The 144179-nt window shown below is 42.9% G+C and overlaps 2 protein-coding genes and 1 pseudogene across 5 annotated transcripts; 2 read left to right on the top strand and 1 right to left on the bottom strand.

Annotated features, from left to right (window-relative positions):
• Nucleotides 1–7076: 7076 nt before the first annotated feature.
• On the bottom strand, nucleotides 7077–8883 carry LOC308288075 (E3 ubiquitin-protein ligase TRIM21-like; annotated as a pseudogene). The gene has a single exon. The product of its transcript is annotated as an E3 ubiquitin-protein ligase TRIM21-like (transcript).
• A 15288-nt stretch (nucleotides 8884–24171) lies between these two features.
• On the top strand, nucleotides 24172–49734 carry LOC308288074 (zinc finger protein basonuclin-1-like; the record flags this gene model as incomplete). The annotated part of the gene is given in 11 exon segments (XM_080729417.1): nucleotides 24172–24188; nucleotides 24190–24264; nucleotides 24266–24326; nucleotides 24446–24457; nucleotides 36658–36760; nucleotides 38316–38551; nucleotides 42473–43614; nucleotides 44096–44533; nucleotides 46125–46398; nucleotides 47513–47817; nucleotides 48846–49734. Coding segments are annotated over 11 exon segments (3552 nt in total), but the record flags the coding sequence as incomplete, so codon positions are not given.
• Nucleotides 49735–65061: 15327 nt separating this feature from the next.
• sh3gl3a (SH3-domain GRB2-like 3a) lies at nucleotides 65062–131787 on the top strand (the record flags this gene model as incomplete). Of its 3 annotated transcripts, XM_080730659.1 has the most annotated exons (11): nucleotides 65062–65106; nucleotides 107205–107273; nucleotides 107636–107708; nucleotides 109307–109450; nucleotides 113613–113746; nucleotides 115327–115485; nucleotides 121588–121691; nucleotides 123199–123323; nucleotides 126435–126467; nucleotides 128626–128694; nucleotides 131585–131787. In XM_080730659.1, 11 exons carry the CDS (start codon nucleotides 65062–65064, stop codon nucleotides 131785–131787), a joined length of 1158 nt encoding a protein of 385 aa, XP_080586785.1. The 3 variants fall into 3 exon arrangements, with proteins under 3 accessions (XP_080586785.1, XP_080586786.1, XP_080586787.1); XM_080730660.1 differs by lacking the exon at nucleotides 128626–128694; XM_080730661.1 differs by lacking the exons at nucleotides 126435–126467; nucleotides 128626–128694.
• Nucleotides 131788–144179: the final 12392 nt, after the last annotated feature.

The raw sequence follows: 144179 nt of genomic DNA, 5'->3' as shown, positions 1-144179 counted from the left end.
AATAAAATAACTAAAATTCAATAAATTGTCACTTTAGAAATGTGCAGATCATTAAGCTGATCATTTGGGGACCTCCCAAAAATAATTGTTGTAATAATAATAATGTTGAAAACCACTGTCCTAAACCACGGTTAGGCCAAATGGCTAAAATAAATAAATATGCGATTAATTGCGATTAAAATAATTAATCGCGATTAACATAGCGGTGAGTTAACTGCGATTAAATGAGTTAACTTGGACAGCCCTAATTTATACAAAAAATTGAGTTTTAAAAGCATGGTGTAGGTCCTTTAAAGGAGTGTAAATCCTAACTTCCTTTAAAATCGGTCTGAAAAGTCACTTAGGCCTACAGGTGGCTGCTACTCAAAACTTGTAATAGACAAAGCCTATACTTACCTCCCCCTTTCCACTGTAAATATGTTTTATTTATTTTCTTCTTTTATTAAAATGTTCAGTTTTTTAGTTTTTTTCTTTTTGATGATATCCTCTGCATAGTACTAGTTCTATCCGTCTGTGATTCAATGTTATATATAATATACATAAAGGTTTCCTATATAAACAAGCCAAAAGGCTTTCTTGGATCTCCTTTTAGTTGACCTTGTACCAGTGAACTGTACTGTCATGAAACCTTTTCCTATTCAAACTTCAATCAATCAATGTGGCATCTGGCATCTTGGCTATTTAAACTACATCATTTTCTCAGCTTGTGGTCGAACTAAATGTGTCCGGTTGCTGTGAGACCAATTATGTTTTCCTCTAGGCTTTTGAACTGTTATTTTCTTCTCGCTAAGTGCTAATATGGCCTTTTGTGAATTATTTGACCGGTCCCAAATCTCAAGTCTAAAAATGTTGCATGGAACAACAGGATACAATCCAGGGGTGTCATTTGGGCCTACAGAGTGTTGCCATGACAACACCCTAGCGTTTTCATAAAAAAACAAGTTACAAGACATATTCTTCATGAAACAACACACAAGGTTCAGAAAGGATCGCTGATGCAACGTGTTGCACTTGTGGGCTTTTAGATATAATAATAATAATAATAATAAAATGTATTTATAGAGCACTTTTCAAAAGATTAGCTGTGGACTCACTCGCTCCTCTTTCTGTAAAAGGCTTTTAATCATCACACAAGGACGAGAAACTACTGAGGAAGAGAACAGCTTATTTCGGAACCTCTCCCTCCGCTATACAGCTCTGAGATAGCGGAGGAAGAGGTTCCGAAAGGAACTACCGTTGAGAAATCATTGCACTCGCAGCCAGCCATGGTCACAATGCGACTCTAGCCTAAATAATTAATCCCCTAATGCAAGGTGAAGCTGTATTTTATTTCTATATCCCATTCCTTTACATTCAAATCGTTTTTGATCCCAAATACAATGCTTTAACTGTTATTATTGGCTCCTTTCACACACCTGCTTGACTAAAATGACTGTATGCTTTTTCACTGCAGGGAAATTTGTATTCTCCCGGTACTTTCAGCAAAAATGATTAGGTATTTTGCCGTGACATTTCGGACGCCCAAACCTCCGGCACACAAAATAAATGGCCGTCCAGAAGTTTGGCTCTGTGAAAACGTGCTCTACTACTACTACTACTCACTGTAGAAGACAAAAGGTGACCTTTTTTACCTTTGAGATGACCTTTGAGATTACCTCTGTGTAATTATTTTAGTTGTACTAGCTTTAGCTTCAGCACAGGTTTCATTAGAGCATAATATGAAGGTTCGATGACAATGTTAAAAAGTTGACCTTTCAGAGCTGATAGTCGGCAGCCATCTTGGATCAGAAGATTAAAAACACGTTAAATCATTAAATTAACATCAATTATGGATTCCTCAACCCAAACAGTCACAGAAAACAAGTTTTATTCATAACTGTAGGTCAAACCATTGAAATTCCCCGTCCTTTTTAAAAATACACCCTGGCCAAATTTATTTAATAACCCTCCTAGATGACGAATACATTGAGAAACCTTTGCTCTCCACGGTCACGGAAGTGCCATAAACGACCCAACTAGGAGGGCGAAGAGTCTAGGACAAGTGGATTGTTGTCCTGGGGTTTTTAGCGAGGGTTCTGTCAGCTTCCCTGTGTTTGCTGCTGTTCTGAGTGAACGGATGGGGGTTGTAGGGATCGATCAGGCTTTGAAGGTATGGAGGTGCCATACCTTTGGATGCTTTGAAGGCCAGCATCAGTGTTTTGTACACTGTGCGGGCAGCAACCGGGAGCCTGTGGTGGGAGCGGAGAAGGGGAGAGACGTGACATTTTTGGCTGGTTGAAGACCAATCGTGCTGCGTCATTCTGGATCAATTGGAGAGAGAGTAGTCGAGTTTTGACATTGCACTCCCGCCCAACACTCCCCACTGACAGGTGCCACGGACAAGGCCATGTCTTTGACACATTTGTCTGTGTACGGACATGTTGATGACCCCTGCTTTGTGTTCTTCCCTCTATGTGTCCATATCATGACATTGTTGTATAGTTTCGCTACAAGACGTACTTACTGTATTGTAAGTAAGGCTGTTGCAGTGGTGAAATGTCCATATCTTTGTTGTCCCTGTCAGAAGGCCACGCATCTTTACAGATGAGTTTGAAAGGTACATTAGACAATAAAATGAGGATGAGGTAAAGAAATGGCCAGAGAAAGAGAGAAAAGCAGCAGATGTCCCTGTTCCTGTATGAGTCACTGTGTCCGTGAGTGAGGGGTGAGTTTCCTTGTGAAGTATTTTGCTTATGTTTTGGAGTGTGTGTGTGTGTGTGTGCGTGTACGTGTACGTGTACGTGTGCGCGTGTGCGTGTGCGTGTGCGTGTGCGTGTGCGTGCGCGTGCGTGTGCGTGTGTGTGTGTGTGCGTGTACGTGTACGTGTGTGCGTGTGCGTGTGCGTGTGCGTGCGTGCGTGCGTGTGTGTGTGTGTGTGTGTGTGTGTGTGTGTGTGTGTGTGTGTGTTTGTGTGCGTGCATGCGTGCGGTTCATAGTTCAGGCAGGGTTGAAGGCTCCTAGTCACAGCAGCCTCATAGCTCCCTCCCACCCCTTCTAGTCGTACAGTATGACTCATATTTCCACTGAGCATCTTATCGTCATGACTTCTCTTCTCTGTCATCCTTTCACAAAGCCAGTGTGACTTAATGATAGCTACAGTCTACTTAAAAGGAAACTTTAACTGTCTTGAAGAAATATGAAGTGAGCCGCTATGCCCAAATATGGAGTGTGTTGCCTAACCTCAATGTGTCGTCATGGCATCAGGTGCAAAGAAATCAGTCAGCTCCTTCTATGGACCTGCCAATATATGGGCATATACTGGTGACATCAGGGATCTCCATAGGCTATATGGGCATTAAACAGGACAAGGACTGATAAGGTGCCTTTCCATTGGCATGGCACCACCCCTCACACTTGTGCCAGGTTTTCCACTATTAGAAACTGGGTAGAGTGGTGTGAAAGTGGTACAAAACGTGGTACTAAAACATATCCATTCTAGAGTAGGTCCGAGCTCAGCCAAACGGGGCCAAAGCAGTGACGTATGAAGACCTGTGTTAGTGTGAGGCATCTAAAACGTTGTCCACCACATCTCTAAACATAATTAGCGTTAGTTGGCCTCTCTGTTGTGTTTACAGAGAGATCCATATGTTGAAGAAAGGGGCGTCGATTTCTTCCGGGAGGGGAGGAGAGGAGAGGAGGGGAGGGGAGGGGAGGGGAGGGGATACTGTACTGTAATGGAAAAGCTAGATATTAAAATGTGGTGCGGTGCAGTGCTGTGTCGTGTCGAGCTAAAAGCTGCTATCGAAAAGCAGCTATAGATACAGAGATGTCCAAAAGGGACGCAGTACAATGGGTACTCTGACAAAGCCCCCTCAGACATATTGGTCAGGTGGACAGTGCGCCATAGATAGATGTGCTTGTAGATCTGCTGTTTTCACTACTTTTGTGCGACGGCCTTGTATGATTTGCGAAAGAACATAACAAATTTGGAGATACGAGATTTCCACCCGACAACGACGATATACTAGTGTTGTTGCTGCTCTTATACCACCATTATTACTGGGGTTGGTGTGGGCCAGACAGTAGCCCCCCGCGGGCCGCAAATGGCCCGTGGGCCGCCTATTGGGGAACCCTGGTGTATACGTTACAATAGTTTTGCACTTGCACCTTGTCAGAAGTTGTTCTAATAGAACCTCTAGTGAATCCACATTTGGGCAGCCTGATCAGAGCCCCATCTAAATTTATGCAGGATGTTACAGTAAAAAAGTTAAAATTCCTATTATGTGACAGGGTTCCCACGGTCATGAAATTCCTGGAAATATTTTGAAATTAGAAAAATATTTTTCCAGTACTGGAAAAGTTTTGGAATTGATCAAGGGTCCTGGAAGGTCCTGGAAAAAATAGCTATGCATTGTCTTTGGTTATTGATTTTGGTAATACCTGACAAATTAAACATGGGCCAAATTGTCAAATATTAGAGGCAGAAATTGTGAAAATAGCAGATCTAGATCGGCTATTTTCACAATAGAACCGTGTTATACAAAATTCCTTAACTCATGATTATTATTACATGATTATTTCGGGGGCCACGGCCTGAAAAGGTTGAGAACCACTGGCATACACTACCTGTCTTTGGGCATTGCGCATAGGAGTAAGCAACCTGTTATTGAGCTGAATTATTGTTATATAGTCCTGGAAATAAGGTTAAATATTCTGGAAAGGTTTTGGAAAAGTTTTGGAAATTAATAGGTAAAAATGTGTGGGAACCCTGTATGTGAAGAAAGGTTCTGTGGCCTATACTGGCAGACGTGTGAATGAGAACTCTTCCCACAGTACTAGTGTATACCAGTAAGACTCCCTAATCGGGAGATAAGCGACCATCAGGTCGCATACACAAACTTTAGAAGGCAATAGTAGGCAATCAGGAGGGAATATGGGAGATGGGACAGATCCATGTTGATGACATGACTTTACTGTATAGCGCTTTGCATGATTTTAGGGCACAATCTTTAGGAGCACGGTCCAACAATGTGTTTTTCAAAAATCGGCCTGATGGTGGCGCTAGATGGGACAGATGCCATGTTGATGACATGACTGTAAAGATACTGTGTACCGCTTTGCGTGATTTTAGGGCACAATCTGTAGGAGCAGTGTCCAAAAATGTGTTTTGCAAGAATCGGCCTCATGGTGGCGCTAGAAGAGGGCCATGTGAGAAATGAGGGGTTGTGGTTTGGCAGCCAAGGAGTGTGTGTGTGCAAAGTTTGGCATGGATCGGGCGGCGGGCCAATGGTGGCGGAGATATAAGTAGGGGAAAAGTGTGACGTGATGGACAGACAGACTAACTGACTGACTGACCGACAGACAGCGGTGGAGCTTTTCATAGTAACTTGCGACCTGACGGTCGCAATAATCTCTTCATCAGCACAATGGGATTTAGGGTAATCTTTTTGTGTAATATTTTATTGTATAGCAAATGTAATTAAGGACCTTAACTCTCTTTTAGACCTGTAGTATAGGTCTTTATACCTATCAATCCGGGACAACATCTGTGTCACACACACACACACACACTTTGTTGCATGCTGAAAATAGACGATCTATAAGCTAGATCTGCCATTTTCAGAGCGCAACACCAGAGAGCATGACCAAACATAAAATGACTTGCCTTCTACTGGATCTCTTCACCAATAGTTCCTTAACATTTTAGTCTAGTTTTTATTTGCCAACGACATTGTCAATATATTTAGTCCTACACACAGGCATCAACACTGCCTCTCTTCCAGCCTGCCTTCGGGAACTCTTTTCTAGTGGTGTAAAGTAACTAAGTAGTAAGTACTGTACATGTACTCAAGTACAATGTTGACGTATATGTAGCTGCAACATATTCTCACCCCCCCAAGTAGTCTGACACCTGACGCCCTGTCAAGGACCCTACTGCGTCACAAGAGGGGACACTTTGGGTATGCCTACTGCTTCAAGTTGGGGACGCTTTGGGTAAGCCCAGTGGTCTAAGAAGGGAAAAAAAAGTCATTCCCGAAGTGGGATTCGAAACCGCTATGTAAGGTTTACCAGCCACCCGACGTTACCTATCACGCCACTATCCACAACGTCCACATGTTCGAGTAGACGTGTCGGCACATGCGCACTAAGACTCTCCCTCCGCGTCTCTCGGAATGACGCTGAGAGCGTCCCAACGCGTCTGCACGGGTGACGCCGAAAGTGAGTCTGAAGTGCGTCAGGAGGGTGAAGAAGTGGGAGTGAGAACGGGCTGGTACTTTACGCTAGTGTTTCTAATTTCCAATACTTTTACTTCTACTCCACTGCATCTCCATTTTATTTGAGAACTTTAGTTACTTTTTGCTTTGTAGATTAATTATTATTACAAAACATTAACTACTTCAACCCTATATACATTTCGGCCAATTCAATTGTTGAAAATAGACGATCTGCAGGCTCACAATGCGACACGCGATGTGACGCATTGTGAGCTTGTAGATCTGTGATTTTCAATAGCTTTGTATCGATTTGAAAAAGTGAAGCATTCTGCACATTCTGTGAAGCATTCTTTTCTGGAGGACTATGTGGCAACTGGCATAATGTTGGTTTGCTTCAGCAAAGCTTTGGTAGCGGGCTGTGGTCTTCTCCTCTTCCTCCTCTAAGTGTGGGATTTCAACCGGGTATAGCATTGAAAACTGTATCATTTAAAGTGAAACATCAGGTTGCCACGGTTTGACGAATTAAGGAGGTGCTTTTTTAGCGTCCGGAGGCGTTATGCATGGAGGCTCGTAGCGTTCGTCATGGCGATGGAGGTGCTGTTCCGCAGGTCGTAACGGGCGTTTGGAACGTGCATACAATACTGCAGGGCGAAGCGTCTCTCATTTTAGGGCCAATATTCCGACCATTCTTTTTTTCTTTTTTTTTTACTTTTTAAACTTTTGCTCTGTATGTTGTTTCTTCTTCCTTGTTTGTTTTTTCGCTGTTCACAACAGTACTTTTTCTTTTCATACTTCCCTGTAACTTGTATCCTTAACTGCTGTGCCGCCTCTGGGCGACTGAATTTCTCCTGTGATTGCTGGAGCAATCATCTATCTGTCTTACTAAGGAGAGATGATCAGAGGAGCAGAGTTTTTACCACCATTATTAGTGCATGGACTGAAGTATGGGTAGAGTTTCTCAGTGAAGGTGCAGCCAGTGAAAGAGACTAAGTAGCGATGAACTCTGGCCTCCACATCATAAAAGGAGACCAGACCCTCCTCATAATCCACAAACACTCCCACTTTCTGGACCTTCTTTCTCACAGGGAGGAGGACAGCAGGGTCAGCAGCAGCCCCAGTACTCATTTCCATTCCTCAACACTATTATCCAGTAACCATTGTTGGGGGTCAGTTTGATTGGTCCCTTCCTGTTGATGGACTCTCTGGCCACTCCTAGATCCCAGTCAGTCTTCCCTTTAACCTGAACCTCATAGTAAAACCATCCTGAGGAGAAGCTTTGTTTTCCTAAGACACAGGAACATGGATAGAATCTCTCTGTATCTGGGATATTCTTCATTTTTTTCTTCTTGTTCTTCTTGGTTTTGTTTTGGAGATTATTCACATCTTTCACTTGTTTCCCATCCTCAGACAGGGTGAGGTAGGGTTCTGCTGTATCAGGGTCCAGAGTCACATCCACCGCATATTGGCGGACCCTCCTCAGAATCAGATCAACATCACACAGCTCCTCTATCACTTGACTGAGAGTTTTCTCCAGCTGAGCTACATCTATCCTCACAGTCCCCACATATGAAGACGTAAAGACATTGACCTTTGTCCAGTCCTTGGTTGGTGGAGGGGTGTTGATGGATGGGAAGTTGTGGAGGAGGTGGAGGTGGTCTTCGGTGTGCGAGAGCTGCTTCAGCTCAGAGCTTCTCTTCTCTAACCAAGTGATTTCCTGTTGCAGGGCTTTGATGAAACCTTCAGCCTGTTTCTCTGTTGTTTTCTGCTTTTCAACAGAGCTCCTCAGAGCAATGAAGATCTGCACACATGTGTCTGTTATCTCTTTGTCTGTGTCTTTCTGTTTGAGCTCTACTGAGTGTTTGACCTCCTGAATGGCAGGAATGACAGAAGGGATGATCAGAGGAGTGCTCCTCAGCTCAGCATCATAGCTGCGCAGCTTCTCCATCTCCTGACGAAAAGTCTTCTCCAGCTGAACCACAGCCATCCTCACAGGCAGAGCAGTGAAGATCTGCACACTGTCTGCTATCGCTCTGTCTGTGTCTTTCTGGCTGAGCTCTACCGAGTGTCTGACCTCCTGGATCTTCACTTGTCTCTCCTGGATCATCTGCTGGACTTCAGCCTCTGTCTTTCTCAGCTCAGCCTTCATTTCTTCACATTCTTCTTCCAGAGATACAGTGTGATGTGACCTGTGGTCTGACTCGGTGCAGAACCGACAGACACACATGTGGTCAGTCTTGCAGAACAGCTCCAGAGGTCGCTCATGTCTGGGACACATCTTCACAGGTTCTATGAGCTTGTGTTGTTTGAACACAGTGACTCTGTGATGAGGCTCCAGGTGAGTCTCACAGTAGGAGATCTGACAGACCAGGCAGGTCTTCACAGCCTTCAGCTTGAGGAAGGAAGAACAGAAGCCGCAGGAGACTTCATCTGGCTCAGCAGCTTGCTGCCGTGTCTTCCTGAACTCATCGGCCATCTCAGAGAGGACTTTATTAACAGAGAATGTTGGTCTACAATAGAAGGTTTCCCTACACAGTGGACACTGACACACACCACTAGTGTCCCAGTATTGTGTGATACAGGTTCTGCAGTAGTTGTGTCCGCATGGAGTGCTGATTGGATCGGTGAACAGACCCAGACAGATGGCACAACGTAGCCTCTCTTCAGACTGGAGAATTCTGCCAGATGCCATTTCTACCAGATAGAAGTTTGATGTCTGTCCTGAAGAATGGCTTTGGGACAATAAGCTGTGTTTGTTGGTTGGTTGAGTCTAAAACACGGACACTCTGGCCTCTGGCTGACACTCTTTATACTCTCTGAACTCATCACAGTGTTGTCACCATGACTCACCCGTGTCCATACATGGAGTTCTAGGACAGCCTTGCCCACATATGGAGTCCATGATGTCAGACTTAGATGAGTTAGCTTTGCCCATGTATGGAGTTTCAGGTCAGCCATGCCCACATATGGAGTCTAGGGCTGTCCTCGACTCTGGATTTTTGAAGTCGATTCGAGTCGAGGGGTTCATTCCGACGCGTCGACGAATCGTTTTATAGTCTACTTTGTGTAAAAATAAAAAACAAAACAAAAAAAAAGTGTTGCTTTAAACGTCCACATCAACATAACACAATAATACATTAAGATGAATTGAATACACGGTGTTTTCGGTGATATCGGTGCGCGAGCACAAACGTTATCTGCATAGCAATGTACAACACCGTTAAAACAAATAAAACATCTCCGCTGTTCAACTCTGCCCCGTCTCGGTGCACTGCCGTGCAGTAGAGATGAGACATTCGCGAACGATTCCGCTCTCTTGAACGGCTCTTTTAAATGAACAATGGGATCCAGTCCGCAGTCGCGGGACACCATTCACTGACAGAGTAATGAGTCGGTGTCGAGAACGGATTCATTTCAGAAACGGATCATAAAAAGCGGGAGGCACAGCTCCCGCTAGAGCCAGCAGTCAGTGTGGACATGTCATGGACGCAAACACAGCGAAACAAACATCATCATGGATTACTTACAACACTGGAACAATTCAGAAGCACTTTAATTAGAAAATGTAACTAGTAGCCTACACTTGTGTATGTTAATTTGACTTTAGTAGATTGTTTAATTACTTCGTGGACGTGCGTTTGTGCTGTGGCAGGTTATTTAATATGGGATTTTGACAGCGTGCTTCTCCTCTTAACGGAACACTGTCCCGGCTCCGAATGTTTTAACGATGCGGCGGTTCTGGCCGTTCCGTCTCACTTTCACCCCTACGCTAGTATAGTGCGAGACAATAAATGACTGTTCTCCAATTGCTACATCTCTCAATTGGAAGTACATGACACCAGTCCAGCAGTGCACTGCAGTAGTAGGCTAACTGGTGATATAAAAAAATATATATTTTCGACTCCTCGACTCAAACAATTGGCGTCGATTCCCGGTCTTTAGAGGACAGGCCTAATGGAGTCCATGATGTCAGACTTACTTTTGGTACTTTAAGTACATTTTTATACCAATGCATTTGTTGAGACCGTAGGTCGCTACTTAGTATGAGAACCTCCAGCACTGTCTGTCACAATGACACCTCATCCGAGCTCAGCAGAAGGATCTAGCTGACCTGTTCTGACATCACCTCATCCCGGCTCAGCAGAAGGATATCACGATGATGATGTTGCATATTAATTCCATCCTTGTCCCTTTTATGCCCATATATGGAGATCTGTGATGTCATCAATCAATATCAATATCATCCCAGCTCAGCAGCAGGATATAGCTGACCTGTTCTGACATCACAATGATATTATGCTATATCCCGTAGTTATATCCATTATCCAGACTTCTACTGACCGTTAAAATAGCAGACTCTGGGGACGAGCAATGGGTGACATGCTTCCAGGAAACAGCTGGGGTTAGTGCATGCATATGCCCTTCATGCAGAAGGTGAGTGGTTCAAACCCTGCCAAAGCCGACGTCAGCAAGGGGGAGAAGACGACAGCCATCTCCATGGCCTCCCCCAAGTAACAAGAAATATTGTGAAATAAAAATAAATCATCAATGCCAATGATACACGAAAGAAGGATACAGCTGAGGTCCTGCTGGGTCACAACGTAGAATCTCTGGCAGATTTCAGAGACACTGTACGAGGCTGACACTGTACGAGGACGTCTTCCAAAAAGTAATCTTGACCAGTCATGTCTTTATAAACAAAGTCAAGCTGGAGACATACAACGATCACAAACAAGTAAACACCACAGTAATGAAAATCCTACCAATTACTGTTGAGAACCAGAGTTCTCATCAGGCCCGAAAATTAAAGCTTGGCCCTAACTGGCCTGAGGCCCCACTTGGCATACATTTTACCCCCTACCCGCCCTGAAGGACTAAACTTCAATATTAAGTCCAAATATGTATGTAGAAATATACTGTATATATCCCATCCCATCCCATCTACTAATTGAATTGAACTACTAATTTGCCTACATTCTTAACTACTTCCCCTGCCATTACTGTACTTGCATGATGTACATTTTTTTTGAACTGCCGATCCAACCAATATGCCCATAAAAGGGGACAAGGACTGAGATACAAAGATCTCCAAAATTCTCCATATATGGGCACATATGCGTTTTACATCACACTGACACACATGTCTCCATAGTCCTACTGATGCAGTCAGTGGTCTCCATATATGGGCATAAAAGGGACCATAATGCGTTTTACATCACACTGACATGCATCTCACTGACACGCATCACACTGACACGTATCACACTGACAGGCATGGACTTAATCCTACTGATGCCATCAGTGTTCTCCATATATGGGTATAAAAGGGACAAGCTCTGACTGATACTGACACGCAGGGACGCATGTCTGGGGTCTCACAACACACGGTTGGTTCTACAGACAGGGATCTCCATATGTGGGCATAAAATGGATTGTATGATGTCAGACGTCATAGATGCCATAGGTTCACATAACGAGACCCATGGGGTCCCGAGTAAGCATGTCTGGGATCTCACAGCACACGGTTGGTTCTACAGACTCCAACTTTTGCACACGGATAGCTCAGATGTTTGCCTATGTTCTTAGCTGCTTCTCCTGCCGTTAATGTATTTGCACAATGTACAGTTGTACGAAACCTTCTTTTTTTTGGTAGAACCGCTGATCCAACCAATATGCCCATATCTCCATATACATTTATCGCCATATATGGGTATCAGGAATCTCCATATATGGGTGTAAAAGGGACAAGGATGGAAGTCATTTGCAAGTGTGACTCTCCATATATGGGCATAAATGCGAATAGACGTCATAGGTCTATGACACGCACAAAATTTCACATAAATGGACGTTTATCATACTATCATATGGACATCACATGCACAATGTTAGGTTTTGCTAACACATCACTGGGCATTAGGACACTTGCAGTATTGATACTTTTACTTAAGTAAAAACATTTCAGTACTTCTTCCACCGCTTAAAACGAGTTCACGTTCAAATGGATCTCGGAGAGCACAGCTTGTTGGTGTTCCTTTACAACGGACGGACGGATCACACCTGTGTGGATTAGGACCCTGTCCTGGTTCCAGTTGGGTCTTATCATCAGCACCCCCCCCCCCCTCTCCCCCCCCCCCCCCCCCCCCCCCCCCACACACACACACACATACCCACCATTCCTTTCTCATGAAATATGGTCATTACATGCTCCCGAGCAACAACCGACTTCCTACTAACTGGAGCTACTAACAGTCTGGGGCTAAAAATGTGTGTCAGTGGTTGAAACTGACACCTTCTTCCTCTCTCTCCCTCTACTCTCATCCCGGTGATTTTTAGCCTCTCTCTCCGAGCATTCTTCTTTTGACTTTTGTGCCTGACACTTTTAACGGCGGGCCCCACAGTTAAAATTCATAAGTGGGGTTTCTTGATGAATATTGTCGTTGGTGTGTGTGTGTGTGTGTGGGGGGGGGGGGGGGGGGGGGGGGAGTTGTGTGTGTGCCTGCGTGCGTGTGTGTGTTTGTGCGCGTGCTTGTGTGCAGTGTGTGCACGTGTGTGTGTGTTTGTGCGCGTGCTTGTGTGCAGTGTGTGCATATGTGTGTGTGTGTGTGTGTGTGTGTGTGTTGTGTACACATACAGATGCTTGCATGTGTAGTGTCCATGCATGTTTTGTATTAAGTGTGTACAAACTTAAGGCCTTTGCACATAGGGTCCGGTTTTCCGCGAAGAAAATATATTGTCCGAATGTGGACAAATTCGGACCCAGTGTGCATGAGGTCATAGAGACACCATGTGTTCATTATTGTCAGTTTTATTTTTTTTCGTGCGGAAAATCAGACCCTGTGTACAAAAGCCTTAACACCTATAGACCAAAGCAGGGACATGCTGGGCCCCTGATTCAGCCCGGGAAAAAGAGTTGGAGAGGCCCTCATTGCGCGCTACAGAGAGAGATCTCTCTCTATAGCGCTGCTGCTACTCAAAGATTTGCCATTTCAGATCATGACAAGTGACAAGCCAGTGGGCCAATTACATGAGTTATATTTCGTCGTTGTCGGGTGGAAACCTTGTATGTCCAAACCGTTTGTTTTGTATTTATCATTTTAAAAATGATTTAAACTAGTGAAAACAGCCGATCTACAAGCACACAACGCCTCGCACCGCGAGGCATTGTGTGCTTGTAGATCTGCTGTTTTCACTACTTTTGTGCGACGGCCTTGTATGGTGAAGCAGGGCTTTGCTTTGCGGAAAAAAATTACAAATTTGAAACTTGGAGATACAAGGTTTCTGTCCAACAGTGACGATTTACTTTGCTGGCCACCCAGCCCCCAAAATGGAACGAAGGCTGACATTTTATTATTATTTTTTTCCTAATGGCCAGCCTGGACCGGCCGGGAATGAACCGGCCGTTCGGGAGTTGTCCCACTTTTCCCAATGGCCAGCACGTCCCTGGACCAAAGTCTCACCTATAGGCCCTGTGTCATCAAAAGCAGTGGTGCTGGGAGGGAGGAGGAAAGTAAAGCCACAGGCTGTGTGTTGAAAGCTGGCCCCTAAAGCCCTTTAGGCTTCCATGGCCCTCAGAGCTTCCTGGGCCAGTGAATGCAGGTCCTGTGTCCCCCGTCCCCCCCGTCCCCCCTGTCCTCCCTGTCCCCCCCGTCCCCCCCCCCTGTCCTCCCGCTGAGAGATTCCAGAGGCTCCTCTCTCGGCCTCTCAGGGCTCCTGGGTCACTCGTTTGTCATCATGACCTTTGACCCCTGCAGGCCAGTGTGCCGGGTGGAATGTCGGAGATGTTTACCTTGGCTGAGACTGATGGTGTCCAGGTGTCTCTCTTTCTCTCCCTCCCTCTCTCTCTCTCTCTTTCTCTCTTCTCTCTTTTTTTCAGTTGTCTGTTTTTTCCACATAGGCATCCCTGGACACCCACCAACCAACCAACCAGCCAGCCAGCCAGCCAGCCAGCCAGCCAGCCAGCCAGCCAGTCAGTCAGTCAGTCAGTCAGTCAGACAGACAGACAGACAGACAGCCTGTGGATGATTGCTCGAGTTAGAGTGAGAGAGACCGTCTTAATACCATGCATGTTCCTGCCCCCACTTTTGAAAGGTTTCGTCACGGATTCCTCCTTCCCACTTCTCGGGTCCTTCTTGTACATTTTCGTCTTACTTTACAAACGTGCTCGAACAGAGGCAGACACGGCAGGCTCATAATCGGAAGGTATTTGGACTCTCCTGCCTGGAAAGCCCTGGCGTAGGGGGAACGGTGAGAGAGAGAGAGAGAGAGAGAGAGAGAGAGATATTGATTGGTCATCTGTCTGGGTCCGGTCAGAAAACAACACACATCCTAGCTCTCCACTTCCCAGAGCCGGACCCACCCAGCCCACCACCACCTCCCACTGACACCTAAACACGGTGCCTCTTGCACGGACCCGCCCACTTGCTCCTCGCTAGATCTTCCTCTACTGCATACACGGGCAACTGGCAGCCCGGGGGCCACATGCGGCCCCCACCTTCACTTAAAGGTTTATTCAGTGATAATGAAAGTGGCCGGGGTCATCTTGTCCCTTACTGGCCTTACAGCGTGGAAATGTTTAGTTTTTTATAGATCTTTTACACCATTATAATGTTCTCGTTTACATCATTAGACCCACTCACTGAATATCGCTAGGCCTACGTCTCCAGCTTCAGGATATGTATGATACTGATTTACTACGAGAATGTGGCATTCTTAATTCAGAGCGACTCAAAACATTTATTTTGACCAACTAAACATCATAACATAACTACGGCCATACTCTACCCTGATTGGTCGAGGACTGGCTAGCCACCTCTGAAAACCGAATCTAGCTATGCTCGTAACACAGGCCATGGTGGAAGTCCTTATATGGTCAGCACACATTCTAGTGAGGAGAATGAATGGAAAATGTACCAATTATATTTTTATTTGAGTGAAATACAATCACTGAATATACCTTTAATGCGGCCCACAGGTTAATACCGGAATACTGATATATTATTGATTTCAGCTGTTACAATTACAACCATGATCTGCTTTAATTCCGTCAGTCTATGTTAGTAGTTTAATGACTAGTATAGTAGTATTAAAATGTATTTTTTTAATGTCCATTGTTTTTGTATTTAGGTTCATAAGGTGAGTGAGTATATAACGAAATGCGTTTATAATTAAATCAAAATGTTACATTTCAGGATTCCAATTAATAAATAACAAAAAAAAAATCAGGATTCCAATTCAAAAGAAACAAAAATAGCAGATCTACAAGCTCAAAACGCATCGCGCTGAGATGCGTTTTGAGCTTGTAGATCGGCTATTTTTGCTTCTTTTGTATGAGATACTAGAATTACAAAGTAGGACGCACTGTAGCAATATGTAATGTGGCCCTCTGGAGTGAAGGTGGAAATAATAGTGGCCCTCGCCATCATCAAAGTTGCCCACCCCTGCTCTACTGGAAACTCTTGGAAACTTTCCTGCTCACTCCTGCGCCCCCCCCCCCCCCTCCCCATCCCATGCCCCTCCTGCGGCCCCACCCCAGACCCTCTAAAAAGCCCATTAAACAGTGTTGTAATGCAAACAGCGAGTCCGAAGAGAGCAAAAGGGCCAGGTGTCGGGTGCGGAGGGGATGAGCGTCTAATGCAGCCATTACGAGTTGCCGGGTGGGGGGGTAGGGGTGAGGGGGGGCTGTGAGATTATCATAAAAGCATCTCCCCCTCTCTAATGTGGACGCGTCTGATCAATACCAGACTCGCGGGACGGAGCGATAGATAGATGAAGGATGAGTGGAAGGTTGAGTAGCTTTATTAATCTATCCCTCTTCTCTCCTGTGACCTGATGATCAACGGACTGTCGTCAGAGCAGCCCGGGATGCGTGTGGGGAGGGGGAGAGACAAGAAGAGAAGAAGAGGGAGGAGGAGGAGGAGGACAGAAACTTCTGTCGAGATCATGGAATTTGGTTCCAAGAAAAGCTCCAAAGGAACAGCTGTATATTTGTAGTGATAAAACGCTATATCCGTGCGGGTTTGTTGTGTTGAATCTGTTCCACGAAAACACTGCACACGACCCTCTGAAAAGCATTCCGCGCAGTAGCTTTAATGGACGCTGTGACCGACTCTTGGTGACTTGGCCCACCTTACAGTGGAAGACGATCAGGTCACCATCATCGCTCAAGCAAAGTAAAGCTTTTAATAAACAAGTAGATCTTGTCTGGATATGCATGTGCATGTATTTGTTCAGAAAGGGGAGAGAGAGAGGGAGGTATTTTTTTTTGTTCCCTGCTAATGCCTTCACCTGCAGGTGTGTTCCACGTGTCTGGTAGGGGGGGGGGGGGGGGGGGTGTCTTCACACCACTGAGCTGCCAAACAGCTGGCCTCCATCAGTCATCCTCAAAACGAGCCAGACGGGTGTCCAGAACCCTGCGATGTACCCATCACTCTGGGCCAGAACCACGGGAGAGAGGGAACAGAGTCCTCCCAATAGTTGGCCAGAACCCTCTCGACATCCCCAGGTCCGTGACTATAACTTGGCAAACTCGTCCCATGGCCCAGAATGAGTTAAACATAATTAACTACAAATCCCAATCACAATTATGACGCATTAATAGGCTATACCGAGTCCATGGTATGCAGTTGAAAAAAAGCTAGTTACGTGACCTAGCAGCAAATGACAAACTGTAAATGCTACCAATGCAACTATAATGGCAACTGTCCATCACAGAGAAGCATAAAAAGAATAAAGCCAAGTTACGGTATGTGATCTAGCAGCAAATAAGTAGTTACTAGCGGCAGCAGAGCGTGCAAGTATGCGTTCGGCTGCGTATGTAGGTATAGGTAGGTAGGTAGGCAAGTATGCGTTCGGCTGCGTATGTAGGTATAGGTAGGTAGGTAGGCAAGTATGCGTTCGGCTGCGTATGTAGGTATAGGTAGGTAGGTAGGCAAGTATGCGTTCGGCTGCGTATGTAGGTATAGGTAGGTAGGTAGGCAAGTATGCGTTCGGCTGCGTATGTAGGTATAGGTAGGTAGGTAGGCAGGCAAGTATGCGCTCGGCTGCGTATGTAGGTATAGGTAGGTAGGTAGGCAAGTATGTGCTCGGCTGCGTATGTAGGTATAGGTAGGTAGGTAGGCAAGTATGCGCTCGGCTGCGTATGTAGGTATAGGTAGGTAGGTAGGCAAGTATGCGCTCGGCTGCGTATGTAGGTATAGGTAGGTAGGTAGGTAGCTGTGTGTGTTTAAGCCTGTAGCCCAACCAGGGACCAGCATTTCTGGTGATGCCAGTGGTGATGTCACTGGCATCGCCAGTGGTGATGCCAGTGGTGAGCGCACCTCATGGCGCGCTCTCCCGGCGCGCAAGTAAGCCAAGTTGGCACCTCGACAGGGTGCAGTTCTAGTTCAAGATTTATGGTCGACCTTTCTTTGGTGTGAACTGTGAAAATTATCTTTCAAACATTAGTATCCCCAAAACTGTGTAGACATAGGCCAGGGTTCCCCAAATAGTTTTCCCCAAGGTCCGAATCATGTCTAGGGTACCAAGCCGAGGGCCATAACATTGCAGGGGGCGACGGTGGCGTTTCCGCTACTCCAGCAACAGTTAAGATATCGTCACTGTCGGGCAGAAACCTTGTATCTCCCAAGTTTCAAATGTGTACGCTTTTTTGGTAAAGCAAAGCCCTGCTTCATCATAAAAGATCGTCGCACAAAACTTGTGAAAACAGCAGATCTACAAGAACTGTGCTTGTAGATCACAAATTTTTTAGATGATAAATACAAAACGAACGGTTTTGGACATACACAAGGTTTCCACCCAACAATGGCGATATACTAGTGTTGTTGGTGCTCTTATACCACCATTATTACTGGGGTTGGTGGGGGCCAGACAGTAGCAGGCCGCAAATGGCTATTTTTGAAAAAGTCGTGAAAATGTGTGCAAATCTTTGACTATATGTATTTTCAGAGCGAACGTTTGTAACTAAAATTTTGCTTCTGGGTGGTCCCTGGAACTAAATATTTTGAGATAGAGGTCCGTGGCCAAATACATATCATTTTGGGGGTCCTTCACATGAAAAGGTTTGAGAACCACTGACACCGTAGTCTCTCAAAAACAGACTAACTGAGCTCCAGTTAAGTGAAAAAGACCTTTTCTTTGACAATGGCTGGCCAGATTGCTGACATAGAAACATAGCTTTTTCAAAAAGTCTTCAAAAGGATTCAAAAGACACTTATAGATTCGGGTCAAAATTCGAATTTTCACGTTTTTTCAAAAATAGCAGATCTACAAGCTCGCAGCTAGCTTGTAGATCTGAGCTTGTATATCTGCTATTTTTCAATAGTTAAAGCATAAAATAATGATACACAATAATGTGTACCCATTCTAAATGGGTTAATTGTCAATGAAAGGAGAGTTTCAATTCACTGGTGAATAATGCTGCGCGATGGTTGACGAGAGTTATTAACGTACATTTGTGAATCAGTGTTTTGGTAGTTTAAACTAACCTCGCGTCACCATACTTCCCACATCGGAGGAAAGCCTGGTATTCGTTTTAAACGGGTGATCCGATCTAGGCGTGGCCTAAACCGGAAAGAGGCCGCCTGGTGACTACAAGAAACTTTTTTTTTTTTTTTTTTAGTAACGTAGCGTTATTTTCGTAATAATGAGAATCAATTTGTTTATTCTCGCTAGTTGCGGTATGAGTTAGAATAAAAGATCAACAAACCAAATGATTATTATACCAAACAAAACGATTGTACCAATTTAAACCATTTTAAACATTTTGGAGTTCTGTTTCCCGTTTGGTGTTTCCAGCAAACTTGTAGTCCGCCTGATGACCACAATATGACAGGTTATTTCTGCTCCCGACCGGATCAGAAACCCGAAGTGCTACTGATCGCAGGCTAGTATAAACACTAGGGGTGTAACGATATAGTAACTGCATCGAAATATTGTTTTTAACTTAAAAAATCGAAGTATATCGAAATGAAAACAGCTAAAATCGAATCGTATTGTTTGAATTTGTATCGTATCGAATCGGCAGTGCAACAAATCGATTGTATCGAAACTACCTACTTGTGCATTGTATTTAGCATTTTTAAGAGAAAAAATGAAAAGGAGGGGTTTAATTACTTTTCCTTTCCATATAGCTACACTGGTCTATCGATAAATGTATGTAATCTCTGGGTTCATGTCAAGGTGCAGGTTTGTCAATATACAATGTCCATGTATTTGGCAGATAATCACTGTGTTTACTTATTTATATCCATAATAATACATGTTTCCCTTTAAAACCTGTATCCACACCTTTCACACAGATTTAATTTCTTTGCTAAATAGTTACTATATTGATTGTAAATCATTGAATCGTATCGTATCGCCATGAATGAACCAATATCGTCAATGTATCGTATCGGCAACCATGTATCGTGATATGTATCGAATCACTATTAAAATGTATTGTTACACCCCTAATAAACACAGATGAAACTGAAGCAGTGATTTTGCAATGGACGGTTTCTTATTTGTACTTCCCTTGTCCCCCACACATTGTATTCAATACTTCAAAAGAGTAACTATTCATAGCCTCCGTTAATATACTATGCTCCTCTATTAACATTTGAAGTGCACTCGGTGGCGAGCTGGTATATGCTTTCACTAATGCTAAAACAGAACTCTGTTAAAGCACTGTGGCCTCCCACATACAGAGACAACCTTAACCCATTGTGCTGTTCTTGTCATTCTGTCCAGCTCTCATGTTGTCGCTTATCACTCACACACACATTCACGGACTGAGATTCGGTACACAGAAACAAAGATGCACAATTCTGTCCACGTACAAACATGTCATGTAAACACACAGTGACAGCACGTGAGCAGAGACGTGCTGGCCATTGGGAAAAGCAGGACAACTCCCGAACGGCTGGTTCATTCCCGGCCGGTCCAGGCCGGCCATTAGGGAAAAAAAAGAATTTCGGCCTTCGTTCCATTTTGGGGGCAGGGCGGCCAACAAAGTGAATCGTCACTGTCGGGCAGAAACCTCGTATCTCCAATTTTCAAATTTGTATATTTTTTCGCAAAGCAAAGCCCTGCTTTATCATACAAGGCCGTCGCACAAAAGTAGTGAAAACAGCAGATCTACAAGCACACAACACCTCGCAGCGAGAGCGAGGCGTTGTGTGCTTGTAGATCGGCTGTTTTCACTAGTTTAAATCATTTTTAAAATGATAAATACAAAACAAACAGTTTTGGACATACAAGGTTTCCACCCGACAACAACGAAAAAAATCTTTGAGTAGCAGCATCTCTCTCTATAGCTTGCAATGAGGGCCTCTCCAACTCTTTTTCCCGGGCTGAATCAGGGGCCCAGCACGTCCCTGCACGTGAGTAAATAATCATAACATTAACTACTGTACCATCACAACACCACTTTGCAGCGTTGTTCTTCAGCACTGTGTTTCACAGCTTCTCACCTCTGAAAACCTTTCATCAACAGTGCTACTGTACTGCGGACACAGACCCCCAGATTTTCCTCTTTCTGTCACCAAAATTACTCTTTAATTTCCAGGTGGGAACTGTGTAGCCATCTCAGCCTTTCTCCACAGTAAATGTGATTTAGGCCCAGCCCTGAGAGAGTGTCTGTATTGAATAATGGTGTGGAATGACAAGGTAAACTCAGGCCATTTGGCACGGTGGCGGGGCCTGGTACGGACGGACCGGGGAGAACAGGGAGGTAATGGCTCCCCTCATGCCTCTTTTTTACTGTCAGTTAAAGTGAAGCAAGGCAGGCGGACACATGGAACACACACAAGATGGCAGGCAGGCAGGCATGCGTGCTTGCAGGCGTGCTTGCAGACACACATACACGCACACACACACGCACACGCACACACACACACACACACACACACACACACACACACACTGATCTCTATCAGTGTCTTAATTTCTGTTTTTCTGTTTCTCTCGTTGTCTTTCTGTGCGAGAGTGTGCGTGTGCCTCTCTCTTGTTCCCTCTAACTCTGCCGTCAACAAGAGCGCACGCACGCACGCACGCACACACACACACACACACACACACACACACACACACACACACCCCTCTTCATCTGTGCAGCTGTGTGGGTCATGATGACATGGTGGCCACCAAGACGAGATAAAACCCCATTAGCTCCAACAGTGACTAACCTTTCAGCTTCACTACAAATTTACAAACTGGTTATGTGTTTCTGGAAACACATTCCGTATGAACATTCGTCATTTATTAAAAGGCAAGCCTTTTAAACGGTAACTGATGTTGAAGAATAAGTTGAAGGTGGAATAATTCCAGTTTTGGAATAAAACAAAACATGCAGTAGTCTTAACTAGTAAGACGCCTTAGGGTGACATGCGAGGTCGCGCCATTTCTTGGCCATCTGGCCAGTGATGTACGGTATATCAGACCAGTTCAGTTACCCATATATGGAGACCCCTGGTACCCATATGTACTGAATATGGAGATATGCTGTGAGAGCCCAAACATTCTTACTCAGTTATTCGTTATGTGAAAGTCCTATGATGTCTATGACATCTGACATAATACCCTTTTATGCCCATACATGGAGATCCCTGTCTGTAGAACCAGCCACACAGATATGGGCTGTCTTGGCCATCTGTCTTGGCCATATGTGGATTCTGTTAGTGTGGTATGTGGCCGATGTGGCCTCCATATATGGGCATTCCCATATGAAGTACTGTTAGATATGGGCTTAATATTGATGACATCAGGAAACTCCATATATGGGCATAAAACAAAGTGATTCTGTTAGTGTGACATCACAGTGAAGCCAGAGCGTGATGTCGGTACAGTTCACTGGTACAAGGTCTACTAAAAGGAGATCCATGAAAAGACTAAGCTTATTTCCACTGGAAACCATTGAAGTATCTCATATAACATTGAATGACAGACAAATAGAACACAAGAGTCTTTTTTTAGAACATAACGATTGCATGTGCACTCTCGTAGTCTTTTCCCCCTTTCGTCAAATAAAGAATTACGACACAAACGTAAACTACTGCTTCACTGCCAAAACTGCTCATCTGCTCGACTACTCACCCCCTCCCCCTCCCCCTCAAGGAAAGGCTAATGACAGACGTGTAAGTAGGCAGTGTGACCTGTTCTCCTGCACATGGAGTTTATTTGCTGTGGTTTTCAGTCAGAAGCTTCCATGACTTCGGCCCCGGGGCGGCGTATACGGGGCTGCGGAGCTCCAGCAACCAGGGAACAGGCAATCTGACAAGCAGCGCTAGACCTAATCCAGGCCAGGTCTGGGGCTGTGTTTTGGTATGCATCCCCTAGGTATGGAATAAATACAAGGCCGGTAAGCAGATCTCAGCCCCGCATCACCGGAGGGGAGGAGTAGGAGGAGGAGGAGGGGGAGGGGGGAAGGGGGCAGAGAGATGGGGAGGTGGACAGAGAGAGAGAGAGAGAGAGAGAGAGGGCTTTCAAATCCTGTGTTACATGTCTCTTATCCATATGGAACCTCCATTTTTTTTTTTTCATAAATAAGAAGGGCTTTGATCTCCCGTGGAAAGTAATGTCGTTTTAATGTTCAACTTCAAGGGCTTTTAGTCGCATTTCTATCAGCCGGTGGTGAAGCCGCGCTACTAAACTTCTGCACATCCGTCCGTTTTAAGTGCTTTTTTTTTGTGCCTCTGTTACGCGTTAACACCACGACACGGGCCCATGTTTCACTAGTGTATTCTCTACACTTGGTGGTATCCCCCCCTAGTCTCTCTCTCTCTCTCTCTCTCTCTCTCTCTCTCTCTCTCTCTCACACACACACACACACACACACACACACCACCCCCCACATGCCTCCGCTGAGCAGCCACAGGTACAGAGAAGGCCAGGTGTACCTGTTTAAACTTGCTGTGTAATTTGTGGATTAGCAGACGCCCCTAATGGCTAAAATCATCAGAGAGCTTTCTCTCTCTCTCTCTCTCTCTCCGCCGTGGAGGGGAAGGAAGGCAGGAAGGAGATGAAAAGAGGCAACCACAGGACAATGAATGAATAAAGACAGAAGAAACGTCACAGCGACTGTGATTCGGATGAACAAATTGGCCGTCGAATCGACTACTTTGAACCCCTATATACTTTAGTCATGTGATGAATAGTGAAAATAGCCAATCCACAAGCTTACAATGTGTCACATCGTGCCCAATGTGAGCTTGTAGATCTGCTATTTCTGCAGTATCTCCAAGTTTCAAATGTGTGCGTTCTTTCGCAAAGTAAAGCCCTGCTTCATCATACAAGGCCGTCGCACAAAAGTAGTGAAAACAGCAGATCTACACGCACACAACGCCTCGATCGTCTGTTTTCACTAGTTTAAATAGTTTTTAAAATGATAAATGCCAAACGAACGGTTTTGGACATACAAGGTTTTCACCCGACAACGACGATATTGAAATGATTTCTTTTAGTGATTTGATGGTTTGATCATCTCCGTGGACTGCATGCCCGCTATTGGGCCAGTGCACGTGTGCTATTAATGAGACTCACACCAACCCACTCACTATACCCACTCACTATATGCCGATTCGTGTGGAGGTCTTTTTGATCTCTACCAAATGCCTCATTTGAGGCAGTCGGTCTGTTAACGCCGCTTCAGGTGTACTGTATGTATGTACGTACGCATGGCCTGTATAAGTCCTGAGTCAACTTTGTGTCATAGTATGCGATATGAAGTCCCCCCCTTTTTTTTTTTTTTTGCAAAGGAACACTTAGCACAGACACCGGCACATTCCTGACGGCACAAGGCATAACTTGTTATGGAGGCTGTTCACAGGGCTGTGTTAAGGTGAATACACATCGACATCGACACACACACACACACGCACAGACACACACTGGGCTGAGCTCTAGCGCGCTGAGAGGGGCAGCATTGATTTAGGGCATTACTCAGGCTGGGAGAGAGAGAGAGAGAGTGGGAGAGAGGAGAGAGAGAGAGAGAGAGAGAGACTCTCTCCTGACTGCATTAGGAGCCTCCAGCCTTTGTGATTCCTTTTGATCAAATCTCTGTGAAAGATGAGTGTCATGCCCTCTTCCAGCCAGCTGTGAGGGGACTGCCCTGTGACTCTGTGGGGGGAAGTGTGCGTGCGTGCGTGCGTGCGTGCGCGAGTAGGTGTCTATGCGTGTGTACATGCCTTTGGGTCTGTACCTTAGTGTGTGTGTCTGTGTGTTAGGGGGGGCGCACACACACACGTGTGCACATTGTGCACAGGCTTGGGAGGGAGCAGGCAGCTCCTGAGGTGAGAATGCCGAGTGGGAGGATCTCATTCCAATCCCCTGTGCCCAGTTTCAACACACACACACACACACACACACACACGAACGAACGCACGCGCACACACACACACACACACACACACACACACACACACACTGAACATCTTGAGTAGTTTAGAGCCAGTCCACTGCAACATTAGAGGAGAGAGAGAGAGAGAGGGAGGAGGCGTGTGTGTGTAGAGAGAGTAAAAGCAGTGTGACTTTTTTTGTACACGGACGGACTGAGCATTGCGTTTGTTGGCTCTGATGTGTGAGTGTGTGTGCGTGTCAGAGTGTGTGTGTGTGTGTGAGAGTGTGTGTGTGCACGTGTGTGTGTGTGAGTGTGTGTGTGTGTGTGTATGTGTGTGTCAGAGACACTGTACGGGTGTGTGTGTGTGTTCCTGAAGGAGACAGACAGAGTGCCGGTGTGTGATGGCTCTTTTGCGTTAGTACTTGTGCAGACAGGAGAGTTGGAGGCAGTTCTTTTGTGGGACTCGCAGGGAATGGCAAACTACATGGTATCCTTGGAAACATACGACTAATGACAATGGCTGAGGTAAGAGAGACAGCTTGGCACATTTTCACCATCTTTTGTCTTTCTTCTTACTTAGAAAAATAAAAAAAATACTGTATTATGTTAAAAGGAATAGCGAATCTAGATCTGCGTTTGAATATGTTGATGGAATCTTCATGCTAAACAAGCAGCTTTTTCAGTTGTTTCACAGGACAAAATATTATTAACGTTTATTTAAGAGAGATTTGCTCTTTTGCTGGTATTTTCACGAGTAACAAGTCGTGAAAGCTTGATGTGTACAGCACAACTTCAGGAGAGGTGTGTATGACTTAAAACACAACGGACTGACTGTGTACAAAAGTGTAATTTTAAGAAGTAATCATCAGTTTACTCAGTTTGCCAAAAGGTGGCCTTCATCAGAGCATGATGAATGAGAACCCCAAGTAAAAATGTGTTCCGTGGGTTTGTGTCCGGGCTTTTGCAGAGGGAGAGGTTGTCCTTACATGCCATAAGAATCCAGTGACAACTCCCTATAAACAATAGGAGCAACTTTACCACAGACAACTGCTAACAGTTTCATACAGGCCTTCTTCCCTGCTTTAGTTTACATTGTCGGTTTGACCCTTTTCCATTCTAGTCACATTCTATTCAGCTAAAGTTAGCAGAACAAAAATAGTTGGTAGGTATACTTTACGATTATCCATAGTTGAATGTAATTCAGTTTGAAAAGGGTGAAATTCAAAAAGAACAGAGTAGAACGGAACATCCTTCACAAGATCGTGTTTTCAGAACCGATGGGTCGTTTATTTTGTCATGTCCAGTCATGGTTTGTCATTACTCCTCTGTCAGTACCTCTGTCTGTCTGACCATGTCTGTTGCTGAGCTCTGCTTTATGAGAATCAGCTTAGGCATGCTTGCTTTAGCCTCCTCATGCTGGCTGGCTGCTGGCCACTGCCTATTGGAATGTAATTTAAGAGCAGGCTAATGTTTTGTTGCAGCCATAATGTAACAATTAGCCGAGCTGTCTGTGTGGCGGTGGTGTTGGTAGCAGCAAATGTGTGTGTGTGTGTGTGTGTGTGTGTGTGTGTGTGTGTGTGTGTGTGTGTGTGTGTGTGTGTGTGTGTGTGTGTGTGTGTGTGTGTGTGTGTAAGAGTGAGTGAGAAAGTGTGAAAGAGAGAGTCTATAACAAGGTTGAACATGCCACAAACATCTCATTCATAGTTGACCGTGAAAGTGTGTGTGTGTGTGTGTGTGTGTGTGTGTGTGTGTGTGTGTGTGTGTGTGTGTGTGTGTGTGTGTGTGTGTGTGTGTGTGTGTGTGCGTGCGTGCGTGCGTGCGTGCGTGCGTGCGTGCGTGCGTGCGTGCGTGTGAGTGCGTGTTCACTTGTTTGTAAACATTTGTCTTAAACAGTTTGATTGGATCAGTCTGTGGTCATCACTTGCAACTACAACATCTCACGTAAATAGTACAACATTATTGATATTGCTTACTGGATATATATATATAATTTATTTTTTTAATCTGTGGCATAGAAGAACAAAAAGCTTTCTTTATTAAGACTAGATCTGCAAATAATTTGCTTAGCTATTTAGAAACTGTTGCTTTGTGCCTGATTCTAATTCATGTGTCCCTCTTGGAAATGAAATGTATGACATTTTGTTTACTGTTTAATTATATTTAATTTAATTCATCATATTTAATTGTTAAATAATTAAATCTAGGATAAGTAATATTAGTAGTTATGAAGTGATGTATTAAAAATATAAGTTACTCATTGAACAGTATATTGCTGACATGAAAAAGTTAAATTGACATTTTTGGGACATTATTTAATGGTTAAATTGCAGTCATTTGCTAGACTAGTGTAACGGTAGAACCACTTTCTTTATTATAATCAAATGAATTCATGGTTTTATATAAAGTATTGTACTTTTGTTTTCAATAATAGGCCTTACTTACTTACTACATTTTATCAAACATTAAGTGAAATAAACCAAACAATATTTGTTTTTAATATTAAGTATATTTCATATTTGAACCCCGTTTGGGAGAAATACAATTGCCCATTAATGCACCGACACCGACATAACACCATAGTCATTGTCAGAGATCATATTTCACTTAATTTTATTTGGGTGACTTTATGCTTGCGTCTCCCACACACAAAAATGGACATGCAGATTTGCATGTTCGCGTATATGAAGTATGTGTGTGCGCACGCGTGCGTTCGTGCACGCGTGTGTTTGTAATTGAACCGCGTGGGCTGAAGGGGTCCTCTATCACTCTCCATTAAATAAAATGTTAGCTTCTCTCTATTTACTATCTCCCTCTTTCCATCTCTGTTCCTCTCTTTCTACCTCTCCATCTCAGCCCCCCCCCACCCTCCCCTCCCCTCCCCCTTCTCCCTGGGTGTGAGTATCTCAGTGTTTTTCTAAGGAGTGCAGGGCCCCAGGGCACAACAGAGCAGAGCTAGGGCCGGGCTCCTCCGCTGAGCTGTGTGCGAGGGTGTGTGTGTGTGTGTGTGTGTGTGTGTGCGCGCGCGCGTGCGAGTGTGAGGCGGCCGCAGCCTGCCAACCCAGTCAGCTTCATTAGGTTCATGATGGTCCGTCCACAAGGGGCTTCTGCTCCAGCCCCAAGCCCCTCCAGCAACTCCCAGAGCACGATTCGCCCCTCTCGTAGTCCCCCCCAACCAACCCCAACCCCAAAGCCACAGCCCCCCTCCCCCTCCTCCTCCCCGTCCCGTCCCGCTCTGTTCTGCGCTGCCACCGAAAGGCTTGTGAGGATTTGTCAGCCAGATGTGACAAGATTGTCAAGAGGCAGGCAAGAGAGGGAGATCTGATATTAATCAGAGCGTAGCTGGGAGCCAAACTCTCTCTAGACGCAGTGTACTAACATGTTCCTCTCATTTACTGCCTCTCCGCGCTCTCCCACAGCTGCCCCCAGACTCTGTGTTCGCTCTTGTTCGGGGGGGGAACCGCATACGCCAGAAAGCCAGCTTTAAGTTTGGCTTGTCCCCACCGCACCCCATCCCACCCCACCCCCGCCCCCGAAACCTCCAGCTTATCTCTTTTTGACGTTCTATGATTTTTTAAGTTCTTCTCATGGATGTTCAGGTAATGATTTCCTACTTTTATTTTTGTTTTGTGCTGAAACAAAGTGTGGGTTTTTATGTGTGTGTGCGCGAGCGCGCATATGCGTGTGCGCGCACGCCCGTGCACGCGTGCGTACACACATGCATGTGCTTGCGCACACTTTGACTGACTGTTGTATAGTTTTGAAATAATGAGTTTTTCATGGTGTCTTTGGGGTGTATAGGGCTCTTAATAGGCTCAAAACACAGCCTGTTACTACATGCACAAGCATAGGCTTCTCTCGGGTTGCTCTCGTCTTTTCACTTCCATTGTCGTGTTAAAGGCTCTCAACATTTTCCAGCGATGCATACGACTTATTACTGAAACACTGTTTACCGAAATGCAGGCTATATCAGCAATGGCATTCATTTATACATTGGAATGATCTATATTATAAATAGGACTACAACAACATCATTTAAATGTTGTAACTGATGTTTCTTTTAAGTGATAAAAAAAAAGCTAAACATCAAATTTCCCTGGTATGTTTCTTCCACAGTAAACGGGCAGAGACTTCCTTTCGTTGTAAATCATAACGTCAACCAGGATCACATACTGTACTGTAGCCTAGTAGATCAGCTCCTGCATTTTCAACTTCACTTGAACTTAAACTTGGCTCCAATTAGCATTTTTTACTACCCGCCTGTCACATGCGTGTCTCCATCAAAAGCGTGATTAATTTTATGCATAAGAGTTCTGTACTTCTCCACATAAACACGCACAGACACAAACACAGACACACAGCGGGTGATAGTGATTGTTGTTGGTGCTAGTTTTGGCTATACTGTCGTTATTATCTTCTTAATCCACTCAGCAAAGTCCTGCGTTTTCATAGGCCTAGAATTATTGAATGCTTTAACCAGTGAAAAATAGCAGATATACAAGCTCACAGCGTGGCACCGAGTGCCGCGCTGCGAGCTTGTAGATCTGCTATTTTTTGAAAAAGTCGTGAAAATGTGAGCGAATCTTTGAATATGCATTTTCAAAGCGAACGTTTGTAACTCAAATTTTGCTTCTGGGTGGTCCCTGCCCTGGAACTAAATGTTTTGAGATGGCCAAATACATATCATTTTGGGGGTCCTTCACAAAGTTTGAGAACCACTGACATAGTAGTCTCTCGAGAACAGACTAACTGAGCTCCAGTTAAGTGAAAAGGACCTTTTCTTTGACGATGGCCGGCCAAATTGCTGACATATAGAAACACAGGTTTTTCAAAAAACCTTAGAAGGATTCAAAAGACACTTTTGGAATCGGGTCAAAATCGGGTCAAAATTCAAATGTTCACGGATTTTCAAAAATAGCAGAGTGCCGCGCTGTGAGCTTGTATATCTGCTATTTTTTAATAGTTAAAGCATAAAATAATGTGTTTTGGCCAGAGTCTGAGTCGTGGTTATGATTCTACAGTATCTGTTGAGAGAGGAATTTAGTCGCAGGACCAGGATGTTCCTGGTACCACCACCATGCTGTCTGTGTCTCTGGCTGGGCTTCTCTGTTCAAGTGTACTTGGATGTTTAATAAACGCCACAACAGCAGATAACAGTGGCATATTTTGGAAAAATGTTGCGCATTTAAATTCAGGTCGCAGTCTACTTTCAAAGTATGACAAATTATTTAAATCTGTCTGCCGAACTACTGAAATGCAGTAGCATAATGCAAAATCCACGAGTCGATTGCTTTGTGAGTTATTTCATAAAAAATACAAACAAAACGTACTTTCAAGTGTGTATACATACATTGTCCATATTCAGTAGAAAACACTTTTCCTTTTCGATTTCCATTTATCTAAATTAAGTTGAAAGCTGGTCCAATTTGGGTCTCTAATTTAGAATTCCTCAGGTATTTTTGAAAAAAAGCCATGAGACAGGAAATGTGTGGAGACACTGAACTTAATGTAACTTTTCGTGGTTGTTTGTCCTGTTAATTATTTATCAACCAGTAAATAACATGAGGACCTGTATGTGCTTTCTAGATTCTACATACTGTAAATTGTTATCTTTTGGTAATTGTGTTACTTTAGCATTTTATTGTCCCCAAAGACCCCCCAAAATACCTACAAAATAAGTCCAGTGCAGATGAAAAATTTCCCCGCAAATGTGACCCCCCTCATTTATACTTCCTGTCAGAGACACGACTCACTTCCTCTTTTCACAGAACAGTAATTAGCTCGTTAACTGAATAATGGACAACAGTTAAAATCTGATCCTCTCTTTCAGTGCTGTCGACGATACTGTGATTGTTCAGTTATGTATTGTACACTCTCTCTCTCTCTCTCTCTCTCTCTCTCTCTCTCTCTCTCTCTCTCTCTCTCTCTCTCTCTCTCTCTCTCTCTTGGCACCAGCGCAGCTTGTTTCCCATTGAGTGTCAGTCAGTACCAGGCTGCTGCTAATTGATTAGCTTTCCACTGCATTAGGCCAACAAGTCCCGTCCATCCCCACTCTCCTCGTCCAGAGCAGCTGTCGTGTTTCCTTGTTCCTGTCTCACTCTTAGCTGCCATTGCTGCTGTTGAGTCTGTGAAAGCACCGTGGCTGTTCTGGACATATGGCAGGATTTATTTTAAGAGCCAGAGAGGACAATTTTAATTTTTTTGTCAAGGGTGTTATGGCTGTGGCCCAGCGGTGGCCAAGAGGCAGCGTTCCACAACAGCCAAGACATAGCTGGCATACTGAACAATTTAACTCGCTCTGCGTCTGAATAGCTCCGTGCACAATAGGAGTTTTTATGTCGAAGGCTATATACAGCAATTCCTCTTTGTTAGCTATTGTACAGCGGTTTCCGAAATACACGGGGAAAGGGACAAGGAGTTTACATGCGACAACGCCGACACTTTAATAGTTATATTAATAGTTACAGTTTACAGTTGACAGTTTAGGCATTTAGCAGACGTCACTTTTAATCCAAAGCGACTTACAATAAGCAGGTAATACATCACTATAATAAGCAAGATAATATGTCAGTACACTAACAACAATATAACAAAGGCATAGGAATATCAATCTAGAAAAACAATAACTTAGGTAGACCATGCACCTAATTGAATAAAGCTGTAGGTGTTCCTGGATCGAAGGGCGAACAATTTCTAAATCCCTGGCCTGTATATAGTAATAACAGGCCTATATCGTCACTGTCGGGCAGAAACCCTGTATCTCCAAGTTCCAAATTAGTTTTTTACCGTAAAGTAGCGTCCTGCTTCATCATACAAGACTGTCGCACACGAATAGTGAAAAATATTTTCACTACTTTTAATCGTTGGACATACAAGGTTTCCACCCGACAGCGACGATCTGAATGATGTGTACGGTGATCTATTAAATGGGACACGTTGGTCAGATAACCACACAACACAAAGCCAGTGGACTACTACAGTTTACAAAGATCCTCAGTGGGGACTGGTGGTGTTTTGGTCACGCTCTTGTGGAAAGGTATGACGCCTGCGTGTACACGCACGCACGTGTGCGCACGAACACACACACACGCACACACTCCACATCTACACCTCCAGGCGTATGTTATCGCTCAGTCTCGGGGCGTCATGGTACGCTGCCATTGCATTCTTATCCTCCCTGCCTTTTCCTCACCTCCCCTCACCTCCTCACCCTCTTCCCCCGGGCCAACATTCTGCCTCCCCTGGAGGATCTGGGGGCGCAGGAGTAGCCCAGGACGTCCCCTCCTACACAAACCACGGTTCCACGATCATGCGCTCAACCGAGACGCCTTTAATTACATCAGACAGACGATCAAGTGAGGGACGAAGGATGTGAGTGAAGGAACCAGGGTACCCGGGCAAAAGGCGGCATTCGCGCAAAGCAACGTGTTGATTGAACTCTTTATTTAACAGTAGAATGTAGAGATGGAGCTGTTGTGATTGTGATTGTAATGGAGGAGTCGTGATTGAAACGGAAATAAATAAACAATTTACGGTCAATTGACTACCATTGGGTCATCAGGATAGTAGACGTAATTAGCTTTTTAGATTTGACTACTTTTGAGTTTTGTTTTTACTCTGTTTTTGCTGTTTTTCGTGGTCTTATATTCCTAACTATTTTAAGCATTAAAAGATGATTTACAGAAGCACCATACACTTGAAAAAAGGCTTCCACAAATAATCCAAGTGTGTGTGTGTGTGTGTGTGTGTGTGTGTGTGTGTGTGTGTGTGTGTGTGTGTGTGTGTGTATGTGTGTGTGCGTGCGTGTGTGTGTATGTGTGCGTGTGTGTGTGCGTGCGCGTGCGTGCGCGTTCGTGCGTGTGTGAGCGTGTGTGTGGGCAACATGGCGGCCCGGGGGCCACATGCGGGCCCCACCTTCATTTAATGCGGCCCGCAGGTTAATACCGGAATACTTTCAGCTGTTACAATTCCAAACATGACCCGCTTTAATTCCGTCAGTCTATATTAGTAGCTTAATGACTAGTATAGTCATTAAGCTACTAATATAACTAAATGCGTTTGAAATGAAATCAAAATGTTACATTTCAGGATTCCAATTGAAAAATAACAAAAACCAATTCAGGATTCCAATTCAAAAGAAGCAAAAATAGACGATCTACAGGCTCAAAACGCATCGCAGCGCGATGCGTTTTGAGCTTGTAGATCTGCTATTTTTGCTTCTTTTGTATGAGATACTAGAATGACAAAGTTGGAAGTCTGGCCCTCTGGAGTGAAGGTGGAAATATAGTGGCCCTCGCTATCATAAAGTTGCCCACCCCTGCTCTACCTTGATCGAAATGAACATCATGAAATGCACATCCTCGGTAGCCTGCACAGGTAGTAGAATGGAGACTGTACTGTTACTGCTAGAAGGGTCAAGGTCAAGGTCATCATTAGCCAAGCATAATAAATTCTCCATCGGTGTGCATGCGTGCATGTGTGAAGGGTGCTGGGGGGTGGCGCACTGTATCGCCATCATTCATATAAAAAAAGCTCACTTTGACTTCACAGCGAATACACCCACAGCGCAATTATAGTCCCCTCGTCTGCGACGTCGTTGATGCGTGTGAACAGCGGTGGCCTTTGTTGTGACAACACTAAAGAGCGGAGGCGGGGCTATAGACGACTGGCTCGTGGTCGTGAGAGCCACTGCAGAACTTATTGGCCTGCTCGGCAGTGTCAAAGCTCTCTGACGCTCTCTTCTTCTTCACAGGAACTCATGAGATGAATCTAAGTAAGATGAATGACAGAGAATATCGTCGTCGTCGGGTGGAAACCTCGTATCTCCACGTTTCAAATTTGTATGTTCTTTCGCAAAGTAAAGCCCTGCTTCATCATGCAAGGCCGCCGCACAAAAGTAGTGAAAACAGCCGATCTACAAGCACACAACGCCTCGCGGTGCGAGGCTTTGTGTGCTTGTAGATCGGCTGTTTTCACTACGTTATATGATTTTTAAAATGGCGAATGCAAAACGAACGGTTTTGGACATACAAGTTTTTCACCCGACAACGACGATGTGTGTGTGTGTGTGTGTGTGTGTGTGTGTGTGTGTGTGTGTGTGTGTGTGTGTGTGTGTGCGTGTGCGTGTGCGTGTGTGTGCGCGTGTAATGTATGTGTGTGTGGACACATGCTTACAACAAACTGCATGGACTACAAGTCCAAGTGAGATATTCAATATTGAGATACCGGTGTGTGCAGGCACGTGCACACATAGACATCAAAGGGGGCTTGAGCCCCTGCCCTTTTATTCTTCTGTAAAAAAAAAAAGTGCCCCCTCCAGACCGTGAATGCAAGTAGTGAAAATAGCCGACCTCCAACCAGAGCTTGGATGTCTGCTATTTTCAATATTTTCACAAAAAGGCCCTTTTCGATATTTCGGCCCCTGCCCCTCTAACATTCTCTGCACGTCCCTGAGCGTGTGTGCGTGCGTGCGTGTGCGTGTGCGCGCGGGTGCGAGAGAGAGTTTGACACATGTGCGTGCACGTTTGTGCAACTGGTTAGGATGCGACAGGATTTTTAATTGGCCAGTGTTGGTTGGGTTGCTGTGTAATGATGTGATTATTGCACTGCTGGGTGACATTTCTCCCTGGGAATCCACAGGGGGGTCAAGTGGCCCCGATAGAGACAGAGGGAAAGAGAGAGAGAGAGAGAACGTATTCCACACTAGGGCATTCACGAATAGTAATTTTTAGTATTCTAATGATTCGACCTCAAAGTATTCGAATAGTCGAATATTCGACAGGACTGGTCAAACTGTCAAATGTCAAGTAAGCAAGAGACGTTGTGAAAATAGCCGATCTACATGCTCACAACGCCTCGCGTTGCGAGGCGTTGTGAGCATGTAGATCTGCTATTTTCACAATATTTATCTGCGGAACTGAGTCACATTAAATGTAATACCTACAATTCCAAGTGCTTGTCAGGGTGGGGGTCCCCAGTTCAAATATGTTTATTTTGGGGATCACAGCCTAAAAAGGTTTGAGAACCCCTGGTATAGAGCATTAACAAATTCATCCACCAGGGGCATTGACTCATTCTTATGACTTCCTATCTAGCCAAGCTTTATAAACTATATATTTTTTAAAGAGAAAACAATAAAAAAATAAAAATATGCGAATATTCGACTTTGGTGAACAACGTCGAATAGTGACTTTGATATTCAAATATTCGAATATTCGAATAGTTGGTGAATGCCCTATTCCACACCCATGCTGTGCAGTGTCAAAAGTGTGTTTCAACCAAAGCGGCTGGGACTACTAACAGTAGGCCTACACTATAGCTGGTCCGGGGTCAGACATTTCTTCATGCCTTCTAATGATTAGATGTTGCAGTGGATGGTGAACTGAAGAATACCAGAAAACTCGCCCTAAAACAAACTCGACCCAAACTCCTTTCCCAACAGGTCTGTGGCCTTAAGCTAGATGCAGAATAGACTAAAATCAAATCTGTGCTTCTGGGGGTCCCTGGAACAAACAAAAAAATGCGATAGGGGTCCATCCGTGGAACAACATATTTTGAGATGGGGGTCCACGGCCAAAAACACATTTTGGGGGTCCTTAACCACTGATAGGCACATTCTACAAATGTCTTCTAAATCATAACAATTTTCTAAAAAAAAAAAACTTGTGTTTCTCAAACTTTGTCATGTGAAGGACCCCCAGAATGATATGTATTTGGCCACGGACCCCCATCACAAAATATTTTGTTCCAGGGACCCCCATCTGTGCGTTCTTGCATCTTCTCTAGGGCTGAATACAAAATGGGAGCGTGTCCTCATTAATGCCATTCTTTATTATTATGATTATGCTTGTTAATATTATTATAGTAGTATTATTTAAACTGAGGGTAGAAAGCTGGATGTACTACAGGCACAACATGTAGTTGTTGGCACACTGACACACCATGCACACCACTGACGCTGTTGTCACAGGGCAAGACTAGGAGAGAATGAAATGTACACTAAGGTTGAGCAAAATTACTTAAAGGACAACTTTGTTTTTTTACAACAAGGGTTCATATTTTAGATTGTAATTAAAGAATATAAAAGATGAGAGTTAAAATGTTTTCATTTACTCCTTTCTATCGTTTTAGAGATTTTAATGATTTAGATTTCAGTGGCTGAGGGCATGCGTACAAGTGGCTAAATATGTCTTTTTACACAGAATAAGCCCATTCCCAAGACGCACTGCAATCTTTCATGGACAGATGTGACTTCTGGGGTTACTGTAAATAGCAATAAAGAAATTGCAGGCCTATTGTGTCTAAAAAGACATATTTAGCCACTTGTACACATGCCCCCATGCGTACGCATATCCCACATTTTAGCACGCTAAACGTGCTAAAACGATAGAATGAAGTAAATGAAAACATTTTAACACTTGCTTTTTCTTTTCTCTAATTACAATCTAAAATATGAACCCTTGATGTAAAAAAACAAAGTTGTCCTTTAAGGCATTCTTTCACTTATTGTTTCCATTTTCTGGGACACTAGCACAGTTGTGTGCACTTCTTAAGTAGCACACTAATGCCAGCTTCTCATGTAGACGGTATTGTTTTCCTCAATATGCTGCTGCTGATGAATGCAGAACGGACAAATCAAGAATTATTCTGTTTTGTTTAGATGAGTGATGGTTTTCAGGCATGACATTCTTTCCAAAACATTTTGGTTGTATTTTACTGCTCCGTATCCGATTTGTAGATACAGTTGATTAACATTGCTCTACATTTGCTAATAATGTTTTTTTTTTCTTTCTAAGATGATATGATATGTTGTCACAATACATCAGATTTCATGGACTTACTGGGTTTTATTGAAATATTCAGCTGTTCTCTTCCCATTAAGAATGTTAATAGGAAGAATCTTTATGCAATGGGAAGAATCTGTATTCAGTTAACAATAATCTCAAGGATAGTAAAAAAGAAAACAGAAATAACATTTGTAGCTGTATGTAACATTTGTGACATTTGTTTTGTAACTCTGAGAGTGTATACATGTAGCCAAATGGACCCGCGGGTGCAGTTGTACACTCTCTGAGTTAAAATTATGACTTGAGATTTCACAGCGTGTAAACGCTTACCCAAAACTGTGACAACATGTGCTGTATGTGCTCTCAACAGGCTATCTGCTGCACTTTGGTCAACTGTAACTGTGACAGCTTCAAGCCTGGGAAGCTGAAGAGGAGACAGTGTGAGAACTGCAAGCATGGCTGGGTAGCACACGGTGAGAAACCACTGCCAGCTCTATAGACTCTGGGAGGCGTCAACACACCCGCATACAAAACAACTTAAACATATATAACTGAGTACTATTATACCCCTTATGTACAGTATGTTAGCCACTATCAACCAGGTGTCCCTATTTGGGACATGTTATTATATTCAAAAAACCTTGTGATAATTTATCCAAATCTAACAATTTTTCATTAATAGGGAAAATTTTGCAAAACATGTTGCATCGCAATGCACTGTGAGTGTGGGATGGGCAACTTTGATGATGGCGAGGGCCACTATATTTCCACCTTCACTCCAGAGGGCCACATTGCATATTGCTACGTCCTACATTCATTCTAGTATCTTATACAAAATAAGCAAAAATAGCAAATCTACAAGCTCAAAACACATCGCTCTGCGATGCGTTTTGAGCTTGTAGATCGGCTATTTTTACTTTTGAATTGGAATCCTGAATTATTAATTGGAATCCTGAAATGCAACATTTTGATTTAATTTCAAACGCATTTAGTTATACACTCATGATAACTTTATGAACCTAAATACAAATACATTGGACATACAAAAAATACATTTTAATACTACTATACTAGTCATTAAGCTACTAATATAGACTGACGGAATTAAAGTAGGTCGTTTTTGGAATTGTAACAGCTGAAATCAATAATATATCAGTATTCCGGTATTAACCTGTGGGCCGCATTAAGTGAAGGTGGGGGCCGCATGTGGCCCCCGAGCCGCCAGTTGCCCATGTATGGTGTAGATAATCTATTTTTTAAATAGGTTTAAGTGTGTAAACTCTGTGTTGTGTGTTGTGATTTCCACCAGTGTTATCATGTCATATACCGTATGAAAAACGTTTGTTGGCTACCATTTTTCACTGATGAAACCAAAATAAAAAAGCTACAATGACTAAAAATAAGACTAAATATAAGGACTATATCATTCAAAACTGACTAAAGTTTTAGGGAGGGACTAGTGGAGAAGAGATCCAGTAGAACTAAAAGACAAGTCATTTTATGTTTGGTTGTAGTCAGGTGTTGTGCTCTGAAAAATAGCAGATCTGCAAGCTTGTGAGCTTGTACCTTCTAATAAAGCAGGGTTCCCCAATTAGTTTTCCCCAAGGGCCGAATCATGTCTAGGGTACCAAGGCGAGGGCCACAGCATTGCAGGGGATGACGGTGGCGTTCCCGCTATGATTTTAAAATGCACACAAGCACACAACGCCTCGCGGTGCGAGGCGTTGTGTGCTTGTTGATCTGCTGTTTTCACTACTTTTGTGAGACGGCCTTGAATGATGAAGCAGGGCTTTACTTTGCAAAAGAACGTACAAATTTGGAGATGCGAGGTTTCCACCTGACAACGATGATATACTAGTGTTGTTGCTCTTATACCACCATTATTACTGGGGTTGGTGGGGGCCAGACAGTAGCAAATGGCCCGCGGGCCTCCTATTGCGGAACCCTGTAATAAAGTATTCAATCAATCAATCAATCAATCAATCAATTGCTGTCAAAACTAACACTGCGTTTCCGCCCCACCCCCAGCCCTCAGCAAGCTGAAGGTGCACCACATGTACCAGAGCAGCCAGGTGGAGATCGTCCACTCCAACGTGGTGTTCGACATCTGCAGCCTGATGCTGTACGGCACGCAGGCCATCCCCGTCCGCCTCAAGATCCTGCTGGACAGGCTCTTCTCCGTCCTCAAGCAGGACGAGGTCATCCACATCCTCAACGCACTGGACTGGACCCTGCAGGACTACATACGAGGATACGTGCTGCAGGTACGCCAGCAGAGAGGGCTGTAGAGGGGTGTGTGTGTGTGTGTGTGTGTGTGTGTGTGTGTGTGTGTGTGTGTGTGTGTGTGTGTGTGTGTGTGTGTGTGTTAAGGCATTCACGAATAGTGATTTTTAGTATTCGAATTATTCGACCTCAAAGTATTTGAATAGTCGAATATTCGACAGGACTGGCCAAACTGTCAAATATTAAGTGAGCAAGAGGCGAACATTGTGAAAATAGCCGATCTACATGCTCACAACGCCTCGCAACGCGAGGCGTTGTGAGCATGTAGATCTGCTATTTTCACAATATTTATCTGTGGAACCGAGTCACATTAAATGTAATACCTACAATTCCAAGTGCTTGTCAGGGTGGGGGTCCCCAGTTCAAATATGTTTATTTTGGGGGTCACAGCCTAAAAAGGTTTGAGATGCCCTGGTATAGAGCATTAACAAATTCATCCACCAGGGGTATTGACAACTCATTCTTATGACTTCCTATCTAGCCAAGCTTTATAAACTATATCTTTTTTAAAGAGAAAACAATAAAAAAATAAACGAATATTCGACTTCGGTGAACAACGTCGAATAGTGACTTTGATATTCGAATATTCGAATATTCGAATATTTGGTGAATGCCCTAGTGTGTGTGTGTGTGTATGTGTGTGTGTGTGTGTGTGTGTGTTAGGGATGGGACGTTATGTGATATTATCGTGATAAAAAACACTCACGATAATCGTATCGCAGAGGTTTGATTTATCGCGAGATTCGCGATATCGTCCTCCGTCATGCACTGCGATCTACAAGCTCACAACGCGACACGTTGCAACACGTTGTGAGCTTGTAGATCTGCTATTTTTTTGGCAAATGTTCCGCCCCAGGATAATGGATTTTGATTATCGCGATAATATCGTAAATCGCGGTTTATTTTGTCACAATGATCATGATATGAAATGTTCATATTTTCACTTCCCTAATGTGTGTGTGTGTGTGTGTGTGTGCGTGCGCGCGTGCGTGCGTGCGTGCGTGCGTGCGAGTGTGCGTGTGCGCTGTGCAGGTCTGTTGCTTGTGTGTGTATTTCGGTCAATTTCGTCGACCAAGACTAACCTGTTTCACTGATGAAAACGAAATAAAAACTAAGCTATGATGACTAAAATTAAGACTATATTGACAGTTTCGTCAACAAATAGAAACCAGACTATAGTCTTGGGGAGGGACTGGTGGAGAAGAGATCCAGTAGAACTAAAAGACAAGTCATTTTATGCTTGGTTGCGCTCGGGTGTTGCACTCTGAAAAGAGCAGATCTACAAGCTCACAGCGCTACGCGTTGTGTGCTTGTAGAATCAAAGCAAATCAAAACTTGCTGTCAAAATGAACTGGTACAAAGAGGAGAACAGTAAGGATAGGACGGGAGGAGGAGTTGGGAGGGGGATATCTGGCAGGGGCGTCAATTGGGTATGGCAGGGGTATGCAGCTGCCATACCCTGGGTCCAGGGGGGAAGATAAAAGTTAGTTCTAAATATGAATCCATGAATGTATCTTTGTCTATCTGTGTTGGTTATTATGTTGGTAAATATACAGTAAAATACCTACAAATGCAAAATTTAACAAAATGGTCACTTTAACAAGGTATTATAATTATATTTTAGGTATATATAATTATATATTATATGTACTTCATCTTAAAATAAATATATTATGCCTGTTGCTAAGGTATGGCAACATGACTGGTGTCTTGCACGCGCGCCTTCGCGCGCGTGCAAGACACCAGTCATGTTGCCATACCTTAGCTTTTTCTGAACTGACGCCACTGATTTCTGGATGGGGAGGGGAATAAAAAAGTGGAAGGCCATGAACTCTCCATGGTACTCTGTTTAGACCTCCACCACCAACCCCACAGATCGTTCTCTGAATGGTGCTGGCCGGCACCATTATTAGGGAAGGAAAAAAAATATTTTTTATTTCATTTTTCGAGCTCCAAATGTACTCTCAAGCCAGAGCCAAGAAAAGACTGGGGCCCAGGGCTGCTACTGGCCCAGTGTCAGCCCGGCCCGGCCTCTCACTTCGATTAGTACATCATCAAGTATTCAGGCTGGGGCCGCGTTTAATTCATGTTAGCTCGTCTAATGGCGAACGTAGAGTCTGAATCCTCGACAGGCGCCCCCGAATGAATGCTCTATGATGAAATATTAATCATGGTTACGGCACGAAAGCCGGCTCCTCCTGACTTTCAAAGATGCCCGAACTCACATGTGATTACTGCCCGGGCTGGGCTGGGTGGGGGGAGGGGGGGGGGAGGGGGGGAGGACCAACTTGATCAATGTAAGGCGCCCTCTGATCTCTCTCTCCCCCATGCGCGCGCGCGCGTGCAGGGACGTGCTGGGCCCCTGATTCAGCCCGGGAAAAAGAGGCCCTCATTGCGCGCTATAGAGAGAGATCTCTCTATAGCGATGCTGCTACTCAAAGATTTGCCATTTCAGATCATGACAAGTGACAAGCCAGTGGGCCAATTACTGTACATGAGTTATATTTCATCGTTGTCGGGTGGAAACCTTGTATGTCGTTTGTTTTCTATTTATCATTTTAAAAATGATTTAAACTAGTGAAAACAGCCGATCTACAAGCACACAACGCCTCGCACCGCGAGGCGTTGTGTGCTTGTAGATCTGCTGTTTTCACTACTTTTGTGCAACGGCCTTGCATGATGAAGCAGGGCTTTGCTTTGCGAAAAAATGTATACATTTGAAACTTGGAGATATGAGGTTTCTGCCCGACAGTGACGATTTACTTGGTTGGCCGCCCAGCCCCCAAAATGGAACGAAGGCCGACATTTTATTTTTAATTTTTTTCCTAATGGCCGGCCTGGACCGGCCGGGAATGAACCGGCCGTTCGGGAGTTGTCCCGCTTTTCCCAATGGCCAGCACGTCCCTGACTGTGTGTGTGTGTGTGTATTTGTTTGAGCAAGTCTGTATGAGCACACATGTGTATCTGCCCCTACACAGTCTAATAGTTATAGGTCGTATGTACAGTATGTATGTGTGTGTGTTCTCTCTTTCTGATTCTGCTGATGGAGAGAGGATGAATCCATATGATTCAAATGAAGAGAAATGACCTGCGAGATGAAACACAGAGTGACTGTGTAATGAGGGCTCCCTCTGCGTGCCGCGGTGCCTGCTTGCATTAACTCTCCGTCTGATTCCTTTATTTAGCCAGGCCTGTCAGTCTGTCTTATAGAGCGCGTCATCCAGCACACACTATGAATATGAATGAGCGGCAACGCGGCAGATATTCTTTAATGCTAATGATGATACCCTTACCCCTTTTTTCTTTCCCACAATTTCAATCTACTTCATTCCATGGCCCTTTTCACCCCTCGCCACACTCTGTAGCTACTTCTCTCTACTCCCCACCCCAACACATACACACACACCAGTGTTGATTTCGTCGACTAAAACTATGACGAAAAATGTTTGTCGACTGCGTTTTTTTCACTGACGAAAACGAAATAAAAACGAAATAAAAACTAAGCTGTGATGACTAAAACTAAGACTAAATATATTGACAATTTCGTCAACAAAATAAAAACTAGACTAAAACGTTAGGGAGGGACTAGTGGAGAAGAGACGCGTTGTGAGCTTGTAGATCGGCTATTTTCAGCATGCAACCAAGTGTAAAATCAGTCATTACGATGTCATCAAGGCCTGCCAAAATACATTTCAGTCGACTAAATCAACTGTAGATTTAGTCAACTGAAATCTCATAATATTTAGACGACAAAAATCTGACTAAAACTAAAACATTTCAGGTGACTAAACTATGACTAAAACTAAATTACATTTTATAAAAAAAAGACTATGACTAAAAACTAAATGAAAATGTGCTGTCAAAAACAACACTGACACACACCACCGCTGTCTGTGTTGCAGGACGTGGCTGGGAAGGTGCTGGACCGCTGGGCCATCATGACGTTCGAGGAGGAGATCGCCACGCTGCAGCAGTTCCTGCGCTTCGGCGAGACCAAGTCCATCGTGGAGCTGATGGCCCTGCAGGACAAGGAGGGCCAGGCCGTGCTGGTGCCCAGCACGCGCACCAACTCCGACATCCGCACCTTCATCGAGCGCAGCACGCCGCGCAACCCCGCCAACCTCCTGACACCCAAGATCGAGAAGCTGAACAACAACAACAACAACGTGCACCACTTTGAGAACTTCATCAACAGCATGGCCTTCATGCTGCCCTTCCAGCTCCTGGGCTCCGTCCCCGCTCCCCTCCTGGGCTCGGCGCCGGGACCGCCGCAGCAGGTGCAGCAGCCCTCCTCCCAGCAGCAGCACCCGCCGCAGATGGAGCCACAGGGTCCCAAACGAGACGAGCAGGGCCACCGGGACGCCCAGGGCCGGGACGGCCTGGTCTCTCTGCCCCACCCCCCCACGGAGAACAGCCTGCTGGGCTCCAGCTCGGCCTCCTTCACCTCCGACCTGGACAGAGGGGACAACGGCATCGACGGCCTCTCCATCACCACCAAGATGGAGGTGGAGGACTTCCCCACCAGCGACAACTACTCCGACGGCCCTTCCACGCCCTGCACGCCCTCCATGAGCTCCGAGGTCATGCAGATGTCCCCCGAGACCAAGCTGCGCTGCCTGGACAGGAACGGGGGAGGCATGGGGAGCGGCCTGAAGAAGGGCCGCGTCTACTGCAGCGCCTGCGAGAAGACCTTCTACGACAAGGGCACGCTGAAGATCCACTACAACGCTGTGCACCTGAAGATCAAGCACAAGTGCACCATCGACGGGTGCAACATGGTGTTCAGCTCGCTGCGCAGCCGCAACCGCCACAGCGCCAACCCCAACCCGCGCCTGCACATGCCCATGAACCGCAACAACCGCGACAAGGACCTGCGGGGCGGCAACCTGTCCGCCGACGAGGGCTCCGAGTCGGACAGGAGGTCGGAGTACGGCACGCCCGTCCCGGTCTCCTCCTCCTCGGCGGAGAGCCACAAGGCGGTGCCGAGCTACATGGTGAGCCACGTGGACGCCGGCAACAAGCTCCACGGCTCCTCCTTCCCAAGGTTAGAATAGTTTTGGATTTTTCCATTAGTTTTTATTTGTATTAGTTTTGAGGTTTTGTTTTCAATTACAGTTTATTTTTTTGTTTTTCAAGTGTGGTTGCTAGTTTCGTTTCGTTTTCATTTTTTGAAAATGCTTAGTTTTAGTTTGGTTTTGATTAGTTTTAGTGTTAGTTTTAGTCTTTTACATAATATGGGGTATTTGTCAGGGGTGAGATTAAAAAAGCTCCGGAAAAAGTATTGTCTAATATAAAGAAAATCAGCAAAACATCATATTGTGGAGAGTGGCAGGAATGTTGAGACATGCAACTTCTCTCTTTGACCTCACCAACTGGTGTTTTTTATTTTTTATTTCCACAAAAGACGAAAACGAAGGAGATTTTCTCCATCATTTTAGTTTATTTTAGTTAGTTTTGTATAAACACACAATACCGTTTCAGTTAGTTTTCGTTTTTTTTAAAAGCTTCGTTTTTATTTTTCCCAGCATGGGCCAGAGCGGCATCCTCTTCCCCAACCTGAAGACGGTGCAGCCGGTGCTGCCCTTCTACCGCAGCCTGGTGACCCCGGCAGAGCTGGCCAACACGCCGGGGACGCTGCCCTCCCTCCCGCTCCTCTCCTCCTCCGTCCCCCTCAAGCCCGTCGCCTCCGCCACCACCACCGTGGAGTCCTGCGGGGCCGCGGAGTCCCCCGTGCCAAAGAAGAAGTCGCGCAAGTCCAGCATGCCCATCAAGATCGAGAAGGAGGCGGTGGAGAGGGACGAGGGCATGGAGCCCGGGAGCAGCTCGGAGGACGAGGCGGTGGAGCGGCTCAGGGACAGGGAGGCGTACGACGGGAAGAGAGCGGGAGGGCACACGTGCTCCAGACTGGCCCCGGAGGAGAGGGACAGAGAGGACCACAGCGTAGTGCGAGAGCTGTTGGCAAGGTAAAAACACAAAGCCAGTGGTATGAAGTAACTAAGTACATGTACTTGAGTGTACTGTACTTAAAGGAGTAGTTCACCCCCAAAATGAGTTTTTCTATTCATTACTCATGCCATAGAGCATACATGGGCAACTGGCGGCCCGGGGGCCACATGCGGCCCCCACCTTCACTTAATGCGGCCCTCAGGTTGATATATTATTGATTTCAGCTGTTATAATTCCAAACATGGAAAAATTACCGGCTTTAATTACTTAAGTCTATATTAGTAGCTTAATAACTAGTATTAACATGTTATTGTATTTTTTATGTCCAATGTATTTGTATTTAAGTTCATAAAGTTAACATAAGAACATAAAAATGCATTTGAAATGAAAAAAATAAAATAAAATAAAAGTTTGTTTTCAGGATTCCAATTAAAAAATAGCAAAAATAGCCGATCTACAAGCTCAAAACGAGCTTTGAGCTTGTAGATCGGCTATTTTTGCTATGTATATGCATTGTGGCCCTCTGGGGTGAGTGTGGAAATATAGTGGCTCTCTCGATCATCAAAGTTGCCCACCCCTACCATAGAGACTTGAGTTCAATGATATTTTTTGTTTTTTGTCGCATTCCTAAGACAATAGTTTGATTACAATAAATGTAAATCAAATCAAATCAAATCAAATCACGTTTATTTATAGAGCACATTTAAAAACAACTTTCATCGTACCAAAGTGCTATACAGACATTTCATCATTCAAGTAATACAGTAAAGAAAACATCTCAAGGTATAACAATAAAAGCAATAACAACAATTACAATGTAGTAAACTAAAACAATGCAATAAAAACAGATAGAATGTGTCAGAGGGATTCAAAAGCTTGTGAGTAAAACAGGGTTTTGAGCCTGGATTTAAAAGAGTCAATGGAGGGGGCAGATCTAATATGGAATGGAATGCTGTTCCAAAGCTTCGGAGCACCCCCATTGATTCCGGATGGGGACCCAAATGTTTTGGGTCCCCATCCGGAATCAATGGGGGTAAATTAACTATAACATCTTTTTTTGTCCTAGTAATGCGATAAATGAAAAACAATATATATATATATATATTATTTAACTCAAGTCTCTATGGCATGAGTAATCAATAGAAAAAAGTCATTTTGGGGGTGAACTACTCCTTTAAGTACAATTTTGAGGTATTTTACTTTACTTGAGTATTTCCGGATCCGCGGATGCAAATATTGTACTTTTACTCCACCACATTTATTTGGAAACTTAGTTACTTTGCAGATTTAAATTATTATATTACAAAACATACATCAACCCCTTTAGCCCTATTTTATACCTAGGCTATTTGAAAATAGCCGATCTACAAGCTCACAATGGGTCACATCGTGACGCATTATATGATGTTTTTTTTTATAGTACTGTGTATATTTGTCTGTCATTTAACATCTGAATTAAGTACAAAGGGAGCCCAATGTAAACAAGCCATTGTGCTTTCTTGGGTTTAAATCCTATTAGTAGACCTTGTGTATCTGAACTGTACTGTCCTGTGCTTTTCCTATGCAAACGTCTAATAAAGTATTCAATCAATCAATCAATCAATCAAGGGAGAAAGCCAGTGTGGAAGAGGAGGACAGAGAGACACAGCAGCGGCGGCGGGTGGAAACGGGGGTCATCACGTGCGCGTCCTCCCCGTACGACAACAACAAACTGCACCACGACGGCGACTCCCTCAAGCGCGGCAGGGAGCACGCGGACAGGCGCTCGCTCTTCCGGGAGCCGGCCGAGAGCGATGAGGCCGGCGAGAGAGAGTGTGTGAACCCCCTGCACGCCGTGGCCAACAAGCCATGCGGGGACTTGGACCGCGAGGAGGAGGAGGAGGTAGGGATGGGACGATTATTGTGACCAAAATAACTGTGATTTACGATGTTATCGCGATGATCCAAATATGCTTAAAACCCTTAAAATGCCACTTTTGTTAAAGGGGAAGACCACCCATTTTCAATATTGAACTATGTCATTAATATACCTTAGAGGAGTTGTGTGGAAATAAAAAAAAAGTTCCCCCTCTTTTGTGTTGCCTAGAACTGGAGGATTGATTTTGGGGTTTGTATTGCAAATCAAAATGTGATGACATCGGATATGCAGCTCGGCATGAATTATTCCAACTGTATGAAATTTCCGAATTCCAACTGTATATGTTCCCCATTTTCAACTGTTTCTATTTTATTCTTTTGACACTTGCATTGGCAACGTAAACGTATGTTTTCTCATGCCAATAAAGCTCCTTTAGAATTGAAAATTGAATTTGAATTAATCCCAGTGCATTACAGCAGGGGTTTTCAAAGTGGGTGACGGGGCACCCTGGGGTGCCGTGACGGCAGTCCAGGGGTGCCGCGAGATCATTTGATAGTATTTGGAATTTATTTGGACACTTGAAAAATATTTAGTATCATTTTAAACTTGAAGTACAAAGTTATTTTCAGTCAGTTGTAACCAAAATGGCTATTATCTCAACGTTTTCCTCACAACATAATCACTAAAATATCGTCACTCACTGTCGGGTAGAAACCTTGTATCTCCAAGTTTCAAATGGGTACGTCTTGTGGTAAAGCAAAGCCCTGCTTCATCATACAAGACTGTCGCACAAAACTAATGAAAACAGCCGATCTACAAGCACACGATGCGAGGCGTTGTGTGCTTGTAGATCTGCTGTTTTCACTAGTTTTAGTACATTTATGTACATTTTTTGATAAATACAAAACGGTTTTGGACATAAAGGGTTTCCACCCGACAACGACGATATGATTTAAATATAATGTGCTGGGAGTGATAATTATATTGTAGGGGTGCCTCGGATTAAAACAATATTTATGGGGTGCAATGAGACAAAAAAGTTTGGGAACCCCTGCATTACAGGACAAATTGATGATACGATCATTAGCGTTTTTTTTATCCTGATAAACGCTAATAACAATCATCATCCCGTCACAAGGAGGAGGAGGGCGCAGAGTGCAGGGCGACGGCCAACGGCGTCGCGCTGTGCCCGTCGGAGGGACGCGAGAGGGGGGGCGGCGGGACGGAGCAGGACCGCACGGCGGGAGAGTACGGCGACTCCGGAGGGCTGTCGCACCTGGACCCCGAGGCCGACCTGCCGCACCACTGCGAGATCTGCAGCAAGACCTTCAAGAACCCCTACAGCGTCAAGATGCACTACCGCAACGTGCACCTCAAGGAGATGCACATGTGCACGGTGGACGGCTGCAACGCCGCCTTCCCCTCGCGCCGGAGCCGAGACAGGTAGTGCAGTGCTTCTCAACACTTTGACATTTGAAGGTCTCCGCTTAACTTTGACAGTGTACAAATGGAACCAAATAGACCTTAACAGGTGCATTTGGTTCCATTTGTACTCTGTCAAAGTTACAGACTTGTAAGGGTCAATTTAGTCCCCCATAAAGGAGCCTAGAGCAGTGTTTCTCAACCACTGTGCCTGGGGACCTTAGGTGTGCCCCTGAGAATGGTCAAGTGTGCTTGAAAGCCAGTATTGTATTTATCATTTTAAAAATGATTTAAACTAGTGAAAACAGCCGATCTACAAGCACACAACGCCTCGCCTTCACTACTGTTGTGCGACAGCCTTGTATGATGAAGCAGGGCTTTACTTTGCGAAGAAACAAAAAAATGTAGTTTTAGAAATCACGGCTTACAAGCACTTTTATATACAAAACAAGACAGAAGATTGATTGACAGTAATTTTTATGTTGAATATCCCCAGGGTTCCCACACATTTTTACCAATTAATTTCCAAAAAAAATAAATCCAAAACCAGAATATTTAACCCAATTTCCAGGACTATATAACAATAATTCAACTCAATAACAAGTCGCCTATGCGCAATGCCCAAAGACAGGTAGTGTATGCCAGTGGTTCTCAACATTTTCAGGCCGTGACCCCCGAAATAATCATATTTGAACCCCGGCACCCTGACGAGCACTAAGAGTTGAGGAATTTTGTATAACACGGTTCTATTGTGAAAATAGCCGATCTACATGCTCACAACGCCTCGCAACGCGAGGCGTTGTGAGCATGTAGAACGGCTATTTTCACAATTTCTGCCTCTAATATTTGACAATTTGGCCCATGTTTAATTTGTCATTTCAGAGTTATTAACAAAATCAATAACCAAAGACAATGCATAGCTATTCTTTCCAGGACCCTTGAACAATTCCAAAACTTTTCCAGTACTGGAAAAATATTTGTCTAATTTCCCACTAGTATATAGTATCCCACCTGTATGGTGACACGTTCTTTCTTCCCGCCCACCGCAGACACAGCTCCAACCTCAACCTCCACCACAAGCTGCTGACCAGGGACACCTACAGCCCCGTCTACTCGCCGCTGTCCCACTGCCGGGACGGCAGAGACAACTTCCTGGGCCTGGACTTCTGTCCGGAGCAGCAGCAGCGGGAAAACAACAACAACAACAACAACAGAGAGCTCCCGCACAGAGACTCCACCACCCAGACCTCCGTCATATTCCGGGGGGCACGCAACCGCATGGGCCTGGTGTACCCTATGAGCAAGACGGCCGACGCGCCGCCCGCCAACACCGACGCGGCGGGAATGGAGGGAATCGCGGCGGTGGGGGAGAGAGAGGGAGGAGGAGGAGGAGAGGACGGGGCGGTGCTGGACCTGAGCACCTCCGCCGCGTCCGCTCCTCCTCGCAACGTCCGTTCCTCCTGGGACTCTGACGGAGCGGGCAGCGAGGAAGGGGAAGGACTAGAGGAGGACGAGGAGGAGGAGGAGGGGGAGGACGGGGAGGCCCTCCTCCTCCCGATGGACGACAGTGACGATAGCTGCGACGGGCTGGGGGGGGTCGTAGGGGGGCGGCCGGGGGGCCAGGAGCTCGGGCTCGCCGCGGGAGCGGAGAGGACCCTGCTGAGCTGCGGCGGCGTGGTCGGGGGAGGAGGAGGAGGACAGGGGGCCGTGGGCAGTGGCTCGCCCATCACCTGCCACGTGTGCCAGAAGGTCTACAGCAACAAGGGCACGTTCAGGGCCCACTACAAGACGGTGCACCTGCGGCTGCTCCACAAGTGCAAGGTCCCGGGCTGCGACACGTCCTTCTCGTCCGTGCGGAGCCGGAACCGGCACAGCCAGAACCCCAACCTCCACAGGAACCTGGCGGTCAGCTCCGGGACCTCTCTAGACCATGACTAGAAAAATAAACTCTGGACTATCAGCTAAATGCACCAACAACAGTCTGATATCCCTCATTGTACTTTTCTTTCCTCTATCTCTTTTCTTTTCCTCTCTTTTTTTCCTTTTTTTTTCTTTTTTTTTAAAGGATCCCTGGCTAATACGACAAATATGCCTTAATACATTATAATTGTCCTCTATAACTACAATGTAAAATTAAAAACACCTTAAATATTTTATTTCTTCTAGAAATAGCTAATCTTTCACTCAATAGGGGAAATGCCCGTCGCAAGTTGATGATGTCATAAATGGCATGTGTGATCTATCCCTATGGAATGTATGGCATGCATGTGCAAAAACACATTTGAAATATTGATTTGATGCTCATATTAACCATAGGAAGTATTAAGTCTGTTTTTATTTGTACACGCATGCCATAAATTCCATAGGGATAGATCACACATGACATTTATGACATCATCAACTTGCGACGGGCATTTTCCCTGTTGAGTGAAAGATTAGCTATTTCTAGAAAAAAAAAAAAATTTAGGTGTTTTTAATTTTACATTGTAGTTATAGAGGACTATTACAATGTATTAAGGAATATTTGTCGTATTAGCCAGGGATCCCTTTAATAACTGAAAACAGGATTTCCAGATAGCACTTTTTGCATTCCATATTGTTGTCCATACTGTTGTCATTGTTTTGGGTAAAAGTGTTAAAGGGGTATTTAGTGTTTAGTAAACTTTGGATTTTAGATCATAAAGAGCTATTTTGTTTCAGTTTCCAATGCTTTTTGGGGGAAGGGGAGCAAACATTACGATTAAGGCCACTATTTTGTTTACCTTTTTATTCGTTTTAATTTCTTCCTTTACACTTGTTCACTCAGAAATATAAAATGGCGATTGCTCCTGACTCATCAACAAATGCATGGTGATGCAAGTCTTACGTTCATATGTCTGTGTTTACACATCTTGTGCGTACTGTAAAGAACAATCAAAAATATTTTTTACTTAACTGGAATATTTACCAATCCCTCACACTTAAAACGGTACAGCATTCACGGTTGCAACGATCCCTAAGGCATGCCTGCATCATCCGAAAAGTAAACATTACACCTCAGCTCAAACTTATCTGAATAGATCTTTTATTTCTATGCAGTGTGCACTAAAGATTTATTTTCGTTGCTTTGCCTTACACTCCAGTTTAAACCTTACAGTGACTTCGATGCAGAGGAATAACCTTATACTGTATTGTACTGTTCATGTGATCAATAGCTTAGTCATCAAACTGTATCACACATTCCTTGTTTGTTTTATGTTTCGTATGGTGTCCTCAATGTCGACTGCCCACGTTTTTTTGCCCTGTGAATTTATGCACAACTGTGTTCAGATCAAAAAGCAGCCGTGAAGTATCTTCTAGATGTGTGTGGTTTAGTTCTTTCAGACTGTGGTCTTTATAAGAAACAAACAATCAAAAAAAAAAGTTTTTTTAAAAAGCTAATGTGTTGTGAACTTGATCAATAAGTTATTGTTTGGTGTCGTGTGATCCACGTGGTTTTGTTCGACTTGTCTTTGCTGTTTTCGGTTGTCGCATTACGCTAATGTTGACCAAAGATCTTTTCTCAGTCAGAAACCCCTCGGGTATGCAGTATTAAATGGCCCACTCAGCCCTTTTCTCCTCTTAGTTTAGAGAGAGGTTAACAGCAGTGTTCAGGCAGGGCCTCTGATTTAAAAGACAAGACGTTTTGACTGATCTATCAAAACTAAAATACATCCATCCATCTTCAACCGCTTATCCGGAATCAGGTCGCGGGGGTAACAGTTCCAACTGAGACCTCCAGATTTCCTTATCCCGAGCAACTTCCTCCACTCCCTCAGGAAGTATACCGAGGCGTTCCCAAGCCAGTTTGGAGATCCCTCCATCTGGTCTTTGGTCTGCCACGGGGTCTCCTCCCAGTGGGACGTGCATCGAGGACCTTCCTAGGAAGGCGCTCGGGAGGCATCCGTACAAGATGCCCGAACCACCTAAGCTGACTCCTTTCCAAGTGTAGGAGCAGCGGTTCTACTCCAAGTCTCTCTCGGGTGACTGAACTTCTCACCCTATCTCTAAGGGAGATACCAGCCACCCGTCTGAGGAAACCCATTTCGGCCGCTTGCACCCGCGACCTTATACTTTCGGTCATGAGTGACCCACACTTCATGACCATAGGTGAGAGTAGGAACGAAGATTGCTCGGTAGACAGGATTGTGCAGTCCAAGTAGGGAATGAGGCTTTACTCCAGGTGAAGGAGTTTAAGTATCTCGGGGTCTTGTTCACGAATGAGAGAAAGGGGAAGACGGAGAACTAAAATACAATTAAACAAAAAGTTAGTTCTATATTTCTGTGATAATTTTTGTAGAGTTCTGCTCATGGAAGTAGACAATGAAAATAATAAGTATTGTTACTTGTGCACGGTGTGTGTGACATGGGCTTCTGACAGGCTATAGCCGAGCAGGAGAAGATGTGCAAGGCTGTCGCTAAAACCCTGTACTGTGAATGAGTCAAACACTGAGATAAAATAACACAAACAAAACAGCGATTTATAACCAGGGCCCTTACAATGAAGCACACCCTCAAAAAGCAACTGGTGGATAAAAATGTTTATTGAGTTGTATATTCTGTGAATAGATTAATTTGTTATCTGAATGAAACCAAAAAAGGTATACTGTATAAAAAAATAGGTACATTTTACCACTTGCATTTCACATCATTCAAGATGTGGTTTATTTTATTTTTGTTTGTTAGCTTCTTTATTGTTTGGTTTGTCTTTGAAAAACAATGTTGAAAGTACTTTTTTTTGTACATGTCTGATTATTTCATTTATGGTTTATTGGTCTAGTTTTTGCTCTGTATTCTGCATATATATATTTTTTTCAATCTGTATTTAAATACAATGATCTAGATTTTAAGGTCCATTAGTTTGTTCGTTTGAATTTGTAAAAAAGAAAGAAAAAAGGTAGAGCAAAAAACCGACATGTTGATAGGTGTTCATGTTTTCTTTGATTTAATGTTACAATATCCATTCCTATTCAATAAAAAGCCATATCTGTTTATATGCTGCATCTCTTTATTTTTTTTCCCCACCAAACGTAATACAAAATAGTATTTGAATAATTGTTTGAATTAGTAGGAATTAAATATGAGCTAAAATCGGCAACAAAGATCTCAGCACCACCAGTACGCTGTAAACAAGACAAGAAAATATCCCATCTACATTGAACACACGTCATTACACGCCAACGTAGACACATTTGATGTACAGTGCTGTATGCACATGAGTCGCGCGTGTGTGTGTGTGTGTGTGTGTGTGTGTGTGTGTGCGCGTGCGTGCGTGCGTGCGTGCGTGCGTGCGTGCGTGCGTGCGTGCGTGTGTGCAAGGCTCACTGACCCGATCCTGTCTTTACAACAGCTATCATCCAATCCAGAGGGTTGCACTGAGGCCTTCCCACTCCGTGCCGGTCGGAGCAGTCACTGATGCTGAGGCGGGGGAACAGCAACCTCAGTGGAATGGAATGGGAGGGTGGTGTGGTGTGCAGGAGCACTGACAGTGACCCGGCCTACACCATATATGGGCAACTGGCGGCCCGGGGGCCACATGCGGCCCCCACCTTCACTTAATGCGGCCACTGGTTAATACCTGAATACTGATATATTATTGATTTCAGCTGTTACAACTACAACCATGACTTGCTTTAATTCCGTTAGTCTATATTAGTAACTTAATGACTAGTATAGTAGTATTCAAATTTATATTTTTTTATGTCCATTGTTTTTGTATTTAGGTTCATAAAGTTAACATGAGTATATAACTAAATGCGTTTGAAATTAAATCAAAATGTTACAATTCAGGATTCCAATTAAAAAAGAACAAAAAAATATTCTGTATTCCAATTAAAAAGAAGCAAAAATAGCCGATCTACCAGCTCAAAACGCATGTAGATCTGCTATTTTTGTATGAGATACTTAGAATGACAAAGTAGGACGTAGCAATATGCAATGGAAATATAGTGGCCCTCACCATCATCAAAGTTGCCCACCCCTGTCCTGCCCTACACACATGCAGTGTTCATTTTGACAGGCTGGTTGCAATAACCGCAATATTGCCATACCGCGGTTGTGTAATGCATACCGCGGTGTCGAGTTCATAACCGCAATTATACATTTTTTTTTTTTATTATTTAAATTTGTTTACATTTGTTAAATGTATTTAACTTTTTTTTTTTTTACATTCAAAACTACTTTTTTGGGGACATACCGCCATACCGTCGGTAAACAGTGACTTATTACCGCAATAACTAAAAATCCATACCGCCCTAGGCAGCCCTATAGAGCTACATTTTGTTTCCGTTTTAGTCACAGTCATTTGATAAAAATTCAAATGTAGTTTTAGAGCACGGTCACACCGCACGGAGTGGAGCGCGGTTTGTTGCCATTTGCGGATTTTTGCAAAAAAAACACAGATTCATTGGCAGAATCCGCCCTCATAGGTCGAATAAAAGTGCGGCGCCAAAACATAAAATTACTTGTCTTTCTTCTACCGAACCTCTTCTCCACTAGTCCCTCCCTGACATTTTAGTCTAGTTTTTATGTTTATGTATGTAACTCTGTAGCATGAGCTGCAATACTGCTGGGTGACGCACCAGGCGCAGGCCTGGGTGACCAAGTTGTGCTGCGCTGTTGAGAAGGCCAAGCAGTGCAGGCACTCTCACTCACACACTCATAAACAGTTGCGTGCATAGCGCAAGATTAGATGAGGATAAAGGAAATCATTAAATGGAAAACATTAACTTCTGAAAAGGCTTCTAAGCCTACAATAACCTACTAGTAAAGCTAGTGGAACCGCGATCTTGCCACATGTGAATAATTGTGGTTGTAAACGACAATATAAATCCTTAGTCTAGTAGTGGGAAGAAGGGGTTCATCATGGCCCCAATTAACTCTCAATACATAAAGCTATATAACCTCTCCATCATCGGCAATAGTCAGTGGTGTGTGTTCCCCACACTCTCGCGCCCCCACCGTTGCGCTTAGGTTCACCGGGAAAACCGCAGTCGCCTCACACCCACCGCTCACTTCAAACTTGGTTTGATTTTTTTTTACGTCATTTTGATCACCAGACCCAATACTGAATGTCAGTCTCCAGGTTTTCTTCAGAATATGTATGACACTGATTATATGACACTATGGCATATTAGCACTAGTGGTTCCCAAATGTTTTATTAGCCGGCGATTTCTTTATTACTGTTTACAGTAGCCCCCATAAGTCACATCTGCCCATGAAGGATTGCGGTGCATCTTGGGAATGGGCTTATTGTGTCTAAAAAAAGACATATTTAGCCACTTGCATGCATGCCCCCAACCACTGAAATCAAAGTCATTAAAATCGCTAAATTGATAGAAAGCTGTAAATGATAACATTTTAACACTATTTTTTTTTTATTACAATCTAAAATATGAACCCTTCATGTAAAAAAAACAAAGTTGCTCTTTAACTCTGAGAGGGTCCATTTGGTTCCATTTGTACACTCTCAGAGTTACAGACCTGTTATAGTCATCCAGGGCTATATCTTTGTGTTTTTGGTCCGTGGCAAACTTTTTATTTGGACAAAAATGTCCACCACAAGCCAGAATGGCGATGAGCCCTGGCTTACAGTATGTAAGCTCCAGCAACACCTATTCTGCATCTCTTAACATAATGTTGAGGTTTGGGGGGATTTCGCCGGTGCTCTTATACAGAACAAATAAAATAGCAGTCGTCCATGCAACCCTTTAATAAACATCCTCATTCTTAGATCACCAACATTAAAACGACCAGTTGCAAGAAGTAACTACAGTATATGTGGCGAGACTGTATTATTTTACTGTATGTTTTCTTCACTATGCCGGGGGTGTTTGTAATGTATTCCATTTTCTCTCTCTTTAACAAGGCAGAGTTAAACTGAGACACTGAATGCCAATAACACATTTATGATCCACTATGATCTTTCTTCCATAGTCATTTTGGTCTTGCCAAAACAAAATAGCACATAATATTCTCATATTACACTACTGCCAACCCCCCCAAAAATGACCCTCTCTGAATTAGTGAAGTGCATAAATGTACTGTTGATGGTACTGTGGGAAGTCAAAGGGCACAGATAAAAATGCACAACGGACTGCAAAAGCATATTTGGGCCTAAAATGTCCTTCTCGATCTCCCTGCATTCATACTTCGTTAATTCAGTCTACGCGTTTGGTTTCATGGCCACTTAAAGGGCCCCATTACACTTGCGTGCTGCTGACACATTGTGAGATTGTAGATCGGCTATTTTCAATGCACAAGACCGGCACATAACGGAGTGTATAAATCCCCCTGTATAATCCCTCCCCTGTCATTTCAGATCCTGCTACTAACACATGCCATATTGCCTCATCCGTTTCTTGGTCTTACTCCCCAATTTCCCCACCTGCAGCTCATTCAGTATTGTATATCGTCACTGTCGGGCAGAAACCACGTATCTCCAAGTTTCAAGTTTGTACGTTTTTTTCACCAAGTAAAGCCCTGCTTCATCAGACAAGGCCGTCGCATTACGATTTAGTGCCATTCCCGAGAATACTCGTGAAAAGTACTCGAGTACCCTGAGTGCCGATCCCGAGTATACTCGCGAAAAGTAATATATTACTGTAACCGCGGTTATCCTACCGGATACAATGGCGGATGGTCCCGAGCCGATCTCCGTCGCTGATTTCTCATCATCACGGATCCACGAGCACAAAATAGTAATCCCATAACATTGAGGCAGACGGGGAATCTCATCTTTAATGTCCATTATCTCAAAACAACACTTTCAAGTGGGAGGATGGCAATAGATGATCGCTAATAAAACACATGTAGAAAAGCTCCGGTCCGCCATTACACAACACCACGTGGACGATGAGCGTCATGACGTCATGACGCGATGACGTCAGACCGGAAGTGTTAACGCTATGGACTTCTGGCCTTCAAAATAAGAGACAGGCCGTTAATGGGGCCAGCGAGAGGCACTCTGGACATTTTAATCCGTTAATCTCTGGGGCACAGAATGGGTTAAAGTAGTGAAAACAGCCGATCTACAAGCACACAACGCCTCGCGGTGCGAGGCGTTGTGTGCTTGCAGATCGGCTGTTTTCACTAATTTAGTTCATTTTTAAAATGATGAATACAAAACTAACGGTCTTGGACATACAAGGTTTCCACCCGACAACGACGATATATAGTGTAACAGTCCATCTATACTTGTTCCTTGCCAGATTGTCTTTTTCTTTGTGCTAAGCCTTCCAGTACTTACTGTACAACCTCACCCCTGAACCTTCCTGACTCAACTCCTAGCCTGATTCCCTGGACACTGATTCTATGCCCGAGCCCAGCCGTTTAAGTTTGCCTTCATCGATTGATCTCTAACCCTTTCCTGTTTACCGGATTAAACCTTTTGGAAACATTTATTTCTCACCTGATCGTTTTTGTGTATAGTGCTTCTGGGGTTCTTATACCTGTTCTGAGTCAGTGAGCGTTATATACACACCCACACTGAAAATGTGAGGAGCACAAATCTGTTATGCAACAGTGCCAAAGTATGGCACTAGTACCAGTGGCTGAAAGCCTTGTATAACTCGCCGTTTCAACCCACCCGTCACATTTACTGTACATTAGCGGGTCCGCAGAGCTGTTCCTCATCACTTAGAAGCTGAAGCCCCCGGTTCTGACAAGTGGCCCCAATCCGTTATCTCTGGTGCAATGCAGGAATCTAGTACCACTCGGAGAGGGCGCGGTAGCTTATTTCAGTCTCCACTGTGCACGGTATGTAGGCGACAATAATATTCAGTACACAGCACATGTGAACTGTAGGAGATGATAGTGTAGGAGCTGATTCTGGAAAGATAGTTTTTTTTTTTTTTTTATCAAGAGCTATTTTTAATAAATAGAGTGGGATCACTTTCAGAGCTATGCCACATTGGATACAGATTGTGGAATGGACAAGAAAATAAGGGGTCCTTTACTGTACATAACACGCTCATGCACTTACAGTAGCTTACATGGGTGTGGAAAAGGCTTGTTATTGATTAAAGTCAGGGGACTTGATTTTTTCCCCTTTTTTAAATAAAAATACAAACACCAGGCTACAATTACACGCTGGACTTGAAGCAACATTTCTGCTATCTGTGTGTGCGTGCGTGCGTGCGCGCGCGTGCGTGCGTGGCGTGCACACGTGCGTGCGTGCGAAATAGATTGGGGTGGGACGTCCATCTCGCACACAAGGCCCCGTCGCAGCACCTGGGAAACAATGGATCTGTTGCATGCTACTGTGAGAATTCCAAACAGTGAAACTGAGCCCTCTCGGAGCAACACCGCTCCACTGCTGAGCCCCACACATGTTCCAGTGGAGAGGGGTCCTTCTGGGGCACTGACACCGGATCCCACCTCTCAGTCCTGGGATGGGGGATCAGGGCCGGCGGGGGGGAGGGAGGGAGGGACGGGAGGGTGGAGTGTGGGAGGGTATAAGGCCAGGGTTTGGGGGCGGTGGGTGCGTGGGGGGGGGGGGGGGGGGGGGGGGGGAGAATGGATTGTCCACGGGTGCTTGGGAAGCTGAGGAATATGAGGGGGTATTACCGCCCAGCACAGCGGCCAGATGGACAGCAGATGACTTTTGTTCCTCCGGAATACTCTCTGCAGGACTGAGGAGGGAGGAGCGGGCACGTGCACACATAGACATGAAAGGGGGCTCGAGCCCCCATGCCCTTTTATCCGTCTGTAAAAAGTGCCCTCTCCAGACCATGAATGCAGTTTTCACAATGGTGAAAGAAATGCAAAATGCCCTCTTTTTGTGCCATACATGCAGGAGGCAGCATTCAAGGGAATTGCCTTGTTCAAACTCTCCCGAACTTGAATGCATCATCTTATGTTGAAAAAATTGCTCTCTCTGTGTAGAAATCCATGCCGTACACCACATCTCCACTCTTACAGTATTGACTTGATTATGCTTAGTTCAGTGTGGTATCAAGCACCGAAAATAGCCGACCTCCAAGCTGCTATTTTCAATATTTTCAACAAAAGGCCCTTTTAGAGATTTCAGCCCCTGCCTCTCTAACATTCTTTGCACGTCCCTGGGGTGAAGAGTCTTGAAATGAAAAGTTTCTCTCTGTGTTTAATATGAAAAAGTTTACTCACGTTTCTTACTTTAGTAAAAGTTTCAATACTGCATGTAGAAATAGTCTGCTACAATTGGATGTCCGGAGATAAAAATTTACTTGAGTAAAAGTACAAAAGTATCAGCATCAAAATACACTTAAAGGAGTAGTTTACCCCCAAAATGACTTTTTTTTCTATTGATTACTCACGCCATGGAGACTTGAGTTCAATTATGGGGACCCAAATGCATATAGGCCTACTCCCCATCCAGGTCCCCATTCGGAATCAATGGGGGTACATTTATTATTATTTTTGTCTTGCAACAAATACAAAAAGATATTATTGAACTCAAGTCTCCATGGCGTGAGTAATCAATAGAAGAAAAGAAAGGGAAACAAAAAAAAACGTTTTGTGGGTGAACTACTTCTTTAATGTACCAAAAGTAAAGGTATAGCCTACTCATTGTGCAGAATGTCCCATTTCACAAGTTCAAAATGTAGGCATATACAAAATGTTTTGAAAATACATTTGCGATGCATTGTGAGCTTCCTTGTAGATCTGTTATTTTCTATAATGGCTGAAGTAGCTATTGTGTTTTGTAATAATAGACAGTCCAAATTAAACTAAAGTTTTCATATAATTGCAGTGGAGTAAAAGTACAATATTTTCATTTGAGATGTAGTGGGGTAGAAGTAAAACAAAAGTATTGAAAATTGTGAATACTGAAGAAAGTAAAAAAGTCCTCAAAGTTTTACTTTAATAGGGCATACAGTGGCCTACTTGAGTACATGCACTTAGTTGCTTAACACCGCTGATTTATGAATAACTTTTTATGTCTAACCTAACACGCTTTACCGTGAACAACAGCACTATATTGTACACAATGTTCATTTATCAGACTTTTGTGGCAGCTGGATCAAAAATGGTTGCAGAGGCTTTCAAACAAAATAAGATAGCACAAGACATATGCTCTATGTTCCACACAAAATATTATAATTGGCTTACCACCAGCATCCCAAACAGAAACCTAACATCCATAAGCCTAACCCTAATGCCATACAACTTGATACAAAATAAACTGAAGGCAAATTACAATCTACTTCCACAGCATTGTATTGTAGCACCGGAATGCAAAGTGTCACAAGTCTGACCTCTTGTGGTAGGCTACATTTGAACAGTCTACCAATAGCTCATAATCTGTTTCTCTGCATGTACTGAGGGGAGGGCGCCTCCCTGTGGACATCTACTACAGTCATATTATGAATAGATATTAAATAGCCATACTGTTGTAGGCTAAAGGTAAAGCTCCATAGGCTAATGTATAATAATTTAACTCAAAGTGTAATACCCTGATTTATGCATGTTGTTTAGCCTACATTTCTCAATCGAATAATTGTCTAGCCTATTACCTCCCCCTGACCTTAATTCCTATTGTAAATACCATTTATTTTTGCATTGTGTTTTATTTTGCTGATGGTACTCTGCATAGTAGGCTACTGTGTTATATCTGTCTGTCATGCACTGTTATATGAGTTTAGAGTGTTTTTTTTAAAGGTCTCAACTTAAATAAGCCATGTTCTTTCTTGGGCGTATCCTTGACCTTGTACCAGTGAATGAAACTGTACCTTAATATGCAACCTTCAAATTCTTCTCTTCAAAATCAATCAATCAATCAATCAATCAATCAATCAATCAATCAATCAATCAATCAATCAAACAAACAAACAAACAATCAATCAATCAATCAATCAATCAATCAATCAATCAATCCTCCAAGTTCCAACCACTGTAGATCATTATATAGCCTACATATTCTGGAGAAAACCTGGAGGTAAACAGAGTATGCTAATAAGGTCTTATGATCAAAATAAGAACATTATGACCCCTGAAGTGATGCTGCGTATGGTGCTTCTAGACCTTGTCTGCACTCTGCAGGTGTTTAGGCACGATAGTCTAGGCCTACTTATATTATTTTCTCACTATTGTCTGATAACACTAGGGGGCAGCAATGTCTTAGACTAGTGGTGTAGAGTCAGTGTAACTCGATGGTTTATTTATGCCCATTAAAAATGTAATCAGAATATTTCAATGTTGATGTCGTCGTCATGGATGATAATGATCTTCTGCCGGTGCGTGTGATATCAGGCTTATATAGGCCTATATATTTTTGTCTGGCACTCATTCAATGTTATATCATGAGTTAAAAAAAATCCAATTTAAATAAGCCATGTGCTTTCTTGGGCCTATCCTTTTAATTGACCGTGTACCAGTGAACTGTACTATCATGAAACTGTAGGCTACACCTTTGTTTTCCTATGCAAACTTATAATAAATTCTTCAATTAATCAATCAATCAATCAACTTGAATCAACACCGTCTAGCTACACACGTCAGCCGCACACACACACACACGCACGCACACGCACGCACGCAGCACGCACGCACACACACACACACACACACACACACACACACACACACACACACACACACACACACACACTCTCTCTAAACTCTACGGTGCTTAAAGGAGTAGTTCACCCCCAAAATAGCTTTTTTTCTATTGATTACTCATGCCATGGAGACTTGAGTTCAATAAAAAAAAAAGACAAAAATGTGATTATAGTAAATTTACCCCCATTGATTCCGGATGGAATGAAAATCACTGAATTTTGGGGGTGAACTACTCACGCAGGGCTGTCCCTCTCACGCATCTCTTCAATCTCTCCCTGAGGACGGGGAGGGTACCACAACGGTGGAAGTCCTCTTGCATTGTCCCGGTGCCTAAGAAGAACCGTCCCTCGGTCCTCAATGATTACAGACCAGTTGCCCTGACATCACAAGTCCTGAAGGCCTTTGAACGTCTGGTTCTGAACCAACTGAGACCAGCGGTCAGTGAACACCGGGACCCCCTTCAGTTTGCCTACCAGGCTGACATTGGGGTCGATGACGCCATCACATACATGCTCCACAAGGCATTCACCCACCTGGAAGATCTGGGCAGCACGGTCAGAATCATGTTTTTTGACTTCTCCAATGCTTTCAACACTATCCAACCTCCTCTGCTTGCGGAGAAGCTTGCGCTGATGGGGGTGGACAAGGGCTTGGTGGCATGGATCACAGACTACCTTTCAGGCAGACCACAGTACGCGAGGCTGCAGAGTTGTCGGTCTGATGTGCTGGTGAGCAATACGGGTACCCCTCAGGGCACTGTGCTCTCACCTTTCCTGTTCACTCTCTATACATTGGACTTCCGCTTCAACTCCAAGACCTGTCATCTGCAGAAGTTCTCAGATGACACTGTGGTGGTCAGCCAGATCTCGGGTGATAACACGGCTGAGCACGATGGTGTGGTTAGGGACTTTGTGCAGTGGAGTGAGGCCAACCACCTCAGGCTCAACGCGAGCAAGACCAAGGAGATGGTGGTGGACTTCCACACTTCCAAGAGAGTTCCCCCGGTGCCATGCAAGCACCATTAATGGAGAGGTGGTGGAGTTTGTGGACAACTACAAATTCCTACTAGTGCACCTGAACAGCTCACTGGACTGGTCGGACAACGCAGAGGCGATTCACAGCAAGGGGAAAAGCAGGCTGTTCTTCCTGAGAAGACTGAGATTGTTTGGCGTGTGCAATACCAATAGGCTACAGATATTAGTCTGTCATGGCAAGTGTCCTCTTTTTTGGAATAACCTGCTGGGGTGACAACAACAGAGCAGGTGGCACCTTTAACCTAAACAGACTGGTGAAGAAAGCGGGCTCTGTCGTTGGATCCTCTTTGCAGGGGGTGGAGGAAGTAGCCAGACTGCGAACGGCTAAGAAGCTAGACTCCATCTTGAAGAACTCCTCCCACCCCCTCCATCTTGAGATCTTCAGTTACTGGAGTAAGATAGGAAATGACCGCTTTGCCTACCCAGGACGGAGATGCGAGAGACTATCACCCCGCCACTCCGACATGTCTCCTTTCCGACATGTCTCCATTCCGACACTAACCCTATCTCTAACCCTTACCCTAAACTTAACCCCTATGGAAGTGTCGCCACTCCGACAATAAGAAGTCAATTTCGGAGTGGCGACATGTCGGAATGGAGAGCGACACCCGGAAAGTCTTTTGTACCGGCTGCTCTCAAGCTGTACAACGAGACACACAACGGTCGATTGAAGAGGACTACCTTCCTAAGACGGTAGCCTTTCTTACTGGAACTTTAGTTGCACTGACTCTGAACTCTAAGGACCTTCCAGGGAGGGTGCTCTTGTGCGTCTTGCTGCGTCACCCTCTCTTGTTTCTTTCTTTTTCTAGTTGTTTTTATATCGCACTGACCTTTGGACACTCTGCACTATTGTGTTTAGTAGTTTTGAGTATTTTTGCTTGTGTTTGACATGATGGTGAGATACTTGTTGCACTAACTAGCATTGACTGTTATGGTCACTTTGATTTGGGGGCACTGTACTATAATTGATAGTTGTGCCTAAGGACACTTTATGTATAGGCCTATATATTATTCATTCCCTTTCTTGATGTAGGCTACCTTGCTCTTTACTGTAGCCTACTCTGTTCTTGTTTTGTTTTTGTTTTTGGAGCTGTGTGGAACACAAGCTCCCTATACGTGGCCGTGTGTGTGGGTCTGTCTGTCTGTCTGTCTGTCTCTGTGTCTCCGTGTCTGTCTGTAGCCTGCAGTAACCTTTTCTGACCACACATGTTAAGGGAGGGGCGCTGTTGCACACACACACACACACACACACACACACACACACACACACACACACACACACACACACACACACACACACAGCTCCACTTCGAACAGAGGTTCGATTTTTTCTTTAACTTTGTAAATTACCTTATACCGCTGTGCTGCCTCTGGGCAACTGATTTCACCCCTTGGGATAATAAAGGTATATCTACACACACACGCACACACACGCACACGCACACGCACAGGCACGCACACACACACACACACACACACACACACACTGACACAGCGCGCGCGCATGCACACAGCACACTCACCTCCTCCCTGTGTCGCTATCAGCCAATCGCGGTCGACAACGGGGGCGACGTCTCTGCGATGCAGGAAAACCAGGGTTGCCATGTCCACTTATTGTAAGCGACTTTGGGCTTTTTTTTTGTGCTTCTGAAGTAATTATTTTTGCTTATAGGCCTATATATATATTATATATATATACAACCTATATATATATATATATATATATATATAAAGAGAGAGAGAGCGAGAGAGAGAGATAGAGAGAGAGAGAGAGAGAGAGAGAGAGAGGGAGAGAGAGAGAGAGAGAGAGAGAGAGAGAGAGAGAGAGAGAGAGAGAGAGAGAGAGAGAGAGAGAGAGAGAGATAGCAACACCAACACGTTGTGAGCCTGCAGATCTTTTTTGTTTTGTTTTTTCTTTTCCAAATAGCTGAGTGCTCATGTGGCCTAAATTACAATGTACAATCTAGACATAAAGGCAAAGCAGACAGTTCAGACACTCTATCCAGAACAATTTATCAAATGCATAGAAATAAATAATCTATGATCATAGGTAACCTAGTGGTTCCCAAACTTTGCCCGGGGAACCACTAGGCCCGGGACGGCGGGACCAACTAGTGAAAACAGCAGACCTAAAGTAGATTGGCTATTTTCACCACTTCTTAAACATTTGTTTTCTAATTTATGGAATTTCTTAGATTTTTCTTTTATTTATTCATGAAATTACTTTCATGAAAAAAAATCATCTAATCATTTAATTTATTTTTTAATCATGATTTTTTTTAATGTTTTTGAAAATGTTTCGAAATAATTATTAATAAAAACGAAATGTAGTCAGGGACCCATAAAAACGTGTCTGTGACGCACAAATGGCCCAGTGTTTGTTTGGGAACCATGTGTTGTGCACTTGACATCTAAATTGCTTCTTTTGAGCTTGTTCCCCGAGACGTGGTTGCTTATTTCTTTCACAAAACCTGGCAACACTGATGAGAAACAGACAGGCACCCGAGAGCAGTGCCGCTGATCTGAACCTTGCTGCTGCGGCCAAGTCGACAAGCTTGAAGCTTCCCCGTTATAATAGTTTAGACTTTTTTTAATTCCCTTATATTTTGTCATTCTCTCGCTCCACACACGGGCCTTTCTCTGAGTGATCGGTGAACCCCACAGATCTGGAGGATGTCTGTGGCCGGGCTGAAGAAACAGTTCCACAAAGCCAGTCAGGTACGTGCGGTAGTGGAGACGCCCGCCGTTATGATTACATTGTGTTATCAGTCTCTCAGTATCATAAACGTTTCAAAGTAGCCAGTTGTTGTTGCCACTGGCCTTCAATCAGCTGTTAACGCGTAAACGCCTGCTTTTATACAAACAATCAGACGAACCGACAACAAAACCAGAGTCAGAAGAAGTTTTGGGTGTGATTTACTCCTCCTTTAGCACGGTTCTGCTACTTTCTGGTGACATAAAGAAGGATAACACACGGAGGCATTTGAGCTTGCTTCCAACTATGGCTTGTTATTCACATTTATTATACACAATGTGGTCGCGCCTTGTGTCAAGAGTAGTCATTCATTATTAGGCTGCTATAAAGCTAGCTTACCAACTCTTTTTAACCAAAGCCAGGCCCAGTCCTATTTATTATACTAGGAAACAGGTGGAATGTCTCACTCTCCATCCAATAATGCATGGGTCATATCATGTAGATTTAACGTTTATTCTCATTTTATTTATTTATTTGATATTATGTTTTGGTTATTCTCAAACTATACAATATTGTTACACAATTTGGGGTTGATATTGATTTGCGGCTGATATGCATTATGTTGGAGGGAGAATACATTCTGAAGGGGGACAACTTAAGCTACCTTGGCAGGCACAACACCTGCTTTTTGGACTGTGGTGTCTGTCAACATTGTAAATTGTTCCATGTAATGAACGAACGCTCATGTATTTATGGCCTATAATGGCCCACAGCTTTTCACCCTGTATGCATACACAGGCTACACAGCAAAGTGTTGGGACTAATTGGCCAACAACTTTGCACTTCTCTGCTGTTGTGTTCCATTAGCACTGTCAAGTCAATTATTTATTTATAAAGCACATTAGAAACGACAAACAACCAGGGTTGACCAAAGTGCTACACAGCATTATTATAGGAAAAACAAGTTTTTATCACACTGTCAGAACTGACATTATGGACTTCAAGCTGCTATACAATTACAATATCTGTGGTTCAAACCTTTTAATTTCAAGGACCACCATAACTCTGAGAGTGTACAAATGGAACATTTCGTACATTTTCAGAGGTACAGAGTACAGACCTGTTGGGGTCCATTTGGACCCCCTATAGCAGGGTTCCCCAATAGGCGGCCCGCGGGCCATTTGCGGCCCGCGGGGGGCTACTGTCTGGCCCCCACCAACCCCAGTAATAATGGTGGTATAAGAGCAGCAACAACACTAGTATATCGTCATTGTTGGGTGGAAACCTTGTATGTCCAAAACCGTTCCTTTTGTATTTATCATCTAAAACATTTACTATAGTGAAAACAGCCGATCTACAAGCACACAACGCCTCGCATCGCGAGGCGTTGTGTGCTTGTAGATCTGCTGTTTTCACTACTTTTGTGCGACAGCCTTATGATGAAGCAGGGCTTTACTTTGCGAAAGAACATACAAATTTGGAGATACAAGGTTTCCACCCGACAACGATGATATACTAGTGTTGTTGCTGCTCTTATACCACCATTATTACTGGGGTTGGTGGGGGCCAGACAGTAGCCCCCCACGGGCCGCAAATGGCCCTATTGGGGAACCCTGCCCTATAGGAATGGTTAAAGAGCGAATCGTTAAAGAACAGGAATCATTCTTTTCCTAAAGGATCCCTACCATAATTATAGGTGCAGAACAATGAGGGAGTTCATGGGGCCAGTAACAGGCCTGAACTTGTCTATGAAGCTTAATATGCGGCTGTCACCTTTCAGGTTTAAGAGTATAAGTCAAGTGTTTTGTTACATTCAGTCAGTGGTTGTACCACAGCACAGGTCTGCATTCAAATGAACGACTGTTCTAATTGCGAATTCACAGACTTATTCCATGATAGTGTAGGTTACAGACACAGTGTGTACGGCCTACGGCGCAGGTCCTCCCACTTGGATTCATATAGTCATACATGCAGTGTGGAGAAAAAGCTGCAATTTACTGGATTCCTAGATTCCATTAATACCATTAGTCATCTATCAAGAAAGAGCTGTGACGTTGGATGTGACATTAGTTCGGTGACACTGTGACTCATTACATCTGTGATTCATTCATACGTCCTTATGGAGAAGTATGTCATCATGTCGCTTACATAATGAAGGTTTTTGTCCATTCACCACAACAGAATAGACATCTCATTTAGGTCACCCAGAGCTGTGCTTGTGAATATGATGAATGCCAATATCTGGGATTATTCAGCTGGATAAAGTTATTCCATTGTGTGCACACTAAATGTCAACACACTGCATCCTCTCGCGCGCGCGCGTGTGTGTTTGTGTGTACTGGTATGTGTCGATGACTAATGTCTTTGTGTGTGTGTGTGTGTGTGTGTGTGTGTGTGTGTGTGTGTGTGTGTGTGTGTGTGTGTGTGTGTGTGTGTGTGTGTGTGTGTGTGTGTGTGTGTGTGTGTGTGTGTGTGTGTGTGTGTGTGTGTGTGTGTGTGTGTGTACATTGTGCCAGAATGTGTCTGTTATTCTCTGAGTTGTGGTTAGGGCTGTCACAATTATTACATAATCGTCTAATCGTGATTTTTTTGGACATAATCGTGATTGGTTTTCATAATCGTCATAATAGTTTCCATGTTGAAAAATGTTCATATATTTAAAACAAAAGTCAAAAATAGTGGAAATAGCAGATCTACAAGCTCACAACGACACGTTGTGAGCTGGTAGATCGGCTATTTCCACTATCTATGTTCTTTTTTAAGTATAAAGTTGTCAAATATGTCAGTAATTTATTTTTTATATTTAGGTTATGTGTCATATGTACCATGTGCAACTTCAAAGCCTAAAAGCTAAACAGAAATGTAATTGTCAACGACAAAAAACACAATTAAATCGTTAATCGCAATTATTTGAGTGACAAATAATCGTCATGTAAAATGTCATAATCGTGACAGCCCTACTGCTACGGCCCACAATGTGGGATACACGATTATAACACCTTCACATTGAGTGGCGTTTTGGGAGGTTCAGTGGCGTCATCGGAAATGGGATTAAAGTGCAGATTTCACTCACTTTTTGTTCTTTTTAGGCAACAGGCGAAAAAGATCTATTATTGGCCTCTGTTTTTGTACACCATGAGGTGAACCTTAAATGAAACGGCTTCAAGATATTGTTTTCTCTGGCTGGTGTGTTGTTCACTCTCCTCAATAATCCTTTCTGAGTCATGCCAGGAGGCAGAACCTATTAACCGTTCACTCACCTGCACTAGGCTTTCTCTGTTTATAGGGCTGTCACCATTATGACATTTTACATGACGATAAATTTTCTCTCAAATCATTGCGATTAACGATTTAATTGTGTTTTTGTCGTTGACAATTACATTTCTGTTTGGCTTGTAGGCTTTGAAGTTGCACATGGCAGATATGACACATAACCGAAATATACAAAGAATTTACTGACATATTTGACAACTTTATACTTAAAAAATCAAACCTCGGTTCGAAGTGGAGCGGTGAATCTGAGCAGCTATACCCTGTGTGTGTGTGTGTGTGTGTGTGTGTGTGTGTGTGTGTGTGTGCCTGCACAACAGCGCCCCTCCTTTAACTTGTGTGGCCACTCAAGGTATTGCCAGGCTACGGACATAGCCAGCCAGCCAGCCACATAGCCAGCCACCCACAGACATACCTGTCTATTGGGAGCGCTTTCACCGCTCCAAAAAATAACATTGATAGTGGAAATAGCCGATCTACAAGCTCACAACGCGTCGCAATGCGACGCGTTGTGAGCTTGTAGATCTGCTATTTCTACAATTTTTTTTACTTAAAAAAATTAACATTTTTCAACATGGAAACGATTATGACGATTATGAAAAATAATCGCGATTATGTCAAATAATTGCGATTAGACGATTATGTAATAATTGTGACAGCCCTATCTGTTTACTTTGGAAATTTGCTGCTGATGGACAAATATCAAACTTATTGACCCCTCAAAAAACAACAACCATACAATGACAGTGTCTAGAATGTTTTTAAATTAGCCCCTGGAAGTGTTTTTGTGATTTGGTTGTAATTCGTGTTGTGATTGTATATGGTTGGCTGCTACCTTGGCCAGGTAGAGCTCTCTTGTAAATTAGTTGTGTTATCTCAAAGGGACATCCTGGTAAAAATGACCATAGACAGGCTATAAAGAGACAAATGAAAGTGAACACAGTGAAAAGTATTGTGGCATGTTGTCATCACTTCATGACAATTCATAGTCCAGGGGTAGCAGCACACATGTACTGGAGTCTGCTGGGGTCTGTGCGAGGACTCAAATAATACAGTAGAGGACCTCAGTATTATACTGTAACTGTAGTCTGGGATCACTTCACTTTTCGGGCTTGTAACCGGTCTGGAGCGGAAACCACAAAACGTCATGTTGTAGTACTTAAAGGACTACAATTTGGCCGGAACTATCCACCGGAAACAGTTTTAAACCAAAATAATTCCCCCTAATAAACTCCTTGATGCGGAGTAGTTTTGCTTTTGAAAAATGTGTTTGGTATATGCATCTTTTTTTAGTCCAACTCGTAGCGACTGGAAAGACTACACTAGGCTACTCAAGTATTTTAAAAGGGATTGGGGAAACAAACGGAGGGAACCAAATCAGAGCGACGCCGCTTCTTCTAGTGGTTTCCGTGTTGGGAGGAAACCAAACGGGCTGTTGTGAACGAACACCAGGCTTTCTCTCAGAAAGCCTGGTGGACGAGGGTACTGTAACTGTAGCCTACGTGTGCCTGGGCATTTCCAATTACTGTGGTGTGGAGTGTTTACTCACTGTACCATTGTGGCTTGGTAAAAAACGGTTTTGCGTCGTTGGAACTGGAAATTCACCAAGACCAAATTGAAACCGTTAAGCCAGAGACTATGACAAGGGAAAAAACGGCTGCAGACAGTCTCTGTTCCATTCACAAAGACATTGTATGCACCCTGTGCTGTATACTAAATACATTTGGAGAGTATGTTAGGCTCGTTGACTCAGGGCACCCTTGTAAATAACTTTTTCATCCATGGCACATTGGCACCCCTGAATGACATTGTCAATGTTAAGAACCTTACATTCATGTCATAATCATAATGTCAGTACGTAATGTGTAAAGATACAAGTATCTCACAAGAATATCCGTTTCAATAGACAGGTTTCTTGTTTACAAACATTGAGACTAAATGCACAGCTGACTGTATCATGTAATCAATTCCTACCAATCCCCAAACCTGTTGTTTTGGGGAGCACTGGTTTCATTGGCTAATTTTGGTACCGACCCTGCGCACGCATCTAGTTCTTATCAGTGTAACATGGACCAGAAACCCGTCCATTAGGACAGATCCAAAATAACGGTATACTTGATATCTAACCACTTGAACCCCAGCATCCCTATTCTGGGGGTAACATGCGCCAAAAATAGCCGATCTACAAGCTCACAAGGCATCGGTGCGTTGTGAGCCTGTAGATCTACTGTTTTTAGAGAAGAGATTTTGTGTAGATTGAAAAAGAACGCACCAAGTACAGTGTAACTCAGGTCTGTTTTATTAGGATAAGTATAGACTTTTAGAGGGTCGAAGTGGTTAAACTAAAGGGATCCTGATGAATTTCATTCAAATATTATAAAAAGATTCTGCGGCACCCCTGGACTTGAGTCACAACACCCTACTAGGGTGCCACGGCACCCACTCTGAGGAAAGGCAATAGTAGAGACACACAAACTTCCATGTATTTTGCCTAATTGAGACAGTGCCACCACTTTGGGGTAAAGGCAGAACAGTGTATTGCAGTTCTCAATGCAATATGAGAGAGGCATTGTTCAAAATAATGTATTTTCACTGTTTGACTTGTCGGCCTCTGTTTCACTAAAGCCCCTATCATAGTAGGCAACGCGATAAGCTATCCACCGCGGTGTAGTCCTTTTAAGTCATAAAACTACAACATTACGCCATTACTCGCTATCCACCGCGAACCCCGACACACTTTCTCACTTTAGGTGGATAGCTTATCACCTTAAATTTGCGGTGAATAGTTCTACACCCTGGACTCTGATAGAGGTTTAAGCGTCACAATAAAGGTTGCAAAAAAGCCATTGCAGCTGGACTTTATAAGTGTGGAAGCTTGGCTTGTGCTCATGTGCTGGCATATTGCATGCCTGCAATTGACGAGTACCAAGTCACGCCTCCCATGAGTTGGGATGGAAGTGACACTCCAGACCTACAATTTGCTAATGGGTAGTTCCGGACCACTCCATAGCCTTGTGGGATGCATCTCCCATAGCCTGGAAAGATGATTGCTCCTTGATTATTAACTAATAATACAAATCAAACCCAGTTTGAAGTGAGCGGTGCAATATATACAAGTTCTTATGTTGTCCATTAAGTTTGTCTCAACCAACTTTATTCTAACCCTGTCAATTTCTGTTTAAATACGGGAATTCTGTTGTCGAGAATCGGGAATAAATCATTGTGACGTGTTTTTTGAATGGACGTCGTAACCAATGTTTTATTTTTATTTTGGGAAAACCATCGCAAAAGTGCAGTCAATGGGGCATGGTGGCGGGTGGATGAGTTTCTCCATTATTTATCCCACAGCCAGCGATATGCAGGCATGTCATGTTTTGCTATTAGACGTTTATTAGACATTCTTACTCTCATGGAAGAAAAGCCTCAGAAATAGTGTATTTATCCCACTATCCAACTGATGTCCTTTAGTCTTCAACAATGAATGTACAGCACCTCAAATAGACCGCCAAAATTAGATGATGTAAAATGATCTCAGGAGGAAATAACAATCCAATATATCTGTATTCTCACAGTACTAAGGTAAAAGACTGGACACTTCACTGGACTCTCCATTCATGTGTATCTGCCCTGTTATAAACATTACATAAGCACCTTAAAGGTGCCACACCATGAAATTTCACTTTTCCTATTTTAAAACCTTTTTTTGGGGTCCCACTAGCACCTTCTATCCTCACAAAGTCCCATTTCTGACCATTGTGTCTTTCTCTGGTTTTGGGAAGGCGGAGGTTAAAAGCATCCCACAGGTTCTCAAAACAGGCTGTCCAGATTTGCTGCCGTCGCTGACGTCATTGACGGGCGTTTTTGAAGGGAAAAAATAATAAAAAAGAAAACATATTTTTAATGCTTTTTAAATGCATGGTGTATCACCTTTAAACAGTTCAATGATGCCCAGCAATTACAAAACATAGCAGTATGTGTAATAATCTATTAGGTCTGTTAACATTCCTCAGAAACTAAATGCGAAGATGGTAACATGTCATTAGGTCGAACACCCTTTGGATCGACCACCAAACTCTAACCCAAACCCTAATCCTAACCTCAGTAAAACTATGCCTAACTCTAACCCTAAACCTAACCTCAGTAACCGTGACGTGGGTGATTATCTAACCTGCCGCCGACGCTCGCGGGTGATTATCTAACCTGCTGAAGTTGTTCGCTCTGACATGATGCTCTGATGTCGCCGTGATGTCAGGGGAACCACTCTACCAGAATGGGTTTGCTGCTCTGACATCACACTCTGGCTTCACTGTGATGTCACACTTAACAGAATCCCTTTTATGCCCATATATGGAGTTCCTGATGTCATCAATATTAATGATGCCCTGTTAGAGAGATCCCTGTGATGCCAGCCTTTGCCAGGGGGAACAAATCCCTTTTATGCCCATATATGGAAATATGGAGAACCCTGTGATGCCAGGGGAACAAATCCCTTTCATGCCCATATACGGAGATCCCTGATGTCCACATCCCTGATGTCCACATCACTGTGATGCTTGTTGCCCTAAGGCGTCTTACTAGTTGTTATTATTATTATTATAAAAACTAGAAGCTCGGCCGGCCGAGCGTCTAGTCGGCGACCTGGCCAACTCGGGAACAATGTGAATGGGGAATGAATGCCCCGCCCTTTAATGCAAACCTCATTATACCTGTTGTCATACGATCTGTTTTGACCATCTGTTTGCGTGTGTCCATTTATGCTCATATATGGAGATATCTGTCTGTCTACGTCCATTTTATGCCCATATATGTAGATCTCTGTAGGACCCGTTTTGACCATCTGTTTGCCTGTGTCCATTTATGCCTATATATGGAGTTTTCTGTCTGTCTGTGTCCATTTTATGCCCATATATGGAGATCTCTGTAGGACCCGTATTGACCATCTGTTTGCCTGTGTTCATTTATGCTCATATATGGATATATCTGTATCTGTCGGTCTGCATCCATTTTATGCCCATACATGGAGAATTGGAGATCTTTGACCATCTGTTTGCCTGTGTCCATTTATGCCCATATATGGAGATATCTGTGTCTGTCTGCATCCATTTTATGCCCATATATGGACATCTATGCAGACACAGTACCGGTCCCGGAAAACCCTGATGTCAGACAGAATCGGAACCTTTCGTTCCAGAAAATCGAGTATTGGGTCGGGACTGCACTACCTGGTGCGGCGGGGAATGCGCAAATTTGAAATAGGGAATGAATGCCCCACAAACTCTGATGTCAGACATCAGCTCCGCATACGGGCATCCATTTTATGCCCATATATGGAGATCTCTGTGAATGCCCTACCCTTTAATGCAAACCCCATTATACCTGTTGTCATAAGAGCCGTTTTGACCATATGTTTGTCTGTGTCCATTTATGCCCATATATGAACATCAGAACATGTCATACTGATGACATTCAATACGTAGCCATGGCATTTTTTGTTGACTCATGTGGCGTACGTGATGTCAGAGCCTTCAACCATGACCCATGCGTTTTTGACAATAGCTGACAACAAGGCAATCTCCGGGTATCCTGGGATAATGTGCTTCTTTTCTCAAGATTTTCCAGAAAAATATGAAACTCTAGTGTGCTGGAATGCAGGCTGTGATAATATCATGTATATTGATGATTAGATATACCACTGTGCCTCTCTCTCATTTATGAGTTTGCTTGTCCGAAGTCCAAAGTCAATGGCTTCTTGTGTCTTGAACTTGTCAGTTTAAATTAATGGCTAATGTTCTGGACAAAGGTGGCATTTCTCCAGTAAGGGCTGTTTAATTTGTAATCACGTTCACCCAGTTCTCTGTCTCGGATTCTCACATTGTCTGGGTTGTGTCAAGCTTGCTCAACTCCCAACATAAATGGATATGCTGACATTTTGTAAAATAACTTGGGTCTTTGATCATTTTACTGTTGTGCTATAAGGGGATTAGCAGCCTTTGTTTGTAGACTGTATTAAATGTGCTGTGGCTGTTGAAATGTAATGCAAAGCTACCTTGCACTGTTGACAGTATACAAACATGCATAGTGCTACAAAAAACCTTTGTAGTGAGTAAAATATGATTACTACTCTTCTAGTCACATAGCTAGTGTGGGCAAAGTCAAAGAGCATATTTTCCAAACATGGAATATCCCCTCAATGGCACATAATCTCTCAGTCCCTGCTGTCTCTGCTACACAGACAGCCCTCTGCGTCCCTCAAGGTAACTGTGACATGGTTAATGACCCTCAAGAAGATTGAAGGCTGAGTAGCATCTGTCTTCTAATTATGTTAAAGATAAATTATCACCAGAGGGCATTGCATTAGTAAACGGACACCAGACACAAGATTAACTGTGGTGTGAGTTCCAGTAGCTGCTTAACCCTCGTAGGATCCTCGTGTTTTAGTCACACCCAGGGCCTTCGGGTCACTTTGACCCGGCTCATATTAAACCATTCTAAAGTAGTTAGAAATCCCCCAAAATCATATTAAACACAATTTGATTGTCATTACTAACTACTTTACTAACAATTCAATCAATATTTTGTATTATCCCCGCCAGGCCGGGATGGCCAAAGGTGAGGGATTATGTTTTCACTCCTCTGTCTGTGGACAGCTAATCTCAGGCAAGTTGGACCAATTAGAGTGAAACTACACACACACACTCCCGGGAGGCCTAGGAAGAACCTCCTCCCCAAATTCTTCACATTGGCCTCTTATAGCGCCACCATCAGGCCGTTGTGTCAACAGCTAATCTCAGGCACCACTTCAGCATCAAACTTGGCACACATACGCCCAGGAGGCCTAGAAAGAAACTCCATTAGAAATCTTTCCCATCTGTCTTTTATAGCACTACCATGAGACTGATCTTTGCAAAATATCTTGTTGGTATTACCATATAGACTTTGTCCAAACCTCACACCAATTGGTACATATCATCCCTATTGTCATTTGATCAAGAACTATATGTCAAATATTTCTTGTCCCATTCTGATTTGCACAACGTGCTACAGGTGCTCGGGTGGCACAGTGTCCCTGTCACCACCACAGAGGTTGTGGATTTGAATCAATCGTGGGGCATCTATGCAAACACAATTGTTGTTCGAGGGAAGGGAAGCTGGGCGGAGAGGTTGATAATTGTCACTACATGTATTCTTACAGCCAGGCTGGGCGGCAGCTGGTTTTGGGAGGGAGGAGTAGGATGAAGGCCCTACGTCCTCTCAGTGGGGGCTCCTCACTGTCAGGTGATTTGGTAGGATACAACAGCAGTGACAACATAGGGGAGGAATCAATTGGCATAAGGACTGGATTGGGGAGAAAAAGAGGGTAAACTATAATTGGCTACTCAAAATAAAATAAAATAAATGCTACAAATTATGTCGAATGCTGTGGAACTTGGAATTTGTAAAGTGGCATAGGGATGAAGTTCCCATTTGGTAGCAAAATGTGCCACTCCTGTAAAAATCGTAAGCATCTTTGGAATCGTGGCCAATCCGAGTAGAAAATGTGACACATACTGTAGGTCATGACATTGATCAAATGACCAGAGAAAATCGGTATTGTAAATATCCCCCAAAACTTGTTTTGCTCAATTCTGCCTCATGGTGGCGCTATAACAGGACGATTTGGGGTTGAATATCTTCCTGTGTAAACATGTAAAGTTTCACACTGACTGGTCCAGCGGTGACTGAGATTAGCTGTTCACAGACAGAAGCAACGAAAACATAATCCCTCACTTTTGGCCATCCCGGCCTGGCGGAGATAATATTGATTGAATTGTTATCAATGTAGTTTGTAATGGTGAGCAAATTATGTACTTGAAAATCCATATGTCCAATGTTTTTTCAGAAAGAAATGGTCTAAATATTAGCCATTTAGCATACACTTTCAATGGCCGGGTCAAAGTGACCCGAAGACCCTGGGTGTTATATGTTGATACAGGGGGGTGTTGCAAATGCATGACATGTACCATTTTCATATCACATGTTTAGTACAGTAAATAAGCCAAGCAGAAGAAGTTTCATGGAAAAAATCCTATTTTAACATACTTTTTCTTGATGTTGAAAATTGAAAACCGGGTCAAAGTGACCCGAAGACCCTACGAGGGTTAAGCACGTAGCCACCTTATCATCTTCACAGTCAAGACAATTTTCTCAAACATAGGCAGTACTGGGCCTGGCTGCTACTGTAAGTCAGTTGCGCAAAGATTTTTTTGTCATCATGCCGTTATTGTCATTACCACAACCTATATTAGAAGCTTTGGGAATGGTAAATGGTGCATTTATATAGCGCTTTTTATCAAAAGCGCATTACATAGAGTGCGCACTACATTCCCATTCACACACACATTCATACACCGATGGCGGAGGAAACCATGCAAGGCACCAACTGCACATTCGGGAGCAATTAGGGGTTCATAGTCTTGCTCAAGGACACTTCGACACTAACTCTTGGGGAGCCTGGGATCGAACTGGGAACCTTGCAGTTCCCATCCGGTTGCTCTACCGGCCACTCTACCCCTGAGCCACTGCCACCCCTTGTTGGGACCGAGGTGTAGAGTGGTTTCTGCGTCTGCTGGCACGTTGAGGCCCATACAGACTGAACTCAAATGCCATCTATCCATCGATCTTCATCCGCCGATCCGAAGTCTGGTTGTGGAGGTAGCAGTCCCAGCAGGGACCCCTAGCAGGGGACCCCTAGCTTCCCTTTCTCTGGCCACATTAGCCGGCTCTGGGCTGGCTGGGGGATCCCAGCATGGACATAGTAGCGACTTTATGCTAGATGATTTTCAAAATGGTTAAAGGTGATACACCATGCATTTAAAAAGTATTTATTTCATATTGTTTATGTCCCAAAAACGTTTTTCAAAAGGTTTGAGGCTAAATTACCACTCCTGAATAGAGAGCCTCTCTCATTTTGAATGGCTTTCAGAGCATTTTCAGCTGCAGTACCACCTTTGGCCTGAACTGCGCCACCCCCCCAAAAAAAAATCTTTTTTGAAAAAAAAAAAAAAAAATGTTTCTTCAAAAACGGCCATCGATGACGTCAGCGACGGCAGCAAATCTGGACAGCCTGTTTTGAGAACCCGTGGGATGCTTTTAACCTCCGCCTTCCCAAAACCAGAGAAAGACACAACGGTCAGAAATGGGACTTTGTAAGGATAGAAGGTGCTAGTGGGACCCCAAAAAAAGGTTTTAAAATAGGAAAAGTGAAATTTCATGGTGTATCACCTTTAAGCAAAGCCTCGGCGGCGACGGGTTCCCAACTTCCCACCCCTTTCACTGAACGCGTTGGTTCCCATGGCGTTGCGTGCACGCAGCAGACGGAGTTACAGTAGGCGCTACGCGGGAAGGGACCTTCTGCCGTAGTAGAGACGGCTGTGGCGATGGCAGGTTTATCTATCGAGCGCGGATAATTTCCGGTTACCGTTGTCATCTGCCGTTGCCGTAGCGTTGCTTAAGGTCGCTAGTAACTCACACCATTTTTACACACCATTATAATTTTCTTATTTTCATCATAAGAACAATTACAGAATGTCAAGCCTCCTGGTTTTCTTTCAGAATATGTATGACACTTATTTACTACGACACTATGGCGTATTAGGAGTCCACCAGTACTAGTGGTTCTCAAATGTTTTATTTGCAAGGACCACCACAATACTGAGTGCTCCATTTGGTTCCATTTGTACACTCATGATTCAGGGGTAATATCTTTATGTGTTTCTGGTAATATTATTGTCTTATTTTGTATCTCCGTGGCAAAAATTTAATTTTGACAAAAACGTCCAGCACAAGCCAGCATGGCGATGACCCCTGCTCTAATCCCAGTCCCTCACGGTAGACTGAGCACACCTTATTCCTAAGAGTGATGCCATTTCGGGCCGATGGCAGTCAACGCAATGTGACAGACCGACCACGTATCCTATCCTTCCCCTTCCCTCGTCTCACTTCTGCTGTAGCCACCTGATATTGCCACAGTAGTCACTGTATGTGTATGATACGCAGGCTGTTACTGTAACAGAAGCAGAATGATACCAAAGAGGGATGCAGCTGACACACCATGAAAAGCAGCCATACATCTTTAATGAAGAAGCAACAACACTTGTGTGACGTCCTGGCAGCAGTAGGGCTGTCACGATTATGACATTTTACATGACGATTATTTGCCACTCAAATAATTGCGATTAACGATTTAATTGTGTTTTTGTCGTTGACAATTACATTTCTGTATGGATTTTAGGCTTTGAAGTTGCACATGGCAGTTATGACACGTAACCTAAATATACAAAGAAATTACTGACATATTTGACAACTTTATACTTGAAAAAGAACATTGATAGTGGAAATAGCCGATCTACCAGCTCACAACGCGTCGCGATGCGACGTGTTGTGAGCTTGTAGATCGGCTATTTCCACTATATAAAAAATATATGAACATTTTTCAACATGGAAACGATTATGAAAAATAATCACGATTATGTCAAAAAAAATCACGATTAGACGATTATGTAATAATTGTGACAGCCCTAGGCAGCAGGCACCCTTTTCAGCTCATAAACATTTCAGCAGCCCATGATCACCATCGTTGTTGTGTAACACTGCTTGCTTGGCCATTATCTGCCTGTCACAACAGGATGAGACAACATTTTAATGTTGTCATTATTTAGTCCACGCAGTGAAATACTGTGTTAATTTAACTCTGACATTGTCCATGATGTGGGCACATTTGTACACTCTGAAATTGATAACACACTGAGGATTTTACCGTGTGGAGATATCGGACTAGCTTTGGGATTAACCCATTCAGAACGGGTACACTATATTGTGTATCATTATTTTATGCTTTAACTATTGAAAAAATAGCAGATATACAAGCTCACAGCGCGGCACCGAGTGCCGCGCTGCGAGCTTGTAGATCTGCTATTTTTGAAAAATCGTGAAAATTAGAATTTTGACCCGATTCTATAAGTGTCTTTTGAATCCTTCTAAGATTTTTTGAAAAACCTATGTTTCTATGTCAGCAATCTGGCCAGCCATCGTCAAAGAAAAGGTCCTTTTCACTTAACTGGAGCTCAGTTAGTCTGTTCTTGAGAGACTACTATGTCAGTGGTTCTCAAACCTTTTCATGTGAAGGACCCCCAAAATGATATTTATTTGGCCATGGACCCCCATCTCAAAATATTTAGTTCCAGGGACCACCCAGAAGCAAAATGTGAGTTACAAACGTTCGCTTTGAAAATACATATATTCAAAGATTTGCACACATTTTCACGTCTTTTTCAAAAATAGCAGATCTTCAAGCTCGCAGCGCGGCACTCGGTGCCGCGCTGTGAGCTTGTATATCTGCTATTTTTCACTGGTTAAAGCATAAAATAATTCTAGGCCTAAATGGGATTAAATGGCACAATGCGGGCAAAATCTGGACCAGACTATCGAGATTTTGCAGTAATATCTCAGTTGTTTTTGTATCGAGTAAAATTGGTAAAAAACCCAAATCAATGCATTGGGCAATCCCGGCACATAATCCAACGTTTAATTCTCATAAGCATCATCTGCATTGGCAGCGAGACGGTCGTCTGTACACCGCCTTCCTTCCAGCTGTCATTATGATTTGCTGTGCTGCTCACACAAAGTGGTCTGACTGACGCCATGCTAATTGCATCAGCTCTCTGCCCTCAGCTTTGTCAGCCGACTAAACAAATGATGCTAATGGCTAAGTGTGTCCCAGGACAGGACGAGCCCTCGTAGCGAGCCAATTACCTGGGATGCCAGTTGAGCTTGGAAGAGTGACGATTTGCTATTAACAGCAATGTCACGCGGTCTGGTGGTATTTATTGCGGAAAAGATTGATCTGCCCTTCATCTACGATGAATGTGGAAAATTCCTTAATAGTCTATTATTAGCTCATCTTATGTCCGTAATTACATGAATAGTGTACAGAATGTACAGTTTGTCTGTTGTTTACTATGGTGTAATGTAATCTCATTAACAGAGTTGGTTTTATTGAAGTCCTCCTCTTAATCGTGACCAGATAATTTCACAGCCTTAAGACTCGAGGCCTTCCCCCCCCCAACCCCCCAGTGGCGTCAGTTCAGAAAAAGCTAAGGTATGGCAACATGACTGGTGTCTTGCACGCGCGCCCAAACACCATGTCATGTTGCCATACCTTATCAACAGGCATGATTCATTTATTTTGAGAAGTAGCCTACATTCTCTTTTTTTCCGACCGTTTCTACGGTTTCTTGGGCTGCATATGGCAGTCTGGAACGGTTGTTCAAGTGCAGCTAAACTTGGCATGTTAGTAAATCAGAGTGAATTGAAGGCTCTGTAGTAAATGTGCCACAATTAACAATAATGCATTGCACCTGTGCAGCTGAAATGTGGAGAATATAATTATACCCTTGTAAAATTTTGCATTTGTAGTTATTTTACTGTAATTTAACAACATAATAACCAGCACAGTTAGACAAAGAGACATTCATGTATTTATATTTAAAAGTAACTTTTATTTCCCCCCCTGAACCCAGGGTATGGCAGCTGCATACCCCTGCCATACCCAATTGACGCCCCTGCAACCCCCCCTCCTTTTTTATCTTCCTGAGGAAGAGCAATGAACGGTATGTGGTTTCAAAAGTGTCCTTCTGTAGCTGAGGTTATTGCAGCTCAGCAGTCTGTGCCACGCTGGTAGAAATGCAGAACGTTGTCTCGTCTTTCTGACGGTCTGGCTAGACGACGGCACAGGCAGCTTCCTCTTCCCTGCACGCGGTGACATGCGACCGTGAAATTGAGAGTTTCCACCCACAGCTCGAGCTCTGCAAGACGGAACAGAGAGACAAAGACTATGGGAGCTGTTGTTCCAAATAAACAACTGCACAGAGAGAGAGACAGTGCAGAGCCATGCGTTTGAATGTGTGTTCTGTGTTTACAGCGAATGATGAAAGAACGGCTCCTTTCATGGCCTTATCTAGCAGCCCACTCTTTCCCTCATCACTGTGTCTGTGCTATTGAGCCGGCTTTGAACCCAGCTCGCTCCTCTATTGATCCGGTTAAATCAATGCCGAGCCGCTATAACTTCAGCCATGTTGATCTATCTTCTTAGATGTACTCACACACAGATGCGCTCACTTCCAACTAGGCCAGCCAATCTAAGCTAAAAAAGGGCCTGACTCAAAAGAAATTGCAATAGTAATGGTTCAAGGTTTTTTATGATCCTTATGGTCATCCTAAAAAAATATTAAAAGTTGAGAATTATATATTTAGTGGATCAAGGTGAATTCAGGGGGTTCCAAGTTTGGGTCCATTCACTTACTATACAGGAAAAAAGACCCCCCCAAAAAATCTTCTTTAAGTAGCATGTGAGGGGTCTAACTAGGGGTTTTTCATGATTCTGAATCCATTGCAAGCATTTGTTTTGCACGAAAAACATCCCTCGGGCTAAAAACGGACATCACAAAACTATGGTTTAGTGATGAGTCATCACTTTTCTGGGGTCAGCTCCATTTTGTGGTGGCCGTTTTTAACCCGACGAATGTTTTTTGTGCAATACTTGCAATGAATTCAGAATCATGAAAAACCACTAGGGGGTCTTTTTTCCTGTATAGTAAGTGAATGGACCCAAACTTGAACCCCCTGAATTTACCTTGATCCACTAAATATATAATTCACAACTTTTAATATGTTATTTGGATGACCCTAAGGACCATAAAAAACCTTGAACCATTACTATTGCAATTTCTTTTGGGTCAAACCTTAGATTGACTAGCCTACACTCACACGCTTGATTGTGGAGGTCCAGAAAGAGAAGATTTTGATTATTTAGTTTCACGGTCTGCAGGAAGAATTCAGGCTATCTTTGTTATGCATGTTTTGTTGACTCAGACTTGATGTGTCCAAGGTGATGTCTCTCCTAAGTATCTGTCTGTCTGTGCTCTTAATGTTTATGATGGGTAAATGCAGTTAGGGGTGGGTGATATGGAAAAATACAGTATCACGATATTTTCCCAAGCTGTATCACGGTACACGATTTTATCGCGATTCTTTTTCACGTTGGTTTTTATGGATATTTTTTCAAGTTACTTGACAAAAACTAGACTCTCTGGGTTCCTTTTGGGAGGTCTAAATTGAACTTTACAAGTATGTAACTCTGACAGTATACAAATGAATTACGGGTCCTTTTGGTTTCATTTGTATACTGAGTTAAGTTCATTTGTATACTGAGTTAAGTTAAGTGGAGACCTTGACATTTTAAAGTTTGAGAACTACTGATTTAGACCAATGAATCTCTGTATTAACGATTAAACAGGATTATTTTACAAGGCTCCCTCAATTGTATCACGATATATACGATACCTCTGAAAAGGCATATCGTGGAGACATTGCATCGTTGAGACATTGTATCGTGGAGACATTGTATCGTGGAGACATTGTATCGTCTCAACGATAATTATCACCATATCGCCCACCCCTAAATGCAGTGGACATATTTGCACAAATATACTGAGACAAAAATAAAAAGGAGTGGCGACTAAATGATAATAATAAATGTATTAATAATAATAATGTATTATTAATTAATTAATGTATTATTATTATGCCTGTCTGCCTGTCATGTGTCCCGTTGAGCCCTCTAGCCCATGCAGACAAAGACAGCCGTAAAGGCTGTGGCTGGGATTGTTTATTCTGCTCATCACAAAATATGCAGCGAGGTTGTTGCTGCACGTCATACACTGTTATCTCTAGACATGCTTCACACATTCAGCCTATTGTTGTTGGTCGCATGCTTTGGAAAAGTGAACTTTTCCTAGTCCTGGCTGTTATCCCAGGGTTGTAGCTAGCATAGGCCTATACTGTATGTTTGGACCAGTCCTGTCCTGGCCGGAACATACAGGACAGCTCTGGCGTCTGACCTAACCCTGACCCACCCTGGGGGAGCCCACCTCTGTTAAAACAAGCCCCTGAGCAAAACAGGCAGTGGTGGAAGAAGTATCAATACTGCAATGTAGAAATACTGGGATGTCAAAGTCAAATACACAGAGGACCAAAAAACAAAATTTGCTACAAGTCGAGGGCCGGACTGGTTCAATGTTTATTTAAAACTCCCAATGTGTCTGTCACGGATCGCGGCAATGCGTTGTAAGCATGCAGAGTTTATATATTTTGATGGGGAAATTACTTCGACGTGACAATGCGGAGGACGGCACGAGTCACGGCCGCATACACAACACATGAAAGCGCTGTTTTACATCCTCCATTCTAAATCCAAATTTCCCTTTTTGGTTTGTGATTGGTTGGCTTCAGCTGTCTGTCTAAGGAAAGCATGAAATGTGGTGTGGTTGGCTGGCCTTGTCTGTACATTTAGCATGTTGTGTTACGCTGTTTTGCATGCGGCTGCGATCTGCGGCCCGGTTCCAATCAAACATATAATTTTCCAAATGTCTGTCTGTCAGTGTCTGTCTGAGTGAGTGTCTGTCTGTCTGTCTGTCACAGCGTTTCTCCTCAATGGCTGGAGCAATTGATCTGAAATCGCATCACCATTAGCATATGAACACACCTGACATAACTGTGAAGCCGGTTTGTCACTTTCACAAATCATATGCTGTATATTAGCGTTTTTATGGTGTATCTATTCTGCATCTAGCATGAGGCTTATCTATTCTGCATCTAGCATGAGGCAACATGTTTAACCAGCTCTGTGTGTGTGTGTGTGTGTGTGTGTGTGTGTGTGTGTGTGTGTGTGTGTGTGTGTGTGTGTGTGTGTGTGTGTGTGTGTGTGTGTGTGTGTGTGTGTGTGTGTGTGTGTGTGGGGGGGGGGGGGTCTGGCCCTGTTACAGATGTTGTCCAAAAATCATGCAGATCGGTACACAGTATCTCTGTAGCCATTAAACGAAACGGGTATTTCTTACATTGATGCTCCTACATATTATCATGCAAGCACCAGTTAAAGTTACTTTCCATCTAGGGATGGGCCGAAAGCAAAATTCTTGGCCGAAACCGAATACCGAATACTGGAAACATTCCACCGAATACCGAATACCGAATAGCCGAATAATACATGTATATAATTTATTTTGTATAATAAATGTTTGTACCATTGCTGTACCTTTGTTGTAAAGCTACCTGATTATGGCAAACCCTAACTTAAATAATAATCACCATATGGTTCCATAAAACATTTATTTCTCACTTTTGAATGCACACATAACAAAATAAAATATTTTCTCTTTGCAATGTTAGCATAAAACAAAGTCAAAATAGTGCAACTATTTCTGTAGTATCCTACAGAGATAAAAGTGCATCAGAACAAGGTGCTTAAAACTGCAGAATGATCTAGGCCTACAACAAAATATTATTGTAAACACAAGGGCTGTAACAGCCAGGCCTTCAACAACAAATGCACATACTGTATGTTGCAAAATGATCTAGGGCCCAGGGGTCCTCAAATACAAATCTTGAAGGTCCAGAAATATTTTTTTGAAACAGGTCCAGGTCCGAAAAAAAGGCGAAGGCGAAATAAGGCGGATACATTTATACAGTATGTACGGTATGTATGTTTATTATAATCATTAGAATTGTTTATTTTAATTATTATTATTATTATTTGGAACTTTGGAAATCTCAGTTGGAACTGTTACCCCTGCTACCTGATGCTGGATAAGCGGTTGAAGATGGATGGATGGATGAATGGATAATTATTTATGCATGTAGAGTAGGCTACATTATTTACATTTATTGTGTAGCAATAAAACACTGGCTTATAGTTTAATTATTGGAAACTAAAGAGCATAAATGCAATATCAGGCTTGTCGTTCAGAATGGAAAATAAAGTGGAACTTAGCGTGAGGGGGAGAGGATTACTTGACATTCAGTTAGTTGACACACGTACTGCACAAGCCAGACTGACTGTGCTGATTGACTATGTCAAATGACCAGTCAAATCAGGGTCAACGAGTCATAGTTATTAACCTAACACAGCCTAGGATAGCTGGCAATAATATGCGACGACACATCACATTGTTAAAGACGCATGATCACGCATCGCGAGTTTCGCGACCATTTCTCGTCTAATGCAAGCAGTTGGAGCCTTACATCGTGGATATTAATGTGTTGCTGTTGTCCTCTCCAATTGAACAGCCAAAGGTAGAAGATCTCTAAGTTATTAATCCAGTGGGAGCAATGGTTTCCAAGAGGTTTTAGCAACTTTTTTAAGGCAGCGAGCGGCATGAGTGTGTGGAGAGGAGAGGAGAGGGGAGGGGGGGGAGCAGCATGGAGAGCAGACTGCGTCGGAGACTCGGAGGGAAGGAAAACCTTTGATCTACAAGCCCACAGCACGTTGCACCCGCGACGCTTTGTGGGCTTGCAAATTGGCGTAGGGGTGTGTCTTGTGAGCCTGTGTATGTGTTTGAGCGAATGAGCACAATCAGCACATACACACCCACGCACACACAAACACACATCACACACAGTCAGTCCGATCGTCATATACAACTGTGCGGAGATTTCTCAGAAATGTGCCGCGGTCCGGACATGGACTGCGGTCCGCCTATTGAGGACCCCTGACCCTGTCCTTCACACTATTCGGTGCTCAACTATTCGGTTTTAAAAGCTATCCAGCCGAAAACCGAAAATGCATTTTTAGCCATTTTCGGCCGAAAATTTTCGGTGCCGAATATTCGGCCTCATCCCTATTTCCATCCCTCATATACTGTGTGCACAGTGCACACACCATAACCCACACACTGCACATCATTTCAGAGCTCATATCTTTGAACGGGTAAGGGCTAGTAGTAATTAAATATCATCCCGGGGGGCGGGGGCCATAGATAATTCATTCGCGGGCCGGATCTGGCCCCCGGGCCTTGACTTTCTTTGACATATGTGAAGTAAAAGTACTGAATTCAAAATGTACTTGAGTAAAAGCACAAAATAATTGGTATCAAAATGTACTACCAAAAGTAGAAAGTACTCCAACGTTCTACTTTAATCATTAATCACTTGAATCATTATGCAGAATGTCCCATTTCACATTCTCAAATAATTTAATGAATTCGATAATAGCAGATCTTCAGGCTCACAATACTTTGGTGAAGCTAAAGTACAAACACATACACATTTTACTTACGTACAGTACTTTTCCACAACTGCGGGGTGGAAAGTAGTCCAATACTAACTATGTACCTCTTGTTGTTAAAGTCAAACCTCCGTCGGGACAATATGAAACTTACATGTCATGATTATTGTGCCAAAAACATCAACAAAATATTTTCGCAATAATCAAAATATGCTTAAAACTTAAAATAACACTTTAGTAACCACTTGGACCACCAGCATCCCTAATCTAGGGGGGAACGTTTGCTAAAAATAGCCGATCTACAAGCTCACAACGCCTTGCTTTGTTTGTAGATCTACTATTTTTTTTGGCAAATTGATTTGTGTAGCGTGAAATCTTTACAGGCTCGTATCCCCAAGTTTCTTGTGTCCCATGAGCCGTTGCGTGTAAGTTGGGCATCAATACCTGTAACTTTTAACGGTTTCATTCTGACTGGTTAACAGCAACCAGTCAGAATGAAACTGTTAAAAGTTTGTGTTACAGGTAGGGGTGGGCGATATGGAAAAACCCTAACCCAAGCTGTATCACGATACACAATTGTATCACGATTCTTTTTTCAAGTTGGTTTTTATGGAAGTTACTCGACAAAATCTAGACTCTCTGGGTTCCTTTTGGGAAGGTCTAAATTGAACTTTACAAGTATGTAACTCTGACAGTATACAAATGAAACCAAATTTGGTTTCATTTGTATACTGTCAGAGTTAGTGGAGACCTTGACATGTTAAAGTTTGAGAACTACTGATTTAGACCAAAATGCAGGTTTAAAATGAATTCGGCAATGAATCTCTTTATTAACAATTAAACAGGATTTTTTTTACAAGGCTCCCTCAATTGTATCACAATATATACGATACCTCTGAAAAGGCATATCGTGGAGACATTGTATCGTCTCAACGATAATTATCACCATATCGCCCACCCCTAGTTACAGGTATTGCTGTGAACCTGAATCTCTGCATGGTGATTACATGGTGCTTGTTAAGTGATTCAATCAGCTGTGTGGAGGAAGTGAAGCCCACGTTAACACACCCCTGTTCCCCAGTAAGCTTGTTGGGAAACTTGTTGATGGAGTATAGAGGGTTTAAGTGGTACTGAATTTGCAGCTCAATTCATCCTAGTGTATGACAGAGCTTTAATAGCATTAACAATTTCGCGATAAACTTAAACCTCTGCGATACAATTATTGTGAGCGTTTTTATATCACGATAAACGATAATAACGATTATGGTCCCATGCCTACCCCCTGTCCCACGTGCGCGTGTGTGTTGCGCCACTAGTACTGTAAGTCCCTCAGGAGATTCCAGATAGTTTGTATTGGGGAGGAAGCTGCTGTTTACACCAACTGTTTACACCAACTGACTTTTTACTACCTCTCGTTTTCACTTTCCATCCTCCATGAGACAAGTTGATCTGTAGGAATGTGTGTATTATAAACAACTGACAATGAGTCAGTGCAGCGCTACACAAAACAAAAAGTAACGCATTGTGCTTTTCTCTGTCTGTGACATAAACTGCATTCTTTGCTAACACGTCCCGTTCCTCGGGGCATCATGTGCTGCTTGCTGCAAGACAGCCGTGAAGCAAAGCACCTGGAAAGACTCACCACGTTGTCCAGACCAATTTCCTGTCTTCCGCATTGTGATACTCAAGTTTCAAGGGGGGGAAATCTCGCTTTTGCGAACGCCCATCATTTCGACCGGAGGGTTAGCGACTCACTCCACGGAGGTTATGTTAGGCTGAGGGTTAGAGTCGGGTGTCGAAAAGATGACATGTAGTAACAGCGACACGCTCCCGTTTCAAGGTCCTAAGTTCTGTGAGAACCTGAAATGAAAGCGAAATCCTGTACTTGTACAGTACATGATTTCATGCAGCCGTTTACACGAATAAACAAATAACTACATGTTCCTGTCTCTGGAACCCGATGCTGGAGATACACGACAGACATGCAACATGGTATGCACCAAAGAATGACAAGTCACAACATGTCTACTGTTGAAGCCCTCTGTTAGCACCAGTGTCACGGTGTCACCTTTAAAAAACGTCAGTGTTCTCCACTATCGGATTTTGCTGTAGATTCTGGAGCTTGTTGTGTTTCACACATTTTAATTTTAACAACGGCCTACTTTCTGGAATGATGCAAGTTGGGAATGATGCAGGGATCAGTGTTGTTTTTGACAGCAAATTTAGTTTTAGTTTTAGTCATAGTCTTTCGAATAAAATCTAATTTCATTTTAGTCATAATTTAGTCTCCTGAAAAGTTTTAGTTTTAGTCTAATTTTAGTCGACTAAATATCATGAGATTTTAGTTGACTAAATCTACAGTTGATTTAGTCAACTAAAATGTATTTTGGCAGGCCTTGATGGCATCGTAATGACTGATTTTACACTTTGTTGCATGCTGAACATAGCCGATCTACAAGCGCTGCGACGCGTTGTGAGCTTGTAGATCTGCTATTTTCAGCACACAACACCTGAGAGCAACCAAACATAAAATGACTCTCATCTCCACTAATCCCTCCCTAACGTTTTGGTCTAGTTTTTATTTTGTTGCCGAAATCAATATATTTAGTCTTAGTTTTAGTCATCACAGCTTAGTTTTTATTTAGTTTTTATTTAGTTTTCGCCAGTGAAAAAAACGCAGTCGACAACATTTTTCGCCATAGTTAAGTTTTAGTTGACGAAATCAACACTAGCACGGATTGCACGCTGGAATGCATGACCCACCCATCCAGTTATGCAATACCCTTTACCCGTTGTACCTATTGTCAGAGTACCCATTGGGGGGGTCCTCGAAGGTGTTCCGGGGATCCCCTGCAAAATGAGTTAATTTGGCATCAAAATAAGTTTAAAAACTTTACCCTGGCCTATTGTACACTTCGGATAAACAGCTTTTAGATGTGTGTGAGGTGACGTTTTCTTAACACATGCTGTCTCTTTTGGCAAGCTAGGAGACTAGAAGACCGGTGCTCTTGAATGGTGGTTTTGAAGGAGGATAGGGAGTTACACTTTTTGATGGCTGTTGTGTTGGTAGAGCATTCCACATTTTGACGGCACAATAGTAGCTAGAATTCTACTATTACACATCCTCCCTGCGTCTGTCCTATCCTTGAAATATATTACTGATGGGTTTTTGATTAATTCCCATGTATTAATTCCTTTAGAAAGTTATCCTTTCCCAGAAGAGTAAAACCACAGTCAGTCAGAGTCAAAGAATATCCCATAATGATTAAAAATGACTCCCACACAAGACATGAGACCACAACCAGTGCAAGTCAGTTTGTTCTCTTAGTTGTATTGAAAGAATAGTTCTGAGTCAAGGTACAGTGCAGCAATATTCATATATGGAGTTACAGAATACATTAGTCACATTCTGATTGGACAATTATAACATAACAATTGATATCAGATGTTTTCATAATTCTCTTGGGCCCCGTAGCCAGAAGGACATATGCCAGATATGGCTTGGCGTTATCCAATGTCCTGGGCAGTATGACCTTATTGAGATATTATTTCTGTGGTCATCCTCCTGCAGTGGAGACATCTCATCACGTGCATTAGTTATTTGTTCAAAAACCTTGACACTTTTAACACTGAAGTTGGTGTTTTAAATATAATAGATATTAAAATGGTTTTAACCCATCAATTACATAAGTGAAAGCTAAAGAAGGTCCATCTGTGTCTTGTCTTGTTTAGTTTTTTGTTTGTTTGGACTAATTAATGAGGTGTGGCAGCTACATGAAGACATTGTGTTTTGAAGGTGTGTTGTGGGTATGTGTACAGTACGTGCGTAAATGCTTCTGCACAGGAAGGAACCCCAGCCGTGTGTAACCTCCCCTCTGCTCCCAGCTGTGTCTCTAAAGCATTGTGTGTTCAGGCTACAGGAAAAGCTGTCACAGCAACAGGAGAAAGCAACACCGCTCTACTGACAGTTTCACACCATCAAAGAAATGATTGTAATTTGGACGCACAATGGCGATATTTCTCACTACAACACACGACAAACTAGTCCCACATCCTTGAAAGTGATGGGTATCCCAATCTCAGCTCATCAGAGAGCTGAGCCGTTGTTTCACTTTCAAAGTGATAGTCCGGGCGTTTCCCTCCCCAGTTCACTGCTTTGGGTAATTGCATCTCTTTAAAGTGTAGGTTGGAGGGTATCGGTCTGGATTAATTTTAGAACGGGTACACATTATAGTGTATCGTTATTTTATGCTTTAACTATTGAAAAATAGCAGATATATAAGCTCACAGCGCGGCACCGAGTGCCGCGCTGTGAGCTTGTAGATCCGCTATTTTTGAAAGATTTTGAAAATTTGAATTTTGACCCGATTCTATAAGTGTCTTTTGAATCCTTCTAAGGTTTTTTGAAGAAAAAAAATGTGTTTCTATGTCAGCAATCTGCCCAGCCATCGTCAAAGAAAAGGTCCTTTTCACTTAGTTCAGTTAGTCTGTTCTTGAGAGACTACTATGTCAGTGGTTCTCAAACATTTTCATATGAAGGTCCCCCAAAATGATATTTATTTGGCCACGGACCCCCATCTCAAAATATTTAGTTCCAGGGACCACCCAGAAGCAAAATTTGAGTTACAAACGTTCGCTTTGAAAATACACATATTCAAAGATTTGCACACATTTTCACGACTTTTTCAAAAATAGCTGATCTACAAGCTCGCAGCGCGGCACTGTGAGCTTGTATATCTGCTATTTTTCACTGGTTAAAGCATTCAATAATTCTAGGCCTAAATGGGTTAAGAGGAGGTTAACCACCACCACCAAACTTGTCATCTGCACCAGCGCCAACACCAATCATTTGCTGGTTTCCAGCTGTCACCTGCTGCTGTTATACTAATGTCCTCTGCAAACCCCCCCTCACCCGCCCACGGAGCATGTCGCTGTCACATGCTCGCTAATTAGTTGGGTCAAAAATGGCAGTTCCGTGACCACGAGAGCAAAGGTCCGTTTCTCAATGGATTTGTCATCTAGGAGGGTTATTAAACAAATTTGGCCGGGGTGTATTTTTTTAAATGGCAGGGAAAATGTTTGACAGCTTAGGTAATTTTCAGTCTCATTCACTTACTCTACACTACACTATAAAGGAAAAAATGACTCCCAAAAAAGCATTTGTTTTGAATGAAAAACATTCCTTGGGCTAAAAACGTACCCCAAAAGAATTGATGACTCATCACTAAACCATCGTTTTGTGGGGCCATTTCTTGCCCAAGGAATGTTTTTCGTGCAAAACAAATGCTTGCAATGGATTCAGAATACTTAAAAACCCCTAGTTTGACCTCTCACATCCCATTTAAAGCAGATTTATTGGGAGTAATTTTTTCCTTTATAGTGTAGTCGTGTATAGTAAGTGAATGAGACTGAAAATTACCCTAGCTGTCAAACATTTTCCCCACCATTTTGGAAAATACACCCCCGCCAATTTTTTTTAATAACCCTCCTAGATGACAAATACATTGAGAAACGTACCTTCGCTCTCGTGGTCACGGAAGTGCCATAAATGACCCAGCTATTGGTCTCTCGGTCTCGTCCAAGCAAGTCAAACATTATCTTGTACCTGGTAATTTGTAAACAACGCGCCGTGATGATGTCATCCGGGAAAGTCTCTGTGACGGCATTACCATAAATCATTAACGTAGGAAGGAAGTGCGTAATTTGCTGCCTAATAATGTGTTTCACCCGCTGACAGAAGACTCCCCCCCCCCCCCCCCCCCTCTGCTGTTCTTGAACCACTCTGGCAGACCGGTTGGGATGTACTGGATTTCATTCCCCCAGTTTGGGGCCTTTTCCACCGGCAAAGAACCGGTTCCAGTGCCGGTTCAACTTTCTTGGAACCTTGGTTCGTTCTTGCGAACTGGCTTGCGTTTCCACCAGATTGAACCAGATTGAACCAGAGGAACCAAGGATTTTTTGGTTCCCGTTTGGAACCAACTTTTACGTTTCGGAACCAACCCTGGTTCTCGGTGGAAAAGCTCACCTCTGGTTCATCCCATAGGCGGGAGAAAGAACCTGAACCGGTTCTTTGCCAGTGGAAAAGGGCCTTTTGAGAGGCGGCTAATTTCACCCAAGCTGTGTGATCCACCTGTCTTGGTGGCTACAATACTCTGATTGGCATAACGCTCGTAGCAGAAAGCCGGGAACAAAGACTGTTCCCAGGATTGGGACGGACGGACGGACGGACGGACACACACACACACACACACACACACACACACACACACACACACACACACACACACACACACACACACACAGACCCTGGCATGTGCCACTCTGTTTGGGGCATGCAGAGTCGGTGGCATTTGGGAAAGTTGGCACAACTGTTTGTGACAAGAGGCCCACAATCTAATCTTTGAAATAGTGCTCTTAATAAAAAAACACTTTTTTATTTAAAGGTTCATGACGTGCAGGTTCACGTGGTTCACGTGGTTCATGTGCAGTAAAATACTAACCCAACATTAGGGCATTCATAATAGTGATTTTTAGTATTCGAAATATTCGACCTCAAAGTATTCGAATAGTATGTCGAATATTCGACAGGACTGGCCAAACTGTCAAATATTAAGTAAGCAAGAGGCGAACATTGTGAAAATAGCCGATCTACATGAGCATATAGATCTGCTATTTTCACAATATTTATCTGTGGAACCGAGTCACATTAAATTGTACCTACAATTCCAAGTGCTTGTCAGGGTGGGTGTCCCCAGTTCAAATATGTTTATTTTGGGGGTCACAGCCTAAAAAGGTTCGAGAACCCCTGGTATAGAGCATTAACAAATTCATCCACCAGGGGCACTGACAACTCATTCTTATGACTTCCTATCTAGCCAAGCTTTATAAACTATATATTTTTTAAATAGAGGAAAAATAAAAGAAGCGAATATTCGACTTCGGAGAACAACATCGAATAGTGACTTTGATATTCGAATATTCGAATATTTGGTGAATGCCCTACCCAACAAACAGAAATGTAACCTGAAAACGGAAGGCTTGTCTGCCCTAATAAAAGGGTTGCACACAGGATTACGTGTTTTTGCTTCCTGCCCCCCCCCCCCCCCCCCCCCCCCCATCCTCCCATCATCCTTTGTCTGTGCCAAAGTTCTGTTGGCCATTGTGCAGAACAGATCCAGTGTCACTGCTTACATAAGGCCAGGCTGGTGGGCTGCTGCTTGTGTTCAGTCAGTGACTCCAGTAGTGTAGCTGTCATCACAGTGACTATAATATGCTGTGCTGGAGGTGATCACCATTCGTCTTCCTCGCACTGATGCGTCCCCAGACGACGGTTCCTCCAACTTGCGTAACTTCTCACCAATGGGGGCATTCTTTTAAACAACCCATTCAGGGCCTAGAATTATTGAATGCTTTAACCAGTGAAAAATAGCAGATATACAAGCTGCTGCGAGCTTGTAGATCTGCTATTTTTTTTAAAGTTGTGGAAATGTGTGCAAATCTTTGAGCGTATGTATTTTTAAGGCAAACGTTTGTATCTCAAATTTTGCTTCTGCGGGGGTCCCTGGAACTAAATATTTTGAGTTGGGGGTCCGTGGCCAAATACATGTCATTTTGGGGGTCTTTCACATGAAAAAGATTGAGAACCACTGACACAGTAGTCTCTCAAGAACAGACTAACTGAGCTCCATTTAAGTGAAAGGGACCTTTTCTTTGACGATGGCCGGCCAGATTGCTGACAGAAACATAGGGTTAGGGTTAGGGTTAGGGTTCTTTCTTATAGAATCGGGTCAAAATTCTAATTTTCACGATTTTTCAAAAATAGCAGATCTACAAGCTTGCAGTGCGGCACTCGGTGCCGCGCTGTGAGCTTGTATATCTGCTATTTTTCAATAGTTAAAGCATAAAATAATGATACACAATATAGTGCACCCGTTCTGAATGGGTTAAATGTCCTCTACAATTGAAATTGAATTGGTGCACATTTAATGATTCCAATTTCTAACAAAGCTGTATCAGTTTGACCCTTACAGTACCAGTTTACAGTACTCTTCAGTTACATGCTCCCTAGTGAGGGAATCTTGTGAAGATTTGGACACAGAATATAGGCTACTGTGTTGCTAAATAAAGCTGAAACGGCAAACATGTCCACCTGAGGTCTCACGTGTTGATGACCAGGGTCAGTTTGTTTTGTCTCAGCAATGTCGTTGTCGTTGTGGTGAACCAGAGACATTCTGGACTAGACTATAGAAGAGGCTCCTGTCTTCACTATTCATGCATCAAACCTGCCATGCCTCTCCTTCTGCTTGAAATACACCCACCTTCAGCTGGCTTATCATCAGTATCAGTATACTGTACCATTATGACACTAAATGATATTGTCTGTAATTTTTTTGGTTATTATCTTGTAACTTAAAGGAGAAGACCACCCATTTTCATTACTATACCTTAGAGGAGTTGTGTGGTAATAGAAAAAAAAGTTCCCCCCCCTTCTGTGTTGCCTAGAACTGGAGGATTGATTTTGGGGTTTGTATTGTAAAGTGTATTGTAACGGTGTCATCACGTTTTACTTTACAATACAAACCCCAAAATCAATCTTCCAGTTCTAGGCAACACAGAAGGGGGGGAATTTTTTTTCTATTTCCAGGCAACACAGAAGGGTTGCCTGGAAATAGAAAAAAAGTTCCCCCCCTTCAAGGGGGGGGACATTTTTTTCTATTTCCACACTACTCCTCTAAGATATATTAATGACATAGTTCAATATTGAAAATGGGTGGTCTTCCCCTTTATCCTTTGAAAAAAGAAATATAATAAGTCTATATGTTTGAATCGATTCTTCTCCTCAAAAACGATTATTCTGATAATTATTCTGACCCATCCCTATAGCTGACCCCCTTCGTCTCATTTAAAATCGCTTAATATAATATCATAAAAGACTGAGTAAAATTCCTTTTGTTGACCTGTAACTAGATCTGTTGTGAATTATGATGTGGGTAGGAGGAGTAGCATGAGGATGATGATGATAATGACATTATAGTGTTTCTGCCCGTAAGCTATTCCTAGTTTTGATTGATATAGCCTGGTTACAGGTACGAACTACAACAGGGGTCTTCAATAGGTGGTCCGGGACCTCCTCAGAGATTCTCCTGGGGGGCCACCAAATCTTTGTGTGATATAAGGACTTTATTTTATTTAACCACTTGAACCCTCGCATCCCTATTCTGGGAGAACATTAGCCAAATAGCAGATCTACAAGATGTGTTTTGGCTATTTTCAGCAAAGAGGTCTGGCATAGAGGGAAAAAGGAGCAGACCAAGTCAAGCTAAAGGTCAACTTTACAAAGCATTGAGGGTTTAAGTCTGAAAATACACATTTAACATACATCTAATAAGTAGTGGGTGTCCTTGCTTCATCTCTCTCTCTCTCTGCTAAGAGGTCCTTGGCCTTAAAAACATTGAAGACCCCTGGTCTACAGCATAATTTAATCTAATAACACACAAAAAATAACCCTGTTATCTCAGTGACAAACAAGACTACAATTGCGAATACACGATTATACTGTTATAACGATGAATGATTGACAGCACTCCACGAGGCACTCCACTAGATTGCGGAACACAACCCGAGTTATTTTTAGCATTTGGGTATACCCTCTGATCATAGACATTATATGTTCACGTCATCTTGGAAAATGGGAGTTGAAAATAACGGTAGTTCTGACCTCTTCAATTAACCAAAATGAACCATGGATGGACAACAGCTGATGACTCAGAAGTTTATTTCTGGGAAGCCATTAGCCATTGTTCCTATGATGCAAGGAAGCTAGTAGTGACACATTAATTTAAACATTTTTATCTTCAGAGCAGGGACGTGCTGGCCATTGGGAAAAGCAAACTCCCGAACGGCCGGTTAATTCCCGGCCGGTCCAGGCCGGCCATAAGGAAAAAAAACAAAAATAAAACGTCAGCCTTCGTTCTATTTTGGGGGCTTGACGGCCAATAAAGTAAATCGTCACTGTCGGTGCGAGGCGTTGTGTGCTTGTAGATCGGCTGTTTTCACTAGTTTAAATCATTTTTTAAATCATAAATACAAAACAAACGGTTTTGGACATACAAGGTTTCTGGCAGGGGTTCTGGCAGATGTTGTCCAAAAATCATGCAGATCGGTACACAGTATCTCTGTAGCCGTTAAATGGAACGGGTATTTCTTACATTGATGCTCCTACATATTAGCATGCAAGCACCAGTTAAAGTTACTTTCCATCCCTCATATACTGTGTGCACATCCCATAACCCACACACTGCACATCATTTCGGAGCTCATATCTTTGAACGGGTAAGGGCTAGTGCTACTTAAAGAAGATTTTTTGGGGGGTCTTTTTTTCCTGAATCGTAAGTGAATGGACCCAAACTTGAATCCCCTAAATTTACCTTGATCCACTAAATATATAATTCACAACTTTTAATATGTTATTTGGATGACCCTAAGGATCATAAAAAACCTTGAACCATTACTATTGCAATTTCTTTTGGGTCAAACCTTAGATTGACTAGCCTATGTAGACACATCAAATGTAGGCACCAATGCCTCCTCATGTGACCGGTCTAAAACTGAAGATAATTTCTCCCAAGACGGAAATAGCAAGACGTGCCATCTCCGGTTTACTTCCCGTATCCGTGTGATGTGGGTGAATATCTTTTTAGGAAGCAGAAGCAGTATATTCATTCCAATGGGAGAGTGAACGTGAACACAGCTTCTGAACTATTCTTTAGCCCCATACCATGGTCACTGAACTAAATATTGGACCCGATCGTAACAAGCCACACGATATTCCCAAAATGTTCATACTAGAGACACAAATTAGGAGAAAATCAACTTTATTACCGACTTTATTGGCTCCAACCAGGATGCCATATCTTGTTATATTAAAAAAATCGTTGGTTTTCTCTATCCCCAAGTTTCCTGTGTCCCATGAGCCCTTGCGTGAAAGTTGGGCATCACTTTCTGTTCAGGCAGCTCTTAACCGCGCCGACGGAAGAAGGCGGAAAGCGTCTGCTGCCGACAGGGAGTCATCAGGAGCTTGTCGGCAGGACCCGTTGATGAAGAACTTGACATGTCCAGTCTTTTTCTAGGAATCTGTATAATTGAGGGAGTTGTAGAGTGGACGTTTAGTTTGCTACTGCTGCAGAACCAATCCTAAACTAGAAGCAGTGCTCTTCCGAGCACAGGTCTCCACCAGGCTGTGCATCCTGGTGGTGCTACTGTATAATAGGCCAATGTAAAAAGGGTGGCATATGTTCTTCACCTTAGATCTTTCATAGCAATCGACGCTGCATGCATGATTTGAAGCATTGTGTTCCAAAAATGTGTTTTGCTAAAGTCTACCTGCTGGTGGCGCTATAACAGGCCAATGTGAAAAAGGTAGCATTTGTTCCTTGACCTAGTGGGAATAATATGTGTGGCAAATTTCACGGTAATCGCAAGCTGCGTTGATGATTTGAGGCATTTTGTTCAAAAACGGTGCAATCCTGCAAACTTTGGAAGCCAATATTAGCCAATCAGGATGGAATATGAAATATCAGATGGATCGGACTTGATCACATGACTATAGAGATACTGTGTACCGATTTGCGTGATTTTTGGATAAAATCTCAATGAGTAATATTCAAAAATGTGTTTTACATAAGGTGGCGCTATAAAAGGCTGATGTGAGAAATGCAGGGCAAAGGTTTATCCTTAGCCTCTAGGGAGTGTGCCTACAAAGTTTGAAACTGATCGGTGGAGTTATAGGTAAAACACAAATCGGCCTGTTATAGCGCCACCATGAGGCTGATTTCAAAAATTTGAAGTGGCATTTCTTCCTCGACCTAGTGGGAACGTGTGTGCGCAATTTCATGATAATTGCACTTTGCGTTTGGGATTTGAGGCATTTTGTTCAAAACGGCTCAATCCTACAAATTTTGGAAGCCAATCTTAGCCAATCAGGATGGAATATGCAAAAATGGACAGATCCGTGTCGATCACATGACTGTCGAGATACTGCCTACCAATTTGTAGGATTTTTGGACAAAATCTGTAAGAGTAGTGCACAGAAATGTGTTTTGCAAACATCGGCCACTAGGTGGTGCTAGAAAAGGCCTATTTGAAAAATTTAGGGCAGAGGTTCTAGATTGGTATCCAGGGAATGTGTGTGCTCACTTTGGCAGTGCCCGGGCCAACGGCGACTGAGATTTGGTGCACACAAACTGCGAGGACGCACGGACGCACGGACGGACGCACGGACGGACGGACGCACGGACGGACGAAGGGGAAAACATACTCTCCCCCATGCCTTCGGCTGGTGGAGACAATAAGCCAGAGATATTTTCCTGTCGCACATTTGAACTAAATACCATATTATCAATCTCAACTTAATTCCTATACCAATTGATCAGCTCCAAAGCAAAGCTAGTGCTAAATGATTTTCTTTGATTTCTAACGGGACTGAAAGTGTGTTGCCAATAATCTTGAATGCAAGACCCAAATAAGCAACTACACTTCGGAAAATAAACACAAACAAATGCAACCCGCAACTATGAATATTTACAAGCAACTTTACAGGAAGACCTAGAGTCTCTTATAATGAGCAGACGTGGCAGACAGAGATGTTTAGCTAGTTGATGCATTGTGAGCCAAATTCTGAATAACCATCTGTAAACTGTTACAGGATGAGTTGGTAAGAGTGTGTTATTGCAAAGACTCCAATACTGCATTTATCACAGATATATTATATCTGTGAAATATCTGAGGAGGGGGGGGGGGAAAGTTGCTTCCTTGACATTTCCTTGTCATTGTGTTGGAAGGTGAAGGCTACCAGCATTTCCTCTTTTGTAGTCTTTTATAGTTCCTCAGCTTTGCACGACTGTTGCTACTGTAATGTTATTACGATTGGTTCAATGTGTTTCCTGTTCTACTGTATTACTATGCACTGTACACATGGACAGGACAGTAGGTGCCCAGTGACACCCTGCTCTACAAGCTCACAATGCGTCACAAATGGCAGCAAAACACTCTATTCCTATTCAAATGGGAATTGGCAGAAACCGCCCTCATACAGAAGGTAGAATACAAGTGTGGTGTGACCGTGCCATAATGACTACTTTCACTTTTGGTACTTAATGTGTATTTTGATGGCAATACTTCTGCACTTTTACTTAAGTACATTTTGAAAACAGGACATTTACTTGTAGTGGATATTTCTACATTGCAGTATTGATAATTTTACTTAAAGGGGGCGTGACACGGCCAAAACAGCTAATTATGGCTATCAAATTAGCCAATTTTTTTAATGATGTCATGTACCCCCATGTTAAATTACCCAATCAAATTAATTTATTGTAGTTACTGTACTGAAAGTAGTACTTTCTGTACAGTAACGGCAATACATTAATTTGATTGGGCTAATATGGGGGGAGGGGCGGAGACTCGCGGAGTCGAGTATCCATATCATTATCTTTTGAAACTGCCCCAAAAAAAGCTGTCCGAGGCGTGTTTCCGACTTTCTAAACCAACTTTAAAACTATCAGTTCTAGGGGTAAAAATTATACACCATTCGCTATAAAATGGTAAAAAAGTACATGTCTTCTTCCAAAAAAGGTGTCAGAGATTCGTTACGAGGGTCAACACGCTTCTCCCCGTCTAAGGGACGGTTTTGTCGGCCATACCCTGCTGTGTCTTCCGCTAAACCTGACTGGAGGACCTGGCCGGGACGCGTGATTATGGATCCCACTGGGAAAGATGGAGAACGAGCGTCCAGCGATCTCCTTCTCCTTGAGCCCTTTTAGCAGACATATGTCCTGCTGTCTCGGAGGACTGAGGTCCGTGGCTCATACACTCTGTGTGTGTAGCCTGTGTGTGTGTGTGTGTGTACACACACAATAGCTCTCGCAAATAGCCGTGCGGTGCAGCGCTAGCCACGCTACACGCTAACAACAAGGTTGTGCGCGGCACCGCACGACGGACGAAGTATGCATTGCGCGGCACCGCACAACGGACGAAGTATACATTCACTACTAACTGATACGGCCCCGCCTCCTTCTCAGACTGTTTGAAGAAACACCACGTGACCTACTGTATCATAATGTTAATTTTCGGCCGGTGTCGCCAGTCCTTTAAGTAACAAATTTCAGTACTTTTTCCACCACTGCCCCGCTGGATAATTGTTGGAAGCAGTCAGTCAGTATCAGCCTAGCTGCAGGTCACCCCAGAACATCTTTCGTCCACGCCACCCCTACATTTTTACTTTCACTCTAGCACCTGTATTGTTGATTCTTCTTTCTTGTTTGTTTTTGTCGCTCGGCTGTACGCAACAGTCCTTTTTCTTTTTCGTACTTTCCTGTAACCTTAACTGCTGTGCCGCCTCTGGGCAACTGAATTTCCCCCTTGGGATAATAAAGGTATCTATCTCTCTACCTTATGTTCATGGCACATAGTTCTACTTTCACATTTTACACAACAGTATGATAAGCCCTGCTACAGTGGTGGAAAAAGTACTCAAACTGTGAACTAAGTTAAAGTATATTACAATGTAGAATTTAGACACTCTGTTACAAGTAAAAGACCAGTAATCAAAATTTACTTGAGTAAAAGTATAACCTTATTGGCATCAAAAACATACTTGAAGTACCAAATGTAAGAAATGTAGAAATGTTACACGTACTTAGTTAGTTTGCACTGCTGCCCTACCAGAACTAGCCTATTTTTGTGTCACTATAATGATTGTTACTATTTGTAAGATGATGGTGGTGACTGGTGACCACAATATTCAAATGAACTCACACAGTTGAATGCTTTCAATGTTAAAGTTTCAATGTCTTTAGACTTCTATCCTGGATGGCTATAGTGTGAAAACAGCAAAGATATTATGACAGTTGATTTCAAGAAAGAGACGTGTGCAGTGTGAAATGCATAACAATTTGATTACTTCCAGATGAGTGTAGAGTGTTTACAGTAGCTATCTATCGATGGCTACTCACCCCATGCAGACTTATTAATTCATGGATATTTTTGTGTTTTGCCAATAATTTGAGGAGACTCTTTGTGTCTCAATGGAGTTGCCTTTTGTCTCCATAGGGCAGGGGTTTTCAAAGTGGGTGACGGGGCACCCTGGGGTGCCGTGACGGCAAACCGGGGGTGCCGTGAGATAATTTGATAAGATTTGGAATTCATATGGACACTTGAAAAAATATAATTTAGTATCATTTTAAACTTGAAGTACAAAGTTATTTTCAGTCAGTTCTAACCAAAATGACTTTTATCTCAACGTTTTCCTCGCAACATAATCACTAAAATATCGTCACTGTCGGTATCTCCAAGTTTCAAATGTGTATGTCTTTTGGTAAAGCAAAGCCCTGCTTCATCATACAAGACTGTCACACAAAAGTAGTGAAAACAGCCGATCTACAAGCACACAACGCCTCGCGATGTTGTGTTTTATTGATTAAAAAGATATTTATGGGGTGCCCTGAGACAAAAAGGTTTGGGAACCCCTGCCATAGGCAACCACTGCTGGTCATCAAATAATTGGCTTAGGAATGCGACAAAAACTAAAACATCCATGAATTCAAGTCAGTGTTATCGCTATAATGTTTTGGGGGGTGAGCTATCCCTTTAACAGGAGGACTAGCCTAGTTTCTTAGAATTGGCCCATTTTTTTGTACAGTATGCAATGCATAGAATCTTAATCCTTGTTAAACCTGCTAAAGAATGGAAAGCACCCGGTTAGTGATATTGCCTTCAGGGGCGTCACACCAAATTCTGGGCCCTGGGTACAAGGATTCACTGAGGGCCCCCCATGAATGTTAACTATTGAAAAATAGCAGATATACAAGCTTGTAGATCTGCTATTTTTGAAAAATTGTGAAAATGTGTGCAGGAAACCTATGTTTCCATGTCAGTGGTGCTCAAACTTTTTCACGTCAGGGACCCCCAAGATGATATGTATTTGGCCACGGACCCCCATCTCAAAATATTTAGTTCCGGGGACCCCCCCAGAAGCAAAATTTGAGTTACAAATGTTTGCTTAAAAATATATATATTCAAAGATTTGCACACATTTTCACGACTTTTCAAAAATAGCAGATCTACAAGCTCGCAGCGCGGCACTCGCCCTGTGAGCTTGTATATCTGCTATTTTTCAATAGCTAAAGTTACTAGGGCCCCTCCACCTTGGGCCCTAGTAACTCAGTCCCACTCCCCCCCCCCCCCTGTGACACCCCTGATTGCCTTTGAAGTAACAGTTTCTTTGCAGACACCCTTTCAAGGTTGCCATGATGTGTCTTGGGTGATGAGATTGGTTTGTGACAATGACATATTTCTGGTTGGGAATTAAGTGACAAAATAGATGTATACCGGTAATATACCTATGGTGCTTCTTTCTTGTTGTGCTTTGAGAAGTAGGGAAATAGTGTTAATAATCGAAATGGTGAAAATGGCAGATCAATGGTCTCTTTAACCCATTCTGAACGGGTACACATTATTGTGTATCATTATTTTATGCTTTAACTATTGAAAAATAGCAGATATACGATCTTGTAGATCTGCTATTTTTGAAAAATTGTGAAAATTTGAATTTTGAGTGTCTTTTTGAGTGTCTTTTGATTTATTTATTTTTTTAACCTATGTTTCTATGTCAGTAATCTGGCCAGCCATTGTCAAAGAAAAGGTCCTTTTCACTTAACTGGTTCTTGAGAGACTATGTCAGTGGTGCTCAAACCTTTTCATGTGAAGGACCCCCAAAATGATATGTATTTGGCCACGGATCCCCATCTCAAAATATTTAGTTCCAGGGACCACCCAGAAGCAAAATTTGAGTTACAATCGTTCGCTTTAAAAGTGCATATGTTCAAAGATTTGCACACATTTTCACGACCTTTTCAAAAATAGCAGATCTACAAGCTCGCAGCGCGGCACTCGGTGCCGCGCTGTGAGCTTGTATATCTGCTATTTTTCACTGGTTAAAGCATTCAATAATTCTAGGCCTAAATGGGTAACAAGCAGAATGTGTGTTTCACACTTTAGTCTGAGGAAGAGCTTTGTGCTCGAAACGTCACACAAGTTTGTTTGGTGCAATAAAAGCACTTATCACATTGGAGCCCCCAGTGTGCGAGCGTATATTTATTTATTTTCAGAATGTGTTAATTGGTCACTTGGGTGGGCCACAAGGCTTTCAAGATGTTCAAGTGGGCCCCAATACAGAAAAGGTTGGGATAGCGTTGCTCTAGCCCCCACCTCTCTATGGCAGTGGTTCTCAACCTGTGGGTCGGGACCCAGGGGGGGTCCCCCAAATAATTTTGCTGTGTCCCCAGATGATTAGCTTAATGTGCAACATTGTTTTCTCACTCAACAGTAAACACACCAACATACAGTTAAGTGTATAGAGGGAATCTGCACATTTATAAACTAAAAAGTGTCAATTTAAGGATTTTTTTATACCTCTAAAATGACAAATTAAACATTGGCCAAATTGTCAAATATTAGAGGCAGAAATTATGAAAACTAGTCTAGTCGGCGACCTGGCCAACTCGGGAACGATGTAAATAGAGAATGAATGCCCCGCCCTTTAATGCAATCCCCATTATACCTGTTGTCATAGGTCCCGTGTTGACCATCTGTTTGACTGTGTCCATGTATGCCCATATATGGAGATATCTGTCTGACTGCGTCCAAGTTATGCCCATATATGGAGATCTCTGTATCTGCCTGACAGTCGGCCGAGCGTCTAGTCGAGGACCGGCCTACTCGGGAACGATGTAAATAGGGAATGAATGGCCCATCCTTTAATGCAAACTCCATTATACCTGTTGTCATAACCTGTTTTGACCATCTGTTTGCCTGTGTCCATTTATGCCCATATATGTAGATATCTTTATCTGTCTGCCTGCGTCCATTTATGCCCATATGGGGATCTCTGCAGACACAGTGCCGGTTCTGGAAAACACTAATGTCAGACATTAGCTCCGCATACGGAGATTCCGGACCTTTCGCGCTGGTTCCGGATAACCGCATATCAGGTCAGGTCGAGGCCGGGCACTGCACTCCCTGCTGCGGCGGGGAACGCGTATGCCGAATTCTGTATAATGCAAACCCCATTATACCTGTTGTCATAGGATCCATTTTGACCATCTGTTTGCCTGAGTCCATATATGCCCATATATGGAGATATCTGTATCTGTCTGTCTGCGTCCATTTTATGCCCATATATGGAGATCTCTGCAGACACAGTGCCGATTCCGGAAGACCCTGATGTCAGACAACAGCTCTGCATACGGAGAATCCAAACTTTTTGCGCTGGGTTCCGAAAAATCGCGTATCGGGTCGGGTCGAGGCCGGGCAGGTGGGACGAACGGTTCTCAAGATACGCGGATTACATACATACATATATATATATACATACATACATACACACTCACAGAGATGTTTTGTTGACTCATGTGGCGTATGTGATGTCAGAGCCTTTTATGAAGTGATGTCACAATGAGTCAGCGCTTGCTCCGGAACGTCCCGATGTCAGTCATCTCCGCATACGGAGATTCCAAACCTTTCGTGCCGAATCAGAAAAACTGTGTATCGGGTCGGGTCGAGGCCTAGCTAAGAACGTAGGCAAAGGTCTGAGCTATCTGTGTGCGAAATTTGGAGTCTGTAGCACCAACCATGTGCTGTCAGGGCTCTTTCATGCGATTCGGGCCAATTCGGATTCGCGTCCATTGACTTCAATTAGTAGTCAGGACTCCGCATATGGAGATTCCGAACCTTTCGCGTTGGTTCCGGAAAACCGCATATTGGGTCGGGTCGAGGCCTAGCTAAGAACGTAGGCAAAGGTCTGAGCTATCTGCGTGCGAAATTTAGAGTCTGTAGAACCAACCATGTGCTGTCAGGGCTCTTTCGTGCAATTCGGCCTCGGCTTCAATTAGTAGTCACGATAGCAGATCTATATGCTTGTGAGGCGTTGTAAGCATGTACAAACTGTATATCTGCTATTTTCACAATAGAACCCTGTTAAACAAAATGTAATGCCTCAATGCTTCCAACTCCAAGTAGTACTCGTCAGGGTGGGTGGGGGGGGGGGGGGGGTGTCCCCAGTTAAAATATGATTATTTTGGGGGTCACGGCCTGAAAAGGTTGAGAACCACTGCTCTATGGCTCTTAGTGTTAACTTCGTTGACCAAAACAATGGCAGAAAATGTTTGTAGACTTACCTTTTTCTACTGACGAAAACTAAATAAAAACTAAGCTATGATGACTAAAACTAAGAATGAATATATAGAGGGTATGCGCGAGACATCATCATCATACCCGGAAGTTATGCGGGAACGCCTACTGAGTGGCCAAAAACGACTTCCTGGCCTTGACAGCCCATACATCCAAACAGAAAAGTCCTACCTGATTGCATTAACCAATTTAGGCCTAGAATTATTGAATGTTTTAACCAGTGAAAAATAGCAGATATACAAGCTCACATATCTTGCTTGTAGAACTGCTATTTTTGAAAAAGTCGTGACAATGTGTGCAAATCTTTGAATATATGTATTTTCAAAGCGAACGTTTGTAACTCAATTTTTTCTTCTGGGGGGTCCCTGGAACTAAATATTTTGAGATGCGGGTCCGTGGCCAAATAAATATCATTTTGGGGGTCCTTCACATGAAAAGGTTTGAGAACCTCTGACATAGTAGTCTCTCAAGAGTCTCACTTATAGAATCGGGTCAAAATTCTAATTTTCACGACTTTTCAAAAAGCACCGAGTGCCGCGCTGTGTGCTTGTAGATCTGCTATTTTTCAATAGTTAAAGCATAAAATAATGATACGCAATAATGTGTACCCGTTCTTAAACTCACTTGCCACTGGATTTGCCATTCACTTTATGCATGCGCATACTGTAAAAAATACCCTGAAAATAGCAGATCCTACAAGCTTGCGACACGTGAGCTTGAAGATCGTCTATTTTCAGCATGCAACCAAGTGCACAATCAGTCATTACGATGCCATCATAAAATGTTGGCGACAAAATCAACTGATTTAGTCGACTAAAACTAGACTAAAACCTAAACTTTTCAGATGACTAAAATATGACTAACTGACTTCATTTTAAAGACTATGACTGATAGAAATATTATTTGTAAACAACAACACCTTCTTATTCCCCTATGAGATACAATAATCCATCACACAGAAATAAGACAGGAGAGTGATTCAGAGTGAGAATGGAATGTTTACTATGGAGAGAGAGAATTCAAGACAGGTACAGTACAGAAATAATGGTTCAGTGGTTCGTAATCTCTTGGACAAATTATGTTTTGACATGAGTTTAAGTATGGTCATTTGGTCAGTCAATGGATGACGTTTCAACAGTTCATAGGATGTTTCTTGTCCACAAGTGGGTTCCATATACTCTACGTGGCAAAGAGTTCATAGGTTCCTGAAGGGATGTCCTTCTCTGGTGTCTGCATGACACCAGGCTGAGCCTTATAAACCAAAACAATTCTCATTGTTTTAGGCACAGGCTCAGTAGATGAGGCCTCATTTCTATCAGACAGAGACCTTGTGGGTACAGTACATGACCTTAAAGCATGACACAGTCACAAGCTGTGCCTAAGGGTCAGGTGGTCAGTTGGTCATCAACATGAATTGATAAAAAGTGATATAAACCACAACAAAATACCTAACAAATTAAATAACAAGGTGCTGTCAAAATTAACATTGCCTTCTACCCCGATGTCCAGATGTGGAGTGAGAAGATAAGTGGCAATGAAGGGACGAAGCTGGATGAAGACTTCTTGGAGATGGAGAGGGTGAGTGTTACGTTACCCCCCCCCCCCCCCCCCCCCCCCCCTAAATGAGAATTACAGTTATGCGAATGAATTGTTTCAGGGTTCTATGTTATGCTTTCAAAACCTGAACTTTTTCTGTGTTGGGAAAGAAATGTTTTCGATTCAGAATGGCTGCATTCTTGAATTTTCAGACATGTGGCGAAGCTCTTAAACATTTTGTTCTAGCCAGGGACAAAATGCATTCCCAAGAGACTCTGGATGTTGATATTCCTTGTTTAGGGGAAGAATGATGAGAGTGTGAAAAAATCACGTGGTATTTAAACACTAACAATGGCAGTGCCACTTTTTTCCCCTGACTTTCGTGTCTTGTCGTTTTCTGCTAGAAAATCGAGGTGACCAACAAGTCAGTGTTTGAGCTCTTGTCCAAAACAACAGAATACCTCCAGCCTAACCCAGGTAAATACATTGGAGTCAAAGCATTCATGCACATCGTGGATCCTGTGAGACTTTTTTCTTCTCCTTCCTGTTTCACTACATTGCAAAATAAATCGACTGTTGGCGCTTGTATTCTGCGGATCTTTTTATGCTCCGTTTCCCTGTGCAAAGTATATGGTGTACTCAACTGTCTGCCTGTTTTTAGTTTTTAAGTTTTTTTTGTGGGAATTGCAGATGTAAATGATCATCTTTGCAAAATCCGGTGTATTTACGTTGCATTGTTATGTAATGCCCATTAATTGCCCATTAACTGTTCTACTGCCAGATTTATTATTTATTTATTGGGGCAGGTGCCAGCAAAAAGCAGCTTACCTTCGCGATGTTATAGAAAAAGATCTATTCGTTATTTATTTATTTATTTTTATTTATTATATGTGTACTTTAGCCAAACTGGCGGCAGAGGGTAGCCTTATGCAAAGAATGGAATGGAATTGGGCCGCTCCGGCTTGCCGTCGTTCAGAGCATAGAAATGGATAATCTAGCTCAGGTCCACAGAGAACAGCCAGGAAGTGAATTGGACATCATTGATGTTTACGTGTGGTGGAGATTTGAAAGCAGCATTACGGGAGATGTTTTTACTGTACACACCCGCGCGACCCCTCATCAGCTTACAGTCATCACAGACAAGGTAAAAAGAACGAGCCGTATTGGCAGCGCGCTTGGTTCAAAATTGGGGCGAACGGGAACGTCCGAAGCAGTAAAAGAGTTAATATGCGGTGTCCCGTCTATTTCCCGGATGTAGTCAGACCTTTGAGGAGGTCACACGAGTTAACAATGTGTAGACTGAAATGGAGGGAATGTTTTGATCGACAAAGAGAGTTGAATGAAATTCCTGTCGCCCTGTCTCATTTCCAACACGTCTGAAACTCTTCACTGGTGGCAGCGGTGGGATAATGCCCAAAATATTCCCATTATTACACAGACCTCAAACCAAGATAAATCCCCTTACATACATACAGGGTTCCCACGGTCATGAAATTCCTGGAAATATTTTGAAATTAGAAAAATATTTTTCCAGTACTGGAAAAGTTTTGGAATTGATCAAGGGTCCTGGAAGGTCCTGGAACAAATAGTTATGCATTGTCTTTGGTTATTGATTTTGTCTCTGAAATGACAAATTAAACATTGGCCAAATTGTCAAATATTAGAGGCAGAAATTTTGAAAATAGCAGATTGCGAGGCGTTGTGAGCATGTAGATCGGCTATTTTCACAATAGAACCGTGTTATACAAAATTCCTCAACTTAGTGCTCGTCAGGATGCCGGGGTCCCCAGTTAAAATACGATTATTTCTGAGGTCACGGCCTGAAAAGGTTGAGAACCACTGGCATACACTACCTGTCTTTAGGCATTGCATATTGGAGTAAGCGACTTGTTATTGAGCGGAATTATTGTTATAATATAGTCTTGGAAATTGGGTTAAATATTCTGGAAAAGTTTTGGAAAGGTTTTGGAAATTCATTGGTAAAAATGTGTGGGAACCCTGTATATATTTATGGAGTGTATACTATACGTGTATGCCTTTCTGTCTTTGAGTTGAGTCACTGTGTTTGGATGCAGCCTCCAGAGCCAAGCTGGGTATGCTGAATACAGTGTCTAAGATGCGTGGGCAGGTGAAGACCACCGGCTACCCCCAGCCTGAGGGCCTCCTGGGGGACTGCATGCTGCGCTACGGCCACGAGCTGGGAGAGGACTCTGCTTTCGGTACCACAACACACCTCTCTCACATTATAGGGCAGTGTGTGCTGCTTGGGAGTTGTTGCTTTCAAAGCAGACGTTAGGTGAAAATAACAGATCTAGAAGCAGCTAGAAATTTGGTTTAACCCATTTAGGCCTAGAATTATTGAATGCTTTAACCAGTGAAAAATAGCAGATATACAAGCTCACAGCGCGGCACCGAGTGCCGCGCTGCGAGCTTGTAGATCTGCTATTTTTGAAAAAAGTTGTGAAAATGTGTGCAAATCTTTGAATATATGTATTTTCAAAGCGAACGTTTGTAACTCTAATTTTGCTTCTGGGGGGTCCCTGGAACTAAATATGTTGAGATGGGGGTCCGTGGCCAAATACATATCATTTTGGGGGTCCTTCAAATGAAAAAGTTTGAGTACCACTGACATAGTAGTCTCTCAAGAACAGTCTAACTGAGCTCCAGTTAAGTGAAAAGGACCTTTTCTTTGACGATGGCTGGCCAGATTGCTGACATAGAAACATAGGGTTTTTCAAAAAATCTTAGAAGGATTCAAAAGACACTTATAGAATCGGGTCAAAATTCAAATTTTCACGATTTTTCAAAAATAGCAGATCTACAAGCTCGCAGCGCGGCACTCGGTGCCGCGCTGTGAGCTTGTATATCTGCTATTTTTCAATAGTTAAAGCATAAAATAATGATACACAATAATATGTACCCGTTCTGAATGGGTTAAACCACTGGTGTAGACTGTAGAGGAGAAAAAAGAGGGGGTCTAGTAAAGTATATACTGTATAGTTTAAGTAATTCAATTCAGAAGGAACAATTCTTTATTTCTGTATGGCATAGTGTGGTGTTCTGCTGTGTGCCATATTGTATTCCCTATCGCTAGGGTCCGCCATTCCTAACGGTATTATAAATGCATGTACATAATTGCTATGTAATTGATTGATTGATTGATTGAAGAGTTTATTAGCAGTTTGCAACAGAAAAGAGTACAGTTTCATGACAGCACAAATCACTGGTACAAGGTCAACTAAAAGGAGATCCTAGTAAGCTTTACAGCTTCTTTACACAGGAACCACTTCATGTATCTCATATAACATAATGACTAGGACAAGTATACTTGTACAGTACACACAGGCATAACTAACTATGTATATGTTTACACTCTCTGAGGTCACATGCAAATGTCATGTGTTATAGTTAACAGCGCCCCTCCCTTAACATGTGTGGTCACAAAAGGTACTGTAGGCTAAATAGATATAGATACACCATAAAAATGCTATTATACAGCATACGATTTGTGAAAGTGACAAACGGGCTTCACAGTTATGTTAGGTGTGTTCATATGCTGATGGTGATGCGATTTCAGATCAATTGCTCCAGCCACTGAGGAGAAACGCTGAGACAGACAGACACTCAGACATTCGCAAAATTATAGTATAGATATAGTTCATACAACATACATGTATTGGCATTCATGAACACTTCCCTTCAGTCACAGTTTAACCCATTTAGAACGGGTATACATTATAGTGTATTATTAATTTATGCTTTAACTATTGAAAAATAGCAGATATACAAGCTCACAGCGCGGCACCGAGTGCCGCGCTGCGAGCTTGTAGATCTGCTATTTTTGAAAAAATCATGAAAATAAGAATTTTCACCCGATTCTATAAGTGTCTTTTGAATCCTTCTAAGGTTTTTGGAAAAACCCTATGTTTCTATGTCAGCAATCTGGCCAGCCATCGTCAAAGAAAAGGTTGTTTTCACTTAACTGGAGCTCAGTTAGTCTGTTCTTGAGAGACTACTATGTCAGTGGTTCTCAAACCTTTTCATGTGAAGGACCCCCAAAATGATATTTATTTGGCCACGGACCCCCATCTTAAAATATTTAGTTCCAGGGACCACCCAGAAGCAAAATTTGAGTTATAAACGTTCTCTTTGAAAATACATATATTCAAAGATTTGCACACATTTTCACGACTTTTTCAAAAATAGCAGATCTACAAGTTCGCAGCGCGCTGTGAGCTTGTATATCTGCTATTTTTCACTGGTTAAAGCATTCAATAATTCTGGGCCTAAATGGGTTAAACTCACTCATCATATGATCTGATTATTAGCCAACTTATACACAGTAAAACACTGTTAATTTATAATTTTTTACCTCTTTACAGGTCCATTTGGTTACATTTTTACTCTCAGATTTAAATGAACACTGAGGATTTGTCTGTGTACCGCTGGCCTGTGTCTGTTTCTTCCTTTTTAGTGCCTTTACTCTGCTAGAAAACAACTTGGGTCAAGGAGGGCATATTTCCTGTCAGCTATTGATATTAGCAACCATCGTAAAAGGAAATAAACATGGGCCCCAGTTTGAATGATTAATTATGTTGTCGAGTTTGAAAAGATCTAAAAGCTGATTCAGAGCTATACACATTCTGTGTTCTCTTGTTGTTAGCCAGAGGGAACAGCACACAGATCAATGTGTACAGACAGTCAAATACTCAGTGCTCCCCTCTACAAAAGCAGGGACGTGCTGGGCCCCTGATTCAGCCAGGGAAAAAGAGTTATAGAGGCCCTCATTGCGCGCTATAGAGAGAGATCTCTCTATAGATCTCTCTATTGCGCTGCTGCTACTCAAAGATTTGCCATTTCAGATCATGACAAGTGACAAGCCAGTAGGCCAATTGCATGAGTTATATTTCGTCGTTGTCGGGTGGAAACCTTGTATGTCCAAAACCGTTTGTTTTGTATTTATCATTTTAAAAATGATTTAAACTAGTGAAAACAGCCGATCTACAAGTTGTGTGCTTGTAGATCTGCTGTTTTCACTACTTTTGTGCAACGGCCTTGTATGATTAAGCAGGGCTTTGCTTTGCGAAAAAAAATACAAATTTGAAACTTGGAGAGGCCGACATTTTATTTGTATTTTTTTCCTAATGGCCGGCCCGGACCGGCCGGGAATGAACCGGCCGTTCGGGAGTTGTCCCGCTTTTCCCAATGGCCAGCACGTCCCTGTAAAAAAGTGAGGGAAAGCGAACAGCTGCAGAGAGCAAAATCTTCCCTCCGGTGTGGTGAAAAAGCAGCTGGAATTGTTGAGACATTTAAAATGATTTTGTATGTATTTGAAGACTAGAGACTGCAAAATCGCACCGCTCCCCCACATGTAATCAGTAGGTTAGTTTATTGTTTCAGTAAATGTCAAAATGTCTGTAAAAGATTATGATAAATTGAAGTGGCAACTTTCTAGTTTCTTGAGTGGGAGGGTGAAACGTAGTGAAAGCAAGTAGCAAATTCCTGTTTAGACACGGTGAGGACATTTCAGCCCTTGGGGAAATGGGAACAGAAACATGGAGCTGAGCTGAGTGTCGCGAAGCAAGATTGTTGCAATGCAATATAAGCAATATCTATTCATTAAAAAGTACTTACCATACACTTTATTTAACTAATTTACTACCAGGATTAAATTCATTTTATAAGCCCCCACTACCAGCCTCTAAAGCCCCTATCATAGTAGGCACCGTGGTGAAAAGCTATCCACCGCGGTGTAGTCTTTTCAAGTCATAAAACTACAACATTACGTCATTACTCGCAGTGAAGAGCTTTCCACCGCGAGTTCTGACACATCTCTCTGTTTTTACTTTCAGACAGATAGGCCCATCACCCTGTTCACTGATTGGTCGATTTAGACCAGTCAGTCACAGTGATAGGACTTCACCGTGACTGACTATGATGGCCTCCACTTATTTTCTCACTTTAGGTGGATAGCTTTACACCTAAAATTTGCGGTGATAGGCTCTTCACCTTGGACTCTGATAGAGGCTTTACCGTATTTTCGATCATCTGCAGACGTGCACAGGGCCACCATGTGTTATACGATGTCTGCCACCGGCAATCCATGGACAGCCGAGAAATCTGCAATAATTTCTGCGATTCCAGATTCCTGGGGGGGAATATATTCATTTAAAAACTTGTGAATTTAGACCCTCTTCATAATGAGTACTTTTTATTTTTGTTGCTTTAAGTACATTTTGATACCAGTGCTTTTGTACTTTTACTCAAGTGCAGTTTCCGGACTTTTACTTAATTTCTACACTGAGTACTCTAGCAACTGTGAGTACTTTATCCACCACTGGAGCTCAGCTTACTGTGTGTTCTCGCTCTCTTCCCCACTAGGTGGCGCCCTGGTGGACATGGGTGAGTCCATGAGGCACATGGCTGAGGTCAAGGACTCGTTGGACATTAATGTCAAACAGAATTTCATTGACCCTCTGCAGACCATACAGGACAAGGACCTCAAAGAGATCACGGTAGAATAACCTGAAAGTCCTAATATATTATGATATATATATATATATGTGTGTGTGTGGCGGAGAGAGTCGCAGCCCCAGCCTGAAGCCTCAAAAGTCTAGTATCTGCTCTCGTTCCATAGGGATATCCCTTTGGAGTGATGGTTAAGATATTGGACTTTCACGCGGGAGACCCGGGTTCGAAGCCGGGTGGGGAGGTTCGGATCACCTCCGTTACATTGGTGCTGTGACACGGATCCGGGCTTCCCCGTAGGAGGAGGTCAGAGGGGGGTGAGTGTGGCGGAGAGAGTCGCAGCCCCAGCCAGAAGCCTCAAAAGTCTAGTATCTGCTCTCGTTCCATAGGGATATCCCTTTGGAGTGATGGTTAAGATATTGGACTTTCACGCGGGAGACCCAGGTTCGAAGCCGGGTGGGGAGGTTCGGATCACCTCCGTTTCATATATACAATATTTAATATGGGCAGGACCCTTAATTATTGTTTAACGAGGATTATGAAGAAAATTATCTCACGTGAGGAGCAAGTCGCAAACCAAGTCTTTTTTTTGACAGCACAACATTCATTAATTAGTTTCATTGATAAGTTAGGCGTACACATCAGCAGGAATAACTGCTTTAAATTCATGTTCTAATCAATATTCATATATAAGGCCAACAATGTATGATTTTACGGGGTGCCGTGATCTTTTCCCCCCCTACAACATTATCATCAGGCATTATGATTATACTTGGAGGAAGAGTTTTTTCAAAAAAGTCTACAGAAAGTCTTAAAATTATGTTTTATGTGGCCACACCCACCTGCTCATTAAGAATGCGAGACCATTTTTTGCAGGTCTTTCAGTCCGAGTTTATCAAAAAAGCAACTAGGTTAAGCACCGTTGGTCCGACCAGTTTAACATTCACCAGGTTATCATTCACCAGCGTCGGCAGGTTAGCATTTCACCAGGTTAGAATTCACCAGCATTTACCAGGTTTAGCTGTATCTCCGTACCCTTTCGCACCTCCGCGCAGCCAATCAAATGCTTCCCTTGCCTTAACCCAGTTGCCTTTTTGATACACCCGGACTTAAAGACGTGCTAAAAACACTCTCCCCATTAAGAATGCCTGGTTGTCAGGTGGGTGGTAATCTGGGTTCCCAGAAGCTTTTCATTTTTTTCGGTGGGTGGTGACCCAGCTGAAGTTAGCCACACCCACAGCTGCAGTTGAATGATAAAAAGGGGAGGGGATGGGGAGGCTTTCAGGAATTAACCAAAAATACACAGGGAAGACATATTTGCATATTCTAACCACACCTGGAGGTCTATACAAAACAGAAAAAGCACAAAACTATGGCACCACCTCTTTAAGATTCTTTATTTCCACTTTGAAACTGCTATATTAAATAAAGTGTGTGGTCGCCCAAAAGATTCCCCCATAAAACGGGGTTGTGGCATGAAAAAGTTTGACAACACAATGCGCACAATGACATTTTATTCAAAAGTCTATTAGTAAAACTAACTAAAAATTTGCTGTCAAAATTAACACTGGAATGAATGAATGAGCGACCTTATTTGGTTTGTTTGATCTCCCTCTGTGCACTGCAGCACCACCTGAAGAAGCTGGAGGGTCGGCGGTTAGACTTTGACTACAAGAAGAGGCGACAAGGAAAGATTCCAGAGGAGGAGATCCGCCAGGCGGTGGAGAAGTTTGATGAGAGCAAAGACCTGGCAGAGAGGAGCATGTTCAACTTCCTAGAGAATGATGTGAGTGGAAAACATGTTCTACTATGGATTAGGTCAGGGCTCCCCAATAGGCGGCCCGTGGGCCATTTGCGGCCCGCAGGGGGCTACTGTCTGGCCCACACCAACCCCAGTAATAATGGTGGTATAAGAGCAGCAACAACACTAGTATACTGTCGTTGTTGGGTGGAAACCTCGTCTCCCCAAATGTGTACGTTATTTCGCAAAGTAAAGCCCTGGTTCATCATTCAAGGCCTCCTCACAAAACTAGTGAAAACAGCCGATCTACAAGCACACAACGCCTCGCACCAGTTTAAATCATTTTTAAAATGATAAATGCAAAACGAACGGTTTTGGACATACATGATTTTCACCCGACAAGGACGATATCTGAACTGTCGCTGGAGTAGCAGGAACGCCACCTTCGCCCCAATGCTGTGGCCCTCAGCTTGGTACCCTAGACATGATTCGGCCCTTGGGGAAAACTAATTGGGGAACCCTGGATTAGGGCATACATGGGCAACTGGCAGCCCGGGGGCCACATGCGGCCCCCACCTTCACTTAATGCGGCCCACAGGTTGATATCGGAATACTGATAGATTTCAGCTGGTACAATTCCAAACACGAAAACATAACCTGCTTTGATTACTTCAGTCTACTGTATGTTAGTAGCTTAATGACTAGCACTAGTCTTTTTTATGTCTAATGTATTTGTATTTAACTCATTTGCTGCCCTTTAACAATACCTTCGTACTCTCATATGCCCCTGTCTCCATAGACTTCCATGTAATTCATAGTGCACGGATCATGCACACCCATGCCTAGATAATGCACCACGTGTGTCCACATTGCTCACAGCTTTCAAACAAAAAAATCCGAATGGAAATCCGTTCAGGCATTCATGAGATAGCAGCCATTATGTTTTCCTAAAATGTAAACAAAGATGGCTGCCATGTTTGAAAGATGGGGTTGCTATTAGGCCTGTCACGATTTACGAAAAAATCGATTTAAATCGATTTTATTGGGGGACGGTGAAAATCGATTTTTTTTAAAAACGAATCGCGATTCGACCACCAGAGGTCGCCCTCGACTTAATCTCCATTCTGTCTTCAACGTCGCTGCGTGTTCAACGTCTAACGTCAGGCAGACACAGGCAGCGGCAGCTACAGTAGGAAGGCTCACCCACTCACAGCTGCCAGCGTGCCTCCATTGGGCTGCAGAGCAGAGCTCCGCGATTTCGATTGACAAAGAGAGCAGTTAGTTGAGTGCTGTGTCATTACTTTGCTGCTACAGAGCATAGCACTAATCAGTGCTAAGGGCAAACAACAACAATGCTACGTACAGATGCATGTCTCTGCCACTGGTTACAATGTGGAAACAACGTTTCTAGTGAAAACAAGAATTGACACAGTCAATATATAAGCCGGTGGAATGGTAAACAAGAATTGACACATTCAATATATAAGCTGGTGGAATGGTGTGTTAGAAAGTCAGGGACTTTGAACAGTCTATCCACAGTGAGACACTAGATCTTGACTTTGATGAATTATTGATTTTGAAAAGAGGGTAAGAGTTGTTATTATGCCTTAGTTTGTGCCTGGCCTACAGTACAGTTGGCTTGATACTGTATGTACCACAAAAAAAAATGCATTCTTTGATACAGTATTGAAAAAAGTGTAAGAGTGTTGTTTAAAAAAAGAACAGGATTTGACATTTAAGAATTGATAAGTTTACACTATCTGTCATTTGCTATTTGCTACTGTATAGAGGATAAGAGAACATCTAAAACATACAGGATTCCTTGTAAGAGAAGACAAGTGAACTGAAATGTTATTGTTGTTTTTTGTCATTTGATAGTTCTACTGTATTGAAAAGAGCTTTAGAGAAAACAGTATTGTTAAAAGCAAAAAAAATACTGGAATTGTAAGAATTGTGGATTTTTTTGGGTAATTTCTCTGGAAAATACATTTGTTGAAAAAATCTTGAAAAAATCGTGACATCGTGAATCGTCAACCTTGAATCGTGATTCGAATCGAATCGTGGGTTTAGTAAATCGTGACAGGCCTAGTTGCTATGGGGGTTAAACATGCAATTTCGCGATTGCTATCATGCCTACTAAATTTTTTGGGGTCAAAACATTCTTTTTGATTTTTTTTTTTTTTTTCTTTTTTTTAATGGGAAATTTCCGGGTTCTACGGGCATGGCAGGGCGGTGCAACGGGATTTTTTCAGGATTTTCGGCCATAGCAGCAAATGAGTTAAGTTCATAAAGTTAACATGAGAATAACTAAATGCATTTGAAATTAAATACAAATTTTACTTTTCAGAGGCGAACATTGTGAAAATAGCCGATCTACATGCTCACAATGTTGCGAGGCGTTGTGAGCATGTAGATCTGCTATTTTCACAATATTTATCTGCGGAACCGAGTCACATTAAATGTAATACCTACACATCCAAGTGCTTGTCAGGGTGGGGGTCCCCAGTTCAAATATGTTTATTTTGGGGTCACAGCCTAAAAAGTTTTGAGAACCCCTGGTATAGAGCTTTAACAAATTCATACACCAGGAGTATTGACAACTCATTCTTATGACTTCCTATCTAGCCAAGCTTTATAAACTATATATTTTTTAAAGAGAGAAAAAATAAGCGAATATTCGACTTCGGTGAACAACATCAACTAGTGACTTTGATATTCGAATATTCTAATATTTGGTGAATGCCCTACTATGGATCCAGTGGTGTAAAAAAAAAAATCGAACCTCTGTTCGAAGTGGAGCTGTGTGTGTGTGTGTGTGTGTGTGTGTGTGTGTGTGTGTGTGTGTGTGTGTGTGTGTGTGTGTGTGTGTGTGTGTGTGTGTATTGCAGTTGATGCTCAGGGCAGGCTAGACTCAACAGCACCTCTCTGGTCACCCAGGGTACTATACAGGCTACATACAGACCCACATACCCACCCACATACCCACATACCCACCCACATACCCACCCACATACCTACACACACGGCCACGTATAGGGTAGCTTGTGTTCCACACAGCTCCAAAAAGCTGGTGTAAAAAAGTACATTGTAAAATATTACGCGGAACATTGTGAAAATAGCAGATCTACAAGCTAACAAAATAGCGGAAACTACAAGCTCACAACGCCTCGCAGCGCAAGGCGTTGTGAGCTTGTAGTTTCCGCTATTTTGTTAGCTTGTAGATCTGCTATTTCACAATATTTATCTGTGAAATCGAGTCAAACTAAATAGTAATGCCTACAATTCGTGCTTGTCAGGGTGGGGGGGGGGTCCCCAGTTCAAATATGATTATTTTGGGGTGTCACAGCCTGAAATCTTTGGGAACGCTTGCAAATAAACAAGTTAAAACAACGCTCATAAAGTAGTAAATCAGGCTGTTGTAGGGGGACTGTTAGTTCAATGGAGATCTAATTTGTTCACCCTGTGGCTGCATGTGTTTATGGATTGAGGGATACGTGTTTACTCTCAACCTGATGAAGTCGTATCTTTCCTGACGGCCAGTAATGATTTTCTAGGCTGTAAAAGAGTTGTCAATAATGTTACATTGGATTAGACCTGTATTATGAACCTTATGAAATTATCAGTAAGAATGAAAGATGAAGCAAAATGCTTACTTATATTATACACATATACATTATACTGTACATATACTTTGGAAGCTACACTCTTCAAATATGTTTGTCTTTAATTGAAATGTATTTTGGTCAAATTGGTCTGTGAGTGGGAGAAACGGAATGATAGTTTTGGTCCGTTACTTTAGCTACGTAATTTAATGTAATAATAATATAATTATTTAGTTGTCTTTTAGTTGTTTTTTGGGGGGAATTGTCACTGTACATCTCCAAAAATAGATAGATAGATAGATACCTTTATTATCCCAAGGGGGAAAATCAGTTGCCCAGAGGCAGCACAGCAGTATAAGGTTATTTACAAAGTTACAGAGAAGTATGAAAAAGATAAAAAGAAAAAACAAGAACAGAGTACAGAGTACAGTAAGTACAGTAAGAGCAAGGTACAACAGGAAAGGGAACGAATAATATATGTACATAAAGTGTCTTAAAGCTATACTGTGTAAGTTGCTCAACTTGTGGTCAGTAGCTCTATAGCAAACCTCGGACGCGTCCGCGTCTTTCGGCCGTTTTTCGGTTCTCACACCCCCGCGTCTGCCTCCACCTCGCCGAGATCTATCTTTTGAGGGGTCCCTGGTTCCTGTGCATTCAGCCATTCCGGAGATACACTCCTTCACCCATGCCTCCCTGTGCAACCGAGTATACAGACACACGGGAGACTACAAATATGGCCGCCCTAGCGACCCCACTCCAAGATGCGCTGTGATTGGCCGGCAGTGTATAACCCTCGCTGTGATTGGCCGGTAGTATGATGACGTCATTTTGCCGCGAAATTCTCCCCCCCTCACGGCTCATAGAAAACATATAAAGAGAAGGCTTTTGAAGCTGAAAATAACGGAGTGGGGGTTCTAAAACTTTAGCGATTTAACAGTTAGGACCAACTCATACAGTGCCAAACGACTTTTAGATCAACTTTCTCACTATGGACTTCCCTGCCAGACGACTTAAATCGACTTTTACTTAGAAAAAAAACATTTTTTTTTTTTTTTTTTTAATTTTTTTTTGACCCCATTAAATCTAGTAAACATGATTTCAATCGCGATTTTGCATGTTCCACCCCCATACAACCCCATCTTTCATACAGGGTAGCCATCTTTGATTACATAACATGTAAAACATAATGGCTATTATCTCAAGAATGCCTGAACGGATTTCCAATCTGTTTTTTTTTGTTTGAAAGCTGTGAACAGCCTGCACAAACATGGTGCATGATCTGTGCATGGGCGTGCATGATCTGTGCACTATAAATTACATGGAAGTCTATGGAGAGGGCTGGCAAGGAGAACCCAAAGAAGGCATATTTAATTGGCAGTAACTGATTTGTTTTATAAAAAAAGTTACATGGTATAACTTTAAAGCACGACTATCAATATAATACAGTGCCCAAATAGCCGATCTACAAGCTCACAGATCGGCTATTTTCAGCAAAGAGGTTTGGTGTAGAGGGGATAAAAAGCAGACCAAGTACAGAGTGAAAGGTGATGTTTACTGACCTTGAGTTTGGCTAAATGGCTACAAGCTACAATGGCTGTGCAAAACTTTGAATATTTTTAATACATTTGTAAATTTTTTTAACTAATTTTGATTCTGGGGGTCCCTGGAACTAAATATTTTGAGTTGTGGGTATAAATACATATCATTTTGGGGGTCCTTGACATGGAAAAAGTTTGAGCACCACTGACATAGACATTTATAGAATCGGGTCAATAAGACTTGCTCAAATTGTCATGATTTAAAAAAAAAAAGAATAGACGATCTACAAGCTTGTATCTATTTTTCAACAGTTAAAGCATAAAATAATGTTTAAAGTAATAATGCGCAATAATGCGTTCCCGGCATAGACTGTATAAAAGATATGGACAAAGCGAAGCCATTGGTTTCTATGCAGCACAAATGACACAATATGGGTCCTTGGCATGGGTGTTGCCATCATAGATTGAAATGCAAACGGGGGAGGCTATTGGCTGCCAACGGTCACGTGCAACCGCAGGGATACATGGGAGAATGTGGTCGGAGCCTCCCGAAATACAGCACAAGAAGAAGAACACAGCCGGCTGGTATCAGTTTAGTTTGCCACGCCCCCCGCAACTTTATCATCAATTTTAACATAAATGGGACCTTATTTTCACAAAACGCATATCATCGTGAATGAAAGGCAATTTTTAACTAGCGATAGGAACCATAAAGTATTCATGAAAATGTTAATTAAGGTTAGAACACGAAAGTGGAAAATGAATGGGATCCAATGGAGAACAAACAATTCTTTTTGCAACCGGCCAGGGGGAAAACAGCGCAACTAGCGGCCAATCATAGGAAGTTTTAGTTCCGTATTGGGCTCATTTTAAATCGGCGGAACTATGCCCCTGATCCCCAGTCTAAATGGGTTAAGTGGGTAAATGAAACTGGGTAATGTCATTGTGCTCTGTGTGCTCTGTGTGCGTGTGTGCTTGTGTGTGTGTGTGTGTGGATGGTGCTGTAGGTGGAGCAAGTGAGTCAGCTCTCGGCACTGATCGATGCCGCGTTGGAGTATCACCGCCAGTCCTCTGAGATCCTGGACGACCTCAGCACCAAGCTACAGAAGAGGTGTTTATGTACAGCACACCATTTTGACAGCAGTTTTAGTCAGTCTTTTGAGTAAAATGTCATTTCATTTCGTCATATTTTAGTCATCTGAAAAGTTTTAGTCGACTAAAAGATTTCAGTCGGGTAAAATCTTAGACTAAACAATTTAGTTTTAGTCACCATAGCTTTTATTTTTTAGGTTTTATTTCTTTTTGTCAGTGAAAAAAGGTAATCGACGGACATTTTTCGCCATAGTTTTAGTCAACGAAATCAACACTGGGCACCACGCTGTTCCCATAGAGATCCCGGATTAGATGCTCCCTGACCGGCTGTGTCTTTTAGGTCTGGTTCCTGTCATGACATTTGCATTTCAAATGATTCTTGTCAAAACTAGAGCAGTGGTTTTCAACCAGTGTTCCGGGGACCACCAGTGGTCCTTGAGGGGATTCCAGGTGGTCCCCAGCTAAATGATGGAGAGTTGGTAACCAAATGGACCCTTAACACATCGACTGCCCAACAGGTGGCGCCAGAGCCCCAGCTAACTGCCCAAAGGCACTTCCATAGACTTCCATAGAAGAATACAAGGCTCTGTTGCGTCAATGCATGCGTGATGACGTCACTTGGTCACATGAGCGCAGACAGGATGTTATTGTGTAACTTACTGTAGGGACCAGTGTAGATCATAGCTGTTCATTGCTGATCAAAATTTGGACATTTGGCTACATCCAGGCGCAGCCCCAACCTAAAGGTGAGGTTTAAAGTTAATACTGTAAATACAGTAAACACGTCAACGCGTCGTGGGCCTCCTGGGACATCAAAGAGATTGTCGGGTAGACACCTCGTGGGCACCCGCTGAGTTAAAGATATTTAACTCTTGAGAGTGTAAAATGAAACCAAATGGACCCGGTTTTATTTCACGCTCTCAAGAAAGAGTTACTTTATTGTTAAACATCTGCATTACCGTTATTGCTGGACTATAAGCCGCAACTGAATATAAGCCGCACCAGCTAAATTTAGAAGAAGATTTTTTTTTTTACATATATAAGCCGCACCTGACTATAAGCCGCAGGTGTCCTTCCTGCTTCCCCGTTAGAGCGCCCCTGGTGGCCGATAGCTGTATAAATCTATATATAAATCCATGTTAAAGACCATTGTAAAACTAACTAACTGGCCCTTAGCTGTAAAAATCTTTATATAAGCCACACCGTTGTATAAGCCGCAGGGTTCAAAACATGGGAAAAAAGCCGCGGCTTATAGTCCGGCAATTACGGTAATTAATTTACAAAAAGTCTTCACAATTAAATAACGTTGATAAAAATAACAAGTCATGTTCATTCTCTGTTATCTAAAAATAAATTGTATCCAACGACAACACAATATTCTACGTTTTGGGTCTGAGAGGCTACATGTCATCAAATGGTGGTCCGTGGCTCTAATGCCCAATAATGGACCTTGATATGAAAAGCGTTGAAAACCACTGAACTCTAGAGCATTAACCGAACAATTGTTCTGTCCCGTGATCTCCCAGGATATCCACAGCCAGCAGCAGACCCAAGAGAGAGTTTCAACCAAAGTCCATCATGTCCAGCCTTGAAAACATCAGCAACAGTCAGCATAATGGACTGTCCTACAGTTCCTCACTCAAATCAACAGGTACAGCTGAGCTACCCTCTACACCGGGGGTCTTCAGCAGGGGGTCCGGGACCCCTAGGGCACTGGTTCCCAAACACTGGGTCGGGACCCATTTGTGGGTCACAAACACATTTTTTATGGGCCCCTTAACTCTCTCGTTGCAATCAATTAAATCTTTTTAAAGGTCCCCGATGCCATGGTCTCTATAGACTTCCATGTAATTTATAGTGCACGGATCATGCACGCACATGCTGTTCACAGCTTTCAAACAAAAAAAATCTGCTTGGAAATCCGTTTAGGCATTTATGAGATGGCAGCCATTATGTTTTCTTCAAATGTAAACAAACATGGCTGCCATGTTTGAAAGATGGGGTTGGTATGGGAGTTAAACATGCAATTTCGCGACCGTGATCATGCCTAATACATTTTTTGAGGTCCAAAAAACATTTTTGAAAAAAAAAAACTCTGTAAACTCGGGGTTGGCAACCAAAGTGTTAATTTGTTTTTGTTGCCTACATTTTGTTTTTAATTGTCATTATTTCAAAACATTTTCAAAAAACATTCCCAAAAAAGCAACATTTTTCTACAAGCTCACAATGCGGCGCGAAACGATGCTTTGCACGCTTGTAGAACTGCTGTTTTCACTAGTTTGGGTGCCGGGCAAAGTCTAATTTCTCTTTTAGGTCACGGGCTAAAAGGTTTGGGAACCACTGCCCTAGGGGGGGAACTAATTTTGGCCAAAAGGTTTGGTGTAGAGGGGAAAAGGAGCAGACCAAGTACTGAGCCAAAGGTCTACTAAGAATCGAAGGTTCAATTGGTTAAATGTCTGAAAATACGCATTAATATGAATCCATAGTAAGGGGATTTTAAAAGATATTTGACCAATCTGCGAAGTAAACGTTACCAAGAAATGTCTTCACCAATGTGTTTCTAAAGGTGTGTAATGATATGTACTAAAAGGTTGAAATTCAACTCCCGGGGGAAACCTCATAAAAAGAAATATTCGTGTTTGTGTCCCATTAACTTTACTATACATGAAAAAATACAACAAATAAATCTGATTTAAGTAGCATGTGAGGGGTCAAACTAGGGGTTTTTCATTATGCTGAATCCATTGCAAGCATTTGTTTTGCATGAAAAACATTCCTTGGGCTAAAAACTGACCCACAAAACGATGGTTTAGTGATGAATCATCACTTTTCACAGTTTTCTAGGGGCCATTTGTAGCCCACGGAATGTTTTTCGTGCAAAACAAATGCTTGCAATGGATTCAGCATCATGAAAAACCCCTAGTTTGACCCCTCACATGCTACTTAAAGCAGATTTATTTTTTGTATTTTTTTTCCTGTATAGTAAATTAATGGGACACAAACACAATAATTTTTGAGCGGTGGTCACAACGCTCCTATACGTGGCCGTGTGTGTGGGTCTGTCTGTCTGTCTGTCTCCGTGTCTGTCTGTCTGTCTGTCTGTAGCCTGCAGTAACCTTTTCTGACCACACATGTTAAGGGAGGGGCGCTGTTGCACACACACACACACACACACACACACACACACACACACACACACACACACACACACACACACACACACACACACACACACACCACCGCTCAGTTCACACGAGTGTGATTTTTTTCATGAGGTTTCCCCCGGGAGTTGAATTTCAACCTTTTAGTACATATTATCACAATTAGTGCTGCAGGGTATGAAGGGTTAACTTTTCTTTGACGCCACGCAGATCTGCCCATTAGCACACGCTCTTATTGTGAAAGGCCTGCCTGGAATGTGTGTACACACACGGACTGTTGAATGACATCAACGATTACGTCATCTAGTCACATGACATGTGTCATGTGACAGTGTGTCATGGCGGCCGCCAGGCTATTGTTGTTTGGAGCTGTGCTTTGGGTTTAAAAGTCTTATTTGGAGTAAATGAAGTCTCTTTATGGGCCTCTCCATTGACTTAACATGGAGGAGCTTCACTTCGCGTGCACGCCCAACGTGCGTTTTAAACAAATCGCGGACATTACCGATGCGGCCGCGACCGGAGCTACATACTGTAAGCATTAATACATTTACTGTAAATACAGTAAGATTGACGGTGAGCGCTGTCAATGGCGTCGTGTAGTAACCGGTTTTAATGACGGTGAGGATCGTCAAGGGCAGCAGAACAGTTAATACACACCTTTAGAAACACATTGGTGAAGACATTTCTTGGTAACGATTTACTTCGCAGATTTTCTTATGTTCCCCTTACTACCAACACTGATGAGTGATGACAATGCTGTCTATGAAGCTATCTATGACATCTTTGAAAATGTTTAACCTGCAACACAACTTTATACACAATATATAGTGGGGGGTCCCTGCTTCACCTCTCTCTCAGCTAAGGGGTCCTTGGCCTGAAAAAAAAAACGCTGAAGACCTCTGCTCTACACAGTAACATTCTCAGGGTTAATTTATCCATGTGATATTCTTGAGTGTACAGTTGCATAAGGGTTAATATACAGTACTATAATATTGTTCACTGTGTGTGTAATGTACTGTATGCAGGGTTCCCACGGTCATGAAATTCCTGGAAATATTTTGAAATTAGAAAAATATTTTTCCAGTACTGGAAAAGTTTGGGAATTGATCAAGGGTCCTGGAAAAAATATCTATGCATTGTCTTTGGTTATTGATTTTGTTAATACCTCTGAAATGACAAATTAAACACTGGCCAAATTGTCAAATATATAGAGGCAGAAATTGTGAAAATAGCCGTCAGGGTGCCGGTGCCCCGGGTAAAACATGATTATTTCGGTGGTCACGGCCTGAAAAGATTGAGAACCACTGGCATACACTACCTGTCTTTGGGCATTGCGCATAGGAGTGAGCGACCTGTTATTGAGCTGAATTATTGTTATATAGTCCTGGAAATTGGGTTAAATATTCTGGAAAAGTTTTGGAAAAGTTTTGGAAATTAATTGGTAAAAATGTGTGGGAACCCTGTTCATTGTCATTCTATTGCTGTTTATTTTCTATAGACGGAAGATCAATTATCCTTTATAAATCATTTAGAATTTGGATTTGGAAAACTCATTGTCCTGTTTGAGTTCTCGAGATATTTTTTTTCTCTTTCCTTTACAGATATCCAGATCAACAACACGGTCAATGGCAAAAGTAGGTATACATTTTAACATGTAGCCGTCAGGCTCGCCTCTTATCCACCATCAGGCCTTTAACCTACAAACAGCCTTCTGTTGCTACCATGAGCTTCTAAACAACTCCAGCTAAATCTCTGTGCCTTTTGTTCACTTTGTGAAATGTACCTCTACTGCCCTTTAGTGGTCTTAAGTGTGAACTGCAACTCCCCATAGCTCATTTTGTGACATTGTTTTGTGTAGTCCAGGCGTTTCGGGCAGGAATAGAGTGGAATCGTGCACTTTATGATAGAAGCATGACATTTGGCACACAGTTAGAACATGCCATATAGAACGTGCTTGGCTATAGGGGCATCGCAGATTTGTTTTGGGAAACTTGTGGGAGCCAATCAAAGTTGGACTCTCATAGACGTAAGCAATTTACCCCGAGTGAGAGGACATTATGCTCTCATAATGTCCGCAGTGTGGGTGTTATCGGACGAGGCGCAGCCGAGTCCGATAACACCCGCACTCAGGACATTATGAGAGCATAATGTCCGACCCCGAGTGGTAAATAGCTTTTCTACCACTTTTTCCCGTATACATGAAAGAAAACACATAGTTGTAACTTGCAAGGATCTTAAGTTACAATCATTATTGCCTATAAAACTTCCGCGAGACAGCAGATAGTTCCACAAACAACATCTTCTACTCACCAACAGATGGCGCCAACTCCATAGTAATCCATGCGTCTAGCTTACAGCTAAGCTAACGTCAGTTAAAAGCACCGTTCCGGCCGTAAATAGAGGCTGTTCGCTTCCAGAAAGGCATAGGTTCAGAGAAAAGGGGCTTTAAAGTTGGCGGATTGCATTGGATCCAAATAAATCGGCGACGATAGTACGCACGTTAGTAAACATAGGACCGCTGCGACCTTCATTTGTTGGTTGGGGGAAAGTCCCCGGATGTACACTGAGGCGCATTGATCTCGGACACACAACTTTGCGGCAGTTGTCCTCTCATAACCTCCGGAATTTAGCCAATCAGAATCCAGTATTTGAACACGTGACTCGAAAAAGTGGTAGAATTTACTATCTATACTATAATTTTGCGAATGTCTGAGTGAGTGAGTGAGTGTCTGTCTGTCTGTCTGAAACAGCGTTTCTCCTCAGTGGCTGGAGCAATTGATCTGAAATCGCATCACCATTAGCATATGAACACACCTGACATAACTGTGAAGCCCGTTTGTCACTTTCACAAATCATTTTTATGGTGTATCTACTATCTATTCTGCATCTAGCATGAGGCACATCTATTCTGCATCTAGCATGAGGCAAAATGTTTAACCAGCTCTGTGTGTGTGTGTGTGTGTGTGTGTGTGTGTGTGTGTGTGTAGGCAGGCGGGCGGGTGGGCGGGCGGGCTGGGGGTGGGGGGGGGGGGGGGGGGGGCCGTATCTCTGTAGCCATTAAACTAAACGGGTTTCTTACATTGATGCTCCTACATCATGCAAGCACCAGTTAAAGTTACTTTCCATCCCTCATATACTGTGTGCACCCCATAACCCACACACTGCACATCATTTTGGAGCTCATATCTTTGAACGGGTAAGGGCTATAGAGTAAAATAATACAAAACATAAATATGCTTTAAGTAGCATGTGAGGGGTCAAACTAGGTGTTTTTAGGGATTCTGAATACAATGCAAGCATTTGTTTTGCAGGAAAAACATTCCTTGGGCTAAAAACGGACCCCATAAAACTATGGTTTAGTGATGAGTCATCACTTTTTTGGCGGCTGTTTCTCGGAAAAGGAATGTTTTTTTCATGCAAAACCAATGCTTGCATTGGATTCAGAATCCCGAAAAACACATAGTTTGACCCCTTACATGCTACTTAAAGCATATATTTTTTTGTATTGTACTGTATAGTAAAGTCTATGAGAGCCCAACTTTGATTGGCTCCCACAAGTTTCCCAAGACAAATCTGCGATGCCCCTATAGCCAAACATGTTCCATATGGCATGTTCTAACTGTGTGCCAAATGTCATGCTTCTATCATAAAGTGCACGATTTTTGCCTGAAACGCTCTGACTAGTGAAAGATTATTTTTGCTTGAGCAGCGTGCCTCTGTCTTTGTTCATGTGTGTGTTTGTGTCCTGCACGCCTCCTCATCATGTGCATTTCTCCTCGTGTTCTCGTCCAGCCGATCACTTCACCTCTGTTCCACTAGCATGGCCTACTGACTGCCCTACTACCAATGGCAATGTTCACCGTGAGTAACATAACAGCACATTACAATGTTCACCGTGAGTAACATAACAGTACATTACAGACACACATATTAGAGCATACACAAACATCAGTGATGTGATCCGGGTTAACACGCGAGTTGTCTTAAGCGGTCAGCCCGAACCAATTTTGAGATTTTGTAAGCCTGTTGTCTCTCAGAAGGGGCAACCTTCCATTTTTTTAATATTAAAATACAAAGCACCTCCATACCATACCGGATGTACATTTTAAGATAAATTGACCGCTCTCACCCATTCTCCCCCAGGCAGAGCAGGTCTTCACACCTCCAAACACGATTCTGTGCAAAGATTAATATTTAATCCATTCAGAACGGGTACACATTATTGTGTATCATTATTTTATGCTTTAACTATTGAAAAATAGCAGCTATACAAGCTCACAGCGCGGCACTGAGTGCCGCGCTGCGAGCTTGTAGATCTGCTATTTTTGAAAAATCGTGAAAATTAGAATTTTGACCCGATTCTGTAAGTGTCTTTTGAATCCTTCTAAGATTTCTTGAAAAACCTATGTTTCTATGTCAGCAATCTGGCTAGCCATCGTCAAAGAAAAGGTCCTTTTCACTTAACTGGAGCTCAGTTTGTCTGTTTTTGAGAAACTACTATGTCAGTGGTTCTCAAACCTTTTCATGTGAAGGACCCCCAAAATGACATGTATTTGGCCACGGACCCCCATCTCAAAATATTTCGTTCCAGGGACCCCCCAGAAGCAAAATTTTAGTTACAAACGTTCGCTTTGAAAATACATATATTCAAAGATTTGCACACATTTTCACGACTTTTTCAAAAATAGCAGATCTACAAGCTTGCAGCGCGGCACTCGGTGCCGCGCTGTGAGCTTGTATATCTGCTATTTTTCACTGGTTAAAGCATTCAATCATTCTAGGCCTAAATGGGTTAATCTGCACGCTTGCATGAGAGCGATTGCATTACTATTATTGAGATTTGTGAAATCAGCAAAAGCTAAAATAACCCGATGAAAGTCTAACATACCGAAACTTTGTTATATTCCCATTCAATATTTTTTCTTGCATTGGACGACAGTGTGAGGGAGTTTTTTCTTTCGTTATGAAATCGTCAAAAGAAACTAATGTTGCCTGCTGCTAGTCGCTGAGACCCAACTCGAGGTAGAAACATCAGTCCAACTTCAGACGGCATGTGTATGAAATGAGTATGAGTGATTTTCTTTTAACTCATCTAGTGCCATTCGCGAGATATCTCGCGAAATGTACTCGAGTATCTGTAGTGCCATTCACGGGATATCTCGGGAAAAGTAATATATTACTGTAACGGCGAGTACATTATATTTGGCGAGTACATTATATTCGGCGAGTACATAATATTTGCCACAGATAAAAGTATCTGTGGCAAATATATGTGCCAGATATTTTTTGTATCTGTATCTACCATCCACTTTGAATGGAAAAATATCTATCTGGAGAAAGAGATTTTTTTATCTGTTATCTGGCCCAGTGGGAATGGGCCTTTAGGCTCTCATTTGAAATTGGAAATACATACATGAAAACTGCTCTAGGATTAACGTTTATGTGTTTCATATGATATACCTGAGAGGTCACATCTCTGACATCCGCTCACACCCAATTTAATTAATCATATTTGGCTGGATTGGCTTTTGCATTTTGTGTTTGTTAGCTTCATAAACTGTGTGTTCGGTTATTGTATAGAATATTTCTCTCTCTCTCTCTCTCTCTCTCTCTCTCTCTCTCTCTCTCTCTCTTTTTTTTTAAGTTTTAAGTTGCCCGGTGGAATAAAGGCTTTTAATAGTGCAGATATTGTGCACACTGGTTCATCAGCACATTAGATACTGGGTCTGAGCTAGAAGGTCCTGGGTTCGATTCCCACCGGGGGACGCTGTGGGCACTGGGGGCGTGTTCCTCCCTCCGCGTCATCAGCGCCCACACCCTATAGGTGGGGTTGGCGATAGGGCCTTTCTGTGTGGAGTTTGCATGTTCTCCATGTCTCCTAGGGTTGATACCCTCACAAAAACATGCAGTAATCCTCGTCTCAATAATGCCTCCCCCTGGCCAGCCGGGGCGCCTGATGGAGGGGAAAGGAACTGGTTGGAATAACGTGTTCCTTCCACACGCTACGTCCAAACCAGGGAAATCCACACTGTCAGGTGAAAAGAAGCAACTTGGACTCCTCATCCATAGAAGGAAGCATGAGGTCAGTCCATTGTCTCCCCAGGCGCGGCAGAGGGAGAGCAGAACCCAGGATTACATGGGCAATTGGCACTGGGTGAAAATGGGTTACAAAATTGTGGGATAAAAATTAGAGAAAAGAGATACTGGGTCTGGGTTCATCTCTTCAGCCTCATTCTCCTCTTCATCGCCCTCTCAACAGTGTTGATTTTGACAGCAAATTTTGATTTAGTTTTAGTCATAGTCTTTTGAATAAAATTCCATTTAGGTTTAGTCATCTAAAATGTTTTACTTTTAGTCTAGTTTTAGTTGACTTACCATAAGATTTTAATACACTGAATCTACAGATTTTGGCGACAAATGTATTTTGGCGGCCGATTTTTCACTTGGTTACACACTGAAAATAGCCCATCTACATGCTGCGTTGCAAGCTTGTAGATCTGCTAATTTCAGGGCGCAACCAAACATAAAATGACATGTCTTTCAGTTCCACTGGATCTCTTCTCCCCTCGTCCCGCCCTAACATTTTTGTCTAGTTTTTATTTGTTGACGAAATTGACAGTATATTTGGTTTTAGTCATCATAGCTTAGTTTTTAATTTTGTTTTTGTCAGTGAATAAAAGGTAGTCGCCGATAATTTTTTCATCATAGTTTTAGTCGACGAAATGAACACTGCTCCCTTTCAACTACGTAGAGACGGAGTTGCCGGACCAGCCCTGCTGCCGCTCCCTCTACGACTTTGAGCCGCAGAACGAGGGCGAACTGGGCTTCAAGGAGGGCGACGTCATCATCCTCACCAACCAGATAGACGAGAACTGGTACGAAGGGATGATCAACGGAGAGTCTGGCTTCTTCCCCATCAACTACGTGACCATCATCGTCCCCTTGCCACAGTGAGACGAGAGAGTCCCCAGCCTCCGCAGGCCTCGTCGAGCCTGAGGTATAACTTGGATGTTGTTTCGTGTCTTAGCACCGAAAATAGCAGATCTACAAGCTCCACAATCGGGTGTCGCGCACAGCAGCACACAGCCTCGAACAACTCCAACCCACCGGTCTGCCCCTTGAACTTGACCTGGAGCTCCTGTTGGACCTGAGCCTGATTCATATCTGGTGTCAGACGGAGGTTGTGTTCTTTCCCCCATGAGCCTTCTCGATCAGAAATGTTGGTAATAACAGTATTTTTTCAATGATATTTTTAAACTTTGAAGCCTGACCGACACCGACGCCATTAAGTGAAGTCTCGACCTCGACACACCCTGCTGAGACCATCAGGTTGGGCTGTGTTCTGTTTGGAATTGAAATGATGGGGTGAAAATGTCAAGCTCTGCTGCACCCGTCCTTAGATACAATTCCACTGGCCAACCTTTATAGAATCGGCAACGGTTCTGCCTGATCCTGTTCTGAACCAAACTACCAATAGCTCTTTGCCTGAGCCTTATTGTGCATTGTGGCTCACATGCAAAATAGACGATCTACAAGTTGTATATTGGCTACTTTTGGTTAGTTTGGTTAGTTACCGGAGCGCAACTAAATATAAATCGGGCATTAGTGAATTATAAGGTTGCATCACATCAGAAACATTAAATACACTGTAATGCCTTTACATTGAGAATCGGTTACAAAAGGCGTATCATGAAATTGCTATTGGCAATATGGTCACCTGAGATTGGTTTAGCCTTTTTTGCACCATTTCGGTTTTATCTGAGCAGTAATGCATGAGAGTCTGTTGTGTAATATTGGGATTATGTCCCAGTTATGGGTGTTTGTTAAACGCTTGTAGCCGTGATCTAATATGACAGTGCCATCCTGGTGTATTATTGCTACTATAACTTGGGTTGCCATCGAGATTAGCAGCTACTGTAGATACACCCACAACTTTAACCAAAAGCATTGCGTTAGGTTGCTAAACCAAAACCTTGTGTAGGAGTGGCTTGTACAACAGGACTTCAATGTGTTCCCAATGGAGACTTCCAATTTGACTGTTTTATGTATTACATACATATTATACAATACAGTCATCATGTTCTTCTTTCAGCAACAACTCATGTGACATGTTACCAAAGGTAAAATGCTAAACTGAGTTATTCTTCTGCCGTGTTTAGATACAGTACATGGTCAAATCCTCACTGTTAATTTCACAGACATAACTCTTGAGTTAAATTAAACTGAGGATTTGACTGCGTACAATAACATGCCGTTGGGTAGCTTTATTACATTCATTTGCATTATACTGTGAATGTCAGCATCAGAGCTGGAGCTTGGCTCAAGCTCTTTAACTCTGACATTCACATATCCCAAAAAGGAGATCAGGGCGCCGGCAATATTCGAAACAAAACAACTACGTGGTTACTGTATTATTATACAGTATACATTGCAAATGTCCTGTTTTGAACAGTTCTCAAAGGTGTTTGAATACTGTATTGAAGTAGGAGACCATACTGTACAGTAGACAGTAGTTTAAGTACAGTGAGTATATATGCTACTGCTACGTGATGAGAATTTGTATGTGTTGCGGTTGGCATGTCTCACATTCTAGTTCTCTTCGTACCATCCCAAACACAGGCGCTCTAATCTCCACTCCACACACTAATTCAATACAGATGAACTCACCCTAGGGCATTCACCGAATATTCGAATATTCAAATATCAAAGTCACTATTCTACGTTGTTCACCGAAGTCTAATATTCTCTTATTTTTTTATTGTTTTCTCTTTAAAAAAGATATAGTTTATAAAGCTTGGCTAGATAGGAAGTCATAAGAATGAGTTGTCAATGCCCCTGGTGGATGAATTTGTCAATGCTCTATACCAGGGCTTCTCAAACCTTTTTAGGCCGTGACCCCCAAAATAAACATATTTGAACTGGGGACAGGGCACCTCCTCCCTAACAAGCACTTGGAATTGTAAGTATTGTGACTTGGTATGTGACTCGGTTCCACAGATAAATATAATAGCCTATTTGACAGTTTGGCCAGTCCTGTTGAATATTCGACTATTCGAATACTTTGAGGTAGAATAATTCGAATACTAAAAATCACTATTTGTGAATGCCCTAACTCACCCCACTAGGCTATGGACAAGTTAATTCAAGGAATCCCGGTACTTAATCTTTACCTGGTCCTCACATCGACCAGCTGCCGTTTCGTTGCCCCTGTGGCGGCTTTCTGTCTCTCGCTTTGGTCTGTTCAAATCAGATTGGTGCTCTTCTTAACGAAACTAAACAACCGGGTAAGTATTCCGTTACCGGTCTCCAAAATTACTTCTCAGCATTGGTGCGTCATTACTGGCTTCTCCCGATGAAGTAGTTCTTCCCAGCATAACGCTGGGGGAAAGGCTTTCTCCAGGCCAACCTCCAAAAATGGAACGCCAGTCTCCAAAAAACCCCGGAACACCCATAAAAGGCACATACAGGTGATATCCAGTCAAAGGAAGGATTGACCACACCCCCTTCTTTAGCCAATCAATCGTACAGTATGACCTACTGTATATATACGCCATCACCTACGTGTCCATGACTTGTGTGTATACTGTAACAGTACCTATGTTTTTGTAAGTCCCTACTTGGTGCAAAACTACCTTTGCCTGTCTGCCTGCTGTGCTCTTACTGTGTTGCCTAAACATGGTTTTCTTATTTTTTTTACGTGAGGAACTGAGCTCATACGAGCTATCTCTGAGTGTTCCTTTTCTCTTTCTCTGTGTTGACATGGTCTGACTCTTTGTGAAATGCCGTGGCCTCATCGTAAGGACGGCACCACTCGCTCTTGTGTCCTAGCCCAGTGGTTCTCAACCTTTTTAGGCCGCGACCCCCAAAATAACCATATTTTAACAGGGGACACCCCACCCTGGCGAGCACCAAGAGTTGAGGAATTACATTTTGTATAACACGGTTCTATCGTATCGCTATTTTCACATTTTCTGACAATTTGGCCAATGTTTAATTTGTCAATTTAGAGGTAGTAAAAAGACCTTAAATTGTCATTTTAGAAATGTGAAGATACCCTCTACACACTTAAACTTTATGTTGTTTTGTTTACTGTTGAGTGAGAAAACAATGTTGCACATTGAGTTAATCATCTGGTGACCCCCCAAAATAATTTGGGGACCCCCCTGGTGGTCCCGACCCACAGGTTGAGAACCACTGTCCTAGCCTACTGTACCAATGCCTTGTTTCACTGAAGCTGTTTGTTTTTTAAAAGTGCTTTTTATGAATTATTGTCTGTATTGCACTGAAGCTTTAGATCGTACCTACTACAATGACACTCGTTGATGGACATGCACAAAAAACATTGTTCTTTCTCTTGTCCTGTCTTTGCCTGTGTTGCACTTTCTATAATAGGATTCACCACCATTGGGGGTTGAAATGGCTCTATATACTGTATCAAAGCTGTGTGTAGATGGTAGACGAGTCAGTCCACATGACCTCAGATGTACTTTGTACTGTACAATAATGGAACTGTTAAATCCACTATGTGACTTTATCCTGATGTTGGGGGTGGGGGTTAACACATCCTACGTTGAATCATCAGACTCTAGAATAATCATTTTGAGGGTAGAATGTATTAGAACTTAATGTGAGTAGGACACACACACATGCACGCACGCATGTACGCACGCGCGCGCGCGCACACACACACACACACACGAGGGCATTCACCAAATATTCGAATATCAAAGTCACTATTCGACGTTGTTCACCGAAGTCGAATATTCGGTTAGGAAGTCATAAGAATGAGTTGTCAATGCCCCTGGTGGATGAATTTGTTAATGGTCTATACCAGGGGTTCTCAAACCTTTTTGGGCCGTGACCCCCAAAATAATCATATTTGAACTGGGGACCCCCACCCTGACAAGCACTTGGAATTGTAGGTATTACATTTAATGTGACTCTGTTCCGCAGAGACATTTTGTGAAAATAGCAGATCTACATGCTCACAACGCCTCGCAGCGCGAGGCGTTGTGAGCATGTAGATCTGCTATTTTCACAATGTTCGCCTCTTGCTTACTTAATATTTGACAGTTTGGACAGTCCCGTCGAATATTCGACTATCCGAATACTTTGAGGTCGAATAATTCGAATACTAAAAATCACTTCGTGAATGCCCTAACACACACACACACACACACACACACACACACACACACACACACACACACACACACACACACACACACACACACACAGCCACAGCCACAGCCACTTGTGAAATTAATTCCAGATCTCTTATTGGCAATTGTTTGGCTTGTAACGTGATGAGTAGCCAACAAGCAGTGGTTCTCAACTTGTGGATTGGGACCCCTGATTTTTTGAGGGGTCCCCAGATGACCGTGGAGTGACAATTTAAAGACACTTAAAGGTGTATTCAGTGATAATGAAAGTGGCCGGCGGTCATCTTGTCCCTTACTGGCCTTACATCGTGGAAATGTTTTTATAGATTTTTTACACCATTATAATGTTCTTGTTTTGATCATTAGACCCAATCACTGAATATCGGTAGGCCTACGTGTCCAGCTTCAGGATATGTATGATACTGATTTGCTACGAGACTGTGGCATTTTATGAGTTCAGTAGTTTACAATCTAGGCATTTAGCAGACGTTCTTAATTCAGAGCGACTGTGGTTCTCAAAACTTTTATTTTGACCATCATAACTAAACATCATAACATAACTACGGCCATACTCTACCCTGATTGGTCGAGGACTGGCTGGCCACCTCTGAAAACCAAATCTAGCTATGCTCGTAACACGGACCATGGTGGAAGTCCTTATATGGTCAGCAGTCAGCACACATTCTAATGAGGAGAATGAATGAAAAATGTACCAATTCTATTTTTATTTGAATGAAATACAATCACTGAATATACCTTTAAGAGCTTTTTAAGACCTCAAAGAAAATAAAAAAGACCAATAGTATCGCCATCAAAAGTAATCAACAAACGTCACTATAAAAAGTCAAACTAAATGTAATGCCTCAACTCGACTCCAAGTGCTTATCAGGGTGGGGTGGGTGTCGTCAGTTCAAATACGATTATGTTGGGTTGGGGGGTCATCAGTTCAAATATGATTATTTTGGAGGGGTTGCGGCCTGAAAAGGTTGAGAACCACTGTTTTAGGTTGGTTGTGAGCCGTGAGGGTGCCTGACTTGGTGCAATGCCTCAATGGCCTTCTAGCTTAGCCTGATTTCAGACTCAGCTCACGCTTTAGTCTGAAGCTGTGCTCTATTCTAAGCGATTTACAGGGAGGGACTTTTTTGCGAGCGTGCACGCGCGCATCCGCGCGCGAGTGATTGCGATGCACGGTGATCGAGACGCAAGGTGGACGCGACGCACGGTCGCGGACTGTGTGTGTGATTGTGTGTGTGTCTCTGTCTGTGCCAGTGACAGAACTGCGACCAGAAACATGTAATCAACATAAACAGCTTGGTGAACTCAGCGCGTGCGTGTGCCTTCCTCAGCCTGCCTGTGTGTGAACTTCGTTTGAATCGTTTCAACTGCTGCGCGGATTGGATATTCGTTAGACCCACCCCCACCCCCCGCGCGCATTGGAGCAACCGAAAATAAAAAGTGATTCCTGTACTCAGCTCCAGACCAGAGAAAGAGTCCACTCTGAGAGTGGGCGGGGTCTCTGGTCTGGAAGCAGGCTACTTCTAGCTCGCAATAGCCTGGCCTGAGAATATGATGAGGCATACTCGGTTCTATAAGCCACTAGAAGACAGTAGAATGAAAGAGGTTAGTTGAGAGCTATACAATGGCAATGCCATAAAGACTATTTTTGCCATACAGTGTGTATTTAATTTAATTTTTCTTTTCCCTTTTTTTTGTATACAAAGAGTTGCTATTTTTAGTGTACAGACATTACTCTTGGCCCATTACTCAGGTTTGGGTGTTGCTACCAAAATGTACTCTACATTCTTAATTTGTGTCATTTTGTTGTTACATGGACCAACTATACCAGTAGGGGGGACATGCACACACTGTAATTTTAACTTATTAGCCTGCAATTTCTGTAAGGTGTTGCATGAACATTATTCTTAACCCAAAATGTTCTTAAAATCGGACGGCAAAATAATTAAAATGTTGTTATATTTGACACTATTTAAGTTAAAGAGAAAAAAAGTCAATTTAATGAGCAAATGGAATCATGAAATCACTTCATGCGACGCTTTGCTTTCAGTGATTTCATTATCTTAACAGCACAAGGAGCTCTTAGAAATGATTACCTACAGTCTCTGCGCCTCAGTTATTAATTACACGGGGGGTGGGGAGGGGGGTCCAAGTAAATCTGATGTTGAGATATGATAACACAACTGGTTTTGTTGTTATTCAACTTGGTTTGAGACAATCTAGCTTATTTTAGAAAACCCGGAGAGAAATTATTATGAGAGGATTGAAATTCCTTTATCAAAGATTTTCACTAAAAATGAATTGCAAGACACCCAAGAATTTACAAGTACGATGGACATTTCTTACCCCAGTTTGTATATTAATTTTTCGATCACAGGCTCTTTTTTTAGAAACACTAAAATACTGTAAGATCCTATAACCCTCTAGTCTGCATCTCTTTCTGTCAAACTTGCTAGTCCTGAAATCTCAGTATTCGTTTTACAACAAACCTAGAGTCGTTGAAAACTGGCTGCGCGTTGAACCTGTTTTCTGTGTAATATTTCTTTTCTGTAGCATAATTTATACAAAAGGTGTTTTATAGATGTTGTAAATGAATATATTAAGACATATATTGCATAAATAAATGACAAGCAAATACTGAGCCATTGTTTGCGTTCATTTTCATGTGTTCTTGATCTTTGAACAAATGTACATATGCATGTTTTTTTGTTTTTTTTTTAGTATGTGAGCGGTCACAGCGTGTCCGTATATCTGTCTATAACGCGGCCTGACACTGTGGTTCCCCTGACACACCACTGTGACATCACAGCTGGGGTACGTGTGCTGTACATGCACATGCACACACGATGCTCTCTATGTCCATTGTCAATGCTAACGTGAATGTGTTTGTGCTACTGTAGCCTATGTTCTTGTTTCTGCATAATTGTTAGTGTGGGTTTCGTGCACAAGTGCATGCATTCATATAGAGTGCCTGTGACCCCAGTAAGAATTGACATAGTTGAATATTGTATGAGTATGACTGAGCTGCACAGTAAATTCCTTAGTGTTAATTCAGAGAGTATCAGTACTCAGACTTTAGTAAAAGTACAAATACTGCAATATAGATATAGGCCTACTCTGTTACAAGTAAAGGTCCAGAATTCACAATGTACTTGACTAAAAGTACAAAAGTATTTGTATCAAAATTTTAAATGTACTTTAAGTACCTCAAAATACTTCTAAAATAAATGTGTATTGATCCCTGGGGGGACAGTAGCAAGGTTGAAATGCAGCAGAGGCACAGGTTAAGAGTAAAGGTGCAATAACTATAATAGAAAATATTAGTACCAGTAAGACTCCCTAATCGGGAGATAAGCGACCGTTGGTCGCTTATCTCCACAAATAGGCCAAAAAAATTGTTTTACCAATTATCAAGACATACGGGCAGTTGACAGTTTGCCATGGTTACTCATTGAAGTTGAATCTCCATATATGGAGATAACCTACGCATCACACTAAGTCTGACCTCACCAGCCCATATTTGGGCATGAGCAACTTATGTCTCCATATATGGAGATATGATGACATCACACAGTCCTCAGCCGATGATGTGGCGTGATGTCATACAATACACAAACGAGCCCTACAGTATAAAGGGGCAATTCTTGCCAGGAAAGAAGCATTTCTTCGACTCAGACCTTATCGCCAGGGTTGGCTTATAGCAGCTGTCGGTAGGACCATATATGGATTCTGTTAGTGTGGATCTCCTAACAGGGCATCATCTTTTATGTCTAAGCATGCGACCATTCTATTTACCTCGCGAATTTGGCAATGTTGTGTTGTGCGCAGTCTATATTGCTCCAAGTGCAAATGCTGCGCGGGCTGCCACCGCCGTAGCGGACTGTGTTCACAGACAATTGAAACGCACCCCAGAAGCACCGTGTCTTGTATTGGGTGACGTAAACCACTGTAAACTTGAATCCGTGCTGCCTGGTTTTCAGCAGTATGTTGATTGTAAAACAAGGGGTAATAACATCTTAGACAAGTGTTATGGCAATGTTAAAAATGCATATACTGCTGAGGCTAAACCTCCTCTAGCCAAGTCTAAACCCCCATTCGCCATGTCAGACCACAATGTTGTTCACCTAATTCCCACTTATAAGTCATTGCTTAAAACTAGCAAACCACAAGTCAAAACCATTCATGTGTGGAATAATGATGGCATCGAGACATTAAAGGGATGCTTTTGCTGCACTGACTGGAGCCTCTTCCATAGTTTAAACTTGGAAGAGGCTACAGATACTATAACAGAATATATAAAATTCTGTAAAGACAACGTTTTGACCAAGAAAACAATAACTATGTACCCAAATAATAAACCCTATATTTCGAGGGAAATTAAAGAGGCCATAGTTAAGAAACAAAGAGCGTTTAAGTGTGGGGACTTTTTAACTGTGAGGAATATTCAAAAGGAGATCAACAAAAAAATAGAGGATGGAAAAAGGAAGGAAAAAGAGAAGTTTGAGGCCTACTGCTCCTCCTCTAATTCCAAAAAAATGTGGGAATCTATGAAGGCCATGACTAACATGGCTCCAGCTAAGAAGGGCCTTAGTGTTTCCAATGAAAAGGAGAAGGCAGAAGAACTAAACAACTTTTATGCAAGGTTTGAAACAGCTGACTTCTTGCAGGAACAAAAAGCTGCCCTCGAGTCTGTACCCGCACACAGTGATCTGGGAATCACTGTGGATCAGCACGAAGTCCAGAGGATGTTTTCTCGCACATGTCCCCGGAAGGCCTCAGGTCCGGATGGGATATGTGGCCGGTTGCTGCATTCATGCAGCCAGGAACTGGCAGAGGCTTGGTGTCCCATCTACCAAAAGTCACTGGACTCATGTACTGTTCCATCCACCTGGAAAGACTCCATTATAATCCCTGTCCCCAAAAAGGCATGCTGCAAGGAAAATAATGACTACCGCCCAGTCGCTCTGACTTCAGTAATTATGAAGTGTTTTGAGAAAATCATTATCAGTTTGTTGAAGGCAGCGGTGGGTTGTTCATTAGATACGTTTCAGTTTGCATACAGGAGTAACAGGGGTATTAGTCCATGGGCCAGACGGGTTGTCGGTATCAAAAAGGTGGCAAAGGTTATCATGCATTTTTGAAAAGCTCTATATCTCTAGATTATATTTTGGTATGATAACCCTTTCTTAGACCCAGCTAAATTGGTGTTATCAGCCTCTAGAGTTGGTGTCCCATTAACATTACATTACAGGAAAAAAAGTAAAAAGATTAATCTGCTTTTAGTAGCATAAGAGGGGTCAAACTAGGGGGTTTTCATGATGCCGAATCCATTGCAAGCATCTGTTTTGCACACAAAACATTCCTTGGGCTATAAATGGCCTCAGAAGACGATGCATGTATGGGTGTGCATTCATGTTAGTCGGAGGCCTTTATTTCTCGTGCTAATCAGTCTAAAAGCACCAAATTTTGCACAGATGTAGCCCAGGGCATGCTCTAATGATTTAGCTAGGGCGCCCGAGTCGGTGACCTTCGGGCTCCAGAAAACATCCACAAAACTCTGAAAAGTGATGACTCATCACTTTTCATCACTAAACCATTGTTTTTCTGGAGCTGTGGCGACCCCGAAGGTCACCGACTCGGGCGCTCTAGCTAAATCATTAGAGCATGCCCTGGGCTACATCTGGGCAAAATTTGGCGCTTTTAGACTGATTAGCACGAGAAATAAAACCCTAAGGCCTCTGACTAACATGAATGCACACCCATACATGCATTGTTTTCTGTGGCCATTTATAGCCCAAGGAATGTTTTTTGTGCAAAACAGATGCTTGCAATGGATTCGGCATCATGAAAACCCCCTAGTTTGACCCCTCTTATGCTACTAAAAGCAGATTAATTTTTTGCTTTTTTCCCTGTAATGTAAAGTTAATGGGACACCAACTCCAGCGGCTGATAACACCAATTTAGCTGGGTCTAAGAAAGGGTTATCATACCAAAATATAATCTACAGATATAGAGCTTTTCAAAAATGCATGATAACCTTTGCCACCTTTTTGATACCGACAACCCGTCGGGCCCATGGACTATATAGAGGATGCCGTTTTGGCCTTGGATTATTTTCTTTTGAAACACTTAGACAAAGACAAAAAGAACAAAGCTTATGCACGCCTTCTTCTTGTAGATTTCAGCTCAGCGTTTAATACAATACAGCCACATCTCTTAATTAAGAGGTTAAAGGACCTTAATGTCCATCCCCTTATTATCAGGTGGTATTATTCCTTTTTAACTGAACGCACTCAAAGGGTCAGTGTGAATGGTATTTTGTCAGAGCCCAGAACCTTAAGTACTGGAGCACCTCAGGGCTGCGTTAGCTCACCTGTCCTTTTTACTTTGTACACAAATGAGTGTAGAAGTGAGAACCCGAATAATTACATTATTAAATTCTCAGATGTTACTGCCATCTTAGCACTACTGGATAAGGATAAGGATCTAGCTGAGTATTTTCTAGAGGTACAGAGGTATGTCAGTTGGTGTGATGACAACTACCTTGTTCTCAACGTTATGAAGACACAGGAGATGGTGTTCGATCCTATGAGCGTTGGTGACCACAGGCCTGTGGTCATTCATGACTCAGCCATCTCACAGGTTTCTTCATATAAATACTTGGGCATTTCCATTGACAATTCACTAACATGGAATACACACGTGGACAGTCTCTGTAGTAAACTACAGCAAAGACTACACTTCCTCCGCCGTCTGAGGGTTCACGGTGTTGACCAAAAGTTTATGTTAGTGTTCTATCGGGCAGTCTTGGAGAGCCTGGTTAGATTTGGCATTACAGTTTGGTTCGGTAATCTCTCAGTGCAACTGAGGTCCAAATTGTTGAGATTGGTTCAGACTGCAGGGAAGATTATAGGAGTAAGACAACTCCCCTCTCTGCAGTCTATTTACGAGCAGGCGGCACTAAGGCAGGCTCAGAAAATAATTGGTGATGCTACTCATGTGTTACATGGGAAGTTTGTACTTCTACCTTCGGGAAGAAGGTACAGTGAACCTGTATGGAAGTACATTAGGTTTAAAAAATCATTTGTACCTGTGTCCATTGGATTGTTGAACGACGCTCTGAAACAGCACTGACTGAGAGTATTAATTAATCACTGTGCACAATGTAATGTATGTATTTCTACTGTTTTGTTACTGATGTTTTGTGTGTGGCTGTAGCAGGGGTGAAAGCCCAAGACAAATTTCCCTTGTGGACAAATAAAGTATACCTTGACCTTGACCTTGATCTGGGATACAATCCCTTTTATGCCCATATATGGAGATCCCTAACAGAATCCCTTTCATGCCCATATATGGAGATCCCTAACAGAATCCCTTTTATGCCCATATATGGAGATCCCTAACAGAATCCCTTTCATGCCCATATATGGAGATCCCTAACAGAATCCCTTTTATGCCCATATATGGAGATCCCTAACAGCATCCCTTTTATGCCCATATATGGAGATCCCTAACAGAATCCCTTTCATGCCCATATATGGAGATCCCTAACAGAATCCCTTTTATGCCCATATATGGAGATCCCTAACAGCATCCCTTTTATGCCCATATATGGAGATCCCTAACAGAATCCCTTTTATGCCCATATATGGAGATCCCTAACAGAATCCCTTTTATGCCCATATATGGAGATCCCTAACAGAATCCCTTTTATGCCCATATATGGAGATCCCTAACAGAATCCCTTGTATGCCCATATATGGAGATCCCTAACAGAATCCCTTTTATGCCCATGGAGATCCCTAACAGAATCCCTTTTATGCCCATATATTATGGAGAAATCCCTGCTCTGAGTATCTGACATCAGTGTGATGTCACCTGTTTATGCCCATATATGGAGATCCCTGCTCTGCGTATCTGGTTGCTATGGTAAACAGTTGGTTGCTAGGGTAAAAAAACATGGTTGCTATGGTAAACAGTTGGTTGCTAGGGTAAACAGTTGGTTGCTAGGGTAAAACCATGGTTGCTAAGGTGGTTGCTAACGTACACTAACAAACCAGCAACAACAGACTGTTGCCACAGCAACGTACACAAAGGTTTGTGTACACATGTGGTGTGATGTCATACTGATGCGGAGATATGAGCAGGGCAAAGGTGTGACGTGTGACG

This window comes from Nannobrachium achirus (assembly GCF_963921795.1).
Source record: "Nannobrachium achirus genome assembly, chromosome: 7".
Classification (NCBI taxonomy): Eukaryota; Metazoa; Chordata; class Actinopteri; order Myctophiformes; family Myctophidae; genus Nannobrachium; species Nannobrachium achirus.
Note: the sequence above shows the minus strand (reverse complement) of the source record. Positions and strands in the feature narration are given on the sequence as shown.